At 37.2% G+C, this 134,600-nt stretch overlaps 5 protein-coding genes, 1 long non-coding RNA gene and 1 other non-coding gene across 11 annotated transcripts; 1 reads left to right on the top strand and 6 right to left on the bottom strand.

Moving 5' to 3' along the window:
• Positions 1-16,877: 16,877 nt before the first annotated feature.
• On the bottom strand, positions 16,878-23,637 carry LOC127523699 (F-box/WD repeat-containing protein 10-like). Of its 2 annotated transcripts, XM_051914704.1 has the most exons (8): positions 23,495-23,588; positions 23,382-23,403; positions 22,074-22,228; positions 20,245-20,387; positions 19,967-20,125; positions 19,639-19,853; positions 18,594-18,791; positions 16,878-18,500 (listed from the first exon to the last, which is right to left on the bottom strand). In XM_051914704.1, exons 3-8 carry the CDS (start codon positions 22,215-22,217, stop codon positions 17,818-17,820), a joined length of 1,542 nt encoding a protein of 513 aa, XP_051770664.1. In that variant the 5' UTR covers positions 22,218-22,228; positions 23,382-23,403; positions 23,495-23,588; the 3' UTR covers positions 16,878-17,817. The 2 variants fall into 2 exon arrangements, with proteins under 2 accessions (XP_051770664.1, XP_051770663.1); XM_051914703.1 differs by lacking the exon at positions 23,382-23,403 and having other exon boundaries at positions 23,495-23,637.
• A 994-nt stretch (positions 23,638-24,631) lies between these two features.
• On the bottom strand, positions 24,632-28,259 carry LOC127524246 (F-box/WD repeat-containing protein 10-like). The gene is made up of 4 exons (XM_051915709.1): positions 27,676-28,259; positions 26,559-26,711; positions 24,940-25,067; positions 24,632-24,637 (listed from the first exon to the last, which is right to left on the bottom strand). The coding sequence occupies exons 1-4, from the start codon at positions 28,199-28,201 to the stop codon at positions 24,632-24,634; spliced, it is 813 nt and encodes a 270-aa protein (XP_051771669.1). The 5' UTR covers positions 28,202-28,259.
• Positions 28,260-29,542: 1,283 nt separating this feature from the next.
• On the bottom strand, positions 29,543-29,613 carry trnag-ccc (transfer RNA glycine (anticodon CCC)). The gene has a single exon. It is a non-coding gene; the product is annotated as a tRNA-Gly (tRNA).
• A 1,286-nt stretch (positions 29,614-30,899) lies between these two features.
• On the top strand, positions 30,900-52,794 carry unc13d (unc-13 homolog D (C. elegans)). Its single transcript, XM_051913906.1, has 34 exons — positions 30,900-31,482; positions 32,963-33,007; positions 33,089-33,136; positions 33,251-33,307; positions 33,392-33,499; positions 33,591-33,650; positions 33,905-33,971; positions 34,137-34,311; positions 34,398-34,442; positions 34,551-34,622; positions 34,794-34,863; positions 35,098-35,202; positions 37,029-37,121; positions 37,323-37,423; positions 37,626-37,743; positions 39,963-40,084; positions 40,197-40,287; positions 42,174-42,230; positions 42,338-42,435; positions 42,749-42,800; positions 42,887-43,017; positions 44,577-44,697; positions 44,857-45,009; positions 45,139-45,234; positions 45,870-46,076; positions 47,704-47,778; positions 47,874-47,953; positions 48,043-48,148; positions 48,439-48,510; positions 48,733-48,816; positions 48,887-49,007; positions 49,566-49,689; positions 51,154-51,350; positions 51,467-52,794. Exons 1-34 carry the CDS (start codon positions 31,420-31,422, stop codon positions 51,568-51,570), a joined length of 3,318 nt encoding a protein of 1,105 aa, XP_051769866.1. The 5' UTR covers positions 30,900-31,419; the 3' UTR covers positions 51,571-52,794.
• Positions 49,648-51,190, bottom strand: LOC127523334 (uncharacterized). The gene is made up of 2 exons (XR_007932847.1): positions 51,051-51,190; positions 49,648-50,896 (listed from the first exon to the last, which is right to left on the bottom strand). It is a non-coding gene; the product is annotated as an uncharacterized LOC127523334 (long non-coding RNA).
• Positions 51,726-72,515, bottom strand: unk (unk zinc finger). Of its 3 annotated transcripts, none has more exons than XM_051913908.1 (30): positions 72,248-72,515; positions 70,131-70,235; positions 69,650-69,725; positions 69,184-69,340; positions 69,063-69,108; positions 68,908-68,966; positions 68,767-68,802; positions 68,620-68,672; positions 68,251-68,383; positions 65,996-66,213; positions 65,862-65,907; positions 65,644-65,729; positions 65,497-65,556; positions 65,320-65,408; positions 64,928-65,022; positions 63,654-64,826; positions 62,496-62,705; positions 62,238-62,414; positions 61,053-61,183; positions 60,810-60,945; positions 60,226-60,343; positions 58,338-58,422; positions 57,952-58,175; positions 57,094-57,159; positions 56,833-57,001; positions 55,837-55,935; positions 55,527-55,712; positions 55,012-55,196; positions 54,393-54,653; positions 51,726-53,263 (listed from the first exon to the last, which is right to left on the bottom strand). In XM_051913908.1, exons 16-30 carry the CDS (start codon positions 63,803-63,805, stop codon positions 53,126-53,128), a joined length of 2,337 nt encoding a protein of 778 aa, XP_051769868.1. In that variant the 5' UTR covers positions 63,806-64,826; positions 64,928-65,022; positions 65,320-65,408; positions 65,497-65,556; positions 65,644-65,729; positions 65,862-65,907; positions 65,996-66,213; positions 68,251-68,383; positions 68,620-68,672; positions 68,767-68,802; positions 68,908-68,966; positions 69,063-69,108; positions 69,184-69,340; positions 69,650-69,725; positions 70,131-70,235; positions 72,248-72,515; the 3' UTR covers positions 51,726-53,125. The 3 variants fall into 3 exon arrangements, with proteins under 3 accessions (XP_051769868.1, XP_051769867.1, XP_051769869.1); XM_051913907.1 differs by having other exon boundaries at positions 65,664-65,729; XM_051913909.1 differs by lacking the exon at positions 68,620-68,672 and having other exon boundaries at positions 65,664-65,729.
• Positions 72,516-80,202: 7,687 nt separating this feature from the next.
• On the bottom strand, positions 80,203-130,702 carry LOC127523333 (galanin receptor 2a). 2 transcript variants are annotated; one of them, XM_051913914.1, is made up of 6 exons: positions 130,573-130,702; positions 126,729-126,824; positions 113,080-113,156; positions 90,218-90,245; positions 85,065-85,290; positions 80,203-83,402 (listed from the first exon to the last, which is right to left on the bottom strand). In XM_051913914.1, exons 5-6 carry the CDS (start codon positions 85,268-85,270, stop codon positions 82,661-82,663), a joined length of 948 nt encoding a protein of 315 aa, XP_051769874.1. In that variant the 5' UTR covers positions 85,271-85,290; positions 90,218-90,245; positions 113,080-113,156; positions 126,729-126,824; positions 130,573-130,702; the 3' UTR covers positions 80,203-82,660. The 2 variants fall into 2 exon arrangements, with proteins under 2 accessions (XP_051769874.1, XP_051769873.1); XM_051913913.1 differs by lacking the exons at positions 90,218-90,245; positions 113,080-113,156; positions 126,729-126,824; positions 130,573-130,702 and having other exon boundaries at positions 85,065-85,700.
• Positions 130,703-134,600: the final 3,898 nt, after the last annotated feature.

Genomic DNA, 134,600 nt, shown 5'->3' with positions numbered 1-134,600 from the left:
CATTGATTAATTCTCTAGCCATCTAGTGACTGTAGTAATTTAATTCATGTTATTTTAATTTTTTTTAAAAGTGTTTGCTTTCCAGTAGATGGCAGCAATCGTCCACTAAACCCAGGCACATTTTTCATGCCTATCACTATGAATGAAATTGTGAAATCTAGATCTTTTTTAAAGTGGATTCAACAAAAATTTGTATATTAATTATTAAATTATTACAAATTGATGCAAATAAATAACAAAAAATACCATAAATCCCATAAAAAATCCCATAAATCCCATAAATGTTTCCCCTCTTCCTTTTTATTTATTTACCTAAATCGGCCTCCAGTGGCTTAGACCTTTTGTCTTACCATAATTTAGTGTTGATTTAGAACTGCTCCCCTCCAGACGTCACCTCATCCCTTCTTCTCGTATACTTTTTAGTGAGAGTTCCTCTCCGGGAGCACACTCTGAGTCCCTCCTAACCAGGTTAATTTACCCACAGTGTGACATGATATCATTGACGTTACGTGCAAATGAGCGGTAAAAACGCGATCACGCATTTGTTTTTTGTTTTTTCTTGCGCGGGTGCCCCCTGCCGCCCCCAGAAAGATGCCGCCCTGGGCCATTGCCCATGTCGCCCATGCCTAAATCTGCCACTGACTGGTTTTAAGGAAAAAGGTAGGCTACTCAGCTTAGTACATTTGGCCGTGTCGACAGTTTCTAGATCATCCATATTTCAACCCAGTGCCATGACAGCACCGGCCCTCGCAGCCAAAAAAACAGACCGGCCAACCGGGAATTCTCCCGGTGCTCCTGATTAGCCAATCCGGGCCTGGTATCAGTTCAGGTCAAAATTGTTCCTGAAATGATGTGCTTTTTAAATATATACAATTTTAGACATATCTTGAAGCTGTTTATTGGTCAAATCTATTGCATCTGTGATAAAATATGAATATTTTTGTATTATATTAACCTTAATAAATAAATATTAATTATGATATTTATCAATATTTATATAAATTGTTTATAAGTATGATATTTTTGCAGATATTTTTAACCACATCCAAATCTTAACTTTCTCTAAGAAATACAGAAAATGAAAGCATTTAATAAGCCAATAAAACATGCTGCAATTTTTGTTTCAGTATACAATAGTTACACTGGTAATAATAATAAAATGAAAAATTCTTCCACCAATAAACTTAGTTCATTTAATTAGCAATGCAGCAACTTAGCATATATAATATATATTGTGCGATCACAGGTGTGTCGACTTTAAATCAAAGTCCTTTTAAGACAAGTCATTTCCCTCGGCGGCCATCTTTGAAACGTCTCTTGGGCATGCAAGTGCAGCTCCTATCTCTTTGAATGGGGAAACATCAAATTCTCCAAAGCTGTTTGCCAAGCTTTCGATTACTTGAAATCACCAATGAAATCTGACAACAACTTTCTCATAAATTTTGCTTCTAAACACTCGAATCAAAAAAAAAAAAAAAAAAAAATTCAGGCTGGATCAATCTAATGCGCATGCGCAGTCTTAAGTGTGCATCTCTATAGGCAAGGGCATGTTTAGGTTATTGGGGGCCCTAAGCAAATCTCCGGGAGGGGGCCCCAGAGAAGGGGGGTGGGGGGGATTTGAGGGGTCTGTAGTGAGTATACTGTGATTTTTCCTTTTTTCCCTCCCAACCTCATACTCCCGTTCTAGAGCGACACCCCATAAGCACCACCACACTCACTAATGCATAGTATGCATCTGATCTAAGCTACATAATTGAGAGCATTCTGAAAAAGACTGCTTATGTGTGTGTTATCAACATGTCATTTTATTATAAGCAACACAAGACTTTAACAGCCAATGACATTTACTGCTGGAGAGACTGGACTGATTTTCTACTATTTAGTGTCAATCACCATCTAACTCAGCCAGTTAAGATGTACATTTAGCCTTAGATATTATGAATATAGTCCCTGGATCATAGGTTTTATTAGCTGGCAATTTTCAATGCACATTTATGAGTGCAAGTTGCAATTATTACAATAATGGAAAGATGAGGCTTATCAGTATGTCACAATATCACCCTTGAACTACGTTTTGCACCATTTCCTGTCAGTCTGTCATCATAGTTATGCATTTCGATTCATAAGCTTGAAATTCGAGTCAATATCAGGTAGGCTACAGTACATGGCAAATTTTCTCAAGAAAAAAAATCTCTTAACTAATGCTGTATAATATACATGGGAATCAGCAATTCATTAATATTGAAGGTTAAAATGAACCAATTTGTATACAAACTTAAATAAAGGAAATTTTTATAATAATAAAGTTATAATAGGCCTACTAACTTTAAAATTACATCTACTCCAATTTGTTTTTTTTTAAATATAAACATTTAAAAGGTGGCTGTCAACTTTATGGAGTTATTTAAACATGCATAGGCTATTGAAGAACATTAAAAATTATAATTAATATGTAATATGGTGCATATATTTAGCTAAATGCTCCTCTCTAGAGTTAATTTTTCTAGCTGACTAACGAGTTTATGGTCACTGAATATGTTTGTTCTGAGGTAAATGTGACGTTACGTTTGTTTGTTTGTTTGTTTACTAGCTTTTTTTTTTACCGTCTTTCTGCGGTTGAACACTGAGTAAGCGATTACACGAGACATGATATGGATTTCGGTAAGTTGTTCTGTATCTTTAACATACCTTTAGGTGTTCATTCATGTTTATTTCGCGTTGTAACTGGTATTAAAGCGGTGAAGAGGATCAGTTCATGTGCACGTCAGGCTGCCGCTTCTCTTGAACTGAGACTGCAGCGAGCTGTCACACCACATCAAAGAGCGCCAAATCCATATCCTCGCGCTTTTTTAAGTGGATATACGGAAATCCTTGACATTTCCTAGTGGGTAGTGGACATTTCCACGTCTGACTGTTTCTATAGGAACCGGAGCCTCTAACTGCAGCTGCAGTAAAGCGATTACTTTACCAATCAGCGACTGGCTCTTATTTAGAAGGTGGGAGTTATTCCGCCATATTGCGTGTTGCATTTTCTCCCATTCAAAACAATACGAGTGATGGGTCTTGTGTTATTCTATAGTCTTTGGTTTGAATGTAGTGAATCTAATTAGAATTTAGTCAGAACTATCTAGGTTTGGTGTGAAAGCCAGATGTTCTGAACTCCTTCATGTATATACAGCTGCATGAGACCTCAGCTGCATCTTTCAAAGATGTCTGATCTCTCCCTTCATCCATGTTTTTTTGAATATATTAGCTGTTAATGCCCTCATACAGAGCTAGTCCATATCAATGCAAGAAGGCAAGCACATAACAGAGACTAGAATATGAGTTTGTCTCTGTACCCACAGCAAGGGATGAGGCAGTGGAGAGTAAGAGGACTTGAGTAAAGAGAGTTCACTTATGCACAAGGACGCTCTGGTGTCGCAGACACCAACACAAACTCTCTACGATTTAGCATTCTAACTGCATCACATTAATCTAATTCAGCCACTTTGTACAAACACAACAAGCGTTAATGGAAAAACAACTCAGAATCAAATATCACACTCCCAATTTCCACCAGAATACTGCAAACTATTGATGAAACATTCTTATGGGCACACTTCAAAGGATAGTTCACTCAAAATTCGGTCATTATTTATTCAGCCTCATGTCATTTCAAACCTGACTTTCTTTCTTCTGTGGAAGACAAAAATGAGATTTTTTTAATAATATACTGGTTATGTTCTACCATTCAATTACAATGAATGAGGACAGGAACTTTCAAGATTCAAAAAGGATGGAAAACACCATGAAAGTACAATAAAAGTAGTGCATATCGCTCCATAATATTTTTTAACATAAATTTTAAAAGGAAAATGACTTTGATGTGCACAACTGAAAACTTGAATTCACAAACATGAACCCCCTCTTTCTCGTAGCTATAAACGAATGCCATTTTGCTGTTACAGAATACAAAAAGTCCTTTCACGGACCATATTTAAACCTGAGAGGAGCCAACATAGAAACTGACCTCCATTTTCTTTTCCAAACTATTTGGTTAGCACTAAGAAAATCAAAGCAACCTACATTCCATGTTTACCTTCCCACAGACTCCATTAAAATTGCATGACACAAACACCCAAACATACTGACATGGGTAACACGTACACACTTCAGAATGAAGTGGATCTGGATGTTACCACATAAAAGGCAGCTGGTTAAAAAGGCTCCTCAGATGGTCAGAGATGAGTGGACTAAAGCACATTTTATAGGACGTCAAAAGAATAAGATGGCTAAGTGTGTGTTTGCAGCTGTGCAGAGTTGCGTTTAAAGTCCAGTCGGGCTCTGTTGTATGCACAACATGACAAATGCTAGTTGTTGTGTGTGGGAACATTATTCTGGTTTTGGCCAGCTCTTAGTACAGTTTATGATTTTTTTTTTTTATGACAATGGAGACCAGTTTTCTGGATCACAAGAATGGAATGCTCATGAACATCCAACAATCTCTTTAAATGATCCATCAAACCAAATCCTACCCGTAAGGCTCAGTCTTAAAACTTTAAGTAGTCAAATGTTTATTACTAATTTCAGTTATCTAATTGAGAAGTAAATAAAATGGATGAGCATCAGGGTTTATTCTTGTTTTTACTAAAAAATATATAATTTTAGAAGCATTGTATAGTTTTTATATAAAATAGTAATGGGATTCGAAACAGCATCTCCGGCATGGGAGGTGGGCACACTAACAAGGACGCTAAAGACCACAGCCTCTAGCGTCAGTCGCTAGTGTGCCTCTTGAGGCCAGGGGAGTGAGGTTTACACGCACAGCTGTTACTGGCCTGCATTACACTCACCCCCCTAAACCTCACTCCCATCTGGGTCACGGCACCAAATGTAACCGGTCCTACTCGACCCGCTCTGAGGGGGTTTTGAACCTGCGTCTCTGGCATGGGAGGCGGGCGCACTAACAAGGATGCTAAAGACCACAGGCTCTAGTGCTAGTCGCTAGCACACCTCTCAAGGTCAGGGGAGTGAGGTTTACACGCACAGCTCTTACTGGCCTACGTTACACTTACCCCCTTAAACCTCACTCCTATTCGGGTCACAGCACCAAATGTAACCTGTCCTACTCGACCCGCTCCGAGCGGGTTTCAAACCGGCATCTCTGGCATGGGAGGCGGGCGCACTAACAAGGATGCTAAAGACCGCAGGCTCTAGCACCAGCCGCTAGCACACCTCTCGAGGCCAGGAGAGTGAGGTTTGCACGCACAGCTCTTACTGGCCTACGTTACACTCACCCCCCTAAACCCCACTCCTGCTCGGGTCACGGCACCAAATATAACCGGTCCTACTTGACCCGCTCCGAGCGGGATTTGAATAGGCGTCTCCAGCATGAGAGGCATTTACATCAACACAAATTCGCAACAATACCTTTCAAAACATCATAGAAAACCAAATGTATACATCTGAAAGGCATAAAATCACACATTTAAGACTATGGGTTTGATTCTCAAAAAATGCTATGTCCCTCTTTGGATAAAAGTGTCAGTTTTTAAGTTTGTACGCACTAGCTGTTCTCATTATTGAGCCCTGCTCTATTCTTTCCTATACTGCTCATCAAGCTCACATTCTTGAACGAAATGGAAGGTTTATTCAATACCTATTCTGTCATCCACAAATCTCTACTTCGTTAAGTTTTTATAAGACAGAGTGTTTACATTTTTCACACAGCTGCCACAAACGGTTTCAATGTGTTTCATGTAGTCACTATTGAAGAATTTTCCTGATTTTTAGTAGACGTATCTCACAGCCCCAGCACCTAACAGAGCTATTTTCACCATCCCCACTGGAGGTGTCCATTACACATCACTGGGGATGAATTAAAAACACCTGATGAACAGGGAGGATTATTACAGTTAAGGTTGTGAATACCGCAGTGGAGAGGAATGTCAGTAGTTGAAGAAATCCATGCCATTCACCGCAGCTCCCTAACAGACCTGACTCATTCCGCTTGGCACCTTTAGACCACCAGCTCCACAAGGAAACAATCATCGGTGCAATTTCGAGTGTTTTAACAGCTGACTTTCTGAGTGCATCTGTATGTGTGCGTTTTAAGGGGTGTTTGTGACTGGGAGGATGACAAGCACAATACCCATCATGCCACATGTCGGTGCACAGCTTTCTGAGCTGTCGACTCAGGGTCATTGCTCAGCGAACAGTGCCGGGGTTCATTTTCTCACACTTTAGCCCTAATAGTGGGTTCAGCTTAACTGTGTGTGTGTCCAGCAGTTTAGTCCTGGGAAAATAAAACCTTTTGCTAACCGCATGTTTCTATCCACAATGGGAAAGCCAATGGATGTTTAAAATTTTAAAACCTACTGCATTAAATATATTTATAAACGTGTTGTAATGAAAAATGATTTATATGGTTCTCCATCTCAAGCCACATAACTAATGGACTTCATAGTGAGTAGCTGAGTTATAACAGGAAAACCTCAGAAAGCATCTCAAACACACGCAATAACAGAAACATCCTCCTCAGGATTAATTCTTTATCAGAACGCCAGCTCAGAATTGGCCAACGTTGGTCACGTGAGCAGCACGATGCATGCGTGTGATGCTGGAGCAGGAGCCGGCCAATACTGAGCCAGTATCGACTACCAATTAATTTCAAGTTTTCTTTTATGATCACCATTTTATGGGCAAATTCTGCTTATGTCCAAAAATGTTTGGCTCTACAATTTCTGTGTATTGGCTTTCTTGAATCCATTCTCAACAGAAGCAACATTACCCTCTTCTTGAACTGCAACACCTTCAAGTCTTCACTCCGATTGGTGAAGGTGATCACAAAACAGGTTTTCGAACATCTGGCCCTGGCGTATAAGTTGTATCCTACATTGCAACAATCGACAATAGAGCACTTGTAAAAACTTAATTCAAAACACAAATCATTCTCATGGTCCATTATTTGATGTAGGCACTTGAGTTTATGTGAAAAGGATCACTGGTGAACAGTTAAGTCAGTCAAAGAGAACAATGGGCCCCTGTGTGGAGAGACCATTGAAGTTGTGACTTAACATTAAACAGTGTCACTCTGTCACATCAGGGGAGGGCGTCACGGACAGGGTAACCAGTTCTGAAAAATGAACAACAAGTTAACTGACATTTAGATTAAACGATGAAATCATTCATCAATGACTTCCTAGATCCAGCCAGAACATTAATAACCTCAACATAATTGATCTTCTGAACCATGAAACATATTTGAGTAATGGAAAGAAACGTAATTGATATCGCCATTACAGTGTGTTGAAGTTTCACTCAATGTTTATATGAAACTATAATGGAATATGTATCAATTTTAAGTTTGTTCTTAAAGCTGATTGCGTTTTAATGAGGTTAAGTTGCAGATTTTATCACTTAATATATTTTAGCATTGACTATAGCTCTACTGAACTCAAGCCAAATCTTACAGCCTGCAATCCCTCTTGTACCAGGTTAAATCCAGTTTAAACTCACAGCTTGAATTTAAATCTGATAGCCCCTGAGACAAAAGTGAGGCAATGTAACTTGCTCTCCTGATAACAATCATTAAAAGTAGCTAAAATGTTCATACTTCAATGTGTTGCATGTGTGAATGTGTGTGTGCATGTCATGTATTTGTGTGTCTTTCTAAACAACTTTGTGCATCTTTCTAAATGACATATCACATGTTGTTCTGTTTCCTATGCCTTTGAGGACCAAGGAAGAGTAACATCTCCGGCAAGCGTGTAGTAATGGCTAATTGCTTGTTAAAGCAGGATGGAGTCGGGCCCTTAGGACATCTCTAATAGCACTCTTCATTAACTGTTCTGCTCAGTGACCGCTTTGTCTGTGTTAGCGGACTAATCCCACCGATTACCACGACTTACAAAAACAGCCCTGATAGAGTAACGGGGCAGAAAGAAGTCAGGGCAACCTCTCGTTCTTAAGGTGCTAAATAGACCTTTTTTCTCTTTCTTTTTTGAGGTGATAAAGGAATACTTGCTTCGTGCAAACACACATAAAATGTAACTATGAGCTAATTATTGACTGTTCTTACAATAAGTCCTATAGGGTGAAAGACAAGTTTTCTTTAATGCCTCTATTGTTTCTCCTGCACAGCAATGAGATACACAACTGCTTAAAAATTTGGGGAGATTTTTTTATGTTTTTAAAAGATAATGAAGACTGCATTTATTTGATAAATACAGTAAAAAAAAAAAAATATTGTAATATATTAATATGTTTTAAAATGTTTAATTTCAGAAATAAAAAAGCACTTTTAAAATATAGTATAAATTTTAAGTGCACCGTAAACCCAAAGAAGTTGGCAAAACTCAAAAAAATTGAGGCAATCAGTTCCCTCAAAATTTTTAAGTTAAGAAATTCAAAGTTTAAGTAAGCAGAACTAACAGATTTTTATTTTGTACTCATACATTTTAACTGTTCTTAACTTGAAGTGTTTGAGTACACTAATCCATACATTTAACTTAAAATTTTCATGTATCCTCAATGTTAACATTTTTGTTAGTGTAAACATAGCTTGCTAATTTGCTAATATGTTAACAATAGCATGATATTGCACTTGCTGAATGAGTACAGCAATATAAAGCATTTAACATACTTGCTCTCAAACCAAGCTGCATGAACCACTTGTCACCATGATGGTAACTCTCCAAAAACCCACATTAACAGAAACTCTTCTGAATTAGTATAAAAAAACCATTAATCCATACTAAATCTCCCACTTAACATTAATCTTGCACAAAAAAAAAAAACCATTATATAACACTTAATTTTAGCATTTACGCTCCCTTTCGAGTGCCATGGGCAAAGCATGCTGGGAAATAGAAATCAGTTTCAGTTAAACTTAAATTCATCTAAATTAAAAGAAATAAAACTCAAAACAATGAAACAGTTCAGTTTACTTAAAACCTATCAGTTCTGTGAACTTGAAAGAAAAAGAAAGTGCTAAATACTCATAAAAGTTTATATGACTGAACTAATTTGTTTAATTTAAGTTTGTCCTACTCAAACCAATTAATTATTTTGAGCGTTAGGGTTTACAGTGCAAATAGAGACTTTTGCTTAAATCTAAACACATCTCCTCTATAGTTTCAGAAAAGATCTCAATGTCTGAAACTGTGCTCAGTTTGCCAAGATACCAGCGCCTGTAATCAAAGTCAGATTTCAATAAAATCTCATCAAATTCTTCCAAGATTTATGAAAACAATTGTCCTGTTTGTACTGTATCTGTTTCTATTTGTCCTAAAGGAATGAAGAGAAACATCTGAGACAACGTTGATTGTAAAATAAAATATATTCAACTACTCATTGCTGAACATAGACCACATGATCACTCAAAATCAACTCCACACAACACAATAAACAATAACAAATACATTAAAAGAACAGCACAAAATCATATAAACAGACAAATCAATTCTGAGCTATAAGCAATAAAATTTTCCTCTGAGTTGCTGTGAATAGGCTTTTAGTTGTCAGCTATACCTAAATTCATGAAAGTAGTACATAAAACTGCAGCACTATTTGACTAAACATTTGGTAAATAACTGGAAATGTCCTGAATACACAAATTCCAGAACACTCATCAACTAACCTGTAGCTTAGACTGACAGACGGAGCCTGCTCAAATTAGACTGCCATTCATTTCGGCTCTGCGTTAAAAGTCGGAAAAAATAGTAAAGCTTGCGTATGGAAATCTTTCCTGTGTGAATTGGCTACTTGTTTGAGGCTGCCTCCCTCCATTGCCCCCCTCTGATCGGGAAGTTTTATGCAGTTCACCTTTGACTTTCGTGTCTCCGTATTTATGCCTTTGAAAACAGGCAAATTATAACAATCATCACTTTCGGCTGTACATGTCTGGGTCACTATGGTCCGCCAGAACTGAGAGCCTTTTAAAACACCAAAGTCTCCTTTGAGAATAAGACCAATAATATTATCTTCTTGAATAGGGTGCTTGTCTTAAACACATGGCTTGCTACAACATTGTCTTAATATCTGCAGCTGCCATGAAATCTATTGCCTAAAAGTGATAATTTCTTAAGATTTCTTCAATAAAATAAACTTTTAGTGTAACCCAAACAATCAACAAAACAACCAAAGAATCACAGACTTAAACACATAATAAAAAATAAATAAACAGCTCAAAAGACAATTGTCTGCCAAGTCCCTGTTTAAGTGGAAATCTGGATTCAGATGGTAGAATAAATGTCAGGCTGTATGGTAGAGGTACTAAAGTGACAGGGAGCTGACAAAGTAAAATGCTGTATTTATGTGGAAATAATGACACGCTGTTGCATGAGACTGGTAAATCATTTCTAAGCGGCAGCAGCAAAGAGACATTTTCATTAGGGATGTATGGATCAAGAGCGCCACCTACAGCTGATTACTTGCTTCGTATAACCACCAAACTCTCAGTTCTGTCATAAGTTGGTAACCTGAGCCCTTCAGGGAGGCATCACCGAAAACAAAGACTGACACTTGAAAATAACAATCTGTCGAGTAGAAATAAATCAGCACCCCATCAACCAGCACTCCATTCTTTGATCCACACTTTTCTTTCCACCAGGCTGACCTAATCAAGGGCTCTTTGAACAAGTTAAAGTTACCAAAACCACACAATGTCTGCCATTGATAAAACCAATCAATGAGCAATCAGGTTAACTATATGAATCAGATTGGAGGTAATTAGTCCAACAGTACAGATCTGGAATTGCCCACCCAAGTTCAGCTTACGTTTTCAGTCCTTATCAGCGAGGCTAACTGATCCAGCTTCTATCTTCTTCTTCTAGAAACGTGACCTTAGCGAGAGTTCCTAGTTAGGTTGCTTCAGATAATCCACAGATCTTCAGGTGTTACTGTTAAGGCTGCAGATTTCTCAGCTACATTAAGGCTCTTTTTCAAAACCTAATGAGCTGCCTGCATATGCAGCATTTGAGACATCATAGGGACTATGTATGTAACTATGCTGCTTTTTTTGGCTTTTTGGCCAAATTCTTGCACTGCATATCCTTTTCGAAAGGCAACCTCATAATGCACTGCAATGAAAAAAAAAATGCATTTACGAGTATTTTTGTAGGCCAGCTCAGAAGTTAGCCTCACCCTGCACTCTAAAAAGTAATTCAGGGCACCAGTTATTACAACTTAAATAAACACATGGTTGCAAGTTAAACAATTTTAATGTATTGTGTTAATTAAACCTTTTAAGTTGCAAATATAATTTTGTAGAGTTCTGTTGACATAATAATGTTGATCATTACATCAACTTATAATCATCGGTAATTTAAACTCAAATTTCTATGTTAATTGGCTTTTTAAAAAAATTAGGTTGTAGTAACTTAATGAAATTGTCTTGATAACTTCGAAAATTAGGCAGTGGATTTCTAGTTCCTAGCATGCTATCCATAGGACCGGATAAGGAGAATAAATGCTGAAATTAAGCGTTAATTTATTTGTTTTTAGTGAAGGGAAAGACCGAAGTTAGTGTTTAATGCTGTTATGTTTGACATTTAAAAGAGTTTCTGTAATGCTGAAGTTTTTGTGGTTACTATTGTGCTGAAGAGTAGATACATGAAGGTAAACACTACATTGACTCTTTAAGCAATGACTGCGCTAATGCTAGTGACAAATAATATCTTACTTGTTCATTAAATATACATGTTAAATAAGTTATCCTAGCATGTGCTTTGAAAGCTGTTGATTTTAACTGAAATAGATAAGATTAGCCAAATTGGTTCCAGGGCTACAACTCTCAGGTTGGAACAACTTAATTTTTTTTAACACTCAACTTAAAAAAACTGTGTTTATGATACAAATTATTAAGTTCCTCTAACTCAACGTAGCTTGTTGGTTGAACATAAATTTATTCAAAGTTGTCATAACTCAAAAAAAAAAAAAAAATGATGCAAACTGTTGCATTAATTAATTAATTAATTTATTTATTTTTAACCAATACATTATTTTTTAGTGTGGTTTCCTCAACAAAAATGCAAATGGGGTTTTTGCCTTTTGAATTATTGCAGATTATATATTATTTATATACTCTTACAGTATTTAGTTTTTGTTTTAGATTTTTTATGTAGCTTTAATTATCTGTATTTCTGTTTTAGTCATTTTAAAGCTTCAACAAATTTATTTTATTTATTTCTAATGTTTATTTGTTTCTAATATTTATATTTTATATTATTTCAGCTTTTTCACTTAATGAAAATGGTTATTAATAGTATTAGTTAGTTAACTAAAAACACCGCTCTGTGGCATCAAAAGTTTTGATTCTTAAACGTATTTTTCATCGAGTAGAAGATCTTCACAAATGAAGCCGAAATACAATCACTAAAAATAAAAAGCAAAAATTAGGCTAACCTTGTTAGTAACCGCCTCCTTTAAGACCCATAAAAGCTTATAAAAAAATAGTAGGGTATTACAGATACATTTTGAATAAAATGTGAAAATATCTTGAGCTTGTGCTAACCACAGACCTTATTACAGATATTTAAATCAGAAACCTATTGGGACAATGGAACTGGAATTGGAAATATGCTAATTTATTTTGAGGTTTTAGTACCCATTCTCAACACTTTTGCAATTGAAATATAAATCAATTGACAATAGAAACCAATTGTCGAGCCAAATCTCTCGTGTAAGTGTCCCAAATCAGCCACTTGTGAAATTTCATTTCATAGAAGAAAGCTGTACATGCAGGCAGTAGACAGCAAGGCAGTTCGCTAAGTTTTGCAGTCTTAGAAAAGGAAAGCTGTGGCTTCTGCGTTCCACTGTTTTTGTATTTAAGTGATGTCATTAGATTTAGATAGAGTTACACATCATACTCCTGACAGGATATTTAGTCAATGACTGAAGTATTTACTTCAGCCACTGGATATTTAGCTCCAGACTTCTCTCCATAGAAAATATTATTAGGAAATAAAGAGAAACATAGTTTTGACAAAGAAAACCAAACCATCTGTTTCTACTGTGTCTCCTTTCACATCATATCCTGGTTGAGAATTACACACACTCTCGCTTAGCTTCTCGCTATAATGGTGATTCCTTTGTTGTGACAATGTGGCACAATGACACAAGCACTTCTGGATGTAGAACTAACACTGGACTGCAGTATGAATCATTCCAAACTTTTCAAATAAATCTTAACTTCATGTCATTCTTCTTGGCAGAAATGTTCTTACCAAAGAGGCTCACAAAAAAAAGCATTTTGTGTAGCTGGCGGTACATATAAGCAGGCCCACACAGAATCTGTGGCCACAGAACAGTCTACATGTTTCGGCAGAAGTGAAACCCCATCATGCACTGCACTTCCCCTGACCCTTGCATATTTGTTTATTCAATATTTTGCCTAATGATAATGCTTCCATCTGCTACCAGTTCCTGTAGCATAAACAGTACAGCATGGAGCTAGCAACAACATCATGGGCTTGGTTGCAAAAAAAACTAACAGATACTCCTAACAGATACACAGACAAACTGCTGTGAGCATGTAAGATGTATTGCTGCTGCATAAATAGACGTACATAAATCCCGTAGCAGATCTTGGCAGGTGGAGCTGGGGGAAGTGGAGGGTTTCAGCAGGACTAGCTTACAGCAAACAATGAACTATACTATTTAAATGTTGAGCAACAGTTGAATAAGCTTGTGCCATGCGGTATGACTGCTTGCAGATTAGATGTAAAGGACCTATCAGTCTGCGCCCTCTAGTGTTTCATAAGAGAACTAGATATATATACACTAGGGTTGAAAAGTCTGAGTCTTTTTTTTTTTTTAAAGAAATTAATACTTTCATTCAGCAAGGAAGCATTAAACTGATCAAGTGACAGTACTGTATAATATTACAAAATATTTATTTTCCAAAAAAAAAAAAAAAAAAAAAAAATGCTGTTCTTTTAAAACTTAATAAAAGTGTTCTATTCATTAAAAAATCATGAAAGTACCACCGTTTCCACAAAAATATTAGGCAGTATAACTGTTTTCAACATTGCTAATGTTTCTTGAGCACCAAATCAGCATCATTAGACTGATTTCTGAAGGATCATGTCAGACTAAAGACTGGAATATATTAAATTTTAACATTTTATGAACATTTTATTTGAATTTTAAATGTAATAAATTTTAAAATACGGAAAATTTGTATTAAATTGTAATATTTCATGAAATCAAACACACGCATATATGTAGGTTTTGGTTTGCTCATTTAAAAGCTACATTCTTAAAAATAAAGGTTCTTTATTGGCATCTATGGTTCCATGAAGAACCTTAAACATCCATGGAACCTTTCTGTTGCACAAAAGATTCTTTATAGTGGAAAAGGGTTCTTAAGATTATTAAAATGTTCTTCACACTAAAAAAAAGGGTTCTATTCAGAGCTGTTCACTGAAAGGTTCTTCAGGGAACCAAAACCCCCTTTTGGAAGCTTTATCTTTAAGAGTGTAAGCATAAAGTACTCATTCATTTCTTTCCAAAATGAGACCTAATTAATGTAGTTGCACAGTATAGCCTCATTCTGTCATGTCTATCCAGCATGAGGACAGTTCTGTCAAACGTCAGCATGCCATTCAAATAAACTGTGGTTTAGAAGTTAAAATATGAACCACCAGGACCTCTGAGCAACAGCCTGCCATGTGCTTCCAACTGCCACCTCCATCTATGCAGCACATCTGCAGCAATGTGATTTGACAGAGCATCATGACTAAATCCCTCTGCTCCCAGTCAAATGGAGATCACAAGCCCTTCTGGTCATTCATATGCACCGATTCCGCCTTATTGTTCTGCCTTTCAACTCACATCTGAGCGGTTTTATGGAAAGCAGAGGCTTTTTTTCCAGGAACCTCCTTTCCTGCGTGCATCCACCCCCCTCACCCCGAAGAACAGCCTCAATACGTCCCACCCCAGGTCTCAGAGAGGAACAGGAGGCTTGTGCGCACTCCTGCATGAAGCCTGTCTGTTGTTCACCTTTGCTTTGATTTCATGCTTGTTATCTCACCATGGAGCCGGTGACCCCGGACAACAAGGCTTCTACCTGGGGGAACAATGCTGGGTTTTCAGGATTTCGGTGTCCACTGAGAAAGCTTTTAGGAGTGCATTCTCCTCCCCCGATTTCAGACACAGTCACTGGATGGAGAGAAAAGAGGGATACGGTGAAGCCCAATTTTCTGCAGATTAAATCAAATTAGCACAAGAGAGCTCCTGAGAGAGGGGACTTCGGGGGTGAAGGGTGATTGCTCTTACTTACGGCCCACCCCTCACTCTCCACTGCTTTCACTTGCCGTTTGCTTCCTCTGCTGCACAGCTGTTGAATGCTCAAACGAATCTTCCCTGGAACAGAACCTCATCCACACCCTTCAGTAATGCCCTGAAGGCAATGGTAGAAAGCAGGTGGCAAGTAGAAAGAACTGGTCAGGATGGCCACCAACAGCTGCTGGACACAAAACCACTGGCATCAAAGGTCCAACTCTGAAAAGTATCATGTAACTAGTTTCCGCTCCAAATCACTTTGTAGTCAGACATTAGCCTAACACATTTGCTTTGAATAAGTGAATCAAATAAAAAGACACTCACCAGCAAGTACTGTGCCCAAAAGTATCCAAAACGTACGTTCCGAGCTTGATTGATGAAGGCTTACTAAAGAAGACACTGCGTTGTGGTGGTGACTAAACACATTTTATAGGCAGTATTTATTTGAAACGCTTACACTACAGAACTTCCAGATAAATGGAAGTTGATCTCCATTCATTTTCAATGGGAGAAAGACTGCTAAACAGAGATGACAGTACAGAGGCAGCACTGAAAGCAGCAAAAGTATGACTGCTAATAACACATATTGTGCTAGATAATAACTTCATGGCTGTTGGGTTTCACTGACAAATCAGAAGTGATTTTATTCATATCCAACTAAATTGCCATTTGGCTTTTACGTTCAAGTGGAAATGAAATGGAGGTAGCAACAGATCTTTTGTTCCACATTGTGACGCACACCCAAATGAAACAAACTATCAAAAAAGAAAAAATAATCAAGAGCGGGAACTTGGTTCTATCCATCTGTTGTTGATTGGATGAAGGGAATCGGCTGAATGCGAGCGTGCAGACGACTCCAAGAATGGGATGGGGTTTAAGCAAACGAAATGATTGGAGGAGTCACCAGAGAGAAGTCTTCACAATAAGACACACTTAGAAAATAGATAGCATGAATTTTCATTTCATGTTGACTTTAAAGGGTTAGTTCACCCAAAAATGAAAATTGTCATTAATTACTCACCCTCATGTCGTTCCACACCTGTAAGACCTTTGTTCATCTTAGAACACAAATTATTTTTGATGAAATCTGATGGCTCAGTGAGGCCTCCATTGCCAGCAAGATAATTAACACTTTCTGATGCCCAGAAAGCTACTAAAGACATATTTAAAACAGTTCATGTGAGTACAGTGGTTCAACCTTAATGTTATGAAGCGACAAGAATACTTTTTGTGCGCCAAAAAAACAAAAATAACAACTGCTTCATGAAGCTTCGAAGCTTTACAAATCTTTTGCTTCCAATCAGTGGTTTGGAGCGTGTATCAAACTGCCAAAGTCACGCCTCCCAGTGGTAAACCACTGGAAACCACGGAAAGTGTTAATTGTCTTGCTGGAAATGCAGGCCGCACTGAGCCATCAGATTTTATCAAAAATATTTTAATGTTTTGTTCAGAAGATGAACGAAGGTCTTATGGGTGTGGAACGACATGAGAGTGAGTAATTAATGACAGAATTTTCATTTTTGGGTGAACTAACCCTTTAAGAAATTATTAATTATTTGACTGGATTGCCATTTTGCATTTTTACAAAAAAAAAAAAAAGAAGATAACTGGATGCAACTCACATAAAACTCAGCACTAAAATGCTACGTACTTATTTTTAGTGTTAGAGAACCTCAACAGATGATGTTCATTGGATGAACATCATTTGTTTGAAGAAGGCAGCTTTACATTGCCTGCCACATCAACTCTACTTTCAACAATAACAAATCTCACAATTATTTTTATGTTTCAGTCTTTAAATTAGAACAGCCCCCCAATAAGAATCATCTAAAGACAAAGAGACATAAAACAACAGAGTTCTGGCAGATATATAAACAGTTTTTTTTTTCAAAGATCTCTTTACTCAGTGGGTGGCAAATATAATTTATTTTATGTCTCTCCAACTTCAGCAAAATATGTTTACACTTCTTGTCAGCATCTCTCATTAATAAGGTAAAAGTCAGAGTGTTTGTATATGCATGCAGAACTGGTGATGAAATGCCTGAAATCAGGCACTATAAAATACTGTATAAAGATTATAATGTAATGTATAAAGATCTTTTAAAAATGTAAAGATTAATAACTATTTCAAATAATGTTCATAACGTTCCACCCTGAGAGGATCACTTATGATTTATGATTTCTGTGGGACAGTTTAGCTTGTACTTTGCTGCCCCCTAGCAACAAAACTTGTTCAAGTTTTGAAAGGAAGACATGGACTAATAATCTCAAACTGCATAGATATAATGCAACATCTATCCATCAAATTATATGTGAGGTCAAAGAGTATAGCATAAAAATATACTACAAGTATAAGTACATATACTACAAGCCAACTTATCAAATTCAAAATAACGTTTAAAATATTGTATTATTCTATTATGTTACCTCTATAGAGTTAAAAATATCAAACTGAGAATTCAGTTGCGTCTGGTTAGCTATAACAAAAGTGTGTCATGCCTTTAGATTTCAGTACCTTTTCATAGGTCAGGTGCACACACTTAGTTTCCTTTACTGATGACAATGGCTGCGCTTCCAAACAGTTTTACTTTGGTCACCCCTGCCGTGTTTGTGACTCTGCTGCTGTCTGGTACACTCCTGAATGAAAGCTTCCAGTTGTGTGTCCGTCCTCAGCTGAAAGGCTCCACGGTCCCTGAAGGGGTCTAGCGGGACGTGATATGAACTGGACATGTTGGTCATTTCAAAATCTTCATGGCAATGTGTGGGCATGGAAGTTCGCCTCATACACTGTGGAGCCTTGCCATCTTTCGGGGAAGTCGTATTCAGTGAGCCAATCTTGTTTGTGCCAGACCGAATTACTTTCAAGGATCTTTGGGATTGTTTAGGAGGAGAGTGAGGTGTCAAGCAGGTCTGCCTTAACTGTAAGGAGCTCTGACGGTTGAGGTCATCGCTGTGGGTAGTGAATGGGGCATGGATTTCAGATATTTTTTTGGTGGTGGTTTGAAATGATGGCTCTTTGGATGAATCAGGTCCCCAGGCATCTCGTACTCTGGCATTCAGCTCCATGTTGGACCTGGCCAGATCACTGTAACAACTCTGCTGGCAGCTGCCGGCCCTTAGTAGAATTAGGTCAGGGGTCATGGGGTGGTGAGGACCTCGTTTTCTCACTCTGTCTCGGGCTGCCTTCTCACTCTGCCTGAGTACTGAGCGTTTGGTGTCGTAAGTCTTCTTATCTTTAAATAAGGAATACATTCTCATATTTCATGCATAAACTTTCATCTAAAACACTCGCATATCGAATCATTTTGATTAGGTTAATGTCTTACCAAAGTTGATGGTGGCAGTGCTTGGTGTGTGGCTGACTCGGTTTTGAAAGTCCTTGTATCCACTGACAGGCCTGCCTGCTGACAGAACAGATCGTTGCCTGGTGAGGTACTCAGACTGCAGGTTGATGGAGGCCCTGCTGTGACGATAAGCCCGCAGCTGACTCCACGTCGCCGCCCTTGTGGACTCCTGCTGAGCATCTATAGGCACAAAAAACAGCAAAGTTGAAGTCAGCATGAAATGAAAATTCACCCTAAACATTTTCTAAATGCATGTTATTGATCTTATTATGAATGAATCATCCATATATGTTTCTTTCTTTCTTCTTCTTCTTTTTTTTTTTTAATTTAAACATGTAACATTTAATCACACCCTAACCATTTCTTACAATCGATTGCAAGCTCACAGATCCACCTCCATCCAGTGAACAATGTGTGGATTAAACCAAGTCACTGCCCTACATTTTTTCCCTCAGACACTCAGATGTGTCACAATATGGAAGAAAAGATCTGTTGCTTCTTCACTTTGATGAGAAAACAGTAAGGGAAGGAGATGGGCTACTCATATAAAAATGAAAGAGAGAAATTGTAATGCTTAACGGGGTCATGAAATGGATTTTTTTTATTATTTTAATTTGTTCCTTGAGGTTCACTTATAATGTTAATAAAGTTTTTTGCACAAAAAAACCCAAATATATGTGTGGAAAAACCTTCATTCTGATCCTCTGTATAGGAAACAGTATTAATGCTCACTCGTTATTGCATTGCGAGTAAGTGTTTTGAAAACATTATCCATATAAAATAATTTAAGACAAATTTAGCTGATGTTATTGTATCATAATAAATATAAATGTAATCTTGAAAAACAGTTTTAGAGATTTAGGTCTTTCGTGTTTGGAAACCATCATTATTTTTGTCATTGATTCTTGTTGGTGATGCTAATACAGCAGAAATGACTAACGCCCCTTTTAAGCATGTTGGTTGTCAGCCACATTAGCTAATTCTTTGGCAAGACATGGCACAACTATTTAATAAAAAATGGTGGTACCTCGTGCATGCCGCATACTGGGAGTTGAGAGGCTCTTGAAACGGTGGAAACGACTTTTTGAGCTGGGTGAACCCCCTTGAGTCATCTGTTCAGCGCTCTGAGGCACATTCTGAAGGGAGATCTGGGACCGCTCAAAAAAAGGACTGGCAGAGTAGTCCCAGTGAACCTCAGCGAACTGGAGCATCAGAATACTGCCTTTGGTGTTTACAACCACACTGACAGCATGACAGAAATTTTTTTCAGATAATATAACATTACAAGAAAGAACAGCATCATTAAATTGTGCTTATAAAATTGAGTAATATGTCCGGACACAGGGTAAACTCACTTGTTGTGGTGTGTGTGTAAAGAAAGGACAGGGCATTGCTTCATGTTTGTCCTTATAACTCTCAGGCAGTCTCCATTTAAGAAGTTGAAGATCCGGATCTTTCCGTCCATGCACCCGGTAATGATCCGCAGGAACAGGAAAGACATGGTCAACACCTCTCTAAAGATTATAATAAAGAGTAGGCAAGAGATCAGATCATTTATTAAAATGCACAATCATGCTATTAAAAGTTATTGGTTAGAATGACCAGTTGTGCGGTCACTGATTGGTTTTGTTACTTTGGATGCTGGAAGGACCTCAGGCATTTTTTGAAGCTAGAGTTGGTGCTCCATACTTTGACCTCCCCATCTGAACCCCCAGAGAGGATATGCCACTGATCGAAGCACAGACACAGCACTGCACCCTGGTGACCACTGATTTGCTGTAACGAGGAGAGAGTATTCAGCAGTTGTTTCATGAAGAATATGTGACTGAAATTCATCTGAGGACAGGAATGCCAATGTCATTATGATTAATTCTCTAAATGAAAGTTTTATTTTTTTTATTTTCACAATTGCTAGGATACATTTCTCAATATTTAGGTCACATTTTCAAAACTTTTCACACAATGAACACAGTAGCAGTCTATGTGGGGTAAACTGTGAATCCTTTACCATTGCTTTGGGACAAAATGCATTCAATGACTACATCTCTCAAATTTCATGAATTCTTTTCTCACTCAGACACAACAACTGCCAAAACTCTTTGTACGTACAGGCCAATTTGCACACGCTTACATACTGTTTTCAAAACTGTTAAACTTAAGTTCAAAACAATAACATAATACAAAACTGAATAAGACAGAAATTTGCTACATTTCTACAGTAATGTAGTTATGAAATACATTCTGAATCTAAAAAATCAAATACTATCAAAACAATTAGATGAAACTGAACACCTACACAAGCATTAGTCTTTCAATTTCATTACCATCAATTCAAAAGGGGAAACTTAGGAATAATTTTGTTCTGTAATGTAAACATGGACCATGTAACATAAACTGCAGTGAATTATAAGCAGTAGAGAGTGTCATTCTTGTTTTGTAAAGAAATTTAAAAAAAGAAAACATTGTATAATGCTAACTGATGTTAGTGTTTTTAGGTCGATGTTTTATGAGTGACAAAGTGTGTTTGCTCAGTGAAAACCTTTGCTAGTGTTCTGGAAGAATGAGTTGATTTGAGACATGTATGAAGTGTTTTGGTATATTTGGTGCATTTTGAATGTGAAGTTAACCTCTGTGCCAAGATGAAAGTTGGTTAAGAGAACTGTGTGAAGAGTTTTGAAAAAGTGACCTAAGTATTGAGAAATGTGCCCTAGCGATTGTAAAAAACTGTAATGGCTACTTCTTCAAATGACAAATTCTTTGTTCACTCAGACACAAACACTACCAAAACTCTGTGTACTTACAGGCCAAATTGCACCTGCTTACATACTCTTTTCAAAACTGTTAAACTTAAGTACACAACCTAACATAATACAAAACTGAATCAGACAGCAATTTGTAACATTTCTACAGTAATGCCATAATGAAATATATCCTGAATCTTAAAAAAAAATTCAATATTATCAAAACAAACTAGACAGGTGTTAGTCTTTCAATTTCATTACCATCTATACAAAAGGGGAAACTTAGGAATAATTTTGTACTGCAATGTAAACATGGATCATGTAACATATAGTGAATACAGTGAATTCTAAATAGTAAAAAGACAGGAATGCCAAAAAAGACACATTCTTGTTTTTTAAAGAAATTTTACAAAAGAAAACTGTTGTTAGTGTTTTTAGGTCGTTGTTTTACGAGTGACAAAGTGTGTTTATTTGGTGACAACCTCTGCTAGTGTTATGGAAGAACGGCTTGACTTGAGATATGTATGAAGTGTTTTGGTAGTTTTAGTGCATTTTGAATATGAGATTAAATGTTGCACCAAGTTGAAAGTTGGTTATGAGAACTATGTGAGGAGTTTTGAAAAAGTGACCTAAGTATTGAGAAATGTGCCCTAGCGATTGCAAAAAAACTGTAAAATCACATGCTTCTATTCTGGACAAGATCGCTGAGTATCTCTCTCACCCTTGTAAGTGATGCCGTCTCCATGTTCCATATCCTGATCTGACCTCCAGCACAGCTACTGACCACCAGAGTTTCATTAATCTTCACACACATGATTGGTTTAAGGTGTTTAAACTTCAGATTCTCAACACACTTCCCCGTCATTAGGTTCCACACTGTGATCAGTACACACATAGACAAATACTTTTACAAGCTATTAGCTTTAGTCTATTGGTGTATTTATACACCCTGGAGCACACAATATGCTAATGACAGCATTTTTTTTTTTTTTTTTTGATTCTGACATAGTAGCATTGTGCATTATTTGGGACAGGACAATACACATTCACTCTTCAATGGGACTGTAGGGATGTATTAAAATACACACTACTGTTCAACAGATTGGGGTCAGTAAGATATCTTACTGAGCCCAATCTGTTGAACAGTAGTGTGTATTTTCATACATTTTTTTTGAGATATTATTATTTTTAGTAATGACAAGTTAATGTGAAAGTAATGACATTTATGTTACAAAAAACTCTATTTTAAATAAATGCTGTTTTTTAAATTTGTCTTAAACAATCCTGAAAAAAAATGTATCACAATTATTTCTGAGGGATCATGTGACACTGAAGACATAGGAATAAATTTAATTTTAAATAGAATTATTTTAAATTGTAAGAATATTTTACAGTATTACTGTTCATTGTATTTTAACTGAATCAAATAAATACAGCATAAGAGACTTTTTTCAAAAACAAAAATTTCACCAACCTCAAACTTTTGAATGGAAGTGTATGATAAGATGGCACATGTTTTCCAGACTTTTTAAAATATCACTTAATTTCATTTAACTTGTTTCCCCCCACTTTTTTCTGTACATAAATACGTACAAATCTATTCAGGCCTTAAAAATAAAAATAAATTAGCTTTTGTTTTGGTTAAAATTGCAGACTTAAGATTGAAATGTACAGATCCAGATCCTTATAAAGACCTGTTCACACCAAGAACAATGATTATAAAAAAACTACAAGGATAAAGGTGTTGTTATCATTACAGTTGTATATAGTCGTTACTGTTGTATCCTCTGTGTTATCGTTATAGTTGTTTTGTGGACTTCCCTATTCTCATTAGAATCATTATTAATTAATTTTTATAAATCTATAGTTATAGTTATCATCTTTAGTGTGAACGGGCCTTAAGGTATATTACAGCTCACAACCGCCTACCTCTAACTCTACAATCTTTGGCTCCAGAAACCAGTCTATCCCCATACAAATCCAGGCAGTTTATAGTGCCAAAATGTCCATGAAAAATCATTGTACATACGCCTGTCTTCAGGTTCCAGCACCTTTGAAAGGAGTACAGAAATAAAGTACAACATTCTTTACTGCTGTCTATAATTTTAGTTTGTTAAACAACCATAATAATGTCTGACTAACCTGATACTGAGGTCATAGCTGGCGCTGATAACCAAGTCTCTCTCTTCACAAACCAGAACTGCTCTTACACTACCTGCATGTCCCTGGATCACTAAAGGATCCTCTTTGGGTGATGCAACATGCAGTAATTTGATGGTACGGTCCCTGGAGCCAACCGCCACAAACTGCCCCCCAGCATAATGCAAAACTCTACTGGGGTCTTCTCTATATGGAGAACATGACAGGAAGTTCTAAAACTATGATATAATATATAATAATTACTTATGTTTAGGACATCTATATATTGATTAAATGTATCATAGAGTATATTCCAACATGTTTTCTACAGAAATTCTACCTTTCCAACAGGACCAAGATGTTATACACTCCACAGTACACGTTGCGTTCTTCCATTTGGACTGTATTGGTTTTAAAGCCTTTGTAGACAGAATCCAAATCCTTGTGCTCTTGTGTCTAAAAACAGCAAAATAGTCAAATTTATAAGTTTATTAAGTTTATAATGCAGATTAAAAATATATATATATTTCTGTCATGACAACTCTCAGTGTTTGGCATGGTAATGGATATGACAACGTTAAAATGTTTGGTCTTGGCGGAATAGATCTGCTATGCTGCTGCTGTTATTGGTGCTGCAGAGCAAGTACGGGACTTGCTACTGCCAATACATACATGAAACACTGATGTAAGCAAATAAGACATGCTGCTGCTATAAAATATAGCATATATGAATTACCTGTAGCAGATCTATACAGGTGGAGCTGGGGGAGGTGGAGGAGGGTTTCTGGAAGTGTGCGGCAAACTGCTACAGCAAATGCTGGTATTTGAAAGCAGCAAGCTCATTGGCTACTGATACAGCAGGAATAAATAAGCAGTGCCCTACAGAAAACTATGTGATTGCAAGCAGATTGAGTTAAGGACCTATCAGCCTGTGCCATTTAGAGTTTCATGACAGAACTTTGTATATATGTATATGCAGAGTGCAAAAAGTGGCTTTTTGTACCAGCTTGTGTTTGGGGAAAGATTCTCCATGCTGAAAGTGCTTATGCCCTTCACTGATGGGCACTTGAACCTCACAGATCTTAGCATAAACAGGGTTGACCTTAGATGTTGAGTTACCCTGAAAATGCATACAAATGATCAGAACTGTAATATTTAGAACAAAGTTATATGAACTACTTTCATGTGACAAAAACACAGACAGATTTTATTAAACTAACCAAAAATAACACTTATAAAAATAGTATGTTTTATCCTAAGCAATTTATAGTGCATTGAAGGTATAGAAATTATCAGTAGACTATGTGTTCCCTGGGAATCGAATCCATGCATTTGCTATTGCTAACACCATGTTCTACCAGCTAAACTGCAGGTTATACGGTGACATATTTGATTTCTTTGAGATAACAAAATTAACTATATATATGTTTTTTGACATGATGTATTACTTGCAGAATCATGGCCTGTTTCTCAACACTCTTCTTTACTTCCATCTCAGTAAAGATCTCATCAGTTAGGCATTGCCAGTGCTTGGACACACACCTGCAGCTGTACAGCGAGACCTTATCCAAAAGCCCTAGAAGAGTAAATGACAAAAAAAATCTGTAAAACAATACTAAAACATATTATGTCTGAATAACTGAATATTTTAGGGATGTCGCTATTTTTAGGTTACCTTTATGATGAAAATGCATAATTGCATAAAGATAATTTATATTAAGATACATTTAAGTCATGTATGACAACTAAAATTAAAATACAAGTACTTCTGATAATAGTAATTTTCCCTAAAATTTATAAATTAGTAATAGATGGTCTATTGAAATGAAATTGGTTGCCATTAGCGAGGTTTAGGTTCAGTTGCTAGGTCTTGTACATTCTAGATAAAGTATCTTTTGAGTCAGCCTAACCCTCTTGTCCATTGGCAGTAAAGTTGTTTCCATAAAAGCACAAGTCTAGACTATTTCACAGGTCTGAAAAAAACAACACAGTGATGCTTACAATAGACATGAACTAAGCATGCACTCATATAACAATAAGTGAAACAAAGCATCTGAATTAATAAGAAATAGTCAAGCTCAGCTTGTTACACCCGAGAAAGAGAAAAGAAAAAAAGAGAGGCCATTGTTTCTGTTTTGAAAAAAAAAAGAAAAAAGTAGATATTAATTTGTTTTCTTTTTAATTGCTAGGAACTATGACAGACATTATGCAGAATTTATGTCAGAATTAATCTGTTTATACCTAATTCTGACATTAAGTCTAAACAGTCAAACTCTTCATAGACAAGTGGAAAAACTTGGGAAAACTAGACTTACCCAAAATTATCTTTGCAATGTCGACTGGCAGACTTCGAATGAAATCTTTATGACGACAGACACCTGACATTGATTTTGATGACCTGGGCACGACGGTGAGGGCAGGATCAGGATCATCAGAACTGTCTGAGTCTGAATCTCTGCCTTTTCTTTTGTTCCAGGGGTCTAAATTCTGCGTGTCCAGCTCAACCTCATGACAGACACTCTTGAGAGATTTGGCATCCTTTACTGTATAATAAATGGGTGACTTTAATAGATCCAACCACTTACAAATATAAATGTATTTACTTTTTAAAATAAATATAAAATATCCAACCATTTATGCAAAAAAGTCAAGGTTTCCATTAAGCAGCAATGTTTTTAACATTAAATGTTTTTTGAGCACCAAATTAGCACTTTAGAATGATTTCTGAATGATCATGTGACCCTGAAGACTGGAGTAATGGTTGCTGAAAATTCAGCTTTGACATCACAGGAATAAATGACATTTTAAAATACATTGAAACAGAAACCAGTTATTTTAGATTTAATAATATTTCACAATGTTCCTGTTTTTCCTGTATTTTTGATCAAATATGTAGCCTTGGTGAACAAAACTTTAAAAAATCTTACTGAACCTCAAATTATTGAACAGTAGTTAGGTTTTTACCTGCAGAATCATGGCCTGGTTTCAATTATAAATATACAAATATTTACTTTTTAACACAATATATAATATATTCAATCACTTAGGCAAAGAGCTCACTACTTACTCTGTTCTGAGTACTCCTGTTTTAAGACATCTGTTTGAATGCCCTGGTCAGCTTCTTGAGGCAGATCAGCTGGCTCATATAAAGTACATGCTTTGATGAGAAGATCCAGATCCGGGTGGTCATCTGAATGGTAGGAGAAGCGTGACTCTGTAACTGGGAGATCTGCAAAAATATCTATAATTAGGCAATATATCATATTGATACATTTATTCAAAAAGAATTTTCCCGAAAAGAATCGCTACATTTTTCCAAAAAGAATCGCTACATTTACAAACAGAATTGCTACATTTTCTGAAACGAATTGCTACATTTTTTGAAAAAATCGATACATTTAAAACGGATCGATACATTTATTCAAAAACAGTAACTATTATTTTCAAATACAGTTATTCAGAAAGAATCGCTACAGATTTTCAAAAAGAATCGATACATTTTCCGAAAAGAATCGATACATTTATTCAAAAGGAATCGATACATTGAAAAAAAAAATCGCTACTTTTTCGGAAATTAATCTCTACATTTATTCAAAAGGAATCAATACATTTCCCGAGAAGAATCCCTATATTTTCGAGAAGAACCGCTAGTTTTCTGAAAAGAATCGCTATATTTCTTCAAAAGGAATCAATACATTTTTTTCAATTTACTCACTGAATTTCTTTCGTCTGCTGAAAACAAAAGAAGATATTTTGAAGAATGTCTGTAACCAAACAGTTGCTGGTCCCCATTGACTTCCATATACTATAGAAGTCAATGGGGCCCATCAACTGTTTGGTTACCAACATTCTTCAAAATATCTTCTTCTTTTTTTTTAGCAGAAAAAAGAAATTCATACAGGTCTGGAACAACTTGAGGGTGAGTAGATGATGACAGAGTTTGCATTTTTGGATGAACTATCCCTTTAAAAATCTACAATGTATCTGATATTAATAATCAGATAAATATCAGATAAGAACAAAACTGTTTACAGAACTATAGTATTGTGCTACTTCATCTACAAGCATTGATAATTATTTTAATATAAATGCCATTTACTACATTTCTTTTTGTTTAAATGTGATTAATGTCATGCATTTTATTATGATTATTGTACAGTTGGTGATATTATGTGCATTCTTACCAGTATTGCTGAACTGTAGAAAGTTGTGTTTCTCCCAAACTATCAAGACACGCACCAAATTTGCTAACATGTGCAAAAGAGGGGTGTCACATAAAGACAGGAGCCCCAGGACATACTTGGACTTGGTCCAGTCTGGGCTCTTCCTAAACCATTCCCAGGTTTCCAACATGTCCATTCCATGCAGTTTTGTGTCCAGAGCTCCATCCATGCTCCATTTGGTGTCCTCAGGTTTGCTGGGCAGGGCTCTGGACCTGGCATAGGTGAAATCTTTCCCTGCTGTCACTTGTAAAACACTCTGAAGATCCTCCAGGATTTGAAGATTGTGGCACCTTACTAGGATGCCAGTGAGGAACCTCCTCTGAGATGCTCCTCCAGCCTTATTCATCCACTGGGTGTAGTGGTGCAATTTCTCAGAGAGGACACACGACTGACAGCGTCCACAAATGTTGAACTCATCCTCTTTTTTACAAGACCATTTGAGCACTGAATCGCCAGCTTCTCCCCTTAAACATTTTACTTCAGTCATCTTAATAGTCTAGAAATGTGCAGATCCATTTAAATGTGTTGGTTTAAAAACAAAACAGGTAAGGATTTATAAATAATATAAATTATTCGATCCACTAAACTGTCTCAAACTTCAGTTACACCCTCCTAGACACTTCAAGCAAACTTACGACGCTTGTTGCCGAGCAACAACAACAGAAGCACTTCAGTTCACAAAATGACATCCCACAAGCTTCATTTACATTTATTTAGGAGACGGGGTTTTTTTTTATCCACACACAATTAACGTATCCAAAGGAGACGGTAATGTTAGGAAAAATGTTGCAATATTAATAAAGTTGTAGCAGTTTCAACAGTGCACTAAGCCCAGTAAAAAAAAAAAATTGTTTACTTTAGTTTCCGTGGAGAGATTTGTCGATGATGGCTGTTAAGCGTTCGCGGAAGTACAGTGTCTGAATATGAAATATCATCTAATTATGGGTTTACATTTAGCAACAATAACATATTGTTTTTGACGGGAATTGTGGCTAGTACCAGAACCTATGATTCATCCCCGTAACGCGAATCCTTTTGAATCACTTCACTAAAATTGATTCATTCAGAATAGTTCAGAAATATGAGGTGACGAGTCATTAAAAGTGATTCATTGAATCGTTCACTCAACTGATTCGTTACAAAATAACTTTTATTACCATTTTCTGCTAAGAGCATCCAGAAATAGTCTTTCAGCACCATAAACTCTTTCCTTAAATAATTGTTAAATCACATAATTTACCTAACTGTGTGTCATACACTTTTCCACTCTTTTCCACTGTTTCTTGACATCGACGAACTGAATCGACATGCCCAATCAGCTCGTTGATGAACGATTGCTGAATGTGAAACCGCATACTAACACACTACTCTTACTATTTCTGCCATAGAAAGATGTATTAATCGTAGTACGAGTTAGTATAGCCTACTTACTAGTATGCGGTTCCGAATTCAACGGACGTCTCATTTCAATCAGTCGACGCTCCGAATCCCGTAAAACCATAGACATACTAAATAATAAAATAAGAAATAAATGTTTAAAAAAAGGAAATAATAAATCAAATGTATTTTATATCTCTATGGGTCCAACCAATAAAATGCTCGCTCACAGCCCGCGCTCGAAGCACTCACGCGCTTAGCTAAACGGAGGTACACAGACGATTTGTTTTCGTAGGCCGCCTGGCAAATTCTGAAGTTTACATAGGAATTATTGCACTTTATCGAGAGCCTCTTTTCTTTTAATGGATGAGTCGGACAATATCTAGTGAATTATAATTTATCAACGCCAGCTAAGTAATATTTATGATTAAGTTCGATGATTAATAAGTTGTGCGCCGCCCGGGAATCGAACCCGGGTCGCAAGAATGGGAATCTTGCATGATACCACTACACCAGCGGCGCGTGCTGTTACAAAATCAACATGATGGCTAGGAAGCTGCCTTTCCAGTGAGTCCAAATTCTTATTCAATCTGAAATGTGGTATATTGAATTGCTCCAAACATGAAATCTAACAGTGAACAAGACAACATGCAATATGAATTTCAGTACGACTACAACATGCAATAGGCTACAGTAAAAACATACTACTACTTTAAAATTTAATACTAATACTGTACCACACATGCAGGGTGGAATAAAGGGATAAACATGAAATATAATAAATATACATAGCCTATAATATAAAAAGACAGTTTTGATTTAGCATGTACTAAAGATTTTTTAATTAAATTTGTAAATAAATAGTTAGTTAAACTTTTACGCCCTATTTTATCTTAAACTGTGTGTGTTTTGCATCGTGTTGTCCAGGATACAAATTCGCATCTTTCTCAACACCAGAAGTTCTTCATAATGACCACACGATGTCGCTATAACTCTTCGCACCGCAGTGGAATCTTCAACTACTGTGCAAGTGAGATTATATTATATTATATTATATTATATTATATTATATTATATTATATTATATTATATTGTATGATATTATATTAAATGTAATCAGTATAAAACATCTTGCCCCTTGGAGATTTACAACTGTAAATAAAGGGAGGGAAAATGTGGTTTAGTGGGGTTTTCCCCATTTACAAATGCAATTTGAAATTATTTGTTGGTAGAATCAAATAATATCAGTGACTAAGAGTTTCTAAACACTTACATCACAATTTTTCCAGCAGGCCATTGAACCTAACTGAAATAGCATGCTGTCTGTATATGCAAAATTAAGTTTAACAAAACAAATTTATGCAATTATGCCTCCAGACAGACATAGTAAAGCATTTGTTCCCCTTAGTGTAGATATAACAGATGGTATTTGTTTCAAACTATTTGTTTTTTTGCTTCCAGTTATTTATTTCAGTAGAAACTGTTAAGAACTTGGAGTATTTCTGAAGAAGAAAAAACTGCTTCTTTTTCTCTTTTCTTCCCCTTTAATTTACAGTTTCTTTTAAGATGTAAATCTACATCTAGTCTAGTCATGATATTTTCAGATTAATGAGCACTGTCTTTATTTTGAGAAACACAATCTCCCATTGGTTCTTCCCAACAGAGAGTTTGTTACATGTTAGATTCGACACCATTGTTGCTTTGCGGTCTGAAGCTTTTTCCTCTCCTAATGCAAATCAGTGGTGTTTTCCATTACTACTCAAAGTTATCTGCTGATATTCACCAGAACGGATCACACACTGCAAGCACCATTCACATCAAATGGTGCAATATTAGTGTACTACAGCTACAGACGGGTGACATCTTGTCAAACCATGGAAAGTATGAGTGCAGAGCATCCTGTTTGAGAAGAAGCAACTAAAACTGCACCGTGGTGGTTCAAATAGAGAATAAATATATTAAGATGAAGAGTGAGTGGCATAGGGTTGTGCATGGTGAGAGAGGAAGGAAGATGGAGTGACAGAACAACAAGAGGAGACGACGTGGTAGCAGTTTCTGCTGTATGAAGAAACAGTTCAGTTGCAGGTCCGACCTTTAACAGGAAACGACAACTTCCGCACCCTAAATGAAACACTGCGCTCCTAAACATGAGACGTTTGTGAAGACTCAACACTTGTGTCCATTTAGGCGTTTGACTCTTTGATACAGCACACAAGAAAAGCTGTAAGCATCCTTCGCCTACTTACATTGCTTGTGTTTTGGAGAGCTGAATAATCGGGAGAGGAGTATCTCATGTAAAGGAGTGTAGGTCAGAAACAGCTGTCAAATATGGTACCAGTCCAAGATGGGGCATCCACACAGGGGGAAAATCTACTTCTTCCTCCTAGAGAGGTTAGTAAAATTCATGGCTATTTAAAAATCTTTTTTTCCCTTTTTTTTTAAATTTTTTTTTATTTTTTTAATGGTGTCAAAATAGTCTTCATAACGTATTTTGAGTCTAAAGCCTGATATGTTGCTTACGTAGTGGTATTGACATGTCAAACAGTGACAGCAGCGTCCTGCAGTGCTATATTTTAAAGCAATTTTAAACTATTTTTTTTTTTATAATACTTTGGTTTTAATGACCTCATATTTATGAAGTGACAATATCTGTACTTCTGAAAAAATAATTTATCACACTACAGGACTATTTTGAGCTATTATTAACTGCAAAAATGCCCAAAGGTGATTGGAAATGGTAGAAAAATGTAATAGTGACCTGTTACAGATTAAAAACATTTTAAACATTTTAACCTAAACTACTGATACACACAAACACACACACACACACACACACACACACACACACACACACACACACACACACACACACACACACACACACACAGGTTAGGTTTTGCTATCTTCGTGGGGACTCTCCAAAGATATAATGATTTTTATACTGTACAAACCATATATTCTATCCCTCTACACTAAATCTACCCATCACAGAAAACTTTCTGCATTTTTACATTTTCAAATAAGCATCATTTAGTATGTTTATTAATCCATTTCCCTCGAGGTGACTGCGTATACACACAAAATATATTCACAGTACCACAGTTGATAATCACAGCCACAGCCACTGGTTTCTTTTCCAGGGACACACATAGTTCCTTTATTTCTTTTTTCAGTAAGATTAAGCCGTCTTTACTCATTACACACTAGGAATGTGTCACAGAAACCCATGATTGTGGGTCACTATCATGAGGTTTCCTTATTGCTAATAATAAGGAAGTACAGAGCACAGCAGAGAAGACAAGTCAACATTGCATATTTGCATTGGGATGTTCCATAAAGATCCTGGCACTTGATAACTGATCACATAGGGGGATATGTGATATTATATATTGTGTGATTTTATATCTTGGCATAATTAGTAACAGACAATCATATGATGTACTAGTGTTTGAATTCATTTAAGAACCATTTTAGTCAGTTTCTATGGGCCATCTCCCGCAAAACACGAGAGACTGTCTATGAATTTCCTTGGCGAGGATTTTTCCGAGGTTGGTCGCCAGGTCTTTCCCCAACCCTCCTCTTTGGGACTCACGCATGCATTCACACCTATGGGCAATTTAGCATCTCCAATTTACCAAAACCCACGCAGACACAGGGAAAACATGCAAACACGACACAGAAAGCCAAGATTCGAACCAGGGACCTTCTCACTGTGAGGCAATAGCACTACCCACTGGGCTACTGTGTTGGAATACATGCAGGCAAACAACAGAAGTACTGTATTTGGATGCTGTTTCTATTTTTTTGTTACCAACGCTTTTGTACATTTATTATTAATTACTGTCTTTGTTTTATATGTTTCTGTCTGTAGTCCCACAATGAAAGTGCAGGGTCCAGTCGGATCCGACCGAGGCAGGTACTGTATGTCTTTCTTTCTTTCTTGCTTACTTTCTTGCTTTCTCACTGAATTTAATTGAAACTCTTGTTCCCCTTTCAGTCCTCCCCTGCACGGAGAATTGGCATGACCAGAAAACTAAACAGAAAGGTAGGGAATTATTCCTTCTGTAATCTTTTTTTTTTTTATTATTAGTTTTTGAAGGGATTTTAAAACTCTATCTATGATTTTTAAATAAATTATTATATTTGCTATATCTCCAAGGATTTCAAAGACTCTGAGAACCCAGAGGAGAGTGAAAAGAGACATAAAGAGAAGGAGGTAATGATTCATCAGAGTCATATAACTTCAAGTATTTTCCTGTGATCACTGTGAAAAAATGAATGACTATTATTGTCCCTGTAGCTCAAACCGCTGTACAAGGAGCTTCTGTACACAATCACTCATAGTTTAGGAAGACCACACACAAAAGAGCAATACAATGCCAAGCAGCTTCAAGACTATATCAGAGAGGTAAGACAACACACACTTCTGGATTTTTTGTAGTCTTATAGTTAGATTATGTTAAACATAAATTATGTCTTAAATATTCATTCTCTGACAGGCATTCTCCATGACAGAGGCAGAGCATAAAACCATGAGTGAAAAAGTCCAGAGCTCGTTGGTAAGAATAATGTCAAAAATTACATAAAATTATTATATAATCTCCTGTGTCACATATGTGTAATCTATAAGGCATAATGTACAGCTAGTCATTACTGCAAAATAATCCGGTCAGGGTGATCAAGGCCCCCGGAAAGCATCTGCAAACAACTTGACAGGTGGCAAGATTGCAAGAAAAGCTTGTTATTTTTGCCTGTATATCATTACATTTCTTAATTTGTTATTTTTGAATTATGTACATTTCTCCATGACTAGGCCCCGATCTACTGCCTCATGGTTACAGTGAAACAAGCCAAGGGAATTCTGGGGAAGGACATTAGTGGTATGATTTTATCTGCTTTTTGTTGAACGAGGGATGTTAATTTTACAGTATAGTGTAATAAACATACAAAAACATATTGGATTTTCAGACATTGCATTTTTAAAATAGCTAATATCCAGACAACCTCTTACATGTATCTGACCTTCTCTGCATTTTTGATAACAGGATTCAGTGATCCGTACTGCCTGCTGTCGATCCTAGAAGACAAGGATTGTCATGGTAGTGGATCATCCAATAAACCTCAGAAAGCAGTAGTGCGGGATTCAGCTAAGGGGCAGGTGTTGCAGACAACCATAAAGAAACAGACTCTCAACCCCATCTGGGACGAGACCTTCAAACTGTGAGTATGCAAAACTTTTATAGAAAGTATTTTACCACAACTTGTTGGCAGATCATTTGGTCTCACCACTCGCTCCTCTTTTACAGAGAGTTTGAAGACATGTCAAATGGCAATTTCCACATTGAGATGTGGTACGTGAAGAGATTTTTTTTTTTTTTTTTTTGAGAAATAAGAAATACTGATTGTATTGTACTGTATATTTTATAATTCTAAGGACATCAGAAATGTTTGTTTTAAAGGGACAAAGATGAGGAGGTGTCACTAGTGCAAAAATTTGATGAGTTTCGCACAAACATCCATGGACTTAAAAGGTTTGAAACATCCAAGGCTTTAAAATAAGCTTTGAAAGCTGTTTACAAATTTAAATTAAATTTAAATTTTATTTTAAAGTGAAAGTTTTTCACTTAAGTAATTAAAAAAACAACAAAAAAAATGGTGTTGGCATTTAATTTAATGCTGAGTGTTCAACTGTCTCTTCACAGGATGTTAAAAGATGCAAAAAAAGAGAAAGGCCAAGATGATTTTTTGGGGTATATTGTTCTAAAGCTGAAGGTATTCTGCATTACACTCATTAATGACTGCATTATTATGATTTTTAACATTTTCATATCAGACCTGTATCAAGACATGTCCTACCTCAGACACAAAAGACTTTTTATGTAATATTTAAATAAATATAATAATATAATACATTATTATTATAATATAAAGTACCCAGAAATCTCAATCTCTCATATTTCTGTTGCATGGCATGTGCTTTACTGTATGTATGTGTGTTGTGGGCAGGACCTGCATTGCACAGAGGACACGTGGTATAAACTGGAGCCCCGAACAGAGACATACCCAGACAGAGGACAGTGTCATCTTCAGCTTAAATTCATTCATAAAGAGGTGAAGGCTTTTTCTCCTGTGTGAATCAGCAGGACATACAGTTGTGCAGTACTTAAAAATGGTGGTTTTTGTTTGTGGTTTCTGTTTATTTTTAACTGGTAAAGATCGCAAAAGGATCTTCCACTGTGTTGCAAGCACCTTTTTAAAAAAAAAAAAAAAAAAAGTGTCATTTTAATGTCTTTTTAAAAAGTGAAGTGCAACTGTGTGAAGGACGAAAGCATGTGGTATTATTTTCAGTTCATCTAATGTTTGAGAACTGAACATAAATATTTATGCATTATTATTTATGGCACGGTTATAATCATTAAAAGTAAACCAAAACTATTAAAAACATTGTTAATAAAATATAAATAAGAGACTTAAAACTTGAACTAAATTTGAAATGTTGATAAAATAACTAAAATAAATTAAAGTTAAAACATATTAAAGTTAAGACATATTTGCATATTTACACATTTGCTGTCAAGAGAAAGCAGCTAAAATGTTACATGACATTTCTTTTGTTCTAGGTTTGTTTTTGGGGTTTTATTATACATGTATACAGTAAAATAAAATATAAATGAGAGATGAAAAACTTGAACTAAAATTAGAAATGTACTAAAAATATATAACTTAAATAAATTAAAGTTAAAACACTAAAATGACTAACTGGAAATAAATAAGATAAAAAAATCTAAATATTAATATTTAGAAAAAAATAATAAAATCAAAAGCACATAACTACGGAGCCCCGGACATGACATGCAGGAAAAAAAAAAAAAATAGTAGACTAAATCGTGCACACGATTTATTAATTCGTTCCCTCAATTTACTAAAACTTGCGCACGATTTATATTTCGTTCCCTCGATTTACTAAAACGTGCGCACGATTTACTATTTCATTCCCTCGATTTATAAATCATGCGCATGATTTATAAATCGAGGGAACAAAATAGTAAATCGTGCGCACGTTTTAGTAAATTGTGCACATAATTTAGTAAATCGAGGGAACGAATTAGTAAATCGTGCGCACGATTTAATTTTTTTTCTTGCATGTCATGTGCAGGGGCTCCGTACATAACAAATGACTAAACATAAAACAAAATTTAAAATGAATACTGAAATAAATAAGTCATTTCATAAAGTCACAAGTCATTTCACTCGGCGGCCATCTTTGAAAAGCCTCTCAGGCATGCAAGTGCAGCTCCTATCTCTTAATGGGGAAACATCAAATTCTCCAAAGCTGTTCGCAAAGCTTTCGATTAAATTTCATATTTGAAATCACCAATGAAATCTGACAACAACTGTCTTATAAATTTTGTTTTTCTAAACTAAGTCATGACAAAAAACTGCATTTTTTAGGCTGGATCAAGCTAACGCACATGCGCAGTCCTAAGCTGGAACTGGAGCTTCAAACGGCAACTGCAGTGATGTGATGACTTTATCAATCGGCGATTGGCTCTTATTTAGAAGGCGGGACTTGTTCCATCATATTGCGCGTTGCACTTTCCCCCATTCATAATAATACAAGTGCACAGTCTTTCTGTATATAATGTCTTTAATAATACTGAAATAACAATGATATGTAGTATGTTATCCAAAGTGAATGACAAACAAAGTGGCAGAGTTATAAGATACAATAAAAGGATCTAGTAATAAATTAGTCTTTCTTACAATTTAATTATTTGTAGACTGGTCTTGACCCCTTTGAAATAGACCAAAAATAAGCCCAAACCAGAGATGAACATTGCAACCTGACTATTAGACCTTTAGTACACTTCATATATAGTTTATTTACTCAGTATTGACTTGATTGTTTAATCTGATGGTTGAATTATGATTGGCAGAGAGATGAGAACCTGAGTGCTGGACGGAGTCCTTATGTCAACTACTGTGGCATCCTGCAGCAATTTGTTCAAGCTCATATCTCTAAACAACAGGTACATCTTTAGCAGACAATTTATGAAATCTTTTCTAAAAATGATGAAATATCTTGAAAAAACAGCCACTGGTTGTGTAAGCTTCAACACCACTTCCTGCTGCACAATACTGTTTATATACTGTAAAGTTTAAAGCTTAACTATTCTTTTCACAACATTTTCTGCATCCTTCTGTCTTTTTTTAATCCTCTCACCCCTCAGGACAGTAACCCGTGGAAGGGAGAGTTGTGTGGGGAGGGGACGGCCCTGCTCGAGTACTACGCCAACCAGAATGACATTTCACCTTTCCTCCAAGACTTGGCGTAAGAACATGTCATATATCACGCTTTACATATCTGAAAGCAGATGCTGATTTGTGCTTTTTATGTACAGATTTAAACTATACACCCAGTTTAGATGAACTCAACAGTGTTAGCGTGCAGTTTAAATGTAATGAATGGAGTACATGCCGACTGAATTTAAATCTCTTTTGCATTCGTGTGGGTTGTTTGTGGGGTTTTACAGGAAGTGGGTGGCATACAGCAAACTTTACCAAAGCCTGGAGGTGGACTCAACCGTGCTTTTCCAGCAGCTAACCAGTATAGAGTATCACTGGGACCAACAGGAACTCCCCTACCAGCAGGTTGGTGATTCTTGTGCAGTTTTTTTCCCCATGTGATGTGAACGTTGACACATATAGCTTTTAGAGTGGGTGTCAATGTACAGAAATAGAAAGTACTTTTTACACTGCATCACAAGCAGGAATGTTGCACAGTGTCACATGATGTGTTGACAGTTTATCGCATAAATCATCAGTGTTTTGAACTGATATCATTTCATCAAACCCCAGCGTCATGCTGTGGTAAAGTTGAGCTGCATGTCTTTACTGTCACAAGAGAGCAGCTACCATGTTACATAACAAACATTTCTGTGCTTTTATTCTAGGTCTGTTTTTGTTTTTATATATATATATATATATATATATACACACACATACAGTCAAACCAAAATTTATTCAGACACCTTGAAAATTTCATTCGTTAATACAGTTTATTCACTTTAGTTTAAAAAAAATGGTAATAAAATATGACAAGATCTCAGAGTTAAACTGTGTCAGAAAAAAAATAATCTTAATTATGTCAGATAACACTTAAGCAAAACATGGTCAGGTCAAAGTGTCTGAATATTTTTGGTCCCAAATTTTTATCAATTTTACTAGTAGTTCACTGTATGAGAAATTTTTGGGTATAATATGTCACAGTTTACTTTATTTTGCTATCCTCACTTACATAAATGAACTATAGTGTCCTGCGCCCACTAGTAAAAATGTATCAAAAATATCAAAAATGTCTGAATAATTTTTGTAAAAAATCTAAAATGTCTGAAAAAAAAAAAAAAAAAAAAAAAAAAAAAAAAAATATATATATATATATATATATATATATATATATATATATATATATATAAATAAGACTACTGTTAAATTTTTTTACATTACATTGATCAAAAGTGACAAACACATTTATAATGTTAAAAAGTTTTCTATTTCAAATACTGTCCTTTTGAACTTTGAACACCAAATCAGGATGTTAGAATGATTTCTGAAGGATCACGTGACCCTGAAGACTGGAGTCATGATGCTGAAAATTCAGATTTGACATCACATGAATAAATTACACTTTAAATTATATTAAAATAAAAAACTTAAAATTGTAATATTTTTTCACAATGTTTTTTTTATTCTGTTTTTTTTTTCCTTCCAAAAAAACAAAAGCATTTAAAAACCTTACCAACTCCAGACTTTTAAATATATATATATATATATGTGTGTGTGTGTGTGTGTGTGTGTGTGTGATGTCTGGCCTAGAAAAAATGACATCTTCACCCTTTATTCAAATATTATAAAACATTATTTCATATTTAGTTTTTATTTGTGATAAAGCAATGAAATTGTGCAAACATAATATTTGGCCAGGCAAGAAATCATGAACACATGCAAAAACAAGAGAGAACCAACAAAATACTGTAGTCAATATATGCTTTTTCCTGAGAGTTTTTTGTCTTTTTATTGCATAGTAAAATAAAACCTGTAGCTGTGCACTGTAAAAGTGGTAACCAGCAATTGTTACCTTAACCCCCTCAGACCCTGTGTCCATTGGAATGGACATCACATGGATTTTGGTTTAAACCAATAAGATTTTATGTTTTTATAATATAAGTACTGCCTGGTCACTGATTGGTCCCTGATCAACCAATCACAATGAAAGTATGACCCATAACTTAAGCTGATTCAGGCATCACAAGAGATAGACATGGCTAACCAACTAGACAGGAGGAGGAGGAGCTCTTTTTTATCTTTTATGTGCAGATGTTATGTTCATGGTAGCATCATCAACTTGCACCTATTTTAATCTTAATAGTATCAAGTGATAATATTCAAAGTTCATGGTTAAAATATTTTTTGTTGCTTCAGCCGTGATGTCCATTGTAATGGACATGAAAAAAATCTAATAAAAAAAATGAGCACAAATCTTTTTTTAGACTCATTTATACATTAAAGAATAGCAAATATCAAGTGGATAAAACTTGCTCACTGGAACATAATTAATGTCTGAAGGGGTTAAAGAGCTATTTCTGCCTGATTTAACCCATAAAAATGAGTTTTGTTGGTACAAATTAATGCATATAGGTTGGTTCAGTGATGTTACATAATATTTTTGACTTGAATAAAACCAGTTAATTTACCATTTTTAGGTTACCATTTTTTTTCAGTGTAGTTTACCTTTTCTTTTCAGATAATTTTGTCAAATAAATACCTATACCAAGTTGTTTTGTTCTTCTCTCATGTTTGTATGCTAACAGAAACAGGAGCTAGGTGACTCTCTGCATGGGTTTCTGCAGTATGGGCTCTGCTTAGTGTCCAAATACAGGGACATTTATCCTCCAAACCCTAAAACCACACCACGACTACATACACTGCTCAGGTAACACACACAGACTTACATAACTTAAGTTAGCCATGAATAATTTGTTTCTGTCTATATTGTTTTTATGCAAAACTCCCATAAAGTATATTTCTGTTTTGTGTTTATATAGAGTTCTTGTCCAGATTTGTAAGACCCGAGCATTTCAGAAGCTCAATCCTGCTCAATTTGACTTGCACGTTGAGGTCACAGATGCTGTTGTTGTGAGTAACAAATAATGATTAAAAATTATTCAATGTTCTATTTATTCAATATATAGTTCTAACATGTTACATCACAATAAAATACTGTTTGCACACATGTCCAAAATAACGTTTTGTGTGTACATGAGAACAAACAGGACAGTTTTGGGACTATATATGTATGACTCAATTTATATGTGACCCTGGACCACAAAACGAGTCATAAGTCGCACGGGTATATTTGTAGCAATAGCCAACAATACACTGTATGGGTCAAAATTATCGATTTTTCTTTTATGCCAAAAATCATTAGGATATTAAGTAAAGATCATGTTCCCTGAAGATATTTTGTACATTTCCTACCGTAAATATATTAAAAATTTGTTTTTGTGAGTGGATATGCGTTGCTAAGGACTTCATTTGGACAACTTTAAAGACGATTTTCTCAATATTTTGATTTTTTTGCACCTTCAGATTCTAGTTTTTCAAATAGTTGTATCTCGGCCAAATATTGTCCTATCCTAACAAACCTTAGGACAAAAGACATACATCAGTGGAAAGCTTATTTATTCAGCTTTCAGATGATGTATAAATCTCAATTTCAAAAAACTGACCCTTACAACTGGTTTTGTGGTCTAGGGTCACATATATAAAAGTGTATATATATATATATATATATATATATATATATATATATATATATATATATATATATTATATACACACACAGTCATGTGAAAAAGAAAGGACACCCATTAAAGACAGTTGCCAATCTTCTCAGGAGTGGACGTCCTCCCAGCAAATTCACCCCAAGGCCAGACCATGCACTGCTCAGAGAAATTGCAAAAAACTGAAGAGCTACACCTCAGACTCTACTGGCCTCAGTTTACATGTTAAATGTTAAAGTTCATGACAGTACAATTAGAAAAAGACTGAACAAGTATGGCATGTTTGAATGGCTTGCCTTGAGAAAGCCTCTTCTCTGTAAAAAGAACATGGCAGCGCAGCTTAGGTTTGCAAAGCTGCATCTGAACAAACTACGAGATTCTGGAACAATGTCTTTTTGGACAGATGAGACCAAAGTGGAGATGTTTGGCCATAATGCACAGCGCCACGTTTGGCGAAAACCAAACACAATATCAGCACAAACAACTTCATACCAACTGTCAAGCACAGCAGTGGAGAGGTAATGATTTGGGCTTGTTTTGCAGCCACAGGCCCTAGGCATCTTGCAGTCACTGAGTCGACAATGAACTCCTCTGTATATCAAATATTCTAGAGTCAAATGTGAAGCCATCTGTCTGACAGCTAAAACTTGGCCAAATTGTGTCATGAAATTTGGGGGTCACAAAAACACCAGCAAATCTACACCAGAATGGCTGAAAAAGAAAAGAATCGAGGTGTTTCAATGACCGAGTCAAAGTCCAGACCTCAACCCGATTGAAATGCTGTGGCTAGAGCTGTGCATAGACAAATGCCAGGAAACCTCAATGAAATGAAGCAACGTTGTAAAGAAGAGTGAGCAAAAATTCCTCCAGAATGATGTGAGAGACTGATAAAGTCATACAGAAAACATTTACTTGCTAAATGTGGTTCCACAAGCAACAGAATCATAGGGTGTACTTAGTTTGTCACACATGGCTTCTCCAGTTTGGCTTTATTTTTGTTAAATAAATATTGACACTGTGTAATGTAATATAAGTCATGTGTTATTGTTAATCTGAGGTTGTATTTACCTAATTGTAAGGCCTGCTAAAGACCAGATGACTTTTTATTATGTCCTGATACTTAAAACCGTAGAATTCAAAAGGGTGCCCATTCTTTTTCACATGACTGTATATATATATAATTTAAAACTTTTTTAAAGTCTTTTGTTTATTATTCAAAGCATGTTTCTTTTCTCCCAGAATGGCACTGTAGAGTGGTTTAACATTAAAAAAGGTTTACATCAGCCCATGACCAAGGTGAGAAACTATGCAGATTATTAAGATTCAATCTATATGTATACAGAAAATATGTTATTCCAATAATTTTGTGTAAGTTTAGGCTCATGATAAATGCTCTTTGACAGGATCTGTTAGAGACCGTCAGTGCCCTCTCTCTGTTGATTGGAGAAGTGCAACAAGACATTCGACTCAGTAAAGATGTCTGGAATAAGGTGTTTGTCAGGTAAGAATAATGAACTCTGTATATACTAATGCATATACTATAATTTATAAGGTCGTTTTCTGTTGTAATTTAGTCAGCTCGTTTACTTCTAACCAGTGTATTTCTTCAGGATGTTGGTGCTGAATATATCTGCTGCTCATTGGATTTAATTTCATTAAGAAAGCCTAATCTTCACCATTTTTGAACTTGTTTTTAGGCCATTTTTGTGCCACTAAAATGATGGCCAGTTAATTTGATAGCCATGCTTGTCCATCACGTCACTGACAAGAAGTGTTTATGACTCTCTTTATAATAAAATACTCTCTTTTTCCAGTGCTGTGCAGTTGGATGTTTTCACTGTGGTTTACCAAAAACTGGACTCTCTGGTGAGAATCAAGAAATATATACACATTAAAAACTATTCTGCATTTGTTGTCTGATTAGACTTTTTGTATGTTGTGTGTGTGAACAGCTGGCTGAGGAGTTACAAGCTACACTCTCTCAGTTGGAGAATCAAATGGATCAGCCGTTGGCAAACAGCTTGTTTCCTGTGTATCTCACCTTGCAAGCCATCCACAAAGACAAAGCCTTCTTACAAAAAAGGTCAGATGTTTGCTTGTTGATATTGTAAAAATGCATTTAAGGGAACAGCAAATGCTAAAAGGTGATTAAAATTGTGAACAACAATTGCAAAAGTTACAGCACGTAAAATATACACTTTATTCAGTACATATGACTTTTAACCTAAAATATTGATGATGAATTTTAAATGTTTTATTCATCAACTACACAGCTGCACTTTTGATAAGTCCTACAATCGGCTGTAACCTCTGAATGTAACATGTAACATGATGTACTCAAAATCCCTTTAAATCTCAACTCAATATTCCAGCTAACAAAATATGTTCTAAGAATGTTTTGCTAACATTCCCATTACATTGTAAAAGCGTTCTTTCTGAATGTTCAAAATGCCCACTTTTTAAAAATGCTTTAAAAACGTTAAGGGAACATTCCATTTTATCATTTCACAATTCTGAAAAAAGTACTAACATTTAAAAAAAAAAATGTTAGGCGAACATTTTACCAAACATCCGTTTTTTTTTTTGTTTTTTTTAAACAAAAAATCGTTCCATGAACAATGTATAAATAATGTTTTTGTGCTAACTTTTTGAGAACAACTTAAAGACCAGATAACTTTGAACGAATGTTTTCTTAAAGGATTAGTCCACTTTCAAATAAACTTTTCCTGATAATTTACTCACCCCCATGTCATCCAAGATGTTCATGTCTTTCTTCAGTCGAAAAGAAATTAAGGTTTTTGATGAAAACATTCCAGGATTATTCTCCTGATAGTGGACTTCAATGGCCTCCAAACGGTTCAAGGTCCAAATGACAGTTTCAGTGCAGCTTCAAAGGGATTTAAACGATACCAGACGAGGAATAAGGTTCTTATCTAGCGAAACGATCGGTCATTTTCGAAAAAAAATACAACTGTATATGCTTTATATAAACAAACGTTCGCCTTCTAAGTGCCGCCGCCAAAACCGCATTTATGTATTCTCCAAAATGTTTACGCCTTTCCTATTCAACTTACGGAAAAAATGTAACTGGCGCTGCGTTCGTTCCGTAAGTTGAATAGGGAAGGTGTAGGACATACTGCGTAAGCTTTTTGGAGAATACAGAAATGCGGTTTTGGCGGAGGCACTTAGAAGGCGAACGTTTGTTTATATAAAGCATATGCAGTTGTATTTTTTTCGAAAATGACCGATCGTTTCGCTAGATAAGACCCTTATTCATCGTCTGGTATCGTTTAAAGCCCTTTGAAGCTGCACTGAAACTGTCATTTGGACCTTGAACCGTTTGGTGTCCATTGAAGTCCATTATATGGAGAAAAATCCTGGAATGTTTTCATCAAAAACCTTAATTTTTTTTCGACTGAAGAAAGAAAGATACGGACATATTGGATGACATGGGGGTGAGTAAATTATCAGCAAAAGTTTATTTAAAAGTGAACTAATCCTTTAACGTTACTGACATGTTTGTTCATAATCTTGAGAGAACCTTGCTACAAAGTTAGCTAAAGTTCTGAGAATGGCTGGGGTATTTTCTGGCTTTCTTAAAATCTTTACGTCACAAACATGAAGTTTTGATTTCCCTTTCAGAGGGAAGTTACTGCAGCTCACATGTTTCCACGAGGACTTCAGAGATGCTCTTCCATACTGGTTAAACAAAGCCTTTAGCACCACAATGGAGAGGGTGGAAAAGGCTGTGCAAGTGGATCAGGTAATAGATAGTAAAGCTCTTCTACTTGAAGAACTGTCTTATCGTTGTTCTTGTTCATTCACATTACATATAAGATTAAAATGGCTTGATAAGTTGGTCATGTTGACTTGAAGCTCAAGGAAAGTACATATGCTCACATCATCTCTCTGTCTCTTGTAGTTGCAGCCGCTGCAGACTGGAGCAGTTCCCATCAAGCACAGCTCTTCTGCAGTGGACATTGCAGCATGTCTTCACCCTATTGCTCAGCTCTGGGATCAGTTGAGCTGGCCTGACCCGGAGGAGGCCTTCATGTTGATGGTCAAACTCACAGAGGTACACACATGCACACAAAAATTGTAGCATTTAATTGAATTGTAGGATGTATAAATATACAGTAGATGTGCGTTTTACAGTGTCACCACGTAACTCTCTCTTAATGCGGCTGTATTGTCTGTGTTACAGGATGTGTGTAAGATTGCATCAACATACTGTCAGATGCTGAAGGCTCGAGTGAAGGAGCTCTCTGTAGACTCGGATCGAGACAGTGCTATAAAAATGGTGAGATGATGATCACTCATATTCACTGTACTTGCTGCTCAAAATCCTATTCTAAATGTTTCTGTCTATAGATAGTGGTTAGAAAACGTAAGTCCTATTCAAACAGGACTGGTTTTGGTGAATTCAGGTTTCATAGACATATTGTCACTCCCGTTCAAATCAAAGACATCTTTGTTTTTCTTGCTAATCCAGTACAGAATTTTTGTGATGGCTGATATTTTCTTCTTTGAATGGAGTTTTTTTTAAATGAGTAATTTCATATTTTTTTTATTCAAATAATGGGTAATATAATGGTTGGTTTATGGCCTGCTAAAATAAAATAAAATAAAAATATATCCATAGCACATGGTTAGGTTTATAAAACATATCTGAATAGTGATATAGATGTCATTATCTTTCACTTTTAGATGTGTTTTAAATGTGCATGTAAAATTACTTATTCATTCTATATAGTTCTCAGCTTATATGTGGCACACTCAGTCTGGTTTATATAGTAATTTGTATTAACATCTTGTTTTTCTGAGTCTCTCGTGTGGTGTGGTCTTTAACTTTGCATGGTGTTTTAGCTCGAGTTCTGTGACTATCTGCATTTGGTTATAATTGTAACTCATTGTGGTTTATGTATATTTATTTAGCTGTGCGTGGTTGTGAACGATCTAGAGCATCTGCACACCGTTCTGACACGTCTGCCACAGCAGCTAAACTGGGCGGGGCTCCGGGAACGCACGCGACACGTGATTGGAGAAACTCAGTTCCAGAATACACTTCCATCACAGCTGCAACACACAAAGTCCCTCCTGAACAGAGAGATCCGTTCTGCAGTTGACACGCTCGGGAAGAAGGTATCATAACTGTGATTACATCATCAGTGGCATCAGTTTGAGATTATTTCATTTGTTATTTCATAGTTTTACTATTGAGAGTACAATAGGTGTGTCCAAACTGGCATCTATACTCAGTGTTGGGGGTAACGCATTACAAATAATGTGAGTTACGTAATCAGATTACTTTTTTTAACGTAACAAGTAAAGCATTACTTTTGAATTTACAACAAAATATCTGAGTAACATTCTAAAAATAAGTTAATAAAAAAAATAATAATAATAAAAATAAAAAAAAATTCTAGGGTATGTTTATAAAAGCTACTTAAATATCCTAATTGAACTAAGGCCTAATCCTGGCTTAGGCTAAGCTAGGGTGACCATATGTACCATTTTCCCAGGACCAGGATTTTTCCCTGTCCAGGATTTCTAAATTGCCTAAAATGGCTTGAGCCCTTGCCTCTTTAATCATGAAAGTGGTCATATCAATGTGCCCCCGGAACGCGATTTCTACACAGAGGTCTGTGCAAGCCACTGCTCTTATTGACAGTCTTCATGCAATGCATTAAAATGTTGTCGTATTTGCAATGCTTTGACCGTTCTCTGTAGATCCAGCCTTCTCGCAAGCCACGATTGGTCGATTATGTATAATGCATGCTATTGGTCAAATTATTTTTCAGTCATTACCTTCCGCAAATATGAAAACAAAACTAAAACTGGGACATTTTATGCAACTTAGGAATCCTGGACAGGACGCGTCCTGGAAAAAAAATGGCACATGTGGTCACCCTTGCTAAGCCCTTTCTGTGAAACCAGGCCTTTATGTATTTTATCTCACTTTATTAACCAATGTCTTTGCTGCTGACCTTTGATGATCAAATTCAACCATACTAATAAGTTAAAATGATAAAATGTTGAAATCTTTTTATTGCTGAAGTAAGTGTTGTTTTGTTTGAGCTACGCCCTCTACTGTACAGGCGTGAATTTGCAGTTCCTTCAGCCTGAGGCCTTTTCATTTCACTTTTGGTGTGAAAGGGCCTTTACATTTGCCAAAAATAGAACTTTTTTGTTATTAAAAGAACAAAAAAAAACAAGGAAGGCCAGCTCAAGTGAGAAAAAGAAACACAAAAGTAACATAGCCCATTACCTTCCATAAAAAGTAACTAAGTAATGCAGTTAGTTACTTTTAGGGAGTAACACGATATTGAAACTCATTACTTTTAAAAGTAACTTTCCCCAACACTGTCTGTACTGTTATCAAAGTATGATGGGAATAATCTGCTCTAAATCCTAAAAATCAAACCTAAAAGATCAGAAAGGTTCTCAGAGCTTGCAGATATTGCTGAACAGAGAAACAGGTAGTGTTATAACCTGAAAAATTATGAAAAAAACGTTCCATGAATGATGAATAAATAATGTTTTTGTGCTAACTTTTTGAGAACATTATTAAAGACCAGATAACTTCGAACGAATGTTTTATCAATGTTACTGGAAGAGTGTTTGTTCATAATTTTGAGAGAAACTTAACATTAGCTAGAATGTTTCCACTTTCCTCAGAGTAATGAAAGTAAAAATAAGAAAGTGCTCAGTGATGCTTTCACAAAACAACCAGAACACATTTTATCATGTTTGTTGTCACTCTTTTTAGCTAAAGACAGACATCGAGACACATGTTCGCAACATGGCTTCCCGTCAAAGGCTTCCCTCCAGAGATACAGAGGAAGTAAGGCATACGTTTTTGAGTTTTATCAGCTTGAGGTTTAAAATGACATTTTTCTAAACCACTGCAATACTGAGTATTTAAATCTCTATTTTTAGGCTGTGGTTCCTTTAATGAAATATTTGGAAAAAGAACTGCAGTATATGAATGAGAATTTGGTTCAGGAAAATTTTAACAGGTATCTTTTTCAGCGTGACTATATCTTTATATTTTAGTTTTCACTTTAGGTAATCAGGCTTCTTGATAAGTTTTAATTGTCTCTTTCAGTCTTCTTACTCCATTGTGGATGAACTCAGTTAAGATTCTGCATCAGGTGTCTCAGCTGGAAGACAGTAACTTGGTTTACTTCCAGAGATTACTGTACACACTGCAGGTTAGTTCAGCCTTTCAGCCTAACCCTAAATATTACACTTTAGCATGTAACTCATCCTGCACTAATGCTACTTCAAATCTTGTGAACTGTTTCTAAACCTTCAGACTTAGAATTTTCTACCCAGAACCACATATTAATAAAGTAAAAAACACTCAGAACAACTTAGTAACCTCTTAGCAACACCCTGGCAGCCATCCTAGAATCACGGTGGAAAGTTTTGCATAGATAAATCACCCCTCATATTTTCTTCAGAAATGCAAGAATCTAATTTTATGTTTTTGTTTTGTCAGTGTTTAGAACAGTGTTTTTATGCTGAAGGGAATGGACTACCTAATGAAACACTACATACTGAGGAATATAAGGTCAGTGTTATTGTTTTATGCTCTTGTTTTTCTTTCTTTTTTGTTCCCGTTCAAATATGTATGCTAGTGCTCAAAAGTGGTTTTAATTGTAATAATATTTCACAATTTTACTGATTTTACTGTATTTTTGATCAAATAAATGCAGCCATGGTGAGCATAAGAGACTTCTTTCAAAAATAAAAAAATCTTACTAACACCGAACTCATGATTTTTTTTCCTCAGACACTGCGGGTAAACCTGACTCAAAACGCTTTAAGCTCTAATCAGCTGATAGAGAAGTTCTTCGAGAGAAAAGTGTGGGAACAGGTGAGATCAGAGTATGAAATTACCCGTTAGAGCCAACGAAGTGTTGCTGATTTGTTTACATTTCCTACAGAAAGTGTTTAATGGAGAGAAATACGGAGCCGTCACTCTCATCACCTCATACAAACGCTCAGAGGAGAAACTGCATGTAGAGGTTCTCAACGCTGTCAATCTAATTCCTCTCGACTCAAATGGTGAGAAGACAAACGCTTTTCTTTTGTATTTTGCTAGCTAATATAAAAGAATTTGGAAATCTGATGAATCAAGAGCCGGGAGGTCTTGAAACTATCGTGCTCTGACACTGACAACACTTAAAGGGATAGTTCACCCAAAAATGAAATCATTTACTCACCCTCAAGTTGTTCCAAACCTGTATGAATTTCTTTCTTCTGCTGAACACAAAATATATTTTGAAGAATATGGGTAACCAAACAGTTGATGGACCCCATTGACTTCCATAGTATGGTAAAAAAATACTGTTTGGTTACCGACATTCTTCAAAATATCTTCTTTTGTGTTCAGCAGAAGAAAGAAATTCATACAGGTTTGGAACAACTTGAGGGTGAGTTAAAGATAACAGAATTTTCAGTTTTGGGTGAACTATCCCTTTAAAAATATCTGAGTGTCATTGCATTATATACATTTCAGAAGTGGCATCTGCACATAAATGACGCTGCAGCTTTTCTCAGAACTAATTTTGTGCCTCTGATCCCTGTTGATTCTATGAAACTGGATTGTTTTGTCCATTACAGGTTCCAGTGACCCTTTTGTTCAGCTGTCTCTAGAACCAAGACACGTGTTCTCTGAAGTAGAGCCACGATCCACCAAAATCAAGAACTGCGATCTCAACCCATTGTTTGAAGAGTCCTTTGAATTGTATGTAAAAAAAGCTCTTACTCTCATGACAACCTTACAGTTTGTTCACTTTTAGAAGTCATACAAAACTCCCTCTTTTCTCATTGGCTGGGTATTAAGCTGTATTTTAAGCTGCCGTCCACTAGATTCACAGAAGAGGATTTAAAAAAACCAAAAAAAAAAAAAAAAAACCAAAGACTGAAAGGGAAAAGTGTTTCTTCCTCTTTTTCTCCTGGTTTTAATACAAACCAAACACTCAGTAATCATACTCATTCTTTCTACATTACATGCCACACACCAACTTTCACTTTCAAGCTGTCTTTTAGTAGAAAGCCTCAAATTTAGGATATGTTTACATGACAACGACGTACTAAAAGTGGAAAAGTTTTTCTTTTGCTTTTTTCGCGTAGAGACAACATTGTCAAAAAGATCCCCGTTCGCACGGATTCATGAAAACAAATAAAAATCTTGCATTATGCATGCCAGGCCAGTAGTTGGCAATATCACTTTGTAAAGAAACACTACGCACCTATAGACTGAATATGTTTTTGTAGTTTACATAGGCTGCATCCAAAAACCTAGGCAGCTGACTTGTTGCCTCGCTGCCTTATCAGGCAGTGACTTGTAAGGCATGTTTGTGCATGAAGGTACCTCACGAAACTGATTTCAGACATACTTCAGAGGCAGCCTAACAGTTTAATGATCTACCGCAAAATAGCGCGAGCTTTGATGAGAATTTCTCGCTAGAAATGACATCAAAAGTGGAAAATGTTGGTCAAAAACATACATTTACACACAAACAACTGACCAGCAAACACAACTATCGGACACCATTCTTATTTTTCTAGCTCCAATGTCACAGAATGGAATGCACAGGATTGTGGGATATCAAAGGCAGTGAAGGATACATCTATACTGCCTTCAATAATTGATCAGATGAAGGTATCTCAGGAAATGGGAAGTAAAGCCAACATTGGATTCGGACATGCTTTGATGCCTGCCTACCTTGAAATGTGTCCTCCAAAGGCAGCATTTGGTGCCATGGTGTTGTGTAAACACCCCCTTAACCATTATCAAATTGACCGTTATTCCTTGTGAAGTGTAAATTGTTGTAATTTCATTATGACTTTGGAATGCAATGGTTACTTTACTGAAATGAGGCAGACTCAATGACATATGCAGCCTACAAATGTGACCTCTTGAGGACGCAGCCTTCTAAATAAGACAGCTCAAGGGTTCTCAACTCTGGCCCTCGAGGTCCACTTTCCTGCAGAGTTTTGCTCCAACCCTGAACACATTTGAACAAGCTAATCAAGGGTCTTCAGGATTACTAGAAAGTTATAGGCAGGAGAGTTTGATCAAAGTTGGAGCTAAAAGTGGACCTCGAGGGCCAGACTTGAGAACCCCTGTTTTAGAGGATCCAAATATAATTTTTTATTGTTGTTTTATGGTTGTAATGTGGTTTCTGTCCTCTTGGGGAAACAGTTCTGTTACATTGGAGAAGTGCCAGTCTCCAGGCGCATGTCTGCTGGTGACAGTGCTGGACCATGACACTTTGAGGAGTGATGACTTCGAAGGAGAGGCGTTTCTGTCTCTTAAGGCAGTGCCAGGAGTCGGAGGCGGACCCCATAATCCAGAGCCTGCACAGATACGCCTACCTTTGATGCACCCCAAACCCAACAGTATGTCACTTCCTGTTATATGTACTTAGTTTAAAATAAAATGAGATTGAAATGACATAGGGGAGATTAAATTATGTCAATCATTCAATGTCTTTGTGCCATCTCTGTTTTTGTAGGTGAAAATACGTTGAGGTTACTTGAAGCCAGAAAGGGTGAAAAAGAAGCTCAGGCCTTCGTTAAATTACGCAGGCAAAGAGAAAAGAAGTCTCAGGAAGCCTGAGAGGACAAAAACAGGAATCAATACCAAATTAACTTTTTTTTTTTTTTTTTTTACTTTTCTATTATTTGTTATATAAAAAACATTATTTAATGCCCAACTTTTTTAATTATTGTAATAATGTGTAATGATATTATTCTATATTAAAAAAATAAACATTTTCATCCAAAAATATACATTTATTGTCTTTTACAAAATCAGACTGAGACACTGTATATGAACAAAACTGAGCATGTGATTTCTGAATTCACAGTGAAGTTCTGTTTCAAAGGAAGTCGTATGTTGAGCATCCCATATAACTGTGCCTTCAAACTGAATTCAACTAAAATCATCCAAATAAATCGAAAGTCAAGCCCTCTTCTGACAGCCGTAGCTTATGACTGCTCTTATGTTTGGTAATCAGTGCACATGATTTCTATTCTCCACTGGTGTCAGAAATGTGTTCACATAAAATGCCTCTACATGAACAGAAAGCTGCAGTTGGGGAACGTGCTGTTTGTTTAGTAAACAGGCAAATTATTCATTCAATAAATGCATTAAATAAAATATGCAAATTCTAGGAATTACATAAAAGTGTTTGCCTTCTTGCTTTTGCACTCCAGTTTACCATGACTCTTTTTAATAAAAAAAAAAAAACAACAACAACCTGAGAATGAAAAGCTGCAAAACCATTGTTTTCGGCATTTTGCTGTGTAGCGGTCTCCTGGAATTTCTCCTTTAAAAAATCCTACAAAAGTAATTGTAAATTTCCTATATAGCTACCTACTATGCTAATCTGTATTAATTACGAAATCTTCCCGTCTAGTAAAAGTCATTTCAGCTGCACTGAAGATACACAAACTGCATTTCTTCTGTAAACATTTCAGAATGTTCTGGAAGGACATTCCACATTTTGACTTAAAGATGTTTAAAAACAAAAAACTAACAGGATTGTCTTACTATATATGTGTTGTATGTGTTATGCTTCTACATAAAGCATACAGGGAATATCAGAATTTGGTATCATCACTTACATATTTCTCTCTAAATGCGTTTCATATAAGCACTAACTCAATTATCAGTGCTTTACAAAACTTAGACAATGTCAGAATACTAATACAGGTTATGTTTGTTTTGTTCTCATTTAAAATACATGGGAAATTATGATTACAATGAGACATAAGCATATTATTATATATATATGTGATGTTTTGTCCCCACAATAAACATGAAAATATCACAAACTGATCATGTATGTCATAGTTTCTCTAGTAATTGTCTTTTTTTTCGAGGAAGAAAATGGTCCCACTGAGGTTTAAGACTGCTTGCATGCTAGTGTAAAGGATATGCCATGGCATGTCTTATTGATATGGTCAATATGCATAAAACAAGATCATATTTCTCAATTAAGTCCAAGATAAGGCTGAGCTGGTTTCATTTCTTTTAGATTTGGGCTTTGTGTGATACATTTAACCCTAGTTTTAAATAGAGAACGTGTGAGGGGTCAGGGTTTATATCTAGTGTCTGGATTATAGCATTAGGATTACGTCTGAGTTTATGACCGTGGGATATTCATGCTCTACTGGTGTTCGGTGCACAGCGGGCATTCTGTCGAGGCTGCACATTGTTCGCAGTGCAGGCCATGTTGGCATGGCAACGTCACTGATCCCATCTCATTGCAAGATAGACAATATAATCTCTGCTTCCTGAACACAGCCTGAAAGAAGGAATGAGGGAGAGAGAGAAGACAGATTAAAACACAATCCAACATGTTTTATTATTAATCTAATTGAGCTCTGCTTGTACATCAGATTATTAGGTGAACCTTAAAGGGTTAGTTCACCCAAAAATGCAAATTCTGTCATTAATTACTCACCTTCATGTCGTTACACACCCGTAAGACCTTTGTTCATCTTCGGACCACAAATTAAGATATTTCTGATGAAATCCAAGAGGTTTCTGGTCTATAGAGGAGTCATATTCCTCATGGATTTCATAAAAAATATCTTAATTTGTGTTTTCTGAAGACAAATGAAGGTCTTACGGGTGTTGAACGATATGAGGGTGAGTAATTAATGACAGAATTTTCATTTTGGGGTTAATTTTTTTTCACCCTTTAAAGAAATGCCCAGATCATATATTACCAGAATCAAAAGAAGAAAAAAAAAGAAAACCAAAAAAAAGAAAACCATAAAAAATATTGTATTTAAAATGTAAAGCACAATTGCAAGCCAATTTGAAGTTATATTTGCAAATTAAAATCACCGAAAAAATTAAAACTACAAAAACTTTGCATTTGCTGCAAAAAATTTGCTTAACGCATTTTAAATAATATAATATATTTATTATTAATTGAATTAATTTATATTAGTATTTTAAATAATATAATATAATATAATATAATATAATATAATATAATATAATATAATATAGGTTTAACACAACACTTGGTTAAACACTTTACAATAGGGTTTCATTTGTTAACATTAGTTAACTACATTAGTTAACAGGAACTAACAATGAACAACACTTTAATCTAAATTAATGTTAATCTCAACATTTTTAAGATCAAAAGTTTAATGTTAACAATAGTTAACTGCACTGTGAACTAACATGAACATTAAGATTTTAACAACTAATATTAACAATGCTTAATGCATAAACTTAACATTAGTTAATGCTGTAAAAATATTAACAAATAAGACCTTATTGTAAAGTGTTACCATTATATAATATAATAATACTTTTATATTAAATAATTTCTTAATGCAAAATATAATTACTTTGGATGAAACAACATTTTTCACAAGATTCATCAGTTGTCAGGTAGCTGGTGTGTGAATTACCTGTTCTACAGTGCGTAAGCAGGAGCAGATCTGTGCCTGCAGGCTGCAGATTGAGCTGAGTGGAAGTCTGTGGAGTAACTGTAGCTGGTGAAGCTGTAGATGTGGGTTTTCTGAGTGCCGTAGGCTCTCTAGCGCCTCCTCCAGGAGAGCTCCTTGCTGCTGCGCCTCCACTTCAGCCTGCTGCGCTCGGTCCGCCTCCATACCCAGCTGCCCTGCCAAGTGACGAGCTTCCTCTGCATCTGATTTTAAGACGGCCAATGACTGTGGCAGTTAACAGAAAAGGTTGTTCAGAAATCTTGTCATCACAATCATGAGTGCCTTTACATATTACAGCCCAGCACTTAATTTGTATTCAGAAACTTGGCCTATCCTGATGAACAACAGTTGTAATAACATGTAACATGAACAACATGTAATTTTTACATGCAAACAGGATAGCAAAGCATACATTCCATGTGGTCTTAAAGGTACAGTAATCCTACAGATTATTTCTCAGAATCAGAAAATGGGTGAAAAATGAGGTCATGGGGGAAAAAAAATAAATAATAAAACTCTATAAAAGTGTGAAATATGGTCACCCATTCCTTTCACATAAACACACACACAGATGGAGTCTGACCTGAGCCATCTGTCTCCAGCTGTGGTCCCAATGTTTCAGCACCCTGTGTGCCTCCTCCACTTCCTGTTTGAGACGTGACGTCTCGGCATACATGCTCCCCGTGGAAAGCAGGGCAGGGGGGGTACCTGGTGAGCTTTGGCCTGTCGGAAAATGTTCCCAAATACTGCTGTTCATGCCATTTAAACCTACAAAAACAAAACAAAATCATGTTTGACAGGATTCACTGCATTGTCTGTCCAGTTCATTACCACAAAACAAAACAGCTTTGTTTTAAAAAGACAACTGATAATTTAATGCTACATGTGACTGCTATAAACTCTCACTGCCTTTGTAAACAAGAATGTTGACCTAGATATGTCACAGGAGGTCTAAACTCTTTCTGATACCAAGCAAGAGCCTTGCAAAAATAAAAAATAAAAAAGCAGATACTGCTTAATAGAGTTTAGGATGAAAATACACAGTTCAACACATCATTAACCCAGTCAGCTGCCATAAAATCAATAAAAATAACAAACCTAAAGAACCATGGGAGGTCCCCAAAAAGCTACTCTCTGATTGGCTGGGTTGTGGCAACTGTGCTGAGAGGAATGGAGAATGGTGAGCTCTGATTGGTGGAGAAGGTGAAGGTGATCTAAAAGGGGAGGGGCTACTTAGGGAGCCAGGGATGTTGACAGGTGCTGAACTCTGTAACTGACTGCCTCCTGTGGAAAAAGAATAACAAAAACAAAACAGATGTTAAAGCTGAATTTTTGAAGTTGTGACAATACAGTTTAAAGCAACAATGCTATCGTCATCATCTGATAAGACTATAAAGTCATCACCAACCCAGCATCAGGCCCATGCTGGGTAGAGCTGAACTCTCCAGACTTTTCTCAAGAGCCGAGACTCCAAAGTCATTCAGGTCCAGATCATCCAGGGCAGATTCTAGTGAAGATGAGAAATATATACAGTTTTAATAAAGCTCAAGGTATATTTTCGTACATAACTACAACCAGGGCCTGACATTAACTTTTTTGCTCACCAGCCACTGTGGCTAGTGGTTTTCCAAAGTTACTAGCCATTTAGCATTTTCACTGGCCACAATTTTTACATGGATAACATGGGGAAAAACTGCCATATAGATATTTTAATATTATCTCATAATTTGGCAGCAGGTATATTAGGCTGCTGTCACTTTAAGACCTGACACATGGATCCATTATGTTACATTATGAGTTTTCTTTTCCAACTGTTTACGTTCACTTAAAATATAACTGATTGTGTTTATGTGAATACTTGCCAAGACTGGCATGTTGACATTATTTTGTGCGTATTTGACTGTTTAAGCACAATAAGCAGTGAAAAAGAACTCAATTTAGTGCTGAGAGGTGGCTTATCTGCGGGAATGAGTACAATTTTGCAAATATGATCGATCCCAAGCTGAAATTCAAGCCCTGTAACACCAACAATTTTCATCCGGAGCAAATGCGCTCTGCTGGAATTTATTTTCAAGGACGTACCTTGTCTATTAATGTAGCTTAAGTAACATCTTCAGCTAGTCAGCTTGAAATCCTTTCCATCTAAAATGGTTATATCTCTTAAGCCTAGTAGTGAATGTTTTATGAGCAGTAGGATCATTTCTCTCTCCTTTTTTAGTTATGAGAAAGAATCATATTCATCCGCAGTCACGCAGAGGCAAAGCGCAACCAAAACAATGTTCTTCCACAAAATACATGCAGTTTTTTTTAACTGCTAGAGGGCCAAATGTTACATAGTGTACCTTTAATATTTAATAACATAATTTAATTTTAGGGTGTACTACCTCCCTGACCAATCACTCACCCACTACAGACTCCACTGTGTCACTTGTAGGGTAGAAAGGAAGAGCGTTGGCGTTCATGCCTGATGAGGGGCCGGGGGGTGCAGGGCTGGGCGGAGTGGCTGCCAGGCTGGAAGGTACACTGGAGGACATACTGAGAGGACTGCCGACAGGCAGAAACACCAACAAATCCTGAAAAAACACATTACATGAAATAACACCAAAGGAGCTTGGCCTATTTGTAATTTTCATTAATGTCTGTTTAGAATCAATGTGTACAATACCTGTTTGCTGTGCATGGAGGACATGTCTCTGCTGCGATGTTCCATTGAAAAACTTCTATATTTGGCCTGTATGAAAGAAATGAAAATTATGCTATAATAAAACAAAAAACTTTAGTATGTGAAGTATTAATCCTTGGAATTCACTCAAATTTCACCAAAATGACAAACAGACATACTTTTTTCTTTATTATTTTTTTTTTTTAAGAAATGAATACTTTTATTGAACAATGATGCATTAAATTGATCAAAAGTGACAGTAAAGACATTATAATGTTACCAAAGTTATCCATTTCAAATAAATGCTGTTCTTTTGAACAATCCATTCATCAAAGATTCCTGAAAAATATGTATTCCAGTTTCCACATTGTTTTCAACATTGATAATAAGAAGAAATGTTTCTTGAGCAGCAAATCAGTGTATTAGAATGATTTCTGAAAGATCATGTGACACTGAAGACTGGAGTAATGATGCTGAAAACTCAGCTTTTCCATCACATGAATAAATTATACTTTAAAATTAATATTTAAATGTTAATATTTCACAATATTACAGTTTTACTGTATTTTTGACCAAATGCAGCCTTGGTGAGAATAAGAGACTTCTTTCAAAAACAAACTTACAACCCCAATTTTTTTTTGAACAGTAAAGCATCTGAAGCCAATTAAATATTGCAGAGCACAGTAAAAATTTAACTTTGGAAATTTTAGGATGACTATGACATTTCCTGGCCTGGAAATCATAATTTTAAAGTTCTTAAGTTTTCCATGACAGTGGAAACCTTTTGTTTGTCCCAAGAATACCAATGTCTTTAAACTGAGGCCTTCAAATAAAAGAATTAAGAAAGTGTTATTGCTTCACCTGGTCTTCCCTCTCAAACCCAGGGGCTTTCCCATAACCCCCCTCTCCTCCTAGACAGGCATCAAGACTGGAGGACTCCTCAAACAGAACCCTTCCCAGCAGCCCTTCTTCTGTAGTTGCACTCGGGCCACTCTGGCTGAAGTCTTCTAAGGTAGAGGGGCAGGAAGTTGCAAGAGGAGGTGAACTGCAATGTGCAGACAGCTGCTCATCACTGACACTTACTTCTGAGAAGCAAACGGAAACAACACAATCAATATATTCAGCAAAATTAAATATTTCACACCATCATCAAACATTCACATTTACAATAGATATAAAACATCTAATACAACGTATAGTGTAAATAGTGTGTCATCACATGGTAACTTTCCAAAATGTAACCTTACTTTCTAAATGGGCAAAAGCGCAGAACGGCCCTCTGGGACAGTGTCCACTCTGCTGAATGTCGTTGCATTTGGTAGATTTGTATATCTGTGGAGGAAAACGTAAATAAATATCAGGGTGTTGCTAGGGTGTTCTGGCAGGTTTCTTCTCTACAATATTGTATAACCAAGGTTCTCAACAAGGGGGCCTCAGCAAACATCCAAAGGGGCCTCGAGATAACTTAAAATGATTTAAAATAAGATAAAACAAGCATTAAAATAAGCTAAACAACTAAAAATCAAGATATTTCAGATTTAACAACCGTTTAAAACGCCATAATCATTTTGTATATGCCAAGCTCTAAAATATTTAATGGGTAGAAATTGTGATGACAAATATTTTTAAATCACGAGTGACTGGAATAATCATGTAGAATGTATTGGTTAAAAAGAGCAGGAACCCCAGACTTCTAAAACTTCTGGAATCCTGAAATTCTACTATTTTTAAGTTCATTACGGAGCCCTGCACATTTGGACAAAAATATATATTGTGGCCACAAATTTGTTCTCTTATTTAATTAAGTTGTGGCCATGATTTACTTATTTGTTAATTGTGGCCACAAATTAAGAATTTGTTCCCTCGTTTTACTAAATTGTGGCCACATTGTACTAATTCGTTCCCTGACTGAACTAAAAAAAAATAAATAAAAAAAATGGAACGAATTATTACAATGTGGCCATGATTTAGTAAAACGAGGGAACGAATTAGTAAAATGCGCTCATGTATTAAGTTGTGGGAACAAATTATTATTATATTTTTCCAGCATGTCATGTGCGGAGCTCCATAAATTATATTTATTTTAGGTACTTCTTTTCATTTACAGAAACTAGGAGTTAGAGCATCACGATTAATCGCTAAAAGATCATGACTTGATTCAAACACCCATGTCAAAGATTTTCCTGTGTCTATTAAACCTTACGATCCGTACGATCACAGCGAATATTCAAATCTGCATTCGTGATGCTGTTGACCCAAAGAGAGCGAGTTGTCATCATGTATAGATATGAAACAGCTTCACAAACAGTCTTTTCAACCACACAGTAACATTGTCTTTTACAATAATTCATAATATCACAGAAGTACTGGAATAAAGTTTATAGTTCGGATGTCTACGGTAGCGATCAAAATCACCTTTTTGACACTTCAAATAAAGATTGTATCATAACATCGTTACACCAGTAGGTGGTGACAAGTGACTGTTAAAAAAAAATGTATTTGTCACTGAATCCTTCATCAATTAATTCAGAAGATTAGTTCAAAAATGATAATTCATCCAGTAATGAAACAAGTGAAGTCTTTATGCGAGTCATTGTTTTCACATGACTCACACTGAATCATTTACTCAAACCAGTTTTTTTTAAAAATTACATTTAATTTTTTTTAATATACTGTATTGTTTAGTTGTCTATTCAGAATCGTGATCTCAGGAGTATGGGAGAATCGTGATCTCTATTTTAAACAAAAAAAAAAACGTGATTCTCAATTTATCCAGAATCGTGCAGCTCTACTAGGAGTATATAACTTTCTGACCCCTTTATATGGCTCAGGCTCTTGCTTTTTTCTGCCTGTTTTATCGATCGCCAGGCTCTAAAATGTTATCATTTAGAAAAAGAAGAGCACAAATATGAGCTGTAGTAAAACAACTAATCAATAACCTAAAAAAAGAACCACTTAAGCAAAAAGGCCAAACAAAATAGCAACCTTAATGAGCATCACAAGCATAGCATAATCAAATAGGCACAGTTTTATTAGATCAGGTTCATAAGTGCACAAGAACATAAATGTCCATGTTCTTGCTGTAAATGTTGATGTTAAACAGAGTCCAGCTCCGTTAGATTGAGTGTGAAATACCTCCGGGTGGAACTGCTGTTCTGTCCGCGTGTGGCAGTACGGGCAGCTTTCTCCACTTTCACATTTACTGGGGTCCCCCCACTCGTCACTGTGCTTCACTGAGGGACACGGCAGGGCTCTTCAAGAACAAATACACATATAATACCATAAACTACTATTAGCATGGAAGATGTCTGCCACCATCCTACAGAGCAGGAAATCAAGTTAATTAAAATGGAATTGCACACATAGCGATCTGATTTGTCATTATTTTTTCAAAAGAATAGTTAAGGGTTTCCAAACTGCAAGGGAGTTGATGAGAAGCTAATAATTAATAAAAATCATAAATATAAAAATATCAGTGAATAACAGCTTAAATTTTGTTTTTTTCCTTTACAAAAAGCTATCACTTCAGAGCACTCGGAATATAGCATAAAAAATGTTTTTGTCCTTTTTCGTCACCATGAACTGTTGTTGTATGGACATTTTCTGTGTAAAAATTATCAGTTTGTGTCCCCTGAAAACAGCATATTTTTTTGCAATAACATGACAGTGAGTAAATACTGCCGATATTTTCTATACAATGAAGTATTTGTTGTTCAGACCTGTATTTGTGCTTATGAGGGCTCCGTCTGCGGTCTTTGCTGTTGTGATAATAGGGACATGCATAGCCCTGACGGCACAGCCGAGGAGGTTTTTTGCAAAGCTCAGTCTTGTAGTGGGAGAGCACAAAACTGTTATCTGCGTGAAGAGAAATTAACAAAGAATGACATGAAGAATGACACATTAATGTAGTGTGACGTTTTAGTTAATTTCAAGACGAATATGTGTATAGAGGCTGATTTCACCTTGCCAGCGTGGATCTTCACTCAGGATCTTTTCTATGAGTGCAGTGCTGGCCACAACTCCTGACTGCCCTTCTCCCGATGTTCCCTCAACCAATCCAGTAGCAGCTTGGGCTTCTAACACCTGAACCTCTCTGAACAAGAAATTAAAAATATAAATGTCAAACCAAGGAAAAGATCCACAATGAACACTACTGTTCAAAAGTTTGGGGTCGGTAAGATTTTTTTTTTTTAAATAAATTAATACTTTTATTCAACAAGGATGCATTAAACTAATCAAAAATGACAGTAAAGATATTAAAGGGACAGTTCACCCAAAAATGAAAATTCTGTCATTTATTCCCCCTCAAGTTGTTCCAAACCTGTATGAATTTCTTTGTTCTGTTGAACACAAAGGAAGATATTTTGAAGAAAGTTTGTAACCAGGCCGCTTTGGGGCACCATTGACTTCCATAGTAGGAAAAATAAATACTATGGAAGTCAATGGTGCCCCAGAACTGTTCAGTTTCCCACATTCTTCAAAATATCTTCCTTTTATGTTCAACAGAACAAAGAAATTCATACAGGTTTGGAACAACTTGAGGGTGAGTAAATGATGACAGAATTTTCATTTTTGGGTGAACTATCCCTTTAATAACATTAAAAGATTTCTCTGTCAAATCAATGCTGTTCGTTTGATCTTTCAATTCAAAGAATTAGAAAATCAAGGGGTAAAAAGTATCACGGTTTCCACAAAAATATTAAGCAGCAAACTGTTTTTGAACATAAACAGAAATGTTTCTTGAGCAGCAAATCAGCATATTAGAATGATTCCTGAAGGATCATGTGACACTGAAGACTGGAGTAATGATATCAAAGGAATAAATTTCATTTTAAAATATATTAAAATAAAATGATTTTAAAATTACTTTAGCTTGTAACAATATTTTACAATATTACTGATGATTTTACTGTACTTTTGATAAAATAAATGCAGCCTTGGTGAGCATAAGAGACTTACAGATCCCAAAGTGCATGGTAGTGTATCATAATAATATGGATGCAATACAATTAATGATCTAAATTAAAAATAACTCTTTTTTGTGTTTCACAGAAGAGAACAGATATAGGTTTTGGAATGATACTGTGAATAAATGTTGACAATTTTCATATTCAGATGAACTATTGCTTTAAAAGTCAACTCCCCACCTGATGTCATAGACCGGGCTACGGAGGTCATGGGAGCCGTGAGCAAAGGCACAGTGAGGGCCGTTCTTACTGCAGTGGCCCTTCCCATCTGTCTCGTGAATACAGGAACCAGTCTTATAGTACCGCAGGTGATACCGCCTCTCTGTGTCTCCGGCTGTTCGATGCAAAAACGGGCACCTGGCAATAAATAAATAAAGACAGATATCAACATAAATTCAGACATTGTAGCTTAAAAAAGGAGTATCTGCTGGTTCTTACTCATCTCCATCGGGACAAGTCCCTGTGCCCTCGTCGTATTTAACGCAGTACACATCAGGGCTGTAATTAAAAGTTCCATCACGTCTGCGAATCGGCCTCCGCCGTCTCTGGTTCAAGAAGTGCCAGTGGAAGCAGGTGAAGGGCCTGTGCTGAGTGCACTTGTGCTGCACGAATAGGGGACACTGCTCCGTCCTAAACTCCTTCAGATACCTTAAACAGAGAAAGAGGGGAAGTATAATATGAAGGAAGATTAAGAGTAAGGCCAGATTAAAGGGATGTAGCTGCAACCTGAACTAACAAAACACTGCATGACAATGTACCTGGACCTACAATGTAAACAGGGTAGGAGACTAACAGGGAAGAGAAGAAATTGTTGAATAAAGTCGTTTTTTTTTTTTTTTTTGCGCACAAATTGTATTCTCGTCGCTTCATAACATTAAGGTTGAACCACTGTAGTCAATTTTAACAATGTCTTTACTACTTTTCTGACCTTGAATGTAATTACATTGCTTTCTCTTGAGGATCGGAAACCTCTCGGATATCATCAAAAATATCTTCATTTGTGTTCTGAAGATGAACGAAGGTCTTACGGGTGTGGAGCGACATGAGGGTGAGTAATTAATGACAGAAATGTCATTTTTTTTTAACTAACCCTTTAATAAAATCTTAAAATGACTTTGAAAAGAATATAACCAACTAAATATTTCTCTTTGCTCAGTTTTCTTTAACCACTTTGCAGTAATAAATGACTAAAAAAATGTATGACAAAAATTCATTTGTCATAAAATGTGGGAACTCAAGTTATGTGGAGCTTCATCCGTTATATGAAGCGGAGATCAAAAGATTGGATGTAATTTTAACCACAATTTCACTATACATAACATATCTCACATATATAAGCATTGTATAGCCTGCTTTCTTTATTGTGTTTAATTACAAATCACCAGACCTCTTTCCAGGGTGCTCAAGTGTATCCTTCAAAACATCATCCCAATTCAATGCATGCATACTGTCACACTACTAGGCCATAAACCACAACTCTTGATCCCGCTCATAAGAGCCCACAAATACCCATCAGAGGCGTGTAAAATTAGTGATGCATGAAATATGTGATTTGCATGTGTAATCAGGTGGGTGTAAAGGTGTTTCGTTACGTACGTGTAGTGCTGGGGTTTCTCGGGCTGTGCGTGCAGCACGTTAGCGGGGGACGTCGTGCCACCTGCCGAGGGTGAGGAGCAGGAGGAGGACGATGAAGGTCCCAGGTTGGCAGCGGCACCCGAAGAACCGGGCTGAGATGGTGCTTTCGACATGATTTATCGAATTATGGCCATCAAACAGTTTAATATTGAGAGAGCTGCGAAGTCCGCATTCTTTTTCGATGTGCGCATGCGCCAGATCTGGCGAGGAGGAAATTCCGGGCCATTGTGATGACGTTTTAGTAGCGCGAGAATCGATTCTTTTGAACAGTTTGATTCGAGCGCCACTAGGACTGTTCAATTCGATGCGGACGCGAATGGTTCAGACCTGTTATGTGAACCGGCTCAACTGATTCGTAGAAAAGAATCAAGTCAAAAGAAAGATTCATTCTTCGTGATAGGAGAGTGAAGTCAGACATAACAAACTGAGGTAACTCCCCAAACTAAGAGCGCGATGCTTTAAATTCACAGTCGCAGATAAAGGCCACCAAACGTGATATTGATTTCTTAATAACAAATACTGCATAACAAATTAAGGATGTTTGTCCGTGCTCTCCTTTTTATTTTTATACTTAAAATATTCTTAAGAACATCTTCTGCCTCTATGGAAGCAAAAACATCTTTTTAGGAGTTTACATGCTCAATGAAATACATTTACTTCGTTATTTGATTAGAGAACTAGAAAGAGTGGAGAATGTTAAATGTCTTATTCACTGTATGACACATTTAATTTCTTTGTTGTATTTTTTAAGTCTTAAAATCTTATTTTTATTTCCAGGTTTAAATACATAAATTACATTTTCAATATTTTTGGACCCGTGTGTGTGCATTTAATTTATTGGCAATTTAAATTTCTTGTTTTTATAACAGTAATAAAGGCATGAAATCTGACTGACTCAGTGTTTCATGTATTTCTATCAAAACAACATAGCACAAATACAGCGTATTACAATAAGGTTTTATCTGTAATATATACTAATACAAACAATAAACTATATTGTTATAATAATACATTAGAATATATGACAATACAGATAGTGTTAAAAAAACACATGATGCAAACTACAGAAGATGTCCAGTCCACTTAAATTCTGTGTTTTTCATACAAACCATTCTGTATGTTTGAACCCAGCGGCTGTGGGGAAAAAAAAAAAAAGATATGAATTACTTCTAAAGTGATTGACGCTTGACATATGAATCCTTTTATTACATAAACACCGGTGGTTTCACACTCACCTATACGGTTAACAATCTCTTCACACTCACTACTTGTGGCAGCCTGCAGGACCACACAACAGAAGCCTGCTGGTTTGCCTGCCTGCGGTGAATCTCTGAAACCAATTAAATGTTTTAGTACTGAATGTCCAAGAAAGTCCAAGTTCAAAAACACAAAGCCTGGAAGGAAATGTCACTGATAAGAAAATGGAATGCAGATAGTCTCATAATCTGCTGGCCATTTATTCGAATTCCAACACCCTATCAAATACTGAAAGCCTGTAATTATCTGAGTTTAAAAAAGAAACATTTGATATTTCAAGAACGAACGCTTAACAAAAAACAGCATATTATTCATCTCATTTTAATTACTTAGACATCTATTATACAACAGTTTCTCAAAGTATACTTACAATACACAAAAAGCAAAAATGGTTAAATCAGGTTGGCTTCCAAACCTCCCAACACATGATATCTCAGGGAAGTGGTGTTGAAACAGCTCCTGATCAAAAGGAGAGACTTTGGCTTAAAATTATACACCCAAGTTATATATATATATCTATATATATATATCATTGAATAATACAAACCTGCTTATTGGACATCTCTATGCAGGTAAGATGAGTCTCCTTTACATCCAGCAGTACTTCCTGTATGACAAAATCAGAAAGAATGCATGAAAAATCATGCAGATGTCACAACTAGCTTACAAATATATCCTTCTACATAAAACTCACTTGATTAATTGAGGATGTACCTTTCTTGCCTGTCTGCTCTCCAAAACCACAGGAATGGCATGCTGCAGAACCTCCTTACCTCCATACTTAAACAAAAATAACATTCATATTCAATAATCACACTATTTAGAATCACATATTGAATTGAAAAATACACATGTATGGATTAAAGAGAAGCAAGAGCACAATAAAGAGAGATGTTTACACAACTACTGTACCATTCCTATGTTTGCTTTTCCTAAGAGGTGAACAGCATACAGGATCCTGTTAATGAAACATGATCAAACAGGCCAGACTGTTTATGGTATTTGAGACTAATACAATTGCAAACACACATCTTTACTGAGAGTACCTGCCGTCTTTCACACACTGTGTCTGCGCTCTCTTCTGCCCCGCAGTTCTGTCCTGCTGAGAGGTTGGTTTTGGGCCAAACTGAAGCGAGGGTTTTTCCTGTTTGAGTTGCCGTAAGTGTTTGACCAGCGGCTGATAGATGGACCCATCTTCTCCTCTCCAACGTATAAAGTGAATTGAAAGTGGCTGAGCCTTGAGCTTAGACAGAACCACACCTGCCTTTGGAGGGAAAAAGTGTGTGGCCTGTCAGTCAGATATTGATCTTTACAGTACCTTTGTTGACATTTTCACATTTGCAATGACACTTTAAAGTTGCAATGTAATGGAAGTAGTTACAGATCTTTTCTTCTGTATTGTGATGTACATCCGAGTGAAACAGATTATCGGATTATTATAATCAATTATTGACTTGGTTCTATGCATCAGTTGTTGATTGGAAGGAAGCAAATGGCTGATTGCGAGCTTGCAGTCGACTGTAAGAAATGGGCGGGATTATGCAGACAAAATGATTGGAGAAGTCCAGCATAAGTCACCAGAGAGAATAATATTTTTAATTAAAAATTAGTCAATTTATTTAATTTTTTTTTTTTTTTTACAAATGAAATGAAACATACATGACATGAAAGCGAGTAATTGATGACAGAATTTTCATAACACTTTAAGTTATCGAATGACCTCAGAAGTCTTAAGGCGATGATATACAGGGCAGCTTTTTGAGCAATGTTGCCGTCAACGGGCAACCTGGTGTGACACGGGGCAACTAATTAGGGCAACGGACAGTTGGCAGCAACTAATCAGAGAGGAGCAAATCTATTGCCAACACAATAAATACTTTATTGTTAAACACTTGTTAGGCACTTTACAAATATTTTCTTCATTTTTATTAAATATAAATGGCTTTCTGAACTGATTTGTGATGGGAAAAGGGAGAAGAGCGAGTTTGGCAAAAGGCGGATTCGAACCCGGGTTGATCGCGTCAAAATCTACTTTCACGTGCCATACCAAAGACTATAGAATAACACAAGACGTGTCACTCGTATTGTTTTGAATGGGAGAAAGTGCAACGGAATATGGCGGAATAAGTCCCGCCTTCTAAATAAGAGCCAATCGCCGATTGGTAAAGTCATCGCGTCACTGCAGCGGCCGTCAGAAGCTCCGCGGAAACAGTCAGTCGCGCGCTTCCTACAGAGACGCGCAGTTAGGACTGCGCATGCGCATTAGCTTGATCTAGCCTGGAAAAAATGCCATTTTTGTCATGATTCAAGCGTTCAAAAACAAAATTTATGAGACAGCTGTTGTCAGATTTCATTGGTGATTTCAAATATTTAATCGAAAGCTTGGCAAACAGCTTTAAAGAATTTGATGTTTCCCCAATCAAATAGATAGGAGCTACACTTGCATGCCCAAGAGGCGTTTCAAAGATGGCCGCCGAGTGAAATGACTTGTCTTAAAGGGACTTTGGCCATACTCCCTACTGCAGACGTTATACGTTACAAATTACGGCCTAAGTACATTAAATTGGTACATCTGTTGGTATTTTAAACGTTAAATGAGGTAAATTTCCTGTTTTGGGTTGACGAATGACAACTTACCAGCGTAAAAAGAAGTTCACGCTGCTTTTCTTCTGAGAGGCCGCCATCTGGTTTGAATTTTTCTGAAATCTCCAAGCCGTTCACGTGATCGGCTGCTAGCATTCTGATTGAAGGATCTCAAAAAATTGCCCACGACCTATCTAAAGTATCCAGATAGAAATTTGTTGCTCATTCTCAATGGGAAAGTGCCCAAGCAACATTGCTCAAAAAGTTGCCCTGTGTATGAATATGTATGGTATGGAACACTTGAAAACTTTAATGGTACTTTAATGATGTGCATTTTATATTATCATTCACATTTATGCATTATCATCCACTTTGTGGAAACCAGCAGCTTGAACATTGTACCTAACATCTATTTTAGTGTTTCCCAGAAGAAAATAATATGTGGTTGGAACAAGTAAATGATGACAAAACTGTAATTTTTCAGTGAACTTTTCCTTTAAAGTTATGTGGCTCCTGTCCTGTCTCGTGATGAACGAGTATTAGAATAAGCAAACACAATGTGAACATAGAAGCTTATCATGATTATATTATCAATTCAGGCAAAGCAGATAACAGAGCACACATATATCAGGCTGTCTGTAGAAGCAATTTAATATTCATTTAAGTCAGTATGTTGGGTCATGCAAGGACACATTTTATGGGTAAAATTTATTCTGACCTGCCCATTGCTAGCATTCCTCAGTGATATCCCATTGATTTCATCAATGACGTCACCAGGCTCGGCAAACATATCCACCTGAGCTTGACTACCCTGAAGCAGGTCCAGCACAAACACGCGTCCATCTAGGTACCTTTAGAAAGAAATATGATTAGAATATGGGATATGAATAGGAATACTAACTAGGAATATTTGCTGTTTAATCTAGAAAATAAAAAAACTTGCATTGTGTATTTGCACACGACTTTCTCAACACAGACAGCAAAAGGGGGATCAGAATGTGAACAAAAATTATGTCTAGAATAGCTGGCTAAAAATACACAAACAAATGCAGCATTCAGAATTGAAAAGACAAGCCGACATGCTAACCTGAGCACCATTCCCAGCTCCCGACAGGGAACAGCTTCATAGATTTGACACACCTAAAACACAAGCAAGGTTTGCAACATGCAGTTCAACATAACTTCTTCATGCACATACAGGTAAATCAAGCATGTCAGAACATTAAGATTGTACCGGAAGCAGCCAGCTTTCATCCAGGAAGCTGCAGTTCTGAGATTAAAGTCACAGAGAGAAGGTTTCGAGTAAAAAATGAGACAAATCTCAAATTCAGCACACTGAAGCATATAGCAAATACACAAGCTTAGCAGTTCATACCTCAATACTGATCTTAAAGTTCATTTCTGATAACACCATAGACAGCGAAAGAAACGGCTCTGTTTGGAAACAGTTGAGATACTAATTACAGCAAAAAAAAAAAAACACAGTTCACATCTAACACAGTTAGATGGTTTGAGAAACCAAAAACTCACCTACAAACTCCTCATTTCTAAGAATAGAAATGTTAGGGCAATACCACTGCAAAGAAAAGAAATGATGTTGATTATCTTTAAAAGACAAGATTCAGTCATCACTCTTTGAGTGTCCACTAACCTCGATTACTCTGTTTGTGTGCAGCAGGTGCTTCACTACATTTCCCAGGGTTCTCCTCATCAGCATGAGCCGTATGAAGAAGCGTCCTCGGCCTTGAGAGGTAATGAGTTTGCTGCAGGCTGTGGTCTGTTGCACTGCCAAAGAGACTGAACTCAACCTTCACGGGCAGACAGAACATTCTGGTCAGATCACATTCAGATGCACTGTCTATTCTGTTTTCAGAAAATATGTGGTTGTGATTAATCATAAGCTCTTATTTTTAAAATATAAAAACAAGCAGACACATAGTAAGGTATTAAAGTGTAAAAGTGTTATAATGTAATTTATATTGTTATTACATCTAACAACAATCCATTGTTTTGTATTGTTTATATACTGGATTTAATTAGACTTTGAATCCCCGATTTTTTTCACCCTATGGTAAATGACGCTAAAAATGAGAAGACAAAAGTGGATAAAGACTCACCTGCCACATGTGTCATGCTGTAGAAGCTGTTCAAAACAATGCCAGTAATCTCTATGTGCCAAGCTGAGAACAGGTTCTGATAAACATGAATTATATGCAGCATTCATTATATAATAAATACAGTGTCATTTAGATGCACTTGTTGGCTGCTTTTCCTTCACTATCTTGTCCAACTAATAATTTTGTTTTGTAAAAAAAAAAATGCACATGTAGACAGATTATGTTTGTGTACAAAACTACTTTGAAGCATTTAACCATAAACATTTAAGTTATAAAACCATGTGAAACAGTGTATATTGTCAATATACACATCCTTATCATCTGTAAACTACAATAAATGTCATCCTGTAATGTGTATGGATTCTCTCACAATGTGTGCCAGGTGTAATAATGCCTCTTATTTGAGTGTGCGTCCTGTGTTTGCTGACAGGTGATGATGCGCAGGTGTACAGGAGAGTGTGTGTTGGTGTGTGGAGCTCACGCTGTAGTCCCTTTCGCAGTATAAGTTCCAGGAGCTCACAGCAGGATGCCAGGTGTGGGTTGGAGTCAGTCACAGTGCCCTCCGATTTCAAATTCAGAATACACACTTGGAATAAACAGGGAGGATGATGGTTAATGATTACTTTTCTGTTTTTAACCATAAGATGTAATGTAGGTGGAATAACCCTTGCATCATTAAACCAGACCAAAACAGCACACACTGGCATACTTGGTTGCCAGGAATATGATAAAACGAGATGGATTTGGAGCGGAGTGATTATAGAACACTTTGAAATTTCCAAGTATGGGTATCTACAGGTCTGGGTTGCCAGGTTTTCACAACAAAACCTGCCCAATTGCTACTCAAAACTAGCCCAATCGCGTTTGAGAGAGGGTCCCCCGGTAAAAATCACGTTCCGGGGGGTAAAATCCACTTTTTGGCAGGGTTCCCCTGGTAAAACTTACATTACAGGGGCTAAATATCATGTTGTTTGGGGTCGCTTCAATTTGCGAACATGAAAAACAACCCGGGGCAATAGTGTTAAAGTAGCCCAAAAAAATGCGGACTTGGCAACACTGCTGCAGGTTGGAGTAATGGGCGTGACGGAAGGTAGGGGCGTGGTAAAAGGTCTTTGTAATTGGTCACGAAAACATCTGTCAGGGTTTGGTGTAGGGTTAGGGGTTAAAGGTGCATTCACGCCATATCGTAATTCCTGTAACTACGAGATTCTGGCTTGTAAAAAGTGTTCACGTCCTCGTAGAGTTCGTAATTACAGCTTGTAAGCTGGGAGTTTTCTGAAAACTCCCACATGTATCACGTGGCCGCTGTACCACCTGACAGCTGTAGATTAATTTAGGCGTTGATAGTGGTGCCATAGAAACGCATAATTCCCAGTCAAAGGACATGAACAGCTCCGAATATAATGTCACGTGTTGTCAAGATTCCAGTAAATATGAGGTGGCGTGAATGCAGCATAAGGTGCGTTCACGCCACCTCGTAATTCCTGTAATTACGAGATTCTAGCTTGTAAAAAGTGTTCACGTCCTCGTAGAGCTCATAATTACAGCTTGTAGGATGGACCACTGTAGATTCATTTAGGCGTTGATAGTGATGCCTTAGAAGCGCGTAATTTCTAGTCTGAGGACGTGAACAGCTCCAAATATAACGTCACGTGTGGTCATCTCAAGATTCCGGTAAATATGAGGTAGCGTGAACGCAGCATTAGTTTCTGTTGTAGCAATTCACCTATTGCCACGCCCCTTTTTGCATGCTAATTACTCTGACCTGCAGCTATCCCATCTCTAAATTTCTGTTGCTCGCTCCACTTATATATGCTGCTCCAGACCGGCTTTTGGTTTATGTTTTGTTTGTATTTTTACCAGCAGAGAGAAATATTGTCAAAATATTGACAATATTCCCCATTGTGAGGTATATCCGAGATAAACGGCTTCTCGAAAAAGCAAAAAAATGGAGGGCGGTACTTGATTTTGTCCATCGGTAATTGATTGGATTGTTGTGTTTTGCTATTACTGCGATATCACGATATTAGGTGGTCCCGCCCTCGCGCCAGTAAACACGTTATTAGAGAGGAGATTAGAATCTTATGCCTCTGCAAGAGAAGTTAATTTCATTAAAGATTACGAGGGCACATGGATTTAAAAAAAAAAAAAAATGATGTGCACGGCCGCGGATAAATAATTTAATAAATACCGCAATATTCCATAAAAAATAAGAATTCATGGTGACTTTCTCACATGGTAGACTACTCAGTATGAATACTTAAAAGACATACTCTTTTTTTTTTTTTTTTTAAATACAAATGTTTAGCCGCGTATTTGGCACCCTATCCTCTACAGTAGTACAGCAGTACCTCCAAAAACATCGCCTCCAGTGTGGCCACTTCATAATTCAAAACGGTTTTTCTGAGTGCGCAGAACAAGTATGCTAGCTATCTATTTATCTACCAACAACAGGCGCTGCTAACTGAAGCTCTCTCAGACAGCCTGTCATCTTCAGTTGCGTGAACAACTGATCAATAACCATAAAACAGCACATCGAAGGTCAGATACAGCCTTTAGTATGTGTATATGATGATATATGGGATATATGAAACCTACCTTTAAGTGTTTCGATAAGCGGGTCTTTTGCTGGCATTATTCTCAACGCGCATATACCGCCACATCTATCTTACACTGACAAGCAAATGTGAATAACCCGTCATCAGAGGTTTGTTTTCTCAAGGTTGCTTCATGAGTGAAATGTGAAGCACGTTCAGTGGTGACACCCGTCATTAATGTACATTAAACAGTCTCTACCGCCTCTTTATGGACCCATTTGATATGATGGTGGTGGTGAAGACGATGATGGCGCCCTCTCTATTAGTTCAATAAATCTACTCAATGGATTCAGGCTAGTCGTTCCCAAAGGCTCTAAACATTACTCAAACAAATAAACATTACTCAAATAAATAAAACAACAAAAATAATAATATAGATAGCTTATAACTAAAACATACTTTTCACAATCTCACTTATTTTATTTCTCTAACAATATCCTCAAGTGTAGATTCATTTTGTCATGAACAAAATTATGTCTCAAATTATGTATTGTGATTGGAAATTTTATATTTTAAACTTAAAATTGCTAGCTCTGTTGTCTTGGCTAAATACACAAAATTAAATATTATTTTCTTATTTTCTGCATAATAATAATAAAAAAATATGCAGCTTGGTTAGAATTCATTTATTTTTTTAGTAGTGTAAATAATGCCACTGTGTCAAACGGTCTGTTTTCCTATAAGACGCTGAAGATCACAGTACTGATGATACAACAGCTAGGGCAGAGATGCATTGAATGTTGGAGTGTTCTGTTTTGTTGAGAGTTTTCAATGAAATTGCATTGTGCATCATTGTATGTATAGACACAGCACATCTAAGACTGTGTTTCTCACAGTGGATGGATTTACAGAATGATGGAATTAAAATTCATCAGCCCATTAGCAGCCACTAGTTGTAATAAGTGCTTTTTGAATGACCATTTCAAACGAGAATTACCATTTACTCAATTAGTTTAAAGCTAAGGTTACGTCTAGCTACCTTGGCAATATGTTGCTGGTGCAGAGTAGGTCATGAAAGGTTAGAACCTTAAAATGTTCTGTCAGGTGCTTCATATAGAACCTTTTAGGGGTTCTCATCATGGGATAATTTTTAGTTTTTTAATTATAATTAGATTTTTATCACTAGAAAAAATTTAAATAACCTGTTAAACAATAATTTAAGACATTTTTCCTTGGCATAAAGGGCTCTTTAAAATTGCATCAGTGTTCCATATAGAACCTTTTTTTTTCTATTAGCATATACACTGATTTATGAATTTATGTCAATCTGTGAATCTGAGATAATATTTCAGTAAGAATCATAATTAATTTGTTGAAAAGCTGAACAACTCTAAAAATTAAAGGGGACATACTGTTTTATGCCCCTTTTCACAAGAAGTAATACAAGTCTCTGGTGTCCCCAGAATGTGTCTGAAGTTTCAGCTCAAAATACCCCACAGATCATTTATTATATCTTGTCAAATTTGCCCTTATTTGAGTGAGAGCAAAAACTTGCTGTTTTTGTGTGTCCCTTTAAATGCTAATGAGCTGCTGCTTCCTGGCCGCTTTCAAAAGAGGGCGGAGCTTTAACAGCTCGCGCTTCAGTTGCTCAATAACAAAGGTGGAGAATCTCACACAGCCAAAATACTATTGTCAGTAACGGTGTTCAGCTTTTCATTGTTCAAACATGTGCCGTCAAGTTAATCTTTTATGCAAAACCCGTATGGACGCCCACTATACATAGCGTACCTGTTTGCCAAACTGAGCCATACACACCAGGCTAACGTTTATGCTATCAAATGCTGTGAATGGTCTAATATTTTTTCTAAACTATCGCTTAGACAGAAACCTTTTTTAGCAATCGAGCTTGCCAGGGTCAACTTGCAGGCTATCCAAGCTAATGAGACTCTAAATCAGGGGTGTCAAACATACGGCCCGCAGGCTAAATACGGCCCACAAAGGTGTCAAATCCAGCCTGGGGGATGATTTAAACTATAATAAAAAAAATAGAGATGCACTAGTCCACTGGTCATAAATCCAAATGTTTTTTTAGTTTTATTTTGGTCAATCTTTATTCCGGGCTTGCAAACAAAGTGCTTTGTAATAATTTCCCAAAATTTCATTTGTGTGGAAATATTTACGAAGTCTGTAAACAGGACGTTAACACAGGCACACGCTGAATACGGACACAAAGAGGAGAACAGATGCGCCAGCAGAGAAGATACTCTACCATGCACAAGCTCACTGTTCGCGAAAAATAGGAAGAATAATATATTAAATTAGGGTTGATATGAATGTATCTCTGAAAGGAACTGTCCTCAGAAAAGTTTTGATGGCTTTTCCTCTTATCTGCTTTGTGTATAGCAGTAACAAAGGAAACGCTGTATCACTGCTGTTCCATAAGCGCCACCTACTGTCAGAGAGTGAATTTGCATTTTCATTCAGTCCGTCTGCTGATTTTGTTTTGTGCAGGTGTCTTATGTAGCATAATTTAAAGTCAGACCATGCTGTTTTTGCTGTTAATCTTGAAATTATACAATGATTTAAATTAAAAACAACTGCTCATGCTCATGTGCATAACATCTTTGTTGGGATTGTGATAAAAATGCAGTGTTTGCCTCTAATATCAAAGAGCTACACATATTTTTAGTTTTAATAAATTTGCTTTAAAAAAAAAATCTGCAACCAGTATTAGAATCGCCCAATTTGCTTCTGAAAAAATTGGAATTGGCCATGAAAAATCAAAATAGGTGCATCACTAATAAAAAAAAAATGAAGTAAAGCGTTATTTTAAAAATCTAGTAGTTTTTTCGCTGTAAAAACAAATGCAGTTTTAAAGAGCATTGTACTAGTTTTCGTGCAAATTGATTTGTTGTTTATATGGCTAATATTAATGCAACTATCAGCACACTAAGGTTTTTTCCAATCTGGCCCTCAACCTAAAATGAGTTTGACACCCCTGCTCTAAATAGTGTTCTATGCTCATCTGTGCAGCCAACGACAGAACAGTTAGCATGCTTTGCTCGAACTTTTGCCATGGCGTTAGAACTGGTACACCGTTTTCGCTTAGAAAAAAAAACTGACGGCACCGTGGATGGAAACATGCAGATTAAGGGGCGGTAATATTATAATAAGATCCCCTTCCTATGTCACTAGGGGAGCGAAATCTGAGTGGTTTGTTTTTTCTCGTGTTTGCAGAGAAAGGCTTGCCAAAACAAAAGCCAGTTTTCCATTGTCGGGCCGAACAGTTCTAAGAATGGCAAAGAACTGTTCCAGTTGTGTTTCCTCTGGAGCCTGGTACGGAATGGCATGATTACAAGCTGTTCTCGGCCCAGAATTCTCGGCACGGTTGTCTAACTGCTCAATCGTGCTGGTAGAATCCGCAAAGTGACGTCGCCACTCAGGATTGGTCACTTGTCTGTTGCCTGGCTACCAGTTTATCTGTAGCTGGCTAAGCGACATAAACACAAATTAATAATAAAATTAAAATAAATATATGATCATCCTCCATAACACGGTCATTATTTACATCTCATATCATCAGTAAACTGTTGCATTACAAAGGCAACAACTGACGCTTTAATATTACATTCCAAAGAGCGACCGTTATCGGCCCCGTGGTGGAAAATGAAACTAACCGTACCAGCTGGCCCAGATCGACACGGAATGGAACGGTTGTGCAATGAAAACCGTTCGGCCCGACGGTGGAAAAGTGGCTAAAGTTACTGGGTTGTCCTTTTTTCACGTTTTCTGGGTTGGTAGATGCACCGGGGAACTGATTATAGCACTTAAACACGGAAAAAAATAGATTTTCATATGTCCCCTTGATATGTTCATGATATGTTTTCTTTCTTTCTTTTAAATCAGTAGAATATGCATTGACAGTTCCTTTAGTGTGATGTTGATCCTTTGTTTAACAGCAGTTAACATTTACTTTTCTTGTTGTTGATAAAGACTTAGATCCTAATTGGACCTACTTCACTGGAGGCACAAGTCTGCTGGGAGGCAACAACTCTGTTCAATTCACTGAGCATGCTTTAACTTACAGGTTCTTCCATTAGGACTGATTGGAAATGTGCGGTAAAGGACGGCCACTACCCGTTACGCCCCAGTGTGATGCCTGAAATGATGGAGCTTATGAAGGCTGCAGCAGGATCTACACTTCAGCAGTGCTTAACTTCAAGAAAACCGCATGGTGGTTAAGTACTGAATGATGATTTCTTATCTTTTCAGCCATGATGACACTGTAATGCGGTTAACTGCACATATAAGAGCTTCTGGCTGCATTAAATGCAGAAGTTTAAAGTCACCATGAAATCAAAATTGAGAATTTTTTTTTTTTTTAATTCATCTGCCCTCATAATATTTAATTAAATAACTTCCCCTCACTTGCAGCGACATCTCTTTTCTTCTCTGATGACGTGTTTACTGGCACGAGGGTGGGACAACCTGTCACTCACATGAGATCGACCAATATCAAACCACACCCATCCAACGATCCAATCAATTCCCAGTGGCCAAAATCAAGTCCCGCCCTACATTTTTTCTTGTTCAAAAAGCAGTTTCACTCTGATTTACACCACACTAGGGAAGAAAAGACTATCGCATCTTCCGTTTCATGCCGACTTTAATAATTACAGTGTTAAAGATTTAAAAACAAACCATGTATGTTTCCATCCACCTATTTTTATGTGCATTTTGGGATATCGCATAAAAAAAACACTGGAAGGAAACGCCAAGATGCACATAAATTCTAAAAATGCGCATAAAAAACTTATTGAGGCAGATACAATTTTATCTGATAAGAAGATACGCGTATAAACTAAGGGTACGTGTACACGACAACAATGTATTAAAAACGGAAAAGTTGTTCCTTTGCGTTTTTCACATACAGACAACAATGTTGTCAAAACATTGAACGGCTCCACGAAAATGATTAAAAACGCTATACATGCCAGGCCAGTAGTTGGCGATGTCACTTTGTAAAGAAACACTATGCACCTATTGACTGAACACATAATACGCATGCGCATGACGTCATTGTTTTCACAAATTAGCATTTTTTAGTTTAGTTTGCAGTTTCCCAGGAAGTGATGATTTTGTTGTCTTGAACGCATGGGATGGAAACTTGCTTTATTCACAAATGTTTTATGCAATATTCCAATTTTGCACACAAGTTCAATTCGCATCTTTGGATAGAAACATAGCTAATGTGAACACTGTTTGCTCTGTCTATAGCATGCCAAAGCTGACAACTTCCATGTAGACAACATCAACAGCTTTCATTTAAGCTGGATCTTCTCCTTCCCCTTTTGCCCCCAGAGAGACAAGACGAAGGAGGCAATAGGAAAAAGTACATGATTATCTCATTTGTACACACTAAGGTGTGCAGTGGGCAGATGTGACATCATTACAGAGAGACACCCAGTACCCGCTATATTTCAACATCAGTTAAGTCATCTTATGCCCCTGAGAGGCAAGACAGAAAAGTGGAGCTTAATTGGTGAACTGTGACTTGACTGCAACACTAGGCAATCACATCGTATTTTCAGGAGAAAGCCATTAAAAATGTGTGGGGGTTGGTAGTGTGAACATCACAAACAATAACAAACTAGAAGAGGCCAACTCACTGTCAGAAAGTTAAGGTAAAAAACTAGTCAAGAGATTAAACCTGAATACTTCACATGCTGGTTTTATTTTAAGAAAGTTTTAATGCATAATTCTGATTTAATAAATAAAACAAAGATTATTGGAGTACGTTTTACAAGATAATATACTATTTCAGTCTTTCTTCTTCAAAATGTCACTTTTAATTCAATGTGTTACTTGCCATTTCTTTGTAATTATTTGAAAATTGTTAATACTCCATTTTTTTTTTTTTTTAGTGTATGAATTGACACGACATGACATCAAACTTTTTATGCGTTTTAGCCATTTATTTACACGACAATGGCATTTTGAGGGCCTGAAAACGCAAACTTTTGAAAACGGGTTTCAAAGTGCAAGTTTTATGATACCATTATTGTCTCTATGTAAACTACAAAAATGCAAATCTGTGAAAATGGTTATGGCATGCACATGCATATGCGTATACTGACATTGCCAACTACTGGCCTGGCATGCATAATACAACATTTTCGGTCTTTTTCGCGGATCCGTGTTAACGGGGGTAGTTTTGACAATGTGTTGTCTGTGTGCTAAAAATGCAAAACTTTAAAATTTTTAATGAAAATTAAAAATGTTGCCATGGCAACTAACTGAAAAAAGTTTGTTTTAATTTTTAATTAAATTAAATTAATGAAAAAAATTAATTAATACTGAGTGAAGCGTTGTGTTTTTCATCAACAAACCTGGTGCACTACATATACAAATATGTGATTTGTAAAAGATTAGTTCACTTTCAAATAAAAATTACCCCAAGATTTACTCACCCTCCAGCCATCCTAGGTGTATATTTATTATTATTATATGACTTTCTTCTTTCTGATGAACACTATCTGAGATATCCTGACGCAACCAAGCTTTATATGGGGGGTTAATAAAGGCCTTCTGAAGCGATGCATTTGTGTGAAAAAAAAATCCATATTTAATAAGTTATGAAGTAAAAATCTAGCTTCCGCCAGACCACCTTCCGTATTCAACTTGAGAAGAAAGTGTGAACTGGCATCGTGTCAGTTAAGCTTTTTCCATAAGTTGAATAGGGAAGGCTTAGGACGTAGCATAAGCCTTTTAAACTGCGAGAGTTTTACGCTTTCATCGTAAGTTGAATATGAAAGGCGGTCTGGTGGAAGCTAGAAATTTTACTTCATAACTTGTTAAATATAAATTTTTTTTTTTTACACAAATGCATCGCTTCTCTTCAGAAGGCCTTTATTAACCCCCCGGAGCCGTGTGAAGTATGTTTATGATGGATGGATGTGGATGGAAGCACTTTCTTCAGCTTCATACTTGTTGGTATTGCTCACTGCCATTATAAAGCTCGGATATTTATTAATATATCTCAGATTGTATCCACCAGAAAGAAGAAATTCATATACACCTAGGATGGCTTGAGGGTGAGTAATGCTGGGGGTAATTTTCATTTGAAAGTGAACTAATCCTTTAATTGACCATAGGTGCAAATGTGATCTAAGAGCTCTGGCAGATGGGAAAAGTTTGGTCTGTTCCTCAGAGAAAGCTATCATGGATCATACAGATTTATGGTGCTTTTCTTGTAGCTTGGCTCTATAAATCACCACCCACTGCATTACTTTACAAACAAAAGCTTGAGGGGGAGTAAATAGCAACAAAATGTTCATGGTCTAACCCAGTGTTTCCCAACCCTGTTTCTGGAGGCACACCAAACAGTGCACATTTTGGATGTCTCCCTTATCTGACCCATCTATTTCTGGTCTTGGAGTCTCTACTAAGAAGCTGATGAGTTGAATCAGGTGTGTTTGATTAGGAAGAGTTAGAAAATGTTAAGTGTTGGTGTGCCTCAAGGAACAGGGTTGGGAACATGATCTAAAGGACTAGATTTCTTTTGGGACGCATTTCTTTTCTGACTGCCTTAATTTTCCATGACTATCATGTCTGCTCTGTGTCAAAAGGTCAGATCAATGTTTGGCTCCTGGTGAAGAGCTAAATTGGTGACTGGCTGAAATAGGACACATGGGAAGAATAATCATGTAGAGCAGAGGAGCATCATCATCACCAGTAGAGAGCCAGAATTGCTTTTGCCACTCCACAGCTGTCCTCTGTGCATATGCCAATCTGTTTGACTGCAGAGTGGCTCTTCAAGAAGAGCCGTAAGTATGAGAGACATTGGCACCAAAGTCTTCTGCACAATTGCATAGTGCTTGAAGAGATTTTTGACACACATGAAGGTCACTAAAATTAACATATTCACACTCAGTGACCTGTTTCTTGATGTAGTATTACTAAAAAAAAACCTAACTACTTGCCAGAATGGCAGCAGCTGGTACTTTACAGAGAAGAGGTCCTCAGAAAGAGATGCCCTTATTCCCTTTTTAGCATATAAGCAGCGTCATGGGAAGTATAATATAACCACAAATCTGGTTAAATAAAGTTGTTAAATGAGGCTGCAACGCTGGGCTTTTTCCACTGATGGAGCGAATCAGAGAGCACATATTACCCACAAACTCACTAAGCAACAGCTGAGCCTGAAGCAGCTATACACGCAAGAACCAGCCAACTGGCACATTCCCAGTAAAGCCAGATCCAGGGAGAACCAAGATAAGTGGATATTCTAGCGCAGATCTGTTTCATAACAGCTTGACTGATGATTCTATGCACTCTGTTGCTTAGAAATCATCACAAAGACCAACACTTATTTTCATTGCAGTTAAGAAACATTTATTTATTCATTAATCGGCTTGTTAATTCTTTCTAAGCACTTTGGTTGAGCCTAAGTTGAAGACACATTCAAAGCATTATCTTTAAAATTCACAACATACTTGACAAACCCATAGACCTATAAGACGCAAAAGAGGTAGTGGTACAGATATACTGTATATGAGACATTTTATATAATGTTGCAAACAAAGTCAACCTTTTTTCTTTCAGAGTTTTAGGAAATTTGCTATACGAGTCAATGACTCGTTTTTTGAACCATATTTTAATTTATTCAAAATACATTAAAAATGGAATTCATACATACAATTACTTGAACACCGTTCAAATGTTTGGGGTCTGCAAGAATTAAAAAAAAAAAGAAAAAAAAAAGAAAGAATTTGCAGAAATATGCAGCTTTGATAAGCATAAGAGACTTCTTACTGACCCCAAACTTTTGAGTGGTAGTGTACCTTTTCAACTAAGAGAATGTTTTTAATTTATGAATTAAAATTATTTTTAATATTTTGGGATATTAAAATAATGTCCTAAAAGGGTGAATTTTTGAAAATAAAATCTTATCAGCTTGGCATAATCTTTTATTTCTATTACTTTATTTCTATCCTAAAAATTTACAAAACTGCTTATTTGGAAATATATAATCTTAAAATATTTTAAGTACCAACGAAGCCATTTGGTGCAACCAACATAGTACCGGTCAAAAGTTTGGAAACATTACTATTTTTAAAGTCTCTTATGCTCATCTAGTCTCCATTTATTTGATCAAATATACAGAAAAAAAACAGTAATATTGTGAAACATTATTACAATTTAAAAAAATGATTTTAATTTTTTAATATATTTTAAAATATAATTTATTTCTGTGATGCAAAGCTGAATTTTCAGCATCATTACTCCAGTCTTCAGTGTCACATGATCCTTCAGAAATCATCCTAATATGCTGATTTGATACTCAGTTATTATCAATGTTGGAAACAGTTGTGCTGCTTAATATTTTTTTGAAACCTGTGATACTTTTTCAGGATTCATTGATTAATAAAATGTAAAAAAAAAAAAAAAAACAGAATTTATTCAAAATAGAAATCTTTCCTAACAATAGGAATTTTTTTTATCAATTTTAACAGATACTTGCTGAATAAAACTATTAATTTCTTTCAAAAAAAAAAAGAAAAAGAAAGAATACAGGTTATAAAAATATTAAGCAGCACAAGTGTTTCCAACATTGATAATAAATCAGCATATTACAATGACTTCTTAAGGATCATGTGACACTGAAAACTGGAGTAATGGCTGATGAAAATTCAGCTTTGCATCACAGAAATAAATTATATTTTAAAGTATATTAAAATAGAAAATCATTATTTTAAATTGTAATAATATTTCACAATAGTACTGTTTTTTCTGTATTTTTAATCAAATAAATGCAGGCTTGATGAGCATAAGAGACTTCTTTCAAAAAATAGTAATGTTTCCAAACTTTTGACCGGTACTGTATATGTATATAAACAATAAATATGTTTTACAAAACCATATGACCACATGTGCTTTAAATGATGATTTTTCCTTTTCTTTATCATAGACACTCTTATATATCATCGACCCCTACAACAGATCCTGTATAGCAATAACCCAAAATGAGACTATGAGAATAGCAGAGGAATATTAAGGTGACATAAATTCTAAAAATATGTTCAAATATGATCAAATTGTTATGAATGTTCGCCATGTGAACGTTTGAACCAAACAACTTGACGTTGGCACCGTCCTGATAATTGAATCTATTCGTACCTCCGGAAACCCCTACTATGAGTCACATTCACAAAACATACAGCCACCACCACACAGTGACGAAAGCTGCCAACACTGACAAAACACAGACGCGAGAGACTTTACATTACATACATCAGTCACCGTCCTCATCAAGAACACAAAAAGCACTGCTTCCTCTCTACCTGACAACCTGTGCCTATATGACAGCTTTTGTTATGTAATCACAGCTCAAATGCTGTTAAAAGCCACCGGAAAAGAGGAGTTTTATACTTTGGTGAGCACTGATTTGACAGCGGTTGAGAGTGTAAGTGGATTATGTCACATTAAATGTCATGAAGGCACTTGTCATCATCTTCTTGCTACTTTTGCTCCAGAGGCGACCCCGGGTTGACCCTTCGCTATGATTGGATCCTTCACACGTGGCAGCTTCCATCAGGCTTGCCGTCTGCACCGGCTGCACGGTGTGGATACGGTTTACGACCCGGTTAGGGAACGCACACCCAAACACCTTCTTAAAGCCCTTGCGGAAGTGCTTAGACACCAGGGCGTACACGATGGGGTTCAGGCAGGAGTTGGTGTACGCCACCAGGTGAGAGAGAATGCGGATGACGTAGGTTGTGTGGTTGAGCGGGAAGTGGCCGAACAACACGCACAAGATAACCAAGTGATGCGGCAACCAACACAAACAGAAGAGCACGGCCACAATGATTATCATCTTGGTCACCTTGCGCTTGGCCTTGCGGGATTTCGACATATCCTGCATGGGGTCCACTGAGGTCCAAAGGTAGCGGATGGTGCGGGCGTACGTGATGCCGAGAATGAGGACTGGGATGAGGTAGCCGAATATGAAGGTGCAGACGTCCATGGCTCGACGATGATGGATGTTCCATGCCGGCATGCAAAGGGTGGTCCCGTCTAGATCCATCTGCTGGTAGTAGCTGAGATAAGGGCTGGAGAAGAACAGCGATAGCACCCACACCAGGCTAATGGAGGTTAGCGCATTACGGGGTGTTCTTGTCTCTCTTGAGCGCAAGGGGTACCGAATGGCGAGATATCTGTTGAGAAAATGCAATCATAACATCAATAATAATTTAAAAGGTTAGTTCACCCAAAAATGAAAATTCTGTCTTTAATTACTCACCCTCATGTCGTTCCACACCCGTAAGACCTTTGTTCATCTTCGGAATACAAATTAAGATATTTTTGATAAAATCTGATGGCTCAGTGAGGCCTCCATTGAAAGCAAGTTAATTTAGACTTTCAAATGCCCAGAAAGGTATTAAAAACATATCATGTGACTACAGTGGTTCAACCTTAATGTTATGAAGCGACGAGAATACTTTTTGTTCGCCAAAGAACAAAATAACAACTTTATTCAACAATATCTAGTGATGGGAGATTTCAAAACACTGCTTCATGAAGCTTCGAAGCTTTACGAATCTTTTGTTTCGAATCATTGGTTTGGAGCACTGCCAAAGTCACATGAACCATTGAAATTTCGAAACACTTATGACGTAACAAAGCCTCATTTACTGAAATCATGTGACTTTGGCACTCCAAAACACTGATTCGAAACAAAAGATTCAAAGCAGTGAAATCGCCCATTATTAGATATTGTTGAAAAGTTGTTATTTTGATTTTTTTTTTGGCGCACAAAAAGTATTCTCTTCCCTTCATAACATTAAGGTTGAACCACTGTAGTCACATGAACTGTTTTAAATGTATCTTTAGTACCTTTCTGGGCGTTTGAAAGTCTAAATTAACTTGCTCTCAATGAAGGCCTCACTGAGCCATCGGATTTTATCAAAAATATCTTAATTTGTGTTCCGAAGATGAACGAAGGTCTTACGGGTGTGGAACGACATGAGGGTGAGTAATTAATGACAGAATTTTCGTTTTTGGGTGAACCCTTTAAAATTATTACTAAATTAATTACTTATGTGATTATTATAAATGTGATTATAATAAATGATTTATAAATGATTTATCCATCCACATCATTATTTTTATTTTACAGTAAACATGTTCCCTCATAATCAAAATAACTCCTCTTCCTTCTTGCATCAACTTCTCTTCTTTGATGACATGTTTACTGGTGTGAGGGCGGGACAAGCTGTCACTCACATGAGATTGACCAATAGCAAACCACAGCCATCCAATGATCCAATCAATTCCCAATAGCCAAAATCAAGTCCCACCCTACATTTTTTTTTTTTTTTTTTTCTGATTCGAGCTATTTGACTGGGATATATACATCACAATAGGGAAGAATTTTTTTTTTATAAATAAATAAAAAATTCAGCCTAATATTCTGCACAAATATCCTTCACGGTAGATTGTGATGATTATATTATTCTTATTATATTAATCATTTAATTTTAAAAGTGCTTAACATATGTTAATCCCTAACATGCATTATTAAACACAGCTCAAATTATTTTGGTATTATTTTTGCATTGTTTTCAAAATAATACCAAAATAAGTGAATTAAAGATTATAACTGTATTTGCATCACAGACCGTCAAATGTGTTAGTTTCTTTCTGCACTGTTCTGATTAAGTGCCGTGCATGCTAACACTTTCCTTCAGTAGCCTAGAGTTATTGCGTATTATTATTATTGACTATATATAACTTCTCAATCAATTATGCGTTTCACGACTCACTGAACTGGAAAGAAAAGCGCGCGCTGTTTGTGCGCAACAGGATGATAAACGTACCTGTCCAGAGACACAGCTGCCAGAGTAAAGATGCTCGCGTACATGGTCAGGAAGATTATAAAGTGCACAGCTTTGCACACGAAGGGTCCAAAAACCCACTCGTCCATGGTGTAGATGGTAGCCTGGAGAGGCACGCAGAAGACGATGAAGGAGAGGTCCGCCAGCCCGAGGTTCAGGATGAACAGGTTGGTGCTCTTTGTGTTCATCTGGCCGTTGCGGATGAGAACTGCGAGCACAAGACAGTTCCCCACGGTACCAACCAAAAAAATGATAGAGAATATGACAGAAATTATTACTGACTCAACTTTCCAGTTCGGGGAGAAGTGAATATGCTGAGATGAGTTCATCTTTCGTGCAGTAAAACGTCTAAAAAGCTTCAACGCTGCATAGGCACCATTTGGACACGCATAAAGAACATCTACGTTGTCATTTTTGCGCACACTTCTAGAAAAGACTCAAACACAACAAGAAACAAAAGGCATCTTCTATCTGGATGGTTTTCACGCAGGTACAGATGAGGTGAAGGTGGTGAACATCTGATCATCACTCCCATCACCAGCCTCCTCCCCTTATACTCAACTATTTATCAAGAACTTTTTTCTTTCTTATACACTACAAAACATTTATATAAATGAAGAAAACTCATACAAATATTACATATTTTCAACTATATATATATAGTGTGTATATATATATATATATATAGTATACTATATATATAGTGTATATATACTATATATATAGTATATATATATATATCTCTTCATTTAGGCTATATAAATATGTGTGCGCGCACTCGTGCACACGTAACGTACGACATTGAATTCGATTTGGGGAAGTTCTTTTTCGTTCTTCGCTTAGCGGTCATGTAAATGTTTGCAACAGCTCTGCAACATGTCGACAGATGAGGCAGGCACGTGCACAGGTAGGGCTCAACCTGTGCAGAGCACTTGCTCTTTTTGCTCTTACACTTCGAAGTGCCCTTTTTTGATGGTGGTGGTTTTTATTTACTTTTTTTTTTTTTTTTTTTTTTGAGGCAAGCACAATAAACCTTACAAGAATCGAAAATGGGCTAATTTCCCATAGACTACAGCGAGACCATAGACGTCTTTTCAGCTGCCGCAAACTGTTTTGGCGCTCTTTGCGCGCGCCTCAGTTCAAGTGACTGAGTTACTAGTTACAACATGAAATAAACATGAATGAAAATGAACAGGTATGTTGAAAGAAAAAGTACAGTATACCGAAATCCGTATCATGTCACATGTAATCGCTCAATCAGTTTTTGAACCGCGGAAAGATGTCAATACGGCTTGTAAACAATGTCATATAACGTCACATTTACCTCAGAAAAGCGTTCAATGCCCAAAAACTTGTTAGTCAGCTAGAAAAATGAACTTAGAGAGCAGCATTTTGCTAAATATATGCACTAGGCTGTATTTCATATTCATTCTATTTTTACACTTTCTTCAGTACTATTTAATGTTTGAATAAATCCGTTTTTTATGACAGCCACCATTTAGGCTAACCGTTTATATTAAAAAACGTGTAGAAACATAATTATGTCATTAAAATTTATTAGTATAACATTATTAATTTTAACCTTTAATATCATAAATATGTACCAACTGGGGTTAAATATAGTTCACAGCATTAGTTGAGAGATTTTTTTCCTTGAGGAAATTTGCCATGTACTGTACCTGATAGGCCCCAAATTAAGGCCTTCCCTATTCAACTTACAGAATGAACGAAGCGGCAGTTACATTTTTTCCGTAAGTAGAATAGGGAAGGCGTAGGACATACAGCGTAAGCTTTTTGAAGAATACGAAAGTATGGGTTTGGCGGAGGCACTTGGAAGGCGATCATTTGTTTATGTAAAGCATATACATTTACATTTTTTTCGAAAATGACCAATCGTTTCACTAGATAAGACCCTTATTCCTCGTCTGGTATCGTTTAAAGCCCTTTGAAGCTGCACTGAAACTGTAATTTTGACCTTCAACCGTTTGGAGGCCATTGAAGTCCATTATAAGGAGAATAATCCTGGAATGTTTTCAAACCTTCATTTCTTTTCGACTGAAGAAAGACATGAACATCTTGGATGACATGGGGGTGAGTAAATTATCAGGAAAATATTATATGAAAGTGAACTAATCCTTTAAGGCACGTCCGAGATGTAGGCTATGCTTTGCTGCCTTTGATATCCCACAATCCTGTTTATTATGTGACAGTTGAGCTAAAAAAAAGATGGCGTCTAAAAGTTACGGTTTGGTGGTCAGTTTGTATTGAAATGTATGTTTTTGACCAACGTTTGTCACTTTCGCTGTCATTTCTAGTGAGAAATTAATATTGTAGTACTTGCGCTTAGTTATCACCGAAGCTCGCTCCATTTTGCTTGGTTAGGTTTAGGGCTATTTTGCCTAATAATACAAATGTAAAAATAATAATAATAAAAAAAAACTTTAAAGCGGTTCAAATGTTGACTTATATCTTACTAAGATTACAAATAGTTTATACTCTCTATTATATACAGAAATGGACCATGGTAAACATAGTTTGTGAACCCCGTTTTTGTTTTCATACAGTTTAATATAACTTTCAAAAAAGTCCAGTACTGTACAAACGTTACTGCCACTCATCAAGGGCAGCTGTCACAGTCGCTAGGCAACAAGAACAATCCTCCATAGGCTGGACCGTCCCATTTAACAATGCTCGTTCCGACCTTCATGGTCTTCGAAAGGGGTGGCCTTTGAAATCCACATCATTTGAAGGATGCAGCCTCTGAATTCTCGTTTTTGGTCTCGTTCTTCTGGTCTTGTTTTTTAAGCTTCGTTATAAGCTGTTCACACATTGGCAATAAAAAAGTGATTAACTTTAATGGCTGGATCCATTGTGACAACTTACCCCATATAGTGTGACAATACCCCACTACTGGAGCATGTTGTCATGAAAGGTCTTTTTGTGCATCTTTTTCCCTGAGGAATAACTTTCTGACTGGTATGAATTTCAGTATTATGATCTATTATGATTTAAGATTGGTCTTCTGTCGCTTTATAGTGAGAGTTCACATTCACAGACATCATTTATCTATTGTAGATTCCTGACCCGCATCTGACAACTTGTGTTATCATGGTGGTGCCTGCTGCTTTACAAATCCTCAATTCATCCCATCATCTCTCTTGTGTTCCTGCAACAGATCACATGTCATTAACACTGCTGATATCTAGTTAATGTAAACTTCAGGATATAGCGATGTTATATGTGTACCAAACACCTGCAGTGAGGCTTTACCTTTTGGGGTCAAGGGTGTTTTTTTTTTAGCATGCTTGGAGTGCTGTTGACCAGTCACCATCAAGGATCCAGAACAGTTTGTTATAATTAAAAGAATAAGCTAAAAGCCAAGCTATATTGTGAATATCAGTCATAAAGTGGAATCTTTACAACCCTTTTAGCCATGACTGCATTCACAATTCAGCAAATATTTAAGCACCTTATTGCTTTAATGCAATGGTTACTACATAGCGAAAATATTAAGAACATTATTATTTTATTAAGTAAATTTATTTATTAATTGGATCTTTTCACTAGAAGATATAGTCCCGGAAACATACCTAGAGCTAAGGTTAATACATAATATCGCTATTAAGTGTATTTTTTCTTTTGTGTTCTTTTGTGTTTTAGCAGAACTGTAATACTGAATTTATTCTAATAAAGTAATATAATAAATAAATATTATTTTATTCAGTCCAATGCAGTCAGTGATACACACTCTTAAAAATAAAGGTTTCAAAAGGTTTCCACAGTGAACCATTTGAAGAACATTTTAATGATCTTAATAAAAGTTTTTCACTTTAAAGAACCTTTTGTGGTATGTTAAAGGTTCTTTGTGGAATCACAGATGCTAATAAAGAATCTTTATTTTTATAATAAACATACAATATTTAGGATTAAATGCATTCTAAAGAAAAAGTATTAAATATTCTATTCTATCGGTTTTATTCTATTCTGTCCTCTGATCGCCCTCTAGAGGTAAATGAACAGAGTGACTTTTTTACTACAAAAAAGTTCATTGAGTACAATCCCTGGGTGAATCCCATCAGATAGGAATACCTTCCATTTGCATACTGAATTAATTTATGTATCTATTTGTGATATCTGCAATGCCATACCATGAAATACAAACAGTAATGCTCAGTCATATTCCACATATCTGTTTTTGTGCTGTATAGGAGCTCAAGAATCAAAGTCATTTCTGTATCTGACAGAAGCTAAATCTGTAGGTCTTGATCTCTGATTGCTACAGGCAGAACTAATATCCTACAGTATCCCTTTCATCTGTCGTTCATCTCATCCTGGACCCAGAGATTTGACCCAGTTCCCTCAGAAGAACCCCATTCAGCCAGACCTGCCCCTGTCTGAACCCCACCATCCTTACAGTGTGAGTCACGTTTTTCCACTGCTACACATACACTCGTTACTAAGTTTAACCACTGCTTTTTATACCAGGGGATATCCAGGAGACAGAGCTGTGCCATTTGTTTCCTTCTAGATTCAGTGGCATTATAACAAGAGTTTCAATTACCGGTAGCTGATAAAACTGATCGGGTGAGAGTTTCTGAGAACTTAATATGGATTTGACGCACTGTGCCCGATATTGCATAGCCAAGTCACAGAAAACACACTGGATCCAAGCAATCATTTAATTACAAAGGTATGTATGTACAGAGTTACTTTCTACATATAAAGATTTTGTCTAAATTGTAATATCAGTTTTTGACCTTTTGATTTGCAGCAACATGTATGCATGAACATGTAAGCACACAAGTTTACCACGAGAGGGCAGCACTTTCACAAAAGATGATAAAACTGCCACTGGAGCAACACAAAACTGATGCTTATGCAGTTTTAGGCCACACAGGACTATCCACCTGTTGCTATGATTCAGTTTTAACATATATCTTACATATTTGCATTAGCAAATGAGGAAGGTATCAAATCATAATGAAGTTCTCAAACATCTAATGTTGCTTCAGAACTTGATAGAGGAAAAACTGCACATTTTAAAATATATAAATCAGCACACTCAATCAATGAGGTTTCAGTAAAATAAACCAAAACAAAAGAAACATTCACACTCAATGCACATTCTTGCTTACCTGCTTATCAGTGGCGTGCAGTGGTGATCTGAAATGAGGAGGCAAATTTTTTTATTTATTTATGAATCAATGTAAATTCATGTGCATTACTCTTAACGTTGACACATCTTCCTTGTTAAATGAACATTACTTTACATTACATCAAAAAAGAAACCAAATACAATTCTATTTTGTAATTTTACATTAACAATGTATTGTAATAAATGTTCTATTTATTAAAACCAAGTCAATCTCATCAGGTTAGTGTTTTAAGCATTTCTACATTCATTCCAAAATAATAACTAAAGTCAATAATAATTTAAACAATATATTTTATTTGTGTATTGATGTTTTTCTTTTTAATAGTCAAGGCTATTTTGGATCATCAGTCATGCTCCGTAAACACCGTCTGTCACAGACACGAATTGTATTTTCAATTTCACCAAGCTGATTGCACTAAAAACCCCCGCAGTCATCATGTTTTCAGTCCATTTCAAGTTTGATTTTGACATGACATAAAGCAGTGATATCTAACTGGGTGATCTGTTTACTTACTTTTCAATTAGTCTTTCCATTGACGCCATCATTTGCTCATTCAAACTGAGAGCGGAACGTGCACGTAAACAAGAGGCGGGATTTATCGCACAAACCAATCATATCCAATCATAACCAATTACATCCAATCATAGCGCGATGGAGACATTGCCTCCTCTCACGTGATTTTTCCCCATTCATTCTCAATTACCCCCCACAAAACCCACCGCACGCCGTGGGTCTAATGGTTTTCTATGGTTTTCTATGAGAGCAAAGGGAGGCATGACTCCTGCTGTAACTTTACCTGCGGGTGTCGCTGTTGGGCAGTGTTCCTTAAGAAATACGAGTGACTTGCGCTCTTTTTAATGTCATAATTTGTAATATTTGTGTTGTTTTATATGTAATATGGATTATTTTCTCATCATTTTTTTTTTTGAGGAGGCACTGTCTCCCTTGCCTCCTCGGAGGAAACGCCCCTGCTGCTTATGGACTTACCTTAACTTTTTTTTGGTATTTAGGGTATTAATGTCATTAATATTTTAAAAATTAAATTAGCTAAAATATAATAATAAAAATACTATTTACTAATATTATTAGTTATGTTTGCATATTTAATTTTTCATTATTTCAATTCATCAGTTTACTCTGTCCCCGCCAGCATTTTTATTTAAAGTTGCCACCCAGCACCACCATTTTTGATCATTTTGACAAAACTTTCATGGCCTCCAGAATGTTTTGTTGTATGCTATACATCAAATGAGGAACAGAGCCTCTGCTTTAAAAACAAAACAAAACAAATAAAATAAAATTACATCACATTATTTTATAGTGCATAAGCTTTGGCTGCATCTGAAATCACATACTTCCCTACTATATAGTAGATGAAAAACAGTATGTGACAAGAGATGTATGTCCGAATTCACAGTACTCATAAAAGAGTATGTATCTACTATATCCAGTGAGAAGTGTTCACACGATGGACACTTTACTATCCCATGAGGCCACAGGAGAAGATTTATGAATGGCAGTGAACGCAACTGACGCTGTACTTCACATGACAATGACAACATGGCGTATATAGCATGGCGTATATATGTCCAAATTACATTCATATTACACACATTCATACTATTTAGAACATACTTTTTTAGTGATCCTTAAGTAATTACTTATTCAAAATAAGTACCTACTCGAGAGAATGTGATTTCTCATGCACTCAAAGCATTTATCACTTGTTTCTACTTCTTCTTTGCCTGTGTTTTAATCCAGAGAGTCTGTACCATTTCAGAAGATGCGTAATAGCGCTCCCTACAGTAACAGTGAAAACAGAGTTCATTTTCAGTGTTGTAATACTGACGTAACATTGAAAAATGCCTTTCTAAAAAAAGTGGTGACTAAAAAAGAAAACACCTCCTAAAGCCTTGTTTTTGAAAAAAAGAGTAGGCTATATGGTGTCCATTCACACTGAAGGTCCATCCTATCCAGACTCTTTGCTGGTTGGTTACTACTTCTGAAAGAAATGCCTGAAATATCTGAGAGTTGAAAGTGGCCTAGGATGCCTCTGTAATGACTTAACCTTCTGTTGGTGGGTCACTGTCAAAATAATGACTACTGCTTTCGAAGTCAACTAAACAGAACTCCATTCATTTGGAGAAAGCGAAGAAAAACAGAGGAAAAGGAAATTTTTCCCTTCCTTTCCTCTGACCATTCATCACTTTCTTGTACGTTCTTTACGTCACACAGTCTTTTTCAGAATACTCGCTGTCTGTTTTTGGCTACGGTTTTGCTGTGGCCTCCAAGTCCCAGTGATCCTTGAAGAATTGAGGGTTCTATATTTTCCGTTGGTCATAAATTGGTGCCTGCTTACACAACTGTTACTGCTATGAGACTCTCGTTTCAGGTGAGTCTGGCCTGAATGACCCCTTTCTGTGCATTCTCACTAGCGGAAATGACACAATAGGCTGTGAACTTGTTGCTCTGGTGGGCTTGGCGTGTTCAAAGCTGCTGGGTGATATTGGGGTAACAAGAGCTGACAGCTTCATGCTGGCCACACATGGGAATATTTTGGGGCCCAAATGTGTGTCGGCTGGGTGGCTAAGAAAAGAGACACTATGGGAAGTGTAAGCTCTGCACATCTAATATGCAATAAGAAATTCAAGCATATCCTTTTTGGAAAGCATAAATAAATGAATGAATAAGGTAAATATAGACTTTACGGATTATTTTTGCATGCTGAATCATGGATTCTTACGTTACTAAATGTTGTCTTGCAACAACCAGCCAAAGACATTTAAAAAGTGCAAATATCTTACCATCTGACACTGGGTCTGGGTTTTTTATTTGAATGATACTGATTCTAAAAAAAAAAAATATCAGTTTTTTTTTTTTTTTCAGAAGAATTGCATCGACACTGCTGAATCTACGCCACTGTTGCAAAATCTAAAACCTCTGAGTTTGATGCCAATGTCGCAAATGAGATTTTTGCATACCGTGACATAATGACAAGAAAACATGCAACAATAACATGTGTGTGACAAGTGTAGTCTGATTTATGAACAAATGACTTGTGTGAATCTGTAATTTTTAGCGAATCACAACCAGTGTAGTACAATTAACAAGGAAATGACTCTTTTGAGACTGTATTTTTAATGAACCATTAAAAATACTCAGGATATCTGGAGTTACAGTTTGAATCACTCTGACAAATCCTTCATTTAAAGGATTAGTTCATTTCAGAATTCAGATTTACTGATAAATTCACCCCCATGTCATCCGAGATGTTCATGTCTTTCTTTCTTCATTCGAAAAGAAATTAAGGTTTTTGAGGAAAACATTCCAGAATTTTTCTCCATATAGTGGACTTCAATGGGGTACAACCGGTTGAAGGTCCAAATTTCAGATTCAGTGCAGCTTCAAAGCACTCTACATGATCCCAGCCGAGGAATAAGGGTCTTATCTAGAAAAACGAACAAAAAAGTTACAAATTTATATACTTTTTAACCTCAAATGCTCGTCTTGCACTAGTGTCCACGACTTCACGCATTACGTAATCACATTGGAAAGGTCACCTCATTTTCTCCTCCAACTTCAAAATCGTCCGACATCGTTGTTTACCTTTTTTTGTGAAGGGCGTTTGACTTTGTCTTAGCACGTTTGCTTTGTAAGCACATTAGATCAGTACTTCCCCCTACGTCACACGTGACATTTACAGCGTGATTACGTAATGCGCGAAGTGGACACTAGTCCAACATGAGCATCTGTGGTTAAAAAGTATATAAATGTAATTTTTTTTTAGAAAATGACAGTTGAAATTTTTTTTTTTTAGAATATTCCTCGGGTGGGATCATGTAGAGTGCTTTGAAGCTGCACTGAAACTGACATTTGGACCTTCAACCCGTTGAACCCCAGTGAAGTCCACTATATGGAGAAAAATCCTAGAATGTTTTCCTCAGAAACCTTAATTTCTTTTCGACCGAAGAAAGAAAGACATAAACATCTTGGATGACATGGGGGTGAATAAATTTTTTAATTCTGAAGTGAACTAATCTTTTAATGAACTCCCTGAATCAGAGTGGCTACTAAAACAACATCAAGTAATCATTACATTATGTTTGTGTGTGTGTGTGTGTGTGTGTGTGTGTGTGTGTGTGTGTGTGTGTGTGTAAAAAAGCCCAAATGATTTAGAAACAAATCAGAATCAAAAGCTTGTGATTTAACATTAAACTGTCAAATGTTTATACCCAGCCCCATAATCCAGAGCTCTTGTGAAGCCATTGAGCAAATCAGAGATGCTTTTAAATCTAATGCACAATATTTTACTCTGTCTATGAGGTCGTGCTATTGTTCTGCATGCCTTGCATCTTAGGAAGTGCATAACATGGGCTGCATAATAGTCACTGTCAGACTCTAAGTAATGGTTTGTGTGTGTTGAGGCTGTGCGCTTTGTGCAGGAAGTTTTATTTCATCAATGGCTTTTTCATGGAGGCCCGCCAGAGCCGAAACGGTACGGACATGTACGGACATGTCCATAATTGTAACCTCATTTAGATTGACTCAAAACACCTGAGAACTGGCCTCAATGCAATCTTTAAATGGGCAATCTTTAAGTGGCAGTCTTCTGTATTAATGTAATATATGAGAAACTAAGAAGGTTATGCACGTTTTTTCTTTCACAAACCTGGGTTTCGTAAGGCTCGAGTTCTCTTCATCCCCTGAAATGCCTCTTTCCATTCGTGATAGCCTCACATGTTATGAATAGCGTGCGTTTCTAATATGTGTGTGTGTGTCTAGTGGATAGCGTCACTGCTTTGGGAAGGGGGCTAAAGGAGTGTTTCATTATAAACCTGTGCCATTAAAAAGCTGCTGGCGAGATCTGGCTTTTGGCTCCTGCTCAAACTTTCTTCCTTTTATACATATTTAGTGTGTGTGTGTATGTGTGAGACTACTTAAGGACCCCTAAGTGAGACCATTACACTACGACCTGATAAGAAATTAATTTATCAGTTTGTAGCGCTCTCGTTAAGCATCGTAAATCAACGTGCACTGTGTATCGACCAAAGCTTGTCGACAAAGTGCATTTGTAATGGAAAAACCATGTATGAATTATAGCGGTAAGATATCACAAAAAGCATTCAGTTGAGACGCAGATGATCACGGGTCAGAGACTCAGTTTGTGCTTTTATTATTTCAATCTGGAGTTCGTCTGAAATGCGGACAAGAGAGGGTGAAGTAAGAGCTAAACTTAGATGTTTGTCACACTTTTTGCTCTCCGTCTGTCTTTTTCACCCTTATCTTGTTCGGACGGTTTCTTAGAAGTTCAAAGGTCGTGGAGGTCAGGTGGCGGTGCGTGCAGGTGCTTCTGGGAGTTTGGGAGAAAAAAGGGGGAGCGTGTGCAGGCAGCAGAGCCACAATCACGCAAGCTGCGTGTGGTTTGGCACTGGCAGCCAAGACCTCTCACTCTGCGCGTCTCAGACTTTCTCCCAGGGCTATCCAATCTTTTCTCCATCCTTCCACTCGCTCCGCCGGCTGCTGCCCGCCCCTGACTCCCAACCACACACAAATGGTTTGAATAAAAGACCGGCATGACTGGGCCATGTCTTCTGAAGAAATCCCAAAGAGTAATAGTTTACTTAGCCTAAATACCCCCGATTAGACGAATTGAAACATTGTTGTTATGCGGTGGAAACTCAAGGACTCATTGGCTGAGTCTTTTAACCCCATTCCGGAAAGGACCCACAGCAATTTCCTGTCATAGGTGAACCACAGGTTCTGGTGAACTTCAAACAAAAAAAAAAAAAAAAAAAAAATTCCAAAAGGAACAACAGCATCAACAAATCACCTCAATGAAACTCCAAAACATGGATGGTGAAAAAGGCACAAGTTACATAAACCACATCCAAGTTACACAAAACAACAACTGTCCGGTACTGCCTCGCTGAGCTGAACATCTCATAATATTTTCCTCCCATATTTACAATGCCTTCAGAAGGATTTTAGCATTTCTAATGCTTCCTGAAATTCATGGAATAACCTCTCTGACAGTCACGAACAGCTTCAGTTCTTGGAGGAGGATTAGATAAACCGGAGATTGGCATTTGACTCTAATAACTAAGCATTATACCTGTTTGTAAGGAAGTACTGTGTTTTGAGGCATTTTGCCTTTATTTACAGGATGTGTGGAGTGCAGAATGGAAAATAGAGGTGGGATCGGGACCTGACCCAGGTCAGACTCAAATTTGGGTCTCTGAGATCCAAAAGGTCTTATACATGTTTTGAGACTAATGTATCACAGCCATTTTTCCTTTTTATCTACTTTTATTTATTTATTTATTGAGTGTAATTTTGTCATGATCGTGTGAATGGAGTCTTCTGGTTAATGCAGTGCAATCATGTTATTGGTCTGCAGCTTTTAAAAGGGCTAAACATCTAACATCAGTTTTTGAAGAAATTAAAACTTTTATTCAGAAAGGTTGCATTAAATTGATCAGAAGTGACAGTACAGACTTTTACATTGCTACAAAAAAAAATAAATCTGTTTTAAATAAATGCTTTTGAACTTTCTATTCAGAATCCTTAAAAAAGTATCTCAGTATCCACAAAAATATTAAGCAGTATTTAACTGTTTTTTAACATTAATAATAATAATAAATGTTTCTTGAGCACCAAATCAGCATATTAGAATGATTTCTTAAGGATCATGTGACACTGAAGACTGGAGTAATGATGCTAAAAAATTCAGCTCTGCCATCACAGGAATAAATTAATTTAAAATATCTTAAAATAAAAAAATATATATTTTAAATTGTAATAATATTTCACAATATTGCTGTTTTTACTGTATTGTTGATCAAATAAATGAAGTATGGAAGCTTGTTTCCGCCACTGAATAAAAAATAAAAAGGTAATTGTGACAGGAAAAAAAAAAAAACTATTATATCTCGCAATTCTGACTTTATAACATGTAGTTGCGAGTTTATATCACACAATTCTAAGAAAAAAAGTCAGAATTGTGAGATGTAAATGCAATTGCAAGAAAAAAAATTCAGAATTGTGAGATAAAAAGTCACAATTACCCTTTTTTATTTTTTTATTCAGTGGCGGAAACAAGCGTCCATAATGAAGCCTTGGTGAGCATAAGAATCTTCTTCAAAAAACATTAAAGTCTTACCAGCCCCAAACTTTGAAATGCTAGTGTATCTTATTAATCAAAACCCATCTGATTACACTGGATAAAAGCCAGTATAGAGTAGATGGAATACCAGTAGGAATCATAATGCTCAAAATGGTGGCAACAGGAATAGAGTTTGTTTACTGTATGTGCATGTGCATTAAATGGACCAGCCATGGAAATTCCATTTAAAGTGCATGTCTTCCATTGACGCCCAACAAAAGTGAAATGCAGAAAACATGACATTGAGAAAAAAAAAGAAAAAAAAAAAACACAAAACACTCCAACTATAAAATATTTAATATTATATTGTTTGATTTATCTAGCACTATTCATCTGCAACTGTCCACACATTACCAAGACAGGCCAGGATCCATATGGAATGACCAAGTTAATACAACCAGCCATCCTGGAATTCACTCTTGAAGAATACCCATCTCCCATCTGCACAGCTGCAGATGCCGCAGACAAGAGGTCATTTTCTCCCCAATCAAGGTGATTGAGGTTCTATTTCCAGACAGGAGTGCTTTGAACTCTGGATGCCATGGCTTGAGGGCATGCTCTGCCGCTGCGCTCAGCCAGCTAAACACTCTCGTTTAGGTGTGTTTGGCTGCCAAGGCTGAAGCTGGAAAAATGCTACAACGCATCTCACATATTTAAAGGGAGAAGGGTTGGAAAGAGCATCTGGATACAGCACATGTCGTCAAGACCTGGCAAAGCTCACATGCATATTGGGCCCTTCTGTGCCATTAACCACCCTCTGCATCTCCAGAGACATGAGGGCATTTGAATTCCTTCTTTGCATCAAGGTCCACAGGCTGTTTGTAAAAGAATTACATCACCTGGGAAATACTTAGTTCACTCCACATTGTTGTCACTATGCTGGCCATTACCAGAGAATATAAAGAATGTAGAGCCTTTTATAGTGATGTCAAGTCTGCTACAATAGACCTAATATATAATATATTATTCAAATCTATATTATAATATATTCTCTCTCTCTCTCTCTCTCTATTATATATATATATATATATATATATATATATATATATATATTCATAAAATAATACACAGATGATGGTGCACATAAAAAAAACAAAACAAATGTATGGAAGCCTTCAGAGACACTTTTCACTTCAGAGACAAAAAATAAAATGTCAATCATATAATTGCTACTGTATATACAGTACAGTGACAGTAATATATATATATATATATATATCCTTATATCTGTGTAAATGTGTGTGAGATGGACGCAACAGTTATGGCAGCACCTTACTAAAGGTTATTGATGCTTTGGTAAACAATGTACGTCATACTTGATGAAAAGTTTCCATCAGGGGTGGTTTTTTATTACCACTATAACAGTGTAAATAAATAGTGCTCACACACTATTTGAAAAGCTCAGTTCATCTCCAATAAGAAATCCTGAGCAGTATGTCTACAGTCAAACTGATTTAAAACAAAATTGTCACCAGTTGTACACTAGGTGTACACACTAGAGCAAAGAGAAGTAGCTTACTGTTCCACCAAAACAATCTCATATTCTGTCAGGGCTTTTCCCAATCCTCTTTATCAACCTTGAAGCTTGGTTCAACTCTTTGACCCATCAAGACTGTCACTTCACCTGAGCCAGACTAAAATTAATCTATTAACCACATTCTAAGAGCTTTCCAGAGCTTCTAATATAGATCGAGAGAGCCCTTTGCATGCCTTAATTTCCTCAAGGGGAAGCAGGGCTTAAAGTCCCGGCAGACGCAGACTGATTTTCCACTGTTTTAATGAGAATGACAGAGAGAGGGGAGACCACGAAAAGGGTATTTATAGAAACAGCTGGAATGTGAAGGGCTAATTGTGCTTAGTCTATTGCTCCCTTCATAGTCTGTTCACCATTACAGTGTTTTTCAACAGTAAACGTCGAGAGGAGAGATACCTAGAAGAAAGGTATCTGAGTAGCATGACCTATTTTCACCCACACTGACAGAGAAAAAAAAAAAATTGTCTAGAGCTAGGCAATATATTTTTTGCTTTAAATGTGAAAGGTTAAGGGTTCAGGACTCACTTTTTGGAAAAATTTAAGCCTGGGTTAAAATATTGATTTTCCGATTTCATGATTTTCATTTTGAGCAATTTTGACTTGAAACCAAGATCGATCTTTTACTTTTGAGCAGAATTTGCAGTCCGAAGTGAATGAGTTCACATACAGTAAAAGGTGTGCACTGCAAAGTAATGCCAAGAAAACGCATATTTTCACATCTTCCAGAGGTTCTGGGAGTCTCCCGCATATCGATAGCGGCTCCCTGTCACCCACAAATTATATATATTATCCCGCAAAACAAGCGAGCGAGAGAGAAGCCCTGTTTTCACCTGCATTAAGATGTGTTTAGGGTGATTCGATCAGAAGTGGTCAGCCAAGACGTATTTCCGTTTACACCTGATATTATCATGCTTTTCTAATGTGTCTCCTGTGACCACTTGCGTTTGGATTTCGTTGAGACCCTCCTCGCTTATTTTGTCACACTCTATATCCCTTTCAAATGTGGTGCACAAATACTATTGAATGAACCAACTCATTACGCAACTTACGTGGATGAATATAATAAAGACTAATGTGTGGTGCCATCTCCCGGAAATGAGCTTTTGCCAGTTGAGATGTCTGTGTATTTCGGTCGCACCCCACATGTGAACCGGTTCTTTTAGTGAATCATAAACATACAGTGCAAACATGTTGTACAATTCACGAACAAAAGAAACTCTTGTGCCAGTTCTATTAATGGATTTTTAAAAAAATATCCTCTGAATCAGTCTGAATCCATCAGAGCTGTTCTTGAATCAACATCAAGTTTTTAATACTTCCAGACAGTGATTAAATATTTTATATTACAGGAATATTCTTCCTTCAGCATGTTACATTATCCCTTGAGTGACAGGCATAAGGGGATGTTCAAACAGAATGCGTTTGCTCTTAAAAACATAAGACGTGCATAATAGTATCCAATTGCAGAGCCACAGCGCTGATGAATAGAAAAGGCGGCAGGGTTTCAAGCACGACACGTTGAAAAAGCTGCAAGACGTGGTGCAACGGTCAAAGATGTCCATCTAGCGCATGTTTACATAGAAAAACTATTAAAAAGCCGCTGAGCTTACTGTAAACAGCACAGAGTAATTGCATCATCTCTATAAGAACCTTACGATTGGCTCAAAGCAGACTTCTTACATCAGCGCGTTCTCACTTCGTACATGCTCATACCAGTAATCTTCATTCTGCATTCACACACAGCATCATACCAGTAATTTACTGGTAATGTTACAACTTCCCTTTTACCAATTTACCGGTATTTTTGAAAAAGTCCTGTTCACACATGATCTCTTACTGGTAATTTACTGGATGTGTGAAAGGGGCTATTGTTATGTAGCGACAAATGACTGTCTTTATGAATTAAAACACTTGTTTATTCAGAAATGAAACAAGTGAGTCATTGAATCATTCTCTCAACCAATTTGTTAAAAAATTCACTGAGTCACGCAGGAACGTGTTGGTGGAGCAAAAACAGACCAAGTAACAGGCAATATTATGTCAAAAACATAAGTTACTCAATATTAACATGCTGTTTATTGAACTGTTGTGTAAAACCAAAATACGAGGCTGAGAGGTCAAATGTGTCTAAAAGCATGTCACGGTGTTTCCATTAAGTGCGGTATTATGGCAGAGCAAAAGAGACAACACTCATAGTTTCAAGTTAAAGAATCACTGTGAGCAAAATGTATATTTTCATTCATTAACCAAAGCAGAAATGCCATAGTATCATCACTGGGCTAGCACCTCACTTCAAACACGGTTTTAAACATTGAAATGAATGTCATAAATGTCCATGATAATTTATTATAATCCTACTTGATTAATATTTATTATTGTTGTATTGTATATTTCTTTTTCTGGTCATTATTTGTTTTGTCTAATAATGCTTTAAAGGGATAGTTCATCAAAAAAATGAAAATTCTGTCATCATTTACTCATCTGTTTGTCAGTAACCAAACAGATCTCCCATTTACAACCATAGTAGGAAAAATAAATACTATATAGTCAATGGGGGGGCGAGATCTGTTTAGTTACTGACATTCTTCCAAATATCTTCCTTTGTGTTCAGCAGAACAAAGAAAAGCATACAGGTTTGGAACAATTGAGGGTGAGAAAATGATGACAGAATTTTGCTTTTTGGGTGAACTATCAATTTAATTGAAATATGGTAGGAAAACACAATCATGCCAATAAAATACTTTAAATAAACAAATGAATTTACTTAGATCAATAGCCCCCTTAACACTTCTTAAATGTGGGAAACCATGCACTAACTAAACAAACACTGTTTCCTAGAAATCACAAAATCAGTTACAGAGCACAGTGTCATGTTTTCTGTTTGTTGTCACTAAACAAAATCTGATTTCAGTTGTTGGGGCTATTTGGTGTGTGCATATAAGGGTCAAATGAGTCTAAAACCTAGTAGGAGAACCTGGGTGCAGAGATGTTGCCTGCAACCTTGGAAGGGCATCCTAGAAAAAAAAAAAAAAAAAACATCTCCGCATGACTGCACTTTAAAACGTGGACGTAATCCTTTGCAATTTGAACCAGGCATTACATACTCGCTGTAATTAAACATATTAAGACGGACAATGCGGAGCAATCAGTTGATCTCTCATGTATACATTAGAGCAAAAATCGACATGGAAATAGTGTGTTGGAAAATTTGATCCCACGGAACATGCGCACACACAGTCCTGTGTCACTTAGCATGCGACAGAGCGTTCGCTCGCAGCCCACATCTGTGCAGCACTCAACTCCGCTCCGCACAGGGCCAAACACCCAGCGGTCTTTTGTTTGCATTTCTCGATGTTGACAGTACTCTGACCTGATGTGAGGGAAGGCCAGACTTTAAATAGCACACCCGCACATTAGGCTACCATGTGCAGCGAACTGGCGCAAAAGGTGCCGTTACCCTTCCCCCAAACCCTGTGAAGAAGTTTACAGTCAACAGATTATTTATTTCAAAGGCTGTTTCTATCCAAACAGACTAGGCTCCAAAAAGTGAACGAACTGTTTAGCAAACAATATACAGACAAGCACCTGTTAACGTCCCGCTTAAACGGTGCCATTTTCTTTTAGTCTCACAATAAACTCAGCTGCTCATTAGAACCCTCTAACGGTTATTAAAGAAAACAATGCCTTGCAGTGGACGCAATGCAAGTTACTTTAAATTAAGATACTTTTAAAAGGGAAAGCATAACTTTTACTGATAGTTCTTCTCAGGTTTGGTCTTGATTCAACTTCATTAGGTGTTCCAGAAATCAGGATTTGCAGACATTTTATTAGAGGAAAGTTTGGGGACAATTTAAATATATAAAATGTCCACACACATATATTGTAAGAGTTAACACATACACACATATATAGGAACCAACATGATTAGACATTCTTGCATAGCTAGGTGTTTCACACATTTAGAGTTCTGATAATTACATTTTATCTTTATTTTCCAAAATAATGTAGAAAAAACATAAAGATGGTTTATTTTAAATATTTGTGTTATGGCAACTTTTTACTAAGTACTATGAATGAAGGCCAGTATCACCAATACCAATACTGCTATTGATGTCTCTATTAAATGGATTTTCTTTCTTAATTTTAGCCATTAATAGCCATTCAACATTACAGTACTGTTAATAGGATTTAAAAATATAACAACTTTTAATTTAAGTGAACTATATATTAGACAGACACTCAACCTCAACACTCACTTTCTGGGTTCTCATGACATCCCTAAAATAAAATGGAACGTATTGTACTTTTTTTAAGGCTTCTCATATAATTTCTAATGAGAATAATCAAAAACAAATGCAGACCATATTTTTATAGTATGAAATGATTGCATAGTAATTTTTAATGACTTCTTTCTCAGACTTATTTTTCCTCTCTCGCTCCACTAGTGTTTCTATGTGCATTTCAACACAGAGGGCCAAGAACAACAGGGACAGAACAGGTTAAGAGCTCATCTGGTTGTCTGGCAGATGGGGGTCAAATCGTGGTAAAAGGCTTTAAAAATAACTGAAGATTCAGAGTTATGACACAGATTCTGTCACTGAGCTTCGACACCTTGTGATCAGCTAGTCATTGCTTGCAACAACTGCAATTCCAGATTGCATGCTGGATTGATTAGAATAAATTTTGCAGGCTAATCATATCATAAAACATTTGATTCTCTGGCCGCTGAGCAGGAAACAGATATTATTGTGATTATTAATATCATTTGTTTTGTTGTGCTGCTCATTTTAGATCAGTATTAATTCTCAGTATAATTGAGCGAATCAGGTCAACCGTTGCAAAGAGATGCACTGCCCAAAAATATCTCAGAGGGGTTCAGCGAGTTCTTTTTCACTTGCAAAGAAACACTATGAACTTCACAGACTATATTAGAATAGCTGTAGACTGTTATTTAGTGAAAACTAGAAGCAAACATGACAGAGGGTTAGAAAAGGCTTTCTGCAGTTCATCAATTCTGTGTAATGAAATGCAGAAGGGTAGCTGACAAATAGACATGCATGTCCATGGACATTTTTTCTCAACATGAAGATTGTAGATTAAATATATATGTATAAATGCATATATAAGGGAAATTTGTGTATAAGAGAAAGTGAATTTAGCATGTCACACCACAGGACAGCTAACAGTCGCTAGTGCACCTATTGAGATCAGGGGAGTGATGCTTACCTGCACAGCTCTCACTAGCTGGTCTCCGTTACACTCACACTCCAAGCGGGACTTGAACTAGCATCTCCAGCATGGGAGGCAGGCGCGCTAAAAAAAGGACGCTAAAGCCCAAAGTATAGTTCACTTTTTACGCGTACGCGAGGGTCAGCGTGCAGTGCGCATGACGCAAATTTCGTCATCAGAAGAATACGCGCGTACTGTACGTGCACCGCCAAATTTTTTCAACCGCGCCTACTTTGTACGCATTGCGCATTGAATTTTTTTTGTTGCAGTAATTAGTTTATCCACAAGGTGGCAACCATGTCCTGGGGGCGTCAATTCACAAGGTAGTCATAGAAAAACTGCATAAACAGAACAAACCAGAACGCATGCAATCTACAGTGACAATGGAGGCCTACATAGACAAGAGATTGTGTGAAGAGGTTAGAAAGTCATTTGTACAACTCTAGCATGAAAGAATACAAAAGCTGTTTACATGGGTTGAAACTTGTGGCGAGAGATTGCTTAAAACTGCACATGCATCGAACGCCTGTGTATGTGTACGAGTCGAATAAAGTATACTTTGCAAGGATGTGTGTTCGACTGTGCGCATACACGTAGAGTGAAGGCTTAAAGACCACAGTCTCTAGCATCAGTCGCTAGTGCGCCTTTTCAGATCAGGGGAGTGAGGTTTACCTGCACAGCTCACACTAGCTAGCCTCCTTTAGGGGATGTAAAGGTACATGCATTCGTCCCGAACAGTCACGATACGGGCCTCACTGTGCATACAGTCAGACGACGAATACAGTCCGTCACATGCGATCCACACTCCAATGCAGAAGGGGGTGTGCCTGGTAATGCAATGCTGTTTGCTAACTGCCACAAGAAGAAAAAGCACAGAAAAAGAAGAACAGATGATCTATACATTGATATGTTTACATGTAATCTCTCAACCAGTGTTTCAACCGCGGAAAGACCTCAATAAAACAGCTTGAGAATAATATCTTACGTAGCATTGCATTTATCTCAGGCAAGTCATTTAGTATCCACAGCATGTTTCACTAGAGAAATGAGCTCTAGAGGGGAGCATTTCACTAAATATATATACTATTTTAGCTTATTCATTTACTTTACCTGTTAGTAATGTCTTAACTATTTAATGTTTAAATAAATTGGTCATGAAAACTAGTTATGACAGAAAGTGTGTAAATGATTATATTTCAAAAATGAATTGGAGTATTTAAAAATAATTAGATAATAATTAGATTTAGAAGTTAATGCAAACCTGCCTTTTGTGCAATTTACTTTTATTTTTTTTTATTTTATTTTTTATTTATTTTTGAGTGTTGATTATTATATCTAAAAATAAATAGCAACTGAATTTAATAGTTTTGGATCTGTTGTTAATTGTAACCTTTAATATTATAGTAATGTGAAAGAAAGGGCTCCCTGCATGTAATTTACAGCATTAGCTGAGATAGATTTTTTATCCTGAGATAGATTTTTTTTCACCTATAATTAAATGTTAATTATAGGTGAATTTATTTAAAGAATGCGACACAATTTGTTCAATAAACCACTTTTAATTAAAAAAGAAAAAATAATAAATTTTATGTTTAGTTGTACCAAACCTGTATCAAACTGTGACTTCAACACTGAGGTACATATCGAACCGTCATGTTTGTGTACTGTTACACCCATAATATATATTTCTTATATTATACTTTCTTGCATAGCTAGGTGTGTTTCACACACTCAGAGTTCTGATAATTACATTATATTTTTCTTCTCTACACCTGCATGGTTTCTGCTGCCAAAGACGGACAACAGTGAGACAAGGCGACCACCAAAACTCACGGCTCACTCATCTAAATGCTGACTAAAACGGCAGTGTCATGCCCCAGGGCTCACTGACAAGCCAACAGAAACACACAGAGAATGACGTCATCAAGACAGAGGAATTGCTGCGGTGAAGCTGAGAAAGGCAGCAGAACTGGCCTGTGCTGCCTGTGTTATTCAATCCACTTCCTCCTCTATTCAGATGCGTAGACCATTAACAGAGCTATGCATGGGAACTAGGGGCCTGCCAGACGAGTGCTCCTAGCGTCAGGCTAAATTTCCTGGGGCTCTGACAGGCAGACAGCCCTATAGAATGTGAGGGTGATTAAATAGAAATAAACTCTCCATATGATTTGAGAAAGATGCATTTGAATGCAAAGTCCTGCTGAACAGTTTACTTTTAAAAGTAATACACACAAGTTTGTAAAAATAGGGCACGATGTACTGTACTCCATATCGATGTTTCACAGGTGTTCAATCCATAATCTGCATTTGTCCGTAACGGTTAATATCCTGGCTGAAAACTGCCAGTTAACTTTTTAGTTTTTCTACAGATTTTGTTCCTACAATATTTAATCATTATAAAGAGTAATTGTTGCATTTCTACATGTAATGGAAAGTTTCTTTTGCATTAGTTTCTTAAATCCACCCTTTCTCTCTCCTCCAGAATGGCTTGATTAACAGGATTTTCTTTTACATTGTAAGTGCTGTGGGGAAAACAGTTTGCATGCAACGACAAAAAGGCTATACCATGCAATGGTGCAAAACAAGTCATAATAAAGTCAAAGTTTATGGGGGAAATACCTGTGAGCTTCTTGTTTAGACCCTCTAGAAAAAAATAATGTATCAAATTAAATGCATGTGAGGGTACCAGTCATATTTTGGTTTGTGAGTTCTCAAATAAGAAGTCAAACTAGCAACTAAAACTAATTTCAAAGGCAGGACACATGATATCTTGACCATTCACTAATAGACAGCTCTCAGACTTTCTCATTCCACTATTAACATGGACTATCCAGCCAACACAATCAAACCTTGGTCCAAACAGTACAGTTTTTCTTCTCACTCAAACCGTAATCATGGCTTCAATGCAAGCACGCTAGATGATCGAGATATTCCATCGTGAAAGAACATCTCAGCATCGAAAAATACAGCTGATGACTACAAAAACATTGTAAAAATGCATAACCGATTTGAGGCATGTAACAGCAGTCAAAGAATTCAAGAATGCCCTACATGACGACTCGTTTTCCTCACTCTCGCTCCGCAGACCACCACCATTCCTGAGCCTGCCCCCTATGGCCTGCGGTTATTCAACGTCCGCTGTTTTTCTCTGTTTACTGAATATGCACAGCTAGCTCCTTCGCCTGGTCAGAAGGGTCTAGGTGAAAGAGACCACCACGAGCCCCACATTGTGTTGACTCAGTTGCCTTGCCTCAGGCGCGACAACATCCCCTGAGGAGAGTGACAGTTCTGGAGATTTCAGACCCTCTTGCCTGATCCCTCACTCCTGTCAGGGGTCACCGCTTTCCAAGCCCAAAGCTTAGTCTGTTCCCCTCCCTTACTTGTAAACCAGTTTAATCTACCTCATTGTTTGTCTGAAGACCTTCTCGCCCTCCTCAGAGTTCACCCTTCAAAACATTGTCAGACTGCCACATGTTGCTTCTTGACATATTTATCCATAGGCCACCCCGAGATCCATTCTGTGAACGCTCATGGACATGTAAGGTGAATTTGATCGTTGAGAAATCTAAATCAAATCTGAAATCAAATCAAATTCAAGATCATAGAAGTTATAGAAAGTAAGAAAAAAATAGCATAAGAATAATTTTATTTCTAAGAATGTTTTGTGAATCTAGCTCCACTTCGGACAGGGATATTTCAGCAGCTCTTTTCCTCTGTTAGTTTATTCAAGTCTAGATATCGTGACTCAGGCTAGGTGGAGTGTGGTGTGAAGCGTGCCACCGAACCTCAGGACCGACATCTGCGGGTTAGGAAGCATCAGGTTAATGCCGAGCGCCTCCTACGTCTTCCCGCTCTCGCAGAGCACAATTCCAAAATTTGAGACAGATCCCATAACACTCTCCAGACGGCAATTGAGGGAACCCAAATGGGAACAGTCAAAGGCTACTGGCTGGCCATTGTGTTGACGCACCCTCATCTGCATGGATTCCAGGCAAAACTGTTTACTGGCCTAGATGGATTGGATGAGTGCCGATAATTTGTCAAGTTTAAGCCACTGGATTTGTCATCCTCAAGCCTTTTTGACCTGAGAAGGCCTTTTATTGTGCCTAAAATTGGCAGTGTGTCAGTCATTATTTTATTACATTAAAAAATTCTGAAATTCACTACTTAAGACACGCATACTGTTTTATTTTTATTCAGTATAGAATTGACTTTTAAAATATATCTTAGAAACAATTCTTTTTGTAAGTCAGAGCATTACTGGTGTGTCAGTGTTGACATCTATCATGTCAAAAATGTATTACATCACATGACTTTGGTTGCTGAATGGTATGCTGGTCACGTTCCACATCAGTTGTAATGTTTTATTTACAATGTGTCTAAGTTAAGATTAAACTTTGCCAAAGATTTGATGCCATATCTGCATCTCCAGTAAAGGTAAATGGATGTGGTCGCGGGCGTGGACCAGAATTCAGTCTTTCAGTCACGGCATTTGAACATTTTCCACATCAGCTAATTTCCTCCAATCCTGTACTCCTCTTCACCACAACCATTAGTCTTTCCGCTCTCAATCTCTCCGTCCACAATCACTAACTCACCCTCTTTCTTTCTCTTTCTCCCCCTCTTTATCCCCCTTACTCATTTTCGTTCTTTATGAAGCATAGCGTCTCTGCAGCCACAGTGAGTTGCAGGCAAGTGACGCACCATGATAACCTGCTGGTGTTCACAACCATATCTGACTCACTGTTTAGTTTCCCTCTATGTCAAAATGTGCTTATTCATTCTTTAAACAAGTAGAATCTGTTCCAGAATAGGCATCCAATTAAGTAATTTATACATTTGTCTTCTGCAAAACTAACTCACTGCCACTAGAGGAAATTATCATAATATCAGGCTTGTACAGTGGCCCCAAAACATATTTGAACATTTATGGTTAATTATGTCACAGTTGTATGTGTGCATTTCATAACATTAGACAATATATCAGAGTACATATCTAACCAAGTGAAATCTCCACACACACACACACACACACACTCACACACAAAAAGAAAAGTCATGCATGAAGTCATTAACCCTACTTTTTAACTGGGTTAACGTTCTAATTTGCATATTTGCAGTGTCAGTGTCATTGATTGGATAAACGCAGCATGCGACCTGTTCACCAAGCTCTAGCATTGCGCATCCTGTATTGCCGACTGTAATATTGAGTTTATACTATAAAAATAAAAATGAAATGGCCTCTTCTTCACTCAAATTGTTGCGTTTTCTGTCAGCATTTGACATTTTTCCTCTTAAATGCTGAATTTACTGTTTATATACAATGCGAAGTGTTTCCGTGACTATTCAAAGCAGGCAAATATGAGAATGCGAATGGCTGTCTGTAACATTCTATCAACCGCGTCGTTTCACACTGTACAAGTTTGCCACCGCAATGCGGGGTTAACAACACAAAAACGGTGCTAATCCCGCTTCTAAATTACAAGTGTGAAATGTTCCTTTACCCGGGGTTAAAAGTGGTGTTTAGAATGACGATAACCCAGGGTTAAGCACAGTGTGGAAAGTCCTTATATGTAAAAACTGTATTTTTCAGGCTGGATCAAGCTAATGCACATGCGCAGTCCTAAAGTGTCTCATTTCGGAGGCATGCGTCTGACTATTTCTATAGGAACCGGAGCTTCTAACAGCCACTGCAGTGATGCGATGACTTTACCAATCAGCGATTGGCTCTTATTTAGAAGGCGGGACTTATTCCGCCATATTGCGCGTTGCACTTTCTCCCATTCAAAACAATACGAGTTACGCATCTTATGTTATTCTATAGTCTTTGCTATTGCGTCTTCCGGTCAAAGTCTTTGCTGCGTTATTATAAGCCTACTGGTGTAATGACGTAACCTGCAAAATGAGTTACAGAAAAAATACTGTATTGTACTGTAAAGTGTTAGCAGAATTCTTTGTTTTTTGTCATGATTCGAGCGTTTAGAAACAAAATTTATGAGACAGTTGTTGTCAGATTTCATTGGTGATTTCAAATATGAAATTTGATCGAAAGCTTGGCAAACAGCTTTGGAGAATTTGATGTTTCCCCATTCAAAGAGATAGGAGCTGCACTTGCATGCCCGAGAGGCATTTCAAAGATGGCCGCCAAGTGAAATTACTTGTCTTAAAGGGACTTTGGCAATAGTTCCCTTGAGAAATGAACAAATGAGTACAGAGTTACTGTATAGAGCCTAAGAATGACATGAAATTACATTGTGCATCACAGCCAAAACTGAATGAATCCTTCCCTGAGACTCATTATTCCTGAATCAATTAAAAGGATCATTCAAAATGAACGAATTGTTCATAAATTACCAATCAGCTGCCTGAGTTAATTCAGCTTTATTTGGGACTATTTTCATTGATCGAGTAAAAATAGACAAAGTAACTGATAATTGGTAGAATAGCACTCTACTCGTATGATATAGCTTCATTTTAACATGTAGGCATGGACACAATAGTTGTGGTTGTTTGTAATGTTTTACTCATTTAATCACCTTAGTAATTAAGATTGGCAAATGCAAGCGAGTTCAGACACCTAAAATATGAAATACATCTCTTTGTGACACTTATTTACTGGGCAGTGATTATTAAAGTGAGCACTGAAGGGTGCAAATGGAAAATATGTGGAATACCCAGATAATACCACAATCTTGATGAAGGCTTATCTTATTTCTACCATAAATATGCGGTATTACACTGTGACATCAAACACCAATCCATAATAAGCACAAGCCTTTCTTTGTTTCGAAGCTGTTCTGAACTTGTCCTCCATGTTGTCTTTCTTTTTTTCTCAGTCCAATAACTACTTAAAGGTCATTAATTAATTTCCTATTGTCCTAGTGGAAAACGAGGGCAGCTTTTTCCACTGGGCTGCTGCTTTGTGTGTGTGTGTGTGTGTGTGTGTGTAAGGTTGTTCATTGTGCTTCTGGACACCATGAATCATGCTTTTCATAAGGCTGATTCAATGCAGTAAAATCTGTTCCTGACAACTATATTAGAAACAGCTTCTTGAGAGAGTGAAAAATATATTTGTTATATCATTTTTTTTGGGCGGTGTTGTTTTTATACAAGCAGTTTTTCTATTGCCAAATATTCTCATACTTTTTCTACGCAGATAGTATAGTCTGATTCATCTGTTATTTTGGCTGTCCATCTAATTGCATGTTCAAAAGGTTAGTAAGCATTGCCGCAAAAAGTTCAAGGATATAAACAATATTTTTGTCAATACGTACACTCGTGCAGATGGAGCATAAACTATTACTGCATTCTCGCCCCCTAACCAGATTTAAATGATTAAAATCCAGACTGAAGTATTCAATTAAAACCAGAGAGTTTTATAAAGTAGATCTGCATAACCTTCTAACCTTTGTTTCATATTTAATCTATTTTTTTTATTTGAGACTATTGCTTTAAAAAAGTGCATTATTTTATAGCAAACTAGTTACAAATCTACAGATTCCAGCAAATTTCCCTTCTATAACATAGAGACACACAAATAGCAGCAGTGATCAATGTGAATGATGGGCAGGAGTGCACATTTTGACAAAAGCATGAGGAAACGGAAATGCCAAACGGATCATCACAAAAGTACACCCAATCGATGGCCCATAGCATTTGGGTCAGATGGAAAATGTATTGAGCATAGGAGTAGATAAAAACACATTCCAACATCTGATCATCAGAACATCAGCTGTGTTTACATCCCACACCTTGTTGGGAAATCTCTCAGAAAACTGATTCATGTTCACTTCCCTGTTATGTGCTCACAGTTCACTAAGCTGAGAATAAAGCAGGTCAGTGAGGTCACACCAGTCAGCAACCTTGTTTTTCCTCAAAGTGGAGTCACTTTACAGGCTGTGGCCTGTGTAAAATCAAGTATATAAGATGAGGATGAGCTGTATTGGTTCAGCAGTGCTATCACAAGCTAAGTAGAATGGATCTGAGGTCCATTAACTCTGTGCTTAATAGTCTCAAACTATAGAAAAGTATCAAAGATTTCAGGGTTATTACTAAAACTAAAAATATTAAAAACATTATTTGGTTAACTGAAATAAAGCTGAAGTAAAATATAAATATTAAAAATAATTAAAAAAAAAAAAAAAGCACAATGACAAAGCACTTAACAAAATTACTAAAACTTATTATTATTTTTTTTAAATATAAAAATAAAAGCTAATTCAAAATATGAATAACTGAATAATAGTATATAAATAACACTAAAATAACATTGGTTAACATCATGTTTAGGTAGGGTTGTGCAAAATACAGAATTAAAGAACTGGATTAAATTGAAATTCGTTTTGAAATGACAGGAAGTGGAATAACAGGAAATGGCATTCTGGGAAATGAATGCTGCATACAAAATCACATACTTCCCTACTATATAGTAGGCAAAAAACAGTATGTGACAAAATAAGTATGTCCAAATTCACAGTACTCAAAAAACAGTAGGAAAAAAGTACATGGATGACCTACTGTTTCCAGCGAGATTCTGAAGTGGGCATATGATGGACACTTTACTATCCCATGAGGCCACGGAAGAGGATTGGTTGTGAAGTATTTACTTATTGAAAATATGTACCTACTCAAGAGAGTATGTGATTTCAGACACAGCTGAAGTGCTCCTTCACTCTGGTTTATAAACCTGTCTGTAAGCATGTAAAGTTAATAAAACTTTAAAATATAAAGACCTTTGCAATTATAGCTCCTAAGTGAGAATAAAACATCAGACAGGAAATACAACTGAAATGGATAAATTACAACTCAAAATCAACCGTAATTTAAAAAGCATTCTCAATTTAATTCTGAATGGCACACAACCCTGGATTTTATGCACACACACAATTTCACAATCCATCACAATTTTAAAATTACCTGATAGTTCCAGGTTTTCCATGAGCTCACTAGTTGTTGGAACCAAGCTAATGAGTCCTGCCATCCAACACGTAGATCTGAAACAGAAACAAGCTAAGCAGGTTAGTCCCTAAAACTCATGCAATAAACCCTATGAATTACACACATTTATTTGAAAACCAATCAATTAAAGTGGAACAATGCCACAACAAAAACCAAAGGTTGGCTGATTCTGTGCCATTATAAACTGGACTCTCTAGAGTACCCCACTCCTGCTGAGAGCTTGAATGAGGTCATATTGTTCAGGAACCAAGTCATCGATAAGCACAATAGACTGTGTGCAGATCCCATCTGAGCCAAGCTGAGTTGCACCAATCACGTTTCTGGGAATGAACTGGACACACATTCAGCTTCCTGATCAACCTACTGCCCGGTGTTAAGCTGAATGCTAACTTTCCTGTGTTTGACAATTTCAATTTAAACGTAAATCTTTATTGCCAGGAATCAAGCAATGTCGGAAGTGATGATGTGGTATCACGGAAGGCTGCTGTTGAGAAAACAGCCCTTGAGAACTTGCCAATGCCTATAAAGGACATGAGCTTTTCTGCCATGCAATGTTAATTGACTTTTGCTGAGACGTTCTCAGTAGGAATGTTTGGGATATGTTTCTCAGTGTGATCTTTCTGTAACCTTCTTCCATAAACAGCTCTCTCCAGCTCCTCCAGTTGGCCTCAGACCACCTACAGCTGGCCTGTCAGCGAGACCACTGGGTGCTCTCCATTCACGAAAATGCGAACACGTGTGTTTTGAACTTGCAATAATTTCCAAAGATGTCCCTTTGATTCTGAGCAGATATGTTTTTTTTTTTCCTATTTAATTATGCAGCAAATTTCACGTATCAGTACAATTGCGTTTCGATTGAGCAAGTGATTGAACCTTGGACAGTGACAACATTTCCCGCTGTCCACACTCGTCATGCACCTGGCAGGAGGTGGTGACATCATGGAAGATCTCTGGTTTGCAAAGCTGGACTTTACATTGTCAGATGCCTCATAAACCGGTTTTGTTGTGGAATAACAAAAGCCATAACCATGGAAATGAATAAAAGAAACTTTATTAAACAGGTACATCATGGCTAAAATAAGTGAGACATCTTATGCCAGAAAAGGTCTTGAGGTTCAAAAAACAAGGAGCGGATTGTGCCTAACTCATTTGTTGGGCGAAATAGAAAAGCAGAAATGTTTTCTATTGTAGAACAACAGTGCATGGTGGGATGTTAAGAGGTGATAATGCAAGAATCAGAGGGGCACTATGTTATGAACCCATAAAGATGGGTTAAAGGAAGGTCACTGTTTGGGAGGGATAAGGAGCCATTAGTTGTTCTCATAAGAAGGTTCATTGTGAGCACAAGCCAGTGCCAACTAGTCTCAGCCTCAGACTCAGTCACGTCCACGGACCGTTGGCTGAACGTCTAATGCATATGGCACACAAAATTGGAAACATTTCAGGAGTTTTGAAGTCATCATCTGGATTTTCGGGAGATGTGTGTGTTGTGTTCTTTAAAGGTCCGCCTGGAAACAAAGATGCTATGATGCCAAACCCCCTCATGGAAAAAGAACACTGTCATGTTTACAACTGTGACAATGAGCACTTATCAGGATCAACTAAACGCTGAATTTTCAAAAGTATGTGAACTATGTAAATTTTGCGGCATAGACTCTTTAATATACATCCAAGAGTTTTACACACCGGTATGTTATTGTAGGGACATTGACATTACATTTTCACGCCCTTAAACATGACGAAGAACAAAACGAACTGTGATTCGTTGCTTTACGTCAGTCAGACAGCCTCTGGGCGGTTCTTGGCCAACAAAAGCTGCTATGGAGTCCAGACCTTCTGCTGTTAGTCTGAAGGTCTGGCTATGTGAGACTAGTGCCAACTGACAAAGAAGACAAACAACAACATTGAACAGCATTTGGTGTGAAGTGGTGAGATCTGATCACAGTAACATCCATTTTCTCAAGAGAATCAAAGCCTTGTGGAGGTGGCATTCCAGCAATCTCAGCACCATTCATTCTGTCACATTTTCTAGAATATTCAAGACTCTGTGTGGATCAAAGGCACCATGAATGAAGACCATAATGCAGGTGCTGCTATTCACAAGAACTAATACAAGAATCACTCATCATTATCCAGATATTCCAACAGATGCATGCCACTTTCCCGCCAAACTCCTTGTTACCTTGTCACTATCACAACAGCATGTTCGAATCAAAGGATTACAACATCCTCCCATCTGAAAATTTATTTTCATTCTTTTTGTAAGTCTGGCTGTTCCTAAAATAAAAAGGTACTTCAACAGAGCTGCTTCCAGAGATAAACTTTTTTTTCCAGGGGATCTTCAAAGCATTTGTACAGCAGAGAAGATTGATACAGCCTGAAAAGGATTTATAGTGTTCATTACACAGTTTCTAGGTAATGTCTGAAAAAATAAGAATGTCTAATTATTTTCTGAAGCCCCTGACCCCATCATGCCTGTCTGTACCTTCACACTTAATGGTTATTATGCTTTTTATGCTAACTTTTTCAGGTAGAATGTCTCTCAAATCTACGCACAATCACAAAGGCGCAAAGTCTAATTTGATTTGCTGTCAAGTATCAATAAGGATGTAAGCTGTGTTTAACGAGTCATTATACAAAATTGATGTGTAAGTTGTATACTAGTTGGTCAAACAAAAACATCCTCGCAATGTTATGGGAACTTATTTAGCAACTGGGAGTCATACACTAACATTCGAGGAACGTTACTGAAGACAATTATAGGCCAACATTTTTATGTATGTATTAATTTAGTTTGAAATGCACAATGCAATTTATTAACATGCATATTATTTATCTGCACAGAAAATGTGGTGAAAATCCTGGTCGTAAGTTCATAAATATGTTCATCATGAAACTCGTTTCTACATGTTGGTGCACTCGTTCACTCCCTCTCTCTTTCTCCCTCCCCCTCTTCCTCTGCTTGACTTAACCGTCACTGATATTCCAGCTGGGTCTAATTTCAGTGGCTTTTTTTCACCTGTTATTATTATTTTTAATCATAAATGTTTCCTCTCTTGGTGATGTTAATATCTGGAAATACACTGATGAAGCCACAGAACCTTCACAAGTGTTTGCACGCTCCATGATTAAGGGCGCCTGGAGAGACTGCGACTGGGCCCCAGTGTATAGAGCGAGAGACGGCCGCCATGGCAAGCTTTCCAGTAATATCTTGGATAAATCAGGTGTGATGGCGGAATGGAAAAGTTTGGTCTCCGACATGTTCACCTACTTTTTAATTCTCTTTCCAAACATTTTTTCTAGCACTAGGGTTAATCTTTTCTGCCCTGTTACCATTCATTGCTTTTATTGGCCAAAAGAAAAAAACCAATTAATAACAACTTTCACTCGGAAGGCGTGAAATAGGATATTTCAGCAGTTCATCTCTCTTTCCTTTTCCAGTAAAAGCACAGGCAAAAACAACCATTTACTCACCTTCACAGTTTTAGCACACACACTAAACCCACTCACATGCTTTTCCAAATGGCCTGTTCAGTTGTAGGGCCAGTCAGCTTAGCACGCTAGCTGTCCAAACAGGGGGGAAAAAGAGAAATTAAAGAAAATAAAGAAGATCCACTGAGAATCAGTGTCGGAAAACAAAGTGAGAAGACACGAAATTCAGCTCCCTTGATGTTGACATTACACCAGTGTTTATTTTAATTGTCATTGTTAAAAAAAAGTGGAATGCAACTTTTATTTTTCACAGATATATTTGGTTCTGGCAAGACACCTCTTTGTTTTTCTCTGGTATCATCGAGTTGGACAGGAGCTGGTGACTGCTTTCAGCTGTGAGGTATTAAGAAAGGTGAGAGACAGAGCGAGCGAGCAGACCAGGGCCATGTGCATGGTCATGCGGAGGTCTCAGCATGCAAGCAAAGGAGCTGCTGCCATCAGAGACCAATTGCTCTATCATGTGGTGTTGATGTTTGGATAGGGAAAATGCAAATGGAGTGTGATTTTTGGATGAACAAGCTCCTTTATTTTAATTTGCGAGTGGTATCACTTTGGCAAATTAGCATATTTCTTCCTTGGCAGAATAGCGGTTTGGGAAGTAGATTAGGTCATTTTTCTTTTCATAGCACACTTTCGTGTCTCCATGCAGTTGAATATGAATCTCATTACTTAAGGCTGAATGTATTAAGGCATTGGCTATTTCTACTCAGTGTAAACAAGATGTTTTTTGTTGCTATTTACATTTGGCACAAACATTACCAAGAACACTAAGTGCAAGTACTGACAGATGCTATTCACACAAAATGAAAACAGAAGTGATATGTTATTTGCTATATGGGTAAATTGTCAGATCGACAGTGGATGGAGTTAAATGGTTATTTCACCCAAAAATGAAAACTCTGTCATTAATTACTCACCCTCATGTCATTCCAAATCCGTAAGACCTTCGTTCATCTTCAGAACAGAAATTAAGATCTTTTTAATGAAATCTGAGAGATTTTTGTCCCTCTATTGACAGCTACGCAACTACAATTTTCAAGCCCCAGAAAGGTAGTAAAGAAATCATAAAGTAATCCATGTGACTCCAGTGGTTTAACCTGAATTTTATGAAGTGACGCTAGTGCTTTGATTGTGCAAAAAAACAAAAAAACAACCAAAAAAACACTATTATTATTAAAAAATTACCACTTTATTTACAAATATTAATCTCATTCACGCAATGTCTGCTCTTGCGTCAACACAACACGCATGCGTCGTGGAGCTCTTGTGAACGCGTTGGAGACAAATATTTTGTAAATAAAGTGGTAATTTTTTTTTTTTTTTTTTGTGCAAACAAAGTACTCGAAATACTTCATAAAACTGAGGTTAAACCACTGGAGTCACATTCTGGGGCTTGAAAGTGGTAGATGGTTAGGCTGTCAATGGAAGGACAGAAAGCTCTGATATTTCATTAAAAAGATTTTCATTTGTGTTCCGAAGATGAACAAAAGTTTTACGGGTTTGGAAACACATGAGGATGAGTAATTAATGACAGAATTTTTGGGTGAACTAACCCTTTAATGAAAATAGCATCCACCAACAAGGTTGGCTATTTGCACTTAATAAAAATAGACAATGACCTAAGGCACGTAGTATGTATACTGTAAATACTCAAATTATCTACTACATTTGCCAAAATTACCAGAGCTTACTGTGCGGAATATTGTATCCCATAATGCAATGCACTCAATTGGACTTTTTATTGTGATAGATATTGCAAAATATCTGAATTTTTAAAATCTCTTTAGACTGATCATTTGATTGGACTGCCTAATGTTAACACATTTTTACACAAAATTGGAATAAAAATGCAATTTAGAAAATATTGTGTATATTATATATATATATATATATATATATATATATATATATATACACATACACACACACTGTGACACTTTTGTTTTTGCCCCCATTTTTCATGAGCTGAACTCAAAGATCTAAGACTTTTTCTGTGTACACAAAAGGCCTATTTCTCTCAAATATTGTTCACAAATCTATCTAAATCTGTGTTAGTGAGCACTTCTCCTTTGCCGAGATAATCCATCCACCTCACAGGTGTGGCATATCAAGATGCTGATAAGACAGCATGATTATTGCACAGATGTGCCTTAGGCTGGCCACAATAAAAGGCCACTCTAAAATGTGCAGTTTTATCCACCAGAGCTGTTGCCCGTAAATTGAATGTTCATTTCTCTACCATAAGCCGTCTTTAAAGGCGTTTCAGAGAATTTAGCAGTACATCCAACTGGCCTCACAACCGCAGACCACGTGTAACCACACCACCCCAGGACGTTCACATCCAGCATCACCTCTAAGATCGTCTGAGACCAGCCACCCGGACAGCTGCTGCAACAATCGGTTTGCATAACCAAAGAATTTCTGCACAAACTGTCAGAAACCGTCTCAGGGAAGCTCATCTGCATGCTCGTCGTCCTCATCGGGGTCTCGACCTGACTGCAGTTCGTCGTCGTAACTGACTTGAGTGGGCAAATGCTCACATTCGATGGCGTCTGGCACTTTGGAGAGGTGTTCTCTTCACGGATGAATCCCGGTTTTCACTGTACAGGGCAGATGGCAGACAGCGTGTATGGCGTTGTGTGGGTGAGCGGTTTGCTGATGTCATCGTTGTGGATCGCCAGCATGGCGCATCGCTTGCATGGCCAGCATATTCACCGGACATGTCACCCATTGCGCATGTTTGGGATGCTCTGGATCGGCGTATATGACAGCGTGTTCCAGTTCCTGCCAATATCCAGCAACTCCGCACAGCCATTGAAGAGTGGACCAACATTCCACAGGCCACAATCAACAACCTCATCAACAATGCGAAGGTGATGTGCTGCACTGTGTGAGGCAAATGGTGGTCACACCAGATACTGACTGGTTTTCGGACCCCCCCCCAGATTTAGACAGATTTATGAACAATATATGAGAGAAATAGGCTTTTTTTTTGTGTACATAGAAAAAGTCTTAGATCTTTAAAGTTAGCTCATGAAAAATGGGGGCAAAAACAAAAGTGTATATTATATATATATATATATATATATATATATATATATATATACATACACACACACACACACACATACATACATACAATATATTGCAGCTATCTTCTATGTAGGCAATAGAAATAAAGCTCCTTTTTATCTGAATGGGGAAAGACTAAAATCTCCAAAACTGTTTTTCACAATTACACTTCAATAACATATCATACTAACAATATCAATATCATATTTTTCTCATCCACATAGCTAAACTCTATTTGCCTCTGAGCCTGTCAGTATTTTCTGCACAATATAACCACACTATGACAAGTTGTTCGTGCAAATTTCCTATGTGCCTTATTTATTCTGTGTACACACAGAGAGAAACGGATGTGGAGCAAATAGGAAGCAGGATACTGTGAGAGGGTTCCCTCCTGACTCACACTAAATCGCAGAGGGGTCTAATTAAAGCCATGTTCCTTTGGGTGAGGCCTGAGTTCCATGGATGTATCTACAAATGCTACAAATATGAAAAACTTTCTTGGCTGCCGAAGGGCAGTACTGAGTATTGACTTGTTTGTCTGCTGTTCAGAGATGAAAAGCAGTGAAAACAAACAAGAGAGAGTAGAAGTCTAAAGCTGTCACGACCATGAAGAATTTCTGGTGGCAGATTCATGACAGATACCTACTTCTGTTTTATCCATTCAACCAAACAACAATACACCTTGTCTGTCTGTCTATCTAGAATAGCTATCCGATCATGAAAAGACTAGGTGTAAATGCCCTCCGAAACACTTTTGAGATGAATTTAAATCCGATCACTCAAACCACTTTAGGAGGTGGTTTGAGACGTATTCCAGACGAAACTGGACAAGTGTAAATGCATCTGACTGTTGAAGCCACATATGGAAATTTTACTCCTTCCAAAATGGTAAAAAATGAGAGCATGTTATAGGCTATATGGCATGTTATAGACATGAGATATAACAGGGCTACTACAACACACATTATTGCCGCAGATGAATATCTCTTCAGCAAGCTGACGCGCAAACTGCCGCAAATGAAACTGAAAGTTCAGTGTTACAGACGCTCAACACACAGTCATCTTCATTCAAAGTAGTGAGACTAATCTTACCAGTGCTGATGCCGCTCTCTTTCCTACTCCAGTCTTTGATCTTGAATCAGTAAAAACACATAAAGTGACCAAGTGTAAACAGGCCCATATTTGAAAATCTCCAAAAATTTATAGTCTTAACTTCTTTTTTTCACCTAAAAGTTAAGCGCAACAAATACAGCAGAGCAAACTTGTAAGCTATCAGTCAAACGGAAACTTGTGTGTGTGTTCCACAGCGGTCGTGCTAATGGTTTGTCAGAGCTGTGCACTTTTATTGACTTGCTCAGTTTAATTCTCACACTTTAATAGTATTTATAGCTTCTAACTTAATAAAACAAGCTGTGTTACTATGAGGAACGTAGATCTGAATGCAGGTGCGAGGTACTTTATCTGAATGAAATACATACACCTTTCTCGCTTTTGCCATAGGTTGCCGACCCCTGATCTAGAAAAACGTATTCAGGTAATGCATTCTGGGAAATCAAGCATTCTGCCCAAAGCCACTTTAAGGCAAGCCTCTATCCAAGGTTAGCAAAAAAGCATAACACACCAGCTTTTGAGGGAAAACAGTTTATCATTTAATGAATCGATAGCCTATCTGCAAATCTGATCTATTTTTAGAGTTTACACTGAAAAAAAATGCTGTTTTATAAGAGAAGTCACTGACAATTTTGCGACAGGTAGGATTTAGTTTATTGCAATTCTCACCATTTAGGTACTTATATGTACACTTTTAGGCAGGAACACACCAAGCTGACACAGACGAACTAGTGGCAATGAAAGCAGACTGCGGGGTTAGTTCAAGTCGGCCGCGTCTGGGTCCAAAGTTGGCCTGACACATCAAACCGATGCTTGACAGCCGACGGCCAAGTAGCACGTCCATTCTGCGCCTGCGTAAAATGAAATGCCTTTCCGTACCAGCAGGTGGCAGTAGCTGAACAGCCAATCAGAATGATCAGATCCCGACGGACCGGCGAGCTCCGACACCGATTCAACATGTCAAATCCTCCGAGAAAAGCCGAAGAGGACCAACTTCAGCCGACGGTGTGGAACATCCTGAGAAAACTTAGTCAGACGACAAACAAAAACTGCCCGACGGCCAACCATCGGCTTGGTGTGTTCCTGCCTTTAGATACCAATATGTACCTTTAAGGTACTAATATGCGCTCTTTAGGTACAAAGGTGTACCTTTTGAAAGGCTATCGCCTCAGTGACATCTTTTGTACCTTTTTTTTCTGAGAGTGTATCTATCTATTGAGAGAAAGGTATGCAGGTAATGCATTCTGGGAAAGGAAGTGTTCTGACTGTCTATCTATCTATAACTACAGTGGACCACCTAGAGAATTTGAGAATGCCATTAATGTCCAGGAGAGGTTGGCAAGGACTGACTGAGTCTGATGGCGATGGGATGTGAGGCAGAGCACTCTGAGCAGAACAGAACAGCTGTGAAAACAGACCAGTCTCACAATACAGACCAGAGCCATGGACTGCACACTACCCGTGTGGTCCAGCCTAACCAAGGATGACATCAAGGTGATCTGCAGCAGGATCCTGACATCTACACATCTTCTGCCACTACAAACAACTGCTGATTCCCAGAATTCCCAAAATAGCGTAATTGACTTTCTATAAATGATCAGTTTAGCATTTAGATGCGCTAAATACTAATTATTTTTTGTAATAGTTGTTAAGAATGAACTCCAATAATCATAGCTGTATGTTCAAAGTGAACTTAAATGCTATTTCTAGACCCAACGGGTGAAGGAGTCCCGTTCAAAAATAAACATCCGAGCAGAAGATAGATCTATTGAGAATGCTGTGCCCCAACCACAAAGCGTTCATGCTATGTTCACAAAATGCACAGACTAATTCATCTTGGGCTAATTAAACAAGCTTCTATTAGCGGCTAATTTTCTGCCATGGAAAGTCACCTCTTGATCCTGGGATCTAAAATAAGCCTGCTGACAACAAGAGGAGAAAACAGGGTTCAGGCCAATACAAATGAACTTCCAGCTGCCAAAACAGATCAAGCATGGGATCCTGGCATTCTCCCTGCCACTTAACACCACGTGCCAAATTTTTAATCACACAAGATGTGCATTAAGACATGTGCCATGTGATTCTGAGATGTGCCATGCACATGATAGATAAAGCAACATACACAAAATCAATACAGACTCTCCTCTCATGAGAGCGTTTTCCTTTCCTAGTCATAGACAAGCGTATGCTAGGAGATCAACTGGCACACACAAACAAACATGCACTCAAAAGTTGACTGACAATTACACATGCATCTCATAGCGTATGATCTAGTTTTATCTTCTGGCATCAGCTCTCAGCCTTCTTAATGTGGTTACAGCCACATAATTAGACTATATGGCTAACTAATTCCCAGTAGGATATTTTAAACATTTTCCACGGCTGCACACCTCACTGCACTTTAGCAAAGAAACACTGCATGGAAAAATCACTTTATCTACCCAACAAATTACAGGTAGATAGAACATTACCTTTACGAACACATCAAAATAAACAATTTCATGAATAAACCAGCATAACTGGGAATGTGCATTTCAACTTACTAGTTCTAGGTAATCTTTTGTTAAAAAACTATTTAAGTGAATCAGTTTGTTTGGTTGGTTCATGTAAATAAATTGGTTAAAACAAGTGATTCATCGATTCATCAGGTTTTAATCAGTTGGATAAAAACTGAGGCTGGAATTGACGGTGCTGTCACAGACACAAAAATCATTTCAGTTTTGCAGACCAATCCAGCAGTTTGATGGAAAAATTACATCGTGATGGGTCACGTATGAGTCACCAGTGTTGGTTTGTGAGTCCATGAATGCAAGACATCTGATAAACGGGATAGTCGTGTACTCCCACTGTTCTTTAAAGCAGCACAGTAGTATGCACACCAATTAGGCTACTATGGAATAACTATAAGAGACCATTCACATCAGTGGTAATTCACCCACAGCAAATCAAACATTTAGCAATTACAGAGAAGATTAAAAAGATACATTTCTGTTCCAAACATTAGTGACATTATAAGTCTGTGGAATACACAGGATATATTCGCCAACAGCGAGTGAATTGAGAATATTTCCTACTGGCTACAAAACTGTATTTTGCATCATTTTTATTGAAAAATATTTTGTCTTTATGCCAATGGAAAAATTTAGCAGTTTTTTCCTTGCATTTTTGTGGCAAACAGCGCAGGTCATTGTGTCACTCGCAGCATTATATATTAGCCAGTCTCATGTAAAACAAAACCTCTCGTAAAAACATTTATACACGTTTTGGTGGCTTAAAGCAAGTAATATATCACATATGTTCTGCAACAGGGAGTTCTAGAGGGGAAAAGAAACACTTTAGGCATCCTAGATAAACTTCTGATGCTAAAGACACTCTTGAAGGTTATTTAAACAGTTACAAACAATCCCAAAACTGAATCACTTGTTGCTGAGCAAAACACGTAGGCCTGGTTTCACACACAGGGCTTAGATTAAACCAGGAGCTGGATTTATACTTTAGCCTGGCTCCGCACCGCGAGCCTCCGCTGACTCTGTGCACATCTCCCCAAACAGACGAGACGTTTATACTTGACGCGCTCGGCGTTGTTCTATTCTTTGAAACGACAGGGGGCGACTCTGAGAAATTGTTCTCTAAATCAGCAGGAAGCAGCGGTAAGAAGAAGTAAGGTACACGTGACGATGTTTATTCTAGTAACTACACTTCACCAAAACCATACTGCAAAAAGAATCGTGTAAAACCCAGTAAACCTTGAGATTATTACTTGTGACATTAGAACAAACTATATGGATATGAGAACATGTATACAACTAAATTAACGATCTCTTAAATATTTTCTAATTTCACTACACATTTTAATTTAATTTCGTGAATATTTTTATTAAACATGGACCTTTATTTTCATTAAAAGGGATTATTTCTGGTATTGGTGGCATATTTTGTAAATGTAAGCAACTAATTTAGACATGCAAACTGGGTGCCGGGATGGTATGGTGAAACGTACATGCTCGGCCAGATTCGCCTCGCACTCGTGCATCTTCGTACATGGAGCAGCGTGGAAAGTAACAAAATTTTCCGTGCACACTGCCAAGCGAAATGGGTTCACGCGCACCAAGCGAACTTGCGTGTAACGTGTAAAGTATAAATCAGGCTTAAGGCAAAAACAATGGCACTGACATAATTTAAGACATGTCAGTGCAAGTTGCTTTCAGTTAAATCAATTTAAACATACATTTTAATCTGGGATTAGGTTTAAGCCTTGTCTGTGAAAGGGTAGAGTCAGAGTACTTGGACTGCAATTATAAATGGACGCACTAAGGTGGACTTGTATTTGAACTTGACACGGACTCTGACATTTTGGACATTTCTCTGAGTACAGTCAAATCCAAGTCATGTGTAACATAAAAGATAAAATATATATATATATATATGAAACAACATAAAATTAAGATAACAATACATACTCAATTGGTTACGGACTTGGACTCAAATCGGACTCGACAAGGAGTCGAACCCAACACTAAAAACATGAACTCTGTGCTAACTCTACTACAGTGTTCTGTAGGGATGCATGTTCACGTTAAGGGAACATGAGGTCAGCACAAGGCCCACGAGGTGTCATCAGCAGCATGTGAGAATCAGTTAAACATTGCTACGCCTTTGTCTGTACATCTTTACTCATTAACACGCAGCATGAAAGAGAACACATGGCAACAACACGTCTCTCGCACACACAACCGTCTGCTCATGGGAGGAAAAAAAACTGCTCGGCCTAAGAGCCAGACACGCAAGCTGATATATCGCGTTTGTGTGTTTTCAGGAATGGCTGCTGCATTTCATTTTTCATCATTTCCCTGCCCGCTCCGTGGCCCCCGACTCTCAGGGCCGCCCACAAACTGAGGACTTCATACCAGACAAGTGCATCACCTCGCGTCGGAAAGAATGAACACATCGCTCTCTAATGTGTTTCAAATGAGTGCAGGTATTTTGGAGAGAGTTGGCTTAGTGAAGTATCCCATGACACCCTGTACAAGCACCACGTGGCCCAGAGGAATTGTTTGGGCGTGCGGTGTCATTAGCATGAGACGTATGTACAACAATTTGCTAGCATATACAAATTACAAAAGCAAAGATAAATGAACACAGAAAAGAAGACAAACACTTTGTAATCTTAATGAAGCTTGTGGCAAATATGAAAGCCTGTGGTCACCGCAGCTGTTTCCCACTGAAGAACATTATAAACCATCGCTTAGACGAATGAGGTCTATAATGAAGTCAATACCTAAGTCATGAAACTGTTTTACAGTGAGCATATTTCAAGGTTTTGATTGATGCGTCAATGTGCTAAACATGTGTTAATTCAAAACGTTAAAATAAAAACTTGTCTACAAATCCTTTTGGACTCAACAGTAGATGCAACTCAATCCGCACGGTGATGTTTGAAGTGAGCTGACCTGCATGGACTCTGGATGGGACCCGCTGAGATGACAGAACAGAGAGACATCAGGGCCACTTGCTCCCCCTCACAACATCTCCTTTAATTATTTTTATAATGCAAGTGAAGAAGTGAATGGAAACTATGTGCAGCCTCCTGTGGTGGTGGAGGGGGTTGTTTCTTTCCCCTTATTATTCCCCTTCTTTTTCTGTGGTACTACTGGAGGGGTTTGATCTACAGTATAAACACATCAGAGCTCACTTTCTCTCCCTCTCTTTTTCAGGAGGGTTGTATGACTGTGAGGTCTAGGCACTGAGGCATTGTGAATACATTTCTGTGTCCATATACCTGTCCACATATCTGACCTCCAGTGAAAAACAGGAAACTGTGGTTCCATCTCGCTCTACTGTCTACACAGGCTACAAGGGTCCATTCTCAAAAAATTTTTTTTTAATATTGGTCTAAACAGACAGACAGACAGATATTTCCTAGAATGCATTACCTGTGTTCAATGTCTCTTCAACTTCTCCAGTCATTTCAACTTCCTGAGGGATGTGGCCAAATTAATACAAATTCCATCTTGAATTTTTTTTCCAACCTAAAAAAACAAAGCACACAGACATTTTAGGTAATTACTTTTTTGGTAGATTACTTTTACTATTCTCTGTTACTTTTCAGTAATGTTCAGCCACATTAAGCATCTCCTGCTGATTTACACATTATCATAGGTTACAAACAAGACATCTTTCCCTTACTACTTCTAAAGTCATTTTCACTCCTGGTTTAATTGCCTGTTCTGAATAAGAGTTCAATTCACCCGATGGTGTCTCATCACATTGTACTATTGGTTCTGAACCCTAGTACATTTTGTGACATCAACGTGAGTAGCAGTGGCAGCCGTTAGTTTTATTCATGTATTTTGTCAGCTGCTGCCTTCCACAGCATCACTATCCTTAAATTGTAGTCTTTTTTATTTCCCTCCTCTTCTTTTGTTTTAGCAGTGTGCCCTGACTTTGACCTTATTTGTCTGTACTGTCCTTAATGTTCTCATTAGCATCCATCTCTTGGTTCTATCTCTCCCTCCTTCCCTCCTCCTCCTCAAGCGTCGTCCATCCTCACTTTTTCCCCGGTCAGCATGTCATTATGCTTACCCACCAGAATGTGGAATCACTCCACTTCATGCAAGCAGAAAAACCACAAGTTGTTCTAGCTGGAGCGTGCCCAAACACTGCCAGTCCTGACAGTGGCTTTAGCTTGCACTTCCCCTGACTTCGTTCTCTTCTAGGAAATTAGAGAGGAGAGTAAAACGGCTTGCGAGTGCTCTGTCTGCTACCTCTCACAGTATGTTGGCGCTCATCCATGGGGTTTTGTGCTTCTACTAGAGGATTCAGAAAGCTAACGCCATGAATGAAAGACTCAGAGAGATTGTGCACTGTAAGAGCAGTGGTCAGGGGCCAGATGCTCTCAACAATGGTGGTGGTCAGGTAAAACTCTACAACGGGTGCTGCTGTGGAGGGCCAACAGAGTGATATCATCCTTCCTCTACCTGAGAGAACTGGCAGTGATGGTTGAATGCTTTTACTGGATGTGCATGCATGAGGGTCGCAGGCAGGTTCGTGTTCCAGTACGATCTGACCACATGGGTCTGTGCTCCCTCACAGGCCATAAAAACCATGTCCAGACGCCTCGTGTATTGGCCAACAGATTAAATCGGCGAGGAGATGATTTCCAATATCAGCCCTTAGTTTGAGAGTCGCAAAACGAGGGCAGCTTTAAAGTCACAATGACCAGTGATAAGCGTCAACTGCCGGTTCTGCGACACCTGCAGACGTGGCTTGTCTAGGACGTGTAGGATTCAAATGAACCGTCTTCACATTGTGTGTGCTAGAAATGTGCTGCCCCAGCATCACCAGAGCAGGTCAAAGCGCCAGGCCAACATTTCCCATTACGCTAACAAGAAATATTTTCATTATTCTTTTGGTTTGTTCATTTTTTATTTGTCTGGTAACAGCACATCTCAAGTATTCACTGCTCAGCTCTTTCCAAGCCAGGAAATGCACAACAGTGAAAAGAGAAGAAAAGAGAATGAGAATATTGGGAATATTAATTTCCCAAACTATGTGGATATGATAAATATCAGGCATCAATGGGTCATTAAAATATTTTGCAACCAAGACAAAAAGTCATACAATGCAGTAGAAATTCACAGCAGTAAATGAGGAAAAAAAAGTGCAAAAATTGTACCTTTCAGTGTGTCATTGGGACACTGGGATTTGGGGTGATTGGGACATTGAGATTTGTACTTTTTTGACTAATATGTATCCTTTAGGGGTAGACATAGTATAAAACTGTTCATTTGAGGGTACTGCTCTAGTGACAAGCTATTTTCTGAAAAAAATAAATAAATAAAAAAAAAACATACCATATCCATGAATCTGAACTGAATATACATCTGGAGGTTAGAATAAAAAATTGGGTGCTAAACAGTAAGGAACCAATAACGCTGCCTTCTTTCTTAGTATTTGACAACCATTTGGTAACAAGAAACATGACCTAACAAGCTGTTTCTAATGAGAGCTATTTCTGCCCCTTACCCATAGCGCTCTCCTACTCAGTTCTAGCGGGTAAGATTTACTGTTTGGTTTGGAGTTCAAAGCCATAGCAGTAAATTTTTCATTTACAAAAGAGGACAGAAGAAGTGAACAGTACCCTTGTTATGAGCCGAGCTGTTGCGTTTTTTTTTCTTCTTCTTCTTTTTTTCCCCTCCTTTTTATTGCAGGGGATTAATAAGACAAGCACTGGAACACCCTCAAAGCCAAAACTTGACTGCTCAAGACCTGCTTAACTAGCTAAATCAAAATAAATTATCTTTAAAAAGGTAAAGCTCTAGAAGGGCGCTTGGACATCAGCCGCACAGTTTAGCCTTCGCTACCCAGGACCCCAGCGGGGCTTAATGGGCTCAAAGAGGCCAGCAAGGTTGGAGAACAAATGACTGACACCAGAAAAAGACAAATTATGAGAGAGGGCAAAGAAGGTTATACCTCCATCCCAGCTTAAAGTGCAGCCAGCCAATCATCAACCAACACTGCCAGCATCATAGTCAGTGAGTGTGCAGGGGTGAGAAAGTCTACAAAGCTACAAACTCATTCTGTTCAACCTCAAATGACCCCATTGGTGATTGAGATCTCTGCTTTACTAAGAAAAGAAAAAAAAAAAGAAAATTCTGTCATCGTTTACACACTATCATATCATTCCAAACCTGTAAGAATTTATTTCTTCCGTGGAACGCAAAAGATATTTTAAACAATGTTGAACTAAGCTTTCTTGCTCAGTAAATAAGACTACTTACAGATAATTCATTTTATGAATAAAGGATTCTGATTTAAAAGAGCTGTTTGTGCACAGTTGCTGTTGTTTTTGGCAGCAGTTATTCACCGGATGATGGAGAAGGGCATATTACTTTGAGAAGTAATACATTCAGGTTTCTTTTACCTCACCTGTTTGTCTAGAATATGTATATGGACTATAATGGCTGGGATTGGGAATTTGTCATTGACAGATCCTTAAATATATTTCATTGCCAGGGTTGTGTGCTAAGAGAAAAGAGAGACATGCAATGTCCATCATCATTTCGAAAAAAAGTCACCTAAACACATGAAACAAGAATCAGCCTTCAAACACAGTGATTTGTCCTATCTGAACTAAATATTGCGCAAGCACTGACCGCCAGATAATTAAAACGATATTACGTGTACGAGAAAGTGAACAGTGTGGGAAAATATCATGGAAAATATTAGCAGGATGGAAAATGTTACAGGTATTTGGATTCCATGAGATACTGTAATAATATAAAGCACTTTGCCTTCGAGATGACAAAACTTCCAGAAAAACATTAGATCTCTTCAAATCCCACCTACTCACACACCACACACATAAACACACACACATACACATTTCCCTAATGAGTTGGTTTGGCTGCAGTTGTATTCGGGCAAATTCGTGTATTATGACATAACCCAAAGCCCTCCGACAGACCTGAACTCTGAAGCTGTGTGATTTACACAGGCCTCCGAGGACTCGCTGAGAGAAATACACCGTTTCTGTCCTGAATTTCACTTTCTCTTTGTCTCTCATTCTATTGCTCTCTCTGGACATCTAATTGTTTAAGGGTATCAAATTAAAGTTTAGATAGAGGAAAGACCAACCTCAGCTGTGTGACTAAGTGAGTGTTGACAGGACAAAGAGTGACAAAGTGTAAAAATTATGTGGGAGTTTTAATGAAATTGTGAGTGTTTGAGAGAATGAGAAAGCAACGGAGAAAAGTGTGTGAGTGGAGGAATAATTACCTGCAGATGTTGGTCTTTGTTGGGGGGTATAAATCTCTAACCACATCAGAAATTATCCATAAAATTTACAGCTTAGGAAAACCATGTGTGTGGCTATTTAGCACCCTAAATCTACAAAGCCTTCTCTAGCACTCTCCCACAACAGGACAGCGAGATGAGGGGGGCAACGTAACGGAAGGAAATGAAACCACCCCTCCCCTCTTAATTGTTTTTATGTAGCCAATGCAACCTGCCCCCTTGCTGACATGTGAATGGAATAAATCATCCAAAAGAGTGAAATATACTATTAATGTTAAATCTATCCTGCTGCAAGCCTAACAGATGAAAAAAGTTCCATTATAGGAGGTAAAATGTGAGACTATCAATCAATATAATATGGAAAAATGGCTTAATGATTTGTTAAGACTGGGTAAGATGTTCTGTACATGTCGTGATTTAGACAAGAAAATATATTTGCCCATAAAGCTATTACACAAAGTTTCCACCAGAGCTGGAATCAGTCATACATCTGAGATGCATAACTCCAGACGCATCATTCCACTGGTTGTCTGTTGATTTACACAAACATGTGGTTCTGGGCTACTGTGCAATGACTGAAAAGATGGGAATCACTGGACTCAAAATCCAAGATGGTGGCCAATCTCATGGGCAGAGAGTTCTTAATCAACTCTACATGAGGCTAGAAAGCAGAGGAAAAAGATTTGTGTCTCTGGAGTTCAAAGTTTAAAAAAAAAAAAAAAAAAAGTACAACTTGAGCTGTTGGTAGTGCGAGAGCATTTGAGTGCAAGTGTGGTTATCTGCAGGTAAGAGTAATGGGCATGCCGAAAGGTCTTTACAATTGGTTGCAAAAGCTGCCTACTAGGGTGTGGGGTAGGGTTAGGGGTTAGTTTCTGTTATAGCATTGTGTACCTTTCAGCATGCCCATTACAACCTGCAGCTATCCCTATCTCTCTAAGTGAGATACCCAAACGCTGGTCACAGGACTATTCAGAACACTGTTGCCAAATCTTCGGTATTCCCGCGAAATTGGGCTACTTGTTCACTGTTGCTACGGGTTGTTTTTCATCTCCGCGGGTTGAAGCGACCCCAAATAACATGATATTTAACCCCTGTAATGCAAATTTTACCTGGGGAACCCCACCAAAAACGCGGATTTTACCCCCTGGAACGCGTTTTTAACTGTGGACCCCAGTGAAACGCGATTAGGCTAGTTTTGAGTATGTCAGTTTTATTCAATGTCAAATTTATTTATAGCAATCAAACTGACTGTGACTCCAATATTACATAATTACTGTCTTGATTTCATTGGGACATTTGGTCACTCGCTAATTGGTGTGCCATATTTCACCATACAGCTCTATGGATTGCAAAAGACTCCAAGCTAGAAGATGAAAAAATCTGGCTGCTAAAAATTATTTAAACTCTTGTCGGAATTTTAGATTTGTTGAACTGTCAAATTTTATCTTGTCAGTGCAAAACCTGGAGAGCAGCCATGTGTTTTGCCTCATCCTAGAGTCATCTGAAGGTGACATCACCGTTATTGTTGAGGTTTTTTTTTTTTTTTTTGGGTCTAAGACCTACCACCTTAATGCACCTTTAAGAGAAAATCTAGAGAAAATGTAAACAAACAATTGCACAAATGCTGTCTGCTGTTGTAATTGCATCACAGGTGCTCACCTCCTGGTCTCAGTGATGGAAAATGCTGTGGGAATTGAGCCAGTGTACTTCCCTTGAGGCTCCTCTGTTCTGCTGAGGGGAGGAGGTGGGAATGGGTCACAAAGATGTGGTGCGAGAGAGATGGATGAAATGGTCACCCTGTCCTTGTGATGATCTCGAGTATATTAGATGGCGTCAGTAGGCTCTAGGAGGTAATCACAGTGTTTATTGTCACAGGTGGACCACTGTGTACGACTCTGTGCTGGAGACCCAGCTGTAAGGACCAGCGTCACTGCCGGCCAGTGCATGTTTGCGCACTAGTGTTTGTTGCAGTGTGTACTACACACTGCCAGAGGCCTTCTTTCTGACAGTGCTCTGAAGCGATCACATTTGACCTTACAAGAAAGAGCATGAGGGTATTTGGTAGAAAGCTATCAGAAATATTCTTCTCTGCTCAGACAACCTTAAAATCTGTTGGTTTTGTAGGGCAGTGTGAACTAGCCTTGTTTTAACTTGCTTAGTGATAGATTGTGTCAGTATCGCCTGCAGCTCATTTACTAATGTTTATTGCAAGTGCTACATGATCACGTGCCTGAAAACCCAATTATTATGAAGTCAACCCTCTAGATCAAATGATGAGTATGATGTGATTTGAGATAGAAAATGTCAGCGGAAAAAAGATAACATCTCCTCAGTGGCCCCGAGTCAAGTCAATTTTCCCTGCGGAGACCAGGGTAAACAGCACCAGCAAGAGGAGTGCGATTTGATTTGGCCCGTTCGGCAGACAGAGAAAGTAAGAAAATGATGGACCGGGGTAGAGCGTAATTGAAAATGAAAACGATGGACCGATGAGGAGGAGGACTCTGCCAGACAGTGCGGTGAGTCTTGGCTGAGCTCTTGTTTCTCCTAAACAGCTGATTTCCTCCTCATTCACATACTCCATCAGTGTCTTTGTGTGTGCGTCGGTCCTGACTCCTGTCCACCAAGTCTCTCGGTTCATCCTAGGACAGATTGTCAGAAACCCAGACGCCAAGTCTCCACCCAGACTAGCCCAGTGAACACCAATGACATCTACAGGAACTCACACTGTACTCGTTCACTTTCTCTCTCTGGAGCACTGGAGTCGACAGAAGGTTAGCCAGAGATCTCTCACCACTGTCTTTATAGACTCTAATAATACAGAGAGAGGGAAAGAGAGATTTTTTATAATTTTTTTGAATGACAGTGAATTTCTATCCAATCCAACCCTTTTCAAACCCAACATTACCGCATCTTTAGTTTTCCTCTCCAGCTGTAATCAATAATTGGGGGTCTTCCTTTGTTGTCTCTTCTTTTTCTTCTAGTCACTCCATTACGAAGCCTCATCATGTGATTCTGTCTCTTGTTTGGCGTTGTAAACTTTAGGAATAAAAAGTCACAACCTCTGCATTAACATAATCTGGAAACTCATTATTATACTATACGAATTGTTCATGCAAAAATGAAAAAATTAGCATCATTTACTCACCCGCTTGTCATTCCAAATGTGCATTATTTGATTTCTTTGCAGAAACACAAAATGAAGCAGAACGCAAAAATAAGGTATGCAACATATGTGTTGAGATAGAAAATGTCATATATATAAAATGTCATATTCATATATATATATATATATGAATTAATGTAATCATAACCATTTTACTCAAGGTCACAGTCCATTTTTTCTATGATAAAAACTGCTAATAAACAAATGCATACCACATTATCTTTATTTTGGAGCTCAATGAGGTATTATAATGAAGGTTTAGAGTCAACCACTAAGCAGGCAATGGAAAGCGTGGAAAAGCTTAATTGCTGGAAACATTTACATGACAATTCTTCTCCTCTGTTTTTATCTGCAAATAAACTCCAGCAGATTTTCCAAAGCTATGTGCGACAAATATGTGTGGGTTTGTGAGTGTGTGTGTGTTTGTAATACAAGTCTAAAATACAGTCATTTTATATGACTCATGTCAAGGGCTGCAAGTATTGTGTACACACACACACACACTGTGGGGATTTCTTTCAAAGAAACAAATTTGAGGTGAGCATAAAAACAACAGATGGATAGAAAGAATTCCATAGAGATGCATCAAATGCTAGTTACTGTATGCACAGTTTGAATCATCGGTCTGTCATATTTTCACCATGGAGAAAAAAAATTATATAATGACAATAGAACATAACAGTGACCATTCATTTTTTCAGCAGCCTGGGTTCCAGGAGTATTTTTTCCCATTTTTTATTTTCTCCATAGACTTTAAATCTTAAGAGTATAAAAATATCCCAGTGTAATATTCAGAGACAGTTAAAAGTAAGCCATTAGTTGACTGATTTCCCCTGAAAAGTGTAAA

The sequence above is a fragment of the Ctenopharyngodon idella genome, chromosome 12 (assembly GCF_019924925.1).
Source record: "Ctenopharyngodon idella isolate HZGC_01 chromosome 12, HZGC01, whole genome shotgun sequence".
Classification (NCBI taxonomy): domain Eukaryota; kingdom Metazoa; phylum Chordata; class Actinopteri; order Cypriniformes; family Xenocyprididae; genus Ctenopharyngodon; species Ctenopharyngodon idella.
The sequence above is the reverse complement of the archived record's forward strand: the minus strand, read 5'-3'. Positions and strand labels throughout refer to the sequence as shown.

Excerpts from the sequence above, each read along its gene's own strand:
- LOC127523699 (XM_051914703.1), bottom strand. Across the intron at positions 20,388-22,073 it reads AGACGGCATCACTTACAAGG|CAAATCAGTGGTCACCAGGG; the intron begins GTGAGAGAGATA and ends TCCTCGTTACAG. Across the intron at positions 18,501-18,593 it reads CACTGCCACCATCAACTTTG|ATAAGAAGACTTACGACACC; the intron begins GTAAGACATTAA and ends CCTTATTTAAAG.
- LOC127524246 (XM_051915709.1), bottom strand. The coding sequence starts at position 28,201 with ATGACTGAAGTAAAATGTTTAAGGGGAGAAGCTGGCGATTCAGTGCTC. Across the intron at positions 26,712-27,675 it reads TCTACAGTTCAGCAATACTG|TTACAGAGTCACGCTTCTCC; the intron begins GTAAGAATGCAC and ends CAGATCTCCCAG. Across the intron at positions 25,068-26,558 it reads ACAGGAGTACTCAGAACAGA|GGCTTTTGGATAAGGTCTCG; the intron begins GTAAGTAGTGAG and ends TTACTCTTCTAG.
- unc13d (XM_051913906.1), top strand. The coding sequence starts at position 31,420 with ATGGTACCAGTCCAAGATGGGGCATCCACACAGGGGGAAAATCTACTT. Across the intron at positions 34,864-35,097 it reads ATATTGTTCTAAAGCTGAAG|GACCTGCATTGCACAGAGGA; the intron begins GTATTCTGCATT and ends TGTTGTGGGCAG. Across the intron at positions 48,149-48,438 it reads GATTACTGTACACACTGCAG|TGTTTAGAACAGTGTTTTTA; the intron begins GTTAGTTCAGCC and ends TTGTTTTGTCAG.
- unk (XM_051913908.1), bottom strand. The coding sequence starts at position 63,805 with ATGTCGAAAGCACCATCTCAGCCCGGTTCTTCGGGTGCCGCTGCCAAC. Across the intron at positions 61,184-62,237 it reads AGCCCGGTCTATGACATCAG|AGAGGTTCAGGTGTTAGAAG; the intron begins GTGGGGAGTTGA and ends TTTCTTGTTCAG. Across the intron at positions 57,160-57,951 it reads GGTTTGAGAGGGAAGACCAG|GCCAAATATAGAAGTTTTTC; the intron begins GTGAAGCAATAA and ends TCTTTCATACAG.
- LOC127523333 (XM_051913913.1), bottom strand. The coding sequence starts at position 85,411 with ATGAACTCATCTCAGCATATTCACTTCTCCCCGAACTGGAAAGTTGAG. Across the intron at positions 83,403-85,064 it reads GCAGCTGTGTCTCTGGACAG|ATATCTCGCCATTCGGTACC; the intron begins GTACGTTTATCA and ends TTTTCTCAACAG.